At 40.5% G+C, this 144,179-nt stretch overlaps 1 protein-coding gene across 1 annotated transcript; it reads left to right on the top strand.

Moving 5' to 3' along the window:
* Nucleotides 1-58,598: 58,598 nt before the first annotated feature.
* On the top strand, nt 58,599-143,597 carry LOC105463379 (monoamine oxidase A). The gene is made up of 15 exons (XM_011710439.3): nt 58,599-59,903; nt 80,632-80,726; nt 89,416-89,553; nt 108,348-108,452; nt 109,190-109,281; nt 124,565-124,706; nt 127,684-127,833; nt 128,137-128,296; nt 129,145-129,241; nt 132,991-133,044; nt 137,454-137,511; nt 138,721-138,818; nt 140,588-140,699; nt 140,903-140,965; nt 141,164-143,597. Exons 1-15 carry the CDS (start codon nt 58,931-58,933, stop codon nt 141,308-141,310), a joined length of 2,484 nt encoding a protein of 827 aa, XP_011708741.2. The 5' UTR covers nt 58,599-58,930; the 3' UTR covers nt 141,311-143,597.
* The last annotated feature ends 582 nt before the right edge of the window (nt 143,598-144,179 follow it).

The following is a 144,179-nucleotide window of genomic DNA, read 5'->3' as shown; positions in this document are numbered from 1 at the left end:
GCTGGGAGAACTGTCTAGTTTAGAACTGAATGGCAAATATCAGAGTTAGATGTAGAAACTTAATCTCATTTAAGAATGAAATAGTTTGGAGTAAGATAAAGCAAAAAGTGTTTAGGTGTTCTTTCTGCTAAATTATTCTACTAGTACTTTCTTCCAGTTATTTGCTACAATTTCCATGCATTGACTATACTGCAAAATTCACATGTTTCATCTTGACCAAAGACAAAGTAAAATCAGCTCTCTGCTCTAACTCACAATTAACAAACCACTTGTTACTCAACTGGACTGTCAAGAGTTGTCAAGAAATGAAAACAGCAAACTAGAAAAAGGCTAACTAGAGGAAGAGCTATTGTGCCTGATGAAAAGATCAAAACAATTGAGAAGGAAGGAGCACCTACCTTTCTGACATTCAGAAAACATAAATGGTGTTTGGCTACTCTCTTTATGTAAACTGACCTTCTGACTGGCTGGTTGAATACTGACTCATTTCTGACCTTATCAAATAGGTGCTCCCTTTTAAATTTTGTTGTGTGTGTGTGTGTTGTTGTTGTTGTTGTTTTTTGAGACAGAGTTTCATTCTTTTGCCCAGGCGAGAGTGAAGTGGCATGATCTTGACTCACTGCAACCTCCGCCCCCTACGTTCAAGCAATTCTCCTGCCTCAGCCTCCTGAGTAGCTGGGATTACAGGCACCCGCCACCACTCCTGGCTAAGTTTTGTATTTTTAGTAGGGATGGGGTTTCACCATGTTGGCCAGGCTGGTCTTGGACTCCTGATCTCAGGTGATCCACCTGCCCCAGCCTCCCAAAGTGCTAAAATTACAGGTGCGAACCATTGCGCACAGCCCTTTTTAACTTTTGGCTCAGAGGTATTCCTATTGGAAAATCAGAGCCATCAAAAGCCTAATGTAGGTCAAACTAATGAAATTCTAATAAAGTTTGTGGTTTATACTACAATGTTTATACCAAAGTTTATTTCTTAGTTTTGAGAAACACACCATGGTATGTAAGATGTTCACATTAAGGGTAGCCAGGTAAAGGGTACACAGGAACTCTCTGTATTTTCCTTTTAACCCTTCTCTAAATCTAAAATTATTTCAAAATAAAAGTTTATTAACCAAAAAAGTCTACTGTATGCTCAGCATTGTGCTCCACAAGGTGATGGCTAGCCTCCAACAACTGGATATATTCTTGCTCTGTCAGCTATACAGCCTCTACGGTCAATTCAGCAATATAAGGGAATTTTCCAGGCAGCGTCCAGTACAGACTTCTGTGATGAAGAGGAGAAATATCTCTTAAAATAGACCTTTGTTCATGATGGGAAGGAACATGGGACTCTGCAGGACTTGTTACTACCTGCCTGTCTCACTCCCACCCGTATGGCCACTGGGTTCTGGAGTCCATCTAAAGGGCCTCAGGAGGACTATAACTGTCAGGAAAAACTTTCACTACTGGAAAGCTTGTTAGCACTTTCCTCTTGCAAATGCTCCTTCCAAGAAAGCTCATCTTCTACTCCATTGGCGTGTGGGACAAATGTTGAAGTTTAATTTGTAGGCAGGGAGTTCTCCATCGACACATGCTGTGGCACTCTGCTTTGATGGCTAGAGTGTCTGCTTAGGCAAACCTAGTGGTGCTAAGCAACATCCTTGACACCTTTGTATTGAGGCACTCCTGCTAAGGATTCATAATGATGACATAACAAGAAGATCCCTGTAAAAGACTTTGGTGGGTATTTTACTTGGTGGGAGTATTTTGTGCTAGATGGCCTTTTGCTAGTTGTTTCCTTACAGATGATAGATTATTTACTCTCTCTTTATTAGAAGGTTCCCGCCTCTAGTTTGAGATGTATTAAAGCTAGCATTTTCTATTCCCCTTCCTCAATATATTCTTCAGTCTTTCTTGATGTTAGCATTAAAACCTCTAGGATACGCTTTATTTATTTGCAAGCTCCATTACTAAGCCATCCATGTGACTCAGTGAAAGCCTTTTACTGAAAAAGTAAACATCTTAAACCAAATCAATCACTTGCCTTTTCTCAGTCTATCAAAAACTTTATATCATTTTTTTTTGTCCATCAGATACAGGTGAAAGAAAGATAATACAAAGATATGTTGAATGGGGGTTGTGGAGGGGAAGTGGAACAAGCTAATGTTTTGTATCATTCCCTATAAGATTCAAGGAGCATTGGGAATATAATGAGAAATGAGACAAGCTTCCTCCCTTCATGGAACTTACCTGCTCATAGAGGAGGGAGATAAAAATCAATTAAACATAGACATTGATAAAGTAAATATAAATTGTCATAGATGCTATGCAGCAGACAAATAAGGGGCTGAGACAGGGAATATGGTGGAAGGAAGGGGATCTCTACCTGAAAGGAGTTGTCAGAGGAGGCTTCTCTGGGAAAATGATTTGAGCTGAGACCTAAAGAAGGAAACAACCAAACCCATAAAGATTGGAAGAAGCAATATATGTAAATCCCTGGGGTGGGAAAGCTGCTAGTGAAAACTAGTGGGGCTGGAGCACACTGAGCAAGGGGAAAGTGGTCCAAGATTGGGTTGGAGAGATGAGCAGGGTCCGAGTGATTCGGGGCCTCACAGGTCACGGGAAGGAGGTTGGGTTTTTTCTCCAGGTATAGAGGGAAGCCATGGAAAAGCTGTAAGCTAGGAAGTGACATGATCTGTCTAAGACTTTAAGAAGATTACTTTTGCTGCTATTTGACATGATGTACTAAAGCAGATTGAGAGGGGAGCTGGAAGGCCAGTTTGAAGCTGTTGCACTGCTCCATACCTGGATGAGGAAGATGCCGACGGAGAATGGTGAAAGTGGGCAGATTCAGGATATGTCTTAGAGAATGAAAGTACTAAACACTTCCATGGATTAGATGTATGAAGTGAGGGAAAGGAAGGAGACTAGAATAACTCCTAAGTATGACTTAAATGACAGGACTTGATTGTAAGGGCTGTCATTACAAAGTAAGGTTTTAAAAATAGGATTTTCTTTTTACAAAAGATTATAATCTCAATTTTTTAAAAAAAGGTTTGTGTCTTTGGTTTTTAAACTTTTATGTGTATTAGAAACCACTGTAGACTTGTTTTCTTTGCTTAAGATACAGATGCTTAGGCTTCTACTCCAGTCCTACTGAATCCAACTGGGAAGACATAGGGTCCAGGCATCTGCTCTTATAACAAGCTGTGAAGAGTTCTGACGTAGTCTGAGACCCACTGGTTTAAAGAGAAAAACGTGAGATGCACATACACAGCAATTTGTTTGAAGAATAGGCCAGGCACACTGGCTCATGGTGTAATCCCAGCACTTTAGGAGGCCGAGGTAGGTGGATCATCTGAGGTCAGGAGTTCGAGACCAGCCTGGCCAACATGGTGAAACCCCATCTTTACTAAAAATACAAAAATTAGCTGGACATAGTGGCAGGTGCCTGTAATCCCAGCTACGCAGGAGACTGAGGCAGGAGAATCACTTGAACCCAGGAGGAGGAGGTTGCAGTGAGCCGAGATCACGCCATTGCACTCCAGTCTGGGCGACAGAGTGAGACTCCATCTCAAAAAAAAAAAAAAAAAGAAAAGAAAAGAAAAAGAAAATAAATCAGTTTTACCTACAAGTTTATTCAAACCACTGTTTCTGGTTAACACAAAAATAGTATTCAGATAGCAATGATAAAGAATTCATGAATATTCTAACAAATTGTGCTTCTAAAAGATAAACTGAATGACTGGTAAAGAGGAAAGGCAAGCAGCAATTTTGAAAGGAAAGAATTATCTCTACTCCCATGATTCTATATTTGAATCAACTTGTTTTGTGTTTATAAGGATATATCAGGTAATATAATTATACACACACACACACACACAGAGGGAGAGAGTAATTTGGCTAATCAATAACAGATATTTCTGCCATAGTTTATAAAACTCCAAAGTGTTTTTGATACCCTCAACAAAATAATGAATTCAGTAAATATTAATGAATTCATTAATATTTATAATGAATTAATAATGAATTCAATAAATATTAATAGAGAAGCACTATAGGAGGAACCATAGAATGTTATGGAGTACATAAGGATGGGAGGCACGAGTGGTGGTTTACAGTGATGAAGAAAGGCGGAAAGGGAAAACGTGTCTCTACAATGTGACATTCATAGCATACATTATTTCCCTGAGTCTTTAGAAGACCACCGGAAGACTGAAGTCATGTTCGTTTTATAAATGAAGATACAAAAGCTCAAGAATATTATGTACTGTGTTTAATCCTGCTGTGAGTGAGCAGTAGAACCAGAATTTAAACCAGTTATGTCTGGTTCTAAAGCCTGTCTATGCTTTTTGTGTGCATGCATTGGTACAGAAAATCAAGTGATACAGTCATCCCTCAAATTTTTCAGCAAATACTTGATGGAAAGGAAGACTGAAATAATTGCTGAGAGCTGAAATATTTCTTCCTCCTAACATGTTGGACATTTTATGAAGTCTACCAGGAGTAAATATAAATTTTTGTAAAAATACAAAGATCAGCCAGGTGTGGCGGTGCACCCCTGTAGTCCCAGCTACTCAGGGGGCTGAGGCAGGAGAATCGCTTGAAACCGGGAGGTGGAGGTTGCAGTGAACCAAAATCATGTCACTGCACTCCAACCTGGGCAACAGAGTGAGACTCCATCTCAAAAGAAAAGAAAATTAAACAATTTTTATTGCAAGATTTCCTATAATTCTTTTCACAAAACCTAGAAATGTTGACTCTTTATTCTCTACAAATTACTGGTTTCCTTGATCTCCATGTGCCCTAAGATAAAATTAGACTTTTTGAAGGGAAATGAAAGACCCTTTTCCATGAATATTCATATCAAAGAACCCCTCACACTTGCCTATCTATCAGGGTGACTCATTGTATTAGTTTCTTACGACTGAATTAACAACTTACCCCCAAACTTAGCCTAAAATAGTAAATGTTTATTTAACAATTTCTGTGGATCAAATATTTGAGAATGGCTTAGAATTGTTCTGATTCAGGATCTGCCAAGACATTATAATCAAGATGTTGGCCAGGGCAGTAGTCACCAGAAGGCTTGCCTGGGGCTGGAAGATCCCATTCCAAGCTCACTCAGGTGGCTATTGACCAGAGTCCTCAGTTCTTCACCAGATGGATCATACCATAGTGTTGTTTGAGTGTTCTCACATGACAGTTGTTTTCCCACCAGAGGAAATGATCCAAGACAAAGAGAAGCAAGAAGTAAGCCACAATGTAACGTAGAAGTTACAAACCATTGTTTCTGCCATATGCCATTGATGAGAAGCCAGTCTCTTAAGTCCAGCCCATACTCAAAAAGAATGAAATTAAGTTTGTGAACTTATTTTAAAACCACCATTACTGCTGAAGGTAAAAAAAAAAAAAAAAAAAAAAAAAAAAAAAAAAAAAAAAAAAAAAAAACTAATACAGTTTCCTGTGAGACAGAGAAAGTTTCTACTAAGTACTAGTGGTACTCTTTTGTGATTGCTAGCTAAGAATGATGAATTGCTCAGTAAGAAAGCAAAATAATGATAACCTACTATATCATGTGGGAAACCATTTTTATACAATGGTGGTCATACGGATTACTATCAGGCAAGCTATCCTAGAGGTTATGAAACAGAAAGGCTTATTAACGAAATTATAAATGTTTAAATCACACACAGTTTTTAAATAAGTTTAAAACACAGAGAAAGAAGAAAGAGGCCGGGCGCGGTGGCTCAAGCCTGTAATCCCAGCACTTTGGGAGGCCGAGATGGGCGGATCACGAGGTCAGGAAATTGAGACCATCCTGGCTAACATGGTGAAACTCCGTCTCTACTAAAAAATACAAAAAAATAGCCGGGCGAGGTGGCGGGCGCCTGTAGTCCCAGCTACCCGGGAGGCTGAGGCAGGAGAATGGCGTGAACCCGGGAGGCGGAGCTTGCAGTGAGCCGAGATCGCGCCACTGCACTCCAGCCTGGGCGACAGAGGGAGACTCCATCTCAAAAAAAAAAAAGAGGTAGGATACAAGCAGGGTGGAAGGACTGCACACCTGAATCCTTAGAACGTTCTTCTGTTCTCTCTTTCTCCCTCTCTCCCCCACCCCCAAATCCCCACCACACTACATCATGCTACATTGATACTGTAGTTATAAAATTATGTTATGGGATCTCAGGCCACAGATGGAAGATTCCTGGGACCAATGGCGCACACTTGCTCTGTTGGAGATGTGCAGGGACCAGCACACCTGAACACAGATGTAGCTTGTTGATAGTTCCGCTGAAGAGCTATGAGATTTATTTGTTTTTTGGGGAAAAGCATATGTGAATCCAGTATTGTACCCTACTGGATGTCACCAATGGATGACCAACTTAGGGGCTACACAACTGTCAGCCCAAAGGTAGCATAATCATGACTTGGTCTTGGCCTATCCATCATTTTCTAGCCATAATAACACTCTATTGCATATTTCATTTATTCTATCTTTTAACATATTTTATAGGTTACTAAGTTACGATTTACATTTAAACTCTTTTATATATTCTGCCTATATCACAAACTACATGCTTATTTATTATTTATACTTAACACATCCTATAAATTTTGTCTGTATTTTACAAGCTTCTAGCTTACTGTTTATAGTTAACACTTCTTATGACTTTCTTCCATTCCATTTAATTTTCTTTTCCATAGCAGAGTTGAATTATTGAATTATGGCAGCAATATGAATTATAGCAATTGCACTATTCTCAAATAATACTACAAAAGACATTTCACAATGTTTCCAAAAGCAGAGACAGACCTTCTCTTATTGAGGAAATATGTTTTTCCCAATATGCAGTTGGGTTGTATAATCTCTAAAAGGAATGGATTAGCATTTAAAAGAGGTGATTATGTCACTGGATAATGGAGCTACATGGCTGTCAGTTTGCTTGGACAATAGCAAATCTCCTCAAACACCTTACCCCCACCTCTGCCTCTGAACAACCAGTGACAAACATCAAAGTCTACCCAGAAAATGCAGGAGACCCCTAGTAATGACATCAGGAACCAAAGAGGATCCACAGAGCCTCTTGCAGGTTGAGTTCTCTGGAAGCAGACGCTGTGTTAGAATTTGGGGTGCAAGATGTTTATTAGGGGTCAATGTGTTAGAAAGGAAGTGGGAGCAGAGGGAGCAGGTGAGCTACAGTGCAGGCTCAATACAGCCTAGTTCAATCCAATGGGGATCTCTGAAGATAAGATTGCCCATTAGAGTTGTCTCCCATTAGGCCAAAATAGCAGGGCCTTTATACCTCTGCTTCACTGAGTCATTGAATGTTTGCTACCCTCAAAGGACTAGACCTCCAACAGGGCTGCTCGCTGCAGATGAGGCAGATTCTGAAGGACTGACAGCTGGAGACTGCCTACTGACTATACTTCTCACAGCTGGGTAACAAATCCTTCCTTGAAGGAGAATCTAGGGGGTGCATCTCTGTGTCTAACACAGTCAGACAGATCTTTCCCTCTGGGGTAGGGTGTGGTTTTCCTGACAGAGAAGAAAGAGTATTCAGACTGAGACATTTGAAAGAAATCGTTCTTGGGAAGAAGAGGCCCAACCTAAGGGTGAAAATGCCAATTAGGAATTAAGGGAAGCTGGGAGAGATTGGCCTTCTCCATGGGAAGACCTGTGTCTTTGGGAGCATCTCTTGGGAAATGGAAAGAGAAGTCTAATGTAGCTAGAACTTTAATTTGTATCTCCCTCTCTATACCTCTTTTCTAAAAATGCTTTATCCCTGTAGGAACAGGGTGTAGAGGCAGAGTATCCAGAGGAAATGGGTCTGTTGTATTCTATCCCCCATTCCTTGCCCAAGGAGAAAGGAGAGGTACATCTGCTGACTAACTGGACAAGATCTCTGAGAGCACAGAGGTGATTTCCGGTCCTGGAAAGCTTCCCACAGTTAAGCCAGAGACAGAAGAAAGAACCAAGATGTAAGATAATTTTTCTGGAGAGAACATATGCAGAAAAGACCAAGCCTTTTGACTATACTCATAGATTAGCAAATGATGACTCCTAAGAAAGAAGGAAGGGACTTCAGAAAACTCCTGATTTTGTAACAAACTTCCCACATTGTGCAGTGAAGTAGCTTTTTCTGAAATGTTTGCCTAGGAACCAGAATATATTTTTAATCGACCTAAGTTTTGAGTTTTTCAGTTCAGTCACAGGTTCCTATCAATGGTGGCTGGATTAGTCAGGAAAAAGTAACAAATAAAACCTAAAATCTCAGTGGTTTAACATGACAACAAATTATTTCTAACTCACATTATATGATCAGCACAGTCAATGGAGGACTGTGCTACACAGTCACCCAAGTCTTAGAAGCTTCACCATCTTGAATATATACCATTCGGAACACATGGCCTTCACCCACTTCCACCACACATGACCCATTATCTGGAATCCAGTTACATGGCTGAAATTTCAAAGCAAGTGAATTTGGAGATTGTAACTTTCCTATATATCCAGATAGTGGAAAATGAAATGGGATTTGGTGAGCATATAGCATTGTTTCTAGCACAATGAGGAACAGCTGGCCGTCTGGTTTTGCAGGAAAGCCTGGTGAACCTTACAAACCCCTTCTCAGTTGGTTCTTACTTTTATCTGGGCTAAATAATCCTAGACTTGGAACCACATACAGGCAATACAGAACAACTGCTTTTGAGAAAAGGATATTAAACTACACTTCTGAGATGACTCAGTACCCAGAGATTATTGCCTTAGCTTATTAAGAAACCTTCAAGCAGTTAGGGTAAAGAAATGATGAGTACAGTTGAAAAACCATGATAATATTTTCAGGTTCAAATAATATTTTAGAAATAGTCTTCATAATTTTAAGAAAACCAGAATCAGTAGAGGACTAGTGCTCTGTCAGAACACCAAGGAGTAACATAAACATCCTTCTATATTCTCCAGAAATTATTTCTTACAGAAAGTAAGGTAAGTCCTGGTGCGGTGGCTCACGCCTGTAATCCCAGCACTTTGTGAGGTCAAGGGAGGCGGATCACCTGAGGTCAGGAGTTCAAGACCAGCCTGGCCAACATGGAGAAACCCTGTCTCTACCAAAAATACAAAAATTAGCCAGGCGTGGTGACATGCACCTGTTATCCCAGCTACTCGGGAGGCTGAGGCAGGAGAATCACTTGAACCCAGGAGGCAGAGGTTGCAGTGAGCCGAGACCCTGCCTTTGCACTCCAGCCTGGGCAAGAAGAGTGAACTCCATCTCAAAAAAAAAAAAAAAAAAAAAAAAGTAAGATAAAGTCGTTCCCTGGGGTTGTTTCTGTGGATTCATTTTTAAAAACACGAAAAAATAGACTGTTTCCAGAACATTCATGACATCTAAACCCATGGATAAATACAGCATCTGAATATCTTTTATTTATTCCATCTTTTGCTCAGTTCAGTAAAACCATGACTTATTAGCAAACAGGTACCATAAATTACCTCATTGAAATGAGTAGATAACTTACCTTTAGTCTACAAAATTTTTATTGAATATGTATTATGTATGGGGCAGTTTCCTCTGAAGCTATAACAGTGATCAAAACAGAAAAATTCCCTTCCCAGTTAAAGATTACATTTTAATGGATAAAATCAAACAAATAATTTAGTAAAGCAAACATTGTGTCAGAAAGTTGTAAGTGCTATAGATAAAAAACAGAGCAAGGAAGAAGGATGGAACTTGAGATAGGGGTTGTCACTGCTCAGAGAACTACTTGGGGATTAGTGTCTGGGAGAATAGAAAAGAAATAATGGGTTTCTTATGGGTGCTGCCATAAACAGGCGCAAAGATCATGGTGAGACTTTTTTAAAGTTTTTATTTTAGGTTCGGGGTACATGTGAAGCTTTATTACATAGGTAAACTCATGTCAAGGGGGTTTGTTGTATGAATTATTTCATCACCCAGGTATTAAGCCCAGTACGTAATAGTTATCTTTTCTGTTCCTCTCCCTCCTCCCACCCTCCACCCTCAAGTAGACCACAGTGTCTGCTGTTTCCTTGTGTTCATAAATTCTCATCATTTAGTTCCCACTTATACGTGAGAACATGCAGCATTTGGTTTTCTCTTCCTGCATTAGTTTACTGAGGATAACAGCCTCCAGCTCCATTTAAAGGACAAGATCTCATTTCTTTTGATGGCTGCATAGTACTCCATGATGTATATGTACCACATTTTCTTTATCCAATCTGTCATCGATGGGCATTTAGATTGATTCCGTGCCTTTGCTATTGTGAATAGTGCTGCAATGAACATTCTCATGCCTGTGTCTTTATGGTAAAATGATTTATATTCCTCTGGGTATATACCCAGTAATGGGATTGGTAGGTCAAATGATAGTTCTGATTTTAGCTCTTTGAGGAATCACCATTCTGCTTTCCACAATGGCTGAATTAATTTACACTCCCAAAGATCATGGTGAGATTATTCTTGATTCCCTCAAGGCAAATAGTGGTAGTAAAGCTGTAATGAGTGGAGAGATGGAAGTCTTGCCAGAAACACACAGAGATCTGATCTCCCTTTTCATTCCTGCCAATGATGACATGGAGACTGGGGAGTAGATGATTGTGACTAGAGAATGTAGACCTCTGGGACTCTGTCTGCACTCTTGCTCTCCATTGATGGAACTGTGAATTTCTTAAAGGCAGGAGACTGTACCTCTTATCTATTGAGACTTGTCAACTTAAAAATCACAAATTTATAAATTTAGAAAAAATACTTTATTTTGTATAAAGGTTTATAGTCTGCAGGGTGGCCATTCCACAGGCTGGGAAGTATGGCCTCCAGTAGAGACCAGAAACAGGCACTTTGAGGGAGGGGAGGGTGGAAGAGGAACTTATGTTGAACAAGTTGGCCAAGTATACATATTTAACAGGTTATAGCAGGAACTATGAATAGTCACAAAGGGGATCCTGACACATGGGTATTCAACAAACATGTATGTAACATACAACCCAAGTTCACGTTAGGGTAGAGACTTAACATTTAAATGAATTACTATTAGGCCCTATACATCAAAAGCTAAAGCAGGGATATGGAGGCATTCAGGTGTGCAGCCTCTGTAATCAAGTAAGAACCAGTCTATGGTTGGTGGTCTCTCATCAGAAGAAAGTTACTGAAATAATTCTCCTTTATGGCTTTTAGTACAAGAGGTTAGTCAGTCAATGCCTAGTGGTGGATGAGCCACAATTGTTTTAAAATTGTTTATCTCAGGCCATGTGCAGTGACCCACGCCTGTAATCTCAACACTTTGGGAGGGCAAGGCAGGCGGATCACCTGAGGTCAGAAGTTCAAGACCAACCTGACCAACATGATGAAACCCTGTCTCTACTAAAAATTCAAAACCTAGCCAGGCATGGTGGTGTGCACCTGTAATCCCAGCTGCTTGGGGGGCTGAGGCAAGAGAATTGCTTGAACTCAGGAGATGCAGATTGCAGTGAACTGAGATTATACCCTGCACTGCAGCCTGGGTGATAGAGTGAGACTCAGTCTCAAAAAAAAAAAAAAAAAAAAAAAAATTGTGTATCTCAAGGCCAGTGCTTGTTTAGCTATTAGTGACAAAGAAAGTGTGTTGTGCAGATAGAACATAGTTTATTCTGTAAGTGTGGTGGTGCGTGACTTAACCCTTGCCTGGCATGTTTATAATTTGGTATCTTATTGTCACAAAGACCCTGTTCTATCAGTCTTATGATCTCTATTTAATACTGTTGTTGATCAATTGTTGTGTCTAAACCACAAAAGGAAGGGAATATAATAAACTGTGTCCAACCTCTTGTCACATCACGACTGGGAACTCAATTTTTAAGATTTCTCTGAGGTCACCGTGTCCAAAAAGGAATCCATTCAGTGGTTGGGAGGCATAGGATCTTATTTTTAGTTCCTAGATTCAATAAATGTTGAATGAATCAATCTCTATGAAATGCATTTTTAAGTGTATGGTATTAGCAATCTATAGTTAAGTGGTGGCTCATGCCTGTAATCCCAGCAGTTTGGGAGGCCGAGGCGGGCAGATCACGAAGTCAGGAGATCGAGACCATCCTGGCGAACACTGTGAAACGCCGTCTCTACTAAAAATACAAAAAAAATTAGCCAGGCATGGTGGTGGGCACCTATAGTCCCAGCTACTCGGGAGGCTGAGGCAGGAGAATGGCATGAACCCGGGAAGCAGAGCTTGCAGTGAGTGGAGATTGCGCCACTGCACTCCAGTCTGGGCGACAGAGCGAGACTCCGTCCCAAAAAAAAAAAAAAGGAGTTTGGTAATTGATAATTGTGGTGGCTTTATAATGTGTCAACCTGGCTACACTGAACTACATTTCCCAGAATTCTCTTTATTGTATGTTTCCTGTTGCCATCAGCCGCAAGAGAGATTCTTGGAAGATTTGGAGCTTAGACAGGAAACAGTGGCCATTTTGTAGCTCACACAAGTTGTTGCTAATCTGCTAGTGTGAAGTAGTGGCTGAACCAGCAACTTCTCTACCTTCCCCTGGATCCTCCTTCAGCTTTTCCAATTCCTAAGGCGGGTATGTGTGTTTACCTCCATGATGAAGCAGAACACTCACACCACTAAGGTCAGAACTGATTTCAGTCTCTCCTTGTGAGATCCCAGACTGCATTTTCCCTTCCCCACTTTACAGTTATCCTCTTTCCTGACAGACTGCCCTGTGGACTTCACATTCTAACATCAGATACAAAGAAACACAGACATACACACACACACACACACACACACACACGCACACACACACTTCCTTGTGGTTCTGTCTCTGTAGTTGAACCATAATGGATACAAATATTTTTATTATTAACATCCTCAGGGAGTTAAGAGAAAATATTGCATCCACGAAACAAAATTAGGGTACTACAATGGAAAAACCCTTTAGAAAATAACAATCAAAAAAAGTTATTAGAAGTGAAAAACATGATAGCAGAAATTTCAAAAACCAACAGAAGATTTGGAAAACAGAGATGAAGAAATCTCAGAAATAAGAGCAAAAAAAATATGTCTTCCACCTTATACTCTCTCTCAGGCTCTTCTTGCTAATTTGCTCTTATGAAGCCAGCTGCCATGTTATAAGCTGCCCTATGGAGAGGCCCATGTGACAGGAACTGAGAATGACCTCCAGCCAACAGCCAGCAAGGAACTGAGGCCCTCAATCTAACAGCTCACAAGGAACTGAGTCCTGACAGCAACCACATGCATGAATTTGGAATTGGTTCTTCCTCCAGTAGAGCTTTGAGATGACTGTGGCCCCAGCTGACACCTTGATTGAGGCTCATGAGAGACTCTGAGCCAGAGGCACCCAGGTAAGCTGCATTCAGATTCCCGATCCACAGAAACTAAAAATAATAAATGTTTGCTGTTTTAAGCTGTTAAATTTTAGGGTAATTTGTTATGCAGCAATAGATAATTAATATACTGATAGTGAATGATCGATAATCTAAAATTAGTTATTTCTATTCAGAAGTTCTAAATGAAATATTATCACTCTTATTACAGACTTATATCCCAATGGAATCATGTGCAGGTTAGCTGGAAAGCATTAGTGTTTTGGAGTATAATAAAGTATGTAAACATTGTTCTACTCTCTCCCTGCCTAAAAGTATCATAGAGTAAATGTGACAGTGAACAAGGAATTGTCAGAAGAGGAAGATAGTTTCCATGGGTCCTGGACTAACATGAGAATTTGGCAAGGCTGGGAATCCTGAAATCGAAATAAAGAAGTGTTTGTCTGTACATAGGCTTTCCTGGAAAGTTTTCAGAAGTGAGTAACTCACATCCTGATATACCAAGATACCTAACCCTACGTGAAGTGTGTCATTATTAGGGTTGTGTATAAGTGTGTGTAGTACTGCCTTACTATAACTTACAAACCACTGAGAAGGGCCAAGGCCCTCCAGTTTCAGGATTGGGTTTAATTCTTGGATTATTCTTCTTTTATTGTACGTTGTTAAAGAAATATCAAAACTATTAAATACCAATAAAAATTTTGAAAAATAAAAATAACTATTATATATCAATTAAAAATTTTTAAATAAGAAATAATTGTTCTGTATTTAGGAAGCGTATTCCATAAAAGTAATGACAACTGTGGTATTTAGATAATGGTTCAAGGATTCCTGTGTAAAAAATGTCATATAGAGTTGCTTTTGTAACTTTCAAATGGAGATTTCATATTGTAATGAATCTTTTATGCATGTTTAAGGATTTTAAAATATAGAGGATGTGGAAAATGAAGAAGATGAAATGAAATCTACATTGTTGAGCTCCAAAAGAATTAGTAGCTTTAGATTAGAAAGCATCTTTCTGTATGTGATATTTTTGGGTCAGTATTTTACCAAGATTATGCAATGCTCACTTACTATTGATTTTTTAGTATCTATCTTGTTTCAAATCTATGACTTGCTAAGGGACAGACCAAATTAGCAAGTACAAATGCATGTAAATAATTATAGGAAAATATAACAAAAATTGATTTCAATAATTTGAAACTCTCTAAACACAGGAGAACTGTCAAATTTACTTTTTTATTTTAATTTTATTTTAATTTATAATTTTTTATTTTAATTTTTGTAAGTACATAGTAGGTGTATATATTTGTAAGATATATGAGATGTTTTGATACAGGGATGCAATGCATAATAATCACATCATGGAAAATGGGGTATGCATCCCTGCAAGCATTTATCCTTGTTGTTACAAACAATCCAATTATACTCTTATAGTTATTTTTAAATGAACAACTAAATTATTATTTTCTATAGTCACCCTGTTGTGCTATCAAATGCTAGAACTTATTATTCTTTCTACCTGTTTTTTTGTACTCATTAACCATCCCCACCTCCCCGCTCCACCACCCACCACTATATTTCCCAACCTCTGGTACTCATCCTTCTACTCTCTATCTCCATGAGTTCAACTGTTGTGATTTTTAGATGCCACAAATAAGTGAAAACATGCAAAGTTTGTCTTTCTGTACCTGTTTTATTTCACTTACCATAACGACCTCTGGTTCCATCCATGTAGTTGCAAGTCACAGGATCTCATTCTTTTTTTTATGGCTGAATAGTACTTCATTGTGTGTATGTACATTTTCTTTATCCATTCATCTGTTGTTAGACACTTTGGTTGCTTCCAAAGTTTGGCTATTGTGAACAGAGCTGCAACAAACATGGGATATCTCTTCGATATACTGATTTCCTTTCTTTTAGTTATATACCCAGCAGTGAGATTGCTGGATCATACGGTAGCTCTATTGTTAGTTTTTTGATGAACCTCTAAACTATTCTCCACAGTAGTTGTACTAATTTACATTCTCACCAATGGTGTGAGAGGGTTCCCTTTTTCCACATCCTTACCAGCATTTGTTATCACCTGTCTTTTGTATAAAAGCCATTTTAACTGGGGTGAGATGATATCTCATTGTAGTTTTGATTTGCATTTATCTGATGATCAATGATGTTGAGCGTCTTTTCATGTGCCTGTTTGACATTTGACATTTGTATGTCTTCTTTTGAGAAATGTCTATTCAAATCTTTTACCTTTTTTTCTTTTTTTTTTTTTTTTTGAGACAGAGTATCACTCTGTGGCCCAGGCTGGAGTGCAGTGGCATGATCTCAGCTCACTGCAACCTCTGCCTCCCAGGCTCAAGAGATTCTCATTTCTCAGCTTCCCGAGTAGCTGGGATTACAGGCGTCCACCACCACGACCAGCTAATTTTTGTATATTTAGTAGAGATGAGGTTTTACCATGTTGTCCAGGATGGTCTCGAACTTCTGAACTCAGGTGATCCACCTGCCTTGGCCTCACAAAATGCTGGGAGTACCATCATGAACTACCGTGCCTGGCTTTCACCCATTTTTTAATCAGATTATTAGATTTTTTCCTATAGAATTGTTGAGCTCCTTATATATTCTGCTTATTAATTTCTTGTCAGATGAGTAATTTGGTTAGGTGAATTCCTAGGTATTTAACTTCATGTGTGGCTATTGTAAATGGAATGACTTTTTAAATTTCTTTTTCACGTTGTTTAATGTTAGCATATATAAATGCTACTGATTGTTGTACGTTGATTTTGCATCCAGCAACTTTACTGAATTTATAAGTTCTAATAGTTTTTTTTTTGGTGGAGTTTTGAGATTTTTCCAAATATAAGATAATATCATCTACAAACAAGGATAATTTGACCTCTTCCTTTTCAATTTGTATGCCCTTTATTTCATTCTCTTGTCTGATTGTTCTAGCTAGGGCTTCCAGTACTATGTTGAATAACAGTGGTGAAAGTGAGCATCCTCGTCATGTTCCCTACCTTAGAGGAAAGGCTTTCAGTTTTCCCCATCCGGTATTATACCAGCAGTTGAGTCTGTAGCATATGGCTTTTATGATGTTGAATTGTGTTCCTATTATACCCAGTTTTTTTAGGGTTTTTATCATGAAGATTGTTGAATTTTATCAAATGCTTTTTCATCATCAATTGAAATGATCATATGGTCTTTGTCATTCATTCTGTTGATGTGATGCATCACATTGATTGATTTTTTTTATGTTGAACCATCCTTGCATCCCAGGGATAAATTCCACTTGGTCATGATGAATGCTCTTTTTAATATGCTGTTAAATTAAGTTTGCCAGTATTTTGTTGAGAAGTTTTCCAGCAATGTTCATCACAGATATTCGATTACAGTTTTCTTTTTTGATGCATTCTTGTCTGGTTTTGGTATCAGGATAGTACTCGCCTTGTAGGATGAGTTTAGAAGGATTGCCTCCTCCTCTATTTTTCAGGATAATTTGAGTAGGATTGGTATTAGTTCTTCTTTAAATGTTTGGTAGAATTCAGCAGTAAAGCCCTCAGGTCCCTGGCTTTTATTTACTGGGTGACTTTTTATTATGGCTTTAATCTTGTTACTTGTTATTGGTCTGTTCAGGTTTTGGATTTCTTCATGGTTAAATTTTGGTAGGTTGTATGTGGCTAGGAAATTTGTCCATTTCTTCTAGATTTTCCAATTCATTGGCATATCATTGCTCATAGTAATCACTAGTGATCCTTTGAATTTCTGTGATAAAAGTTGTAATGTATCCTTTTTCATCTCTGATTTTATTTATTTATTCTCTTTTTTCCTTAGTCTAGCCAAAGGTTTGTCAATTTTGTTTAACTTTTCAAAAAAAAAAAAAAAGTTTTGTTGCATTGATCTTTTGCATTGTTTTCTTCATTTCAAATTCATTTATTTCTGCTCTGATCATTATTATTTCTTCTACTAGTTTTGAGATTGGTTTGCTCTTACTCTTCTTCTAGCACTTTAAGATGCAGCGTTAGGTTGTTTATTTGAAGTTTTTCTTCTTTTTTGATATAGACACTTATAGCTATAAACTTCCCTTTTAATACTGCTTTTGCTGTATCCCATTGGTTTGTGTATGTTGTGTTTCCTTTATCATTTGTAAGGGAAGAGAACAAAAGTCTCTGCCTGGTAATCTAGAGAATTCTTCTGGATCTTGTCCAAGACCATCAAGGCGGTACCTCTATGAGTCTGCAAGAACCACAGTGTTACTGAGCTTGGGGTGCCCCCTAAAGCAGATACAGCTTAGATCACAATACTCAAGTCCTTTAGAAACTAGTACAGGCAATCAGAGAAGTCTTCCATCATGAAGTGATATTTTAGCCAGGCAAAATATATAGCCTCTCATTAAGATAATAGAGGAGGAAGAGCAGTTATGTCAGGAGTAAAAGAAATAAAAATTATTTTTTCAACATTCATAGGTTCTTAACTGGAATGGATCCCTGTACCAAAAGATAAATTAACAAGAGAAAAACAAACAAGTTTATTAACATGTATATTTCATACATGAAACAAACACTTGGGGCCGGGCACAGAGGCTCACACCTGTAATCCCAGCACTTTGGGAGGCCAAGGCCAGGGGATCATCTGAGGTCAGTAGTTCGAGACCAGCCTGGTCAACATGGTGAAACCCTGTCTCTACTAAAAATATAAAAATTAGCTGGGCATGGTGGCACATACCTGTAATTCCAGCTACTTGGGAAGCTGAGGCAGGAGAATCGCTTGAACCTGGGAGGCGGAGGTTGCAGTGAGCCAAGATTGCATCACTGCACTTCAGCCTGGGCGACAGAGTGAGACTCCATCTCAAAAAAAAAAAAAAAGAAATGTACACTCGGAGAATGAGTAGTTCTCAAAGAGGTTGCTTTGAATTCCAGCTTATAATCATCTTCAATAAAGAATGGTCAATTTTTGAGAAGTGACAAGACAAAGGAAAAAGACTTTGAATCTCTAGAGGTGGAAACTTGAGGGAAGGCAAATAAATGGCAGGTAAAGCCTAGTTAAATAGCATCTACAGGCCAATAAGGGCTTACACTGTCTTGTTTTCTCTGATAGAGAAAGGACAGGATATCTTTTGTCTCTGTAAATTTCTGTCCTGATTTTAAGAATAGAGGGAGAGCAGGGAGCTTTCCTGCATCTGCTGCTTAATTGCCTTCTGCTCAATTATCATTCATATTATGGTGTGGCACAGGAAAGATGGATTTTATTCTAGGTCTATTGAATTGGCTTATGGCGCCTATGCACAAGCGATATTTTGGTGGCATTGAGATGTATCTTTGTCTTGAGCTCACAAGAAAGGTCAGACTTGGGACTCTTCATCCTGTGGATAGTAAAGGAAGCCGAAGGAATAAATGAGTTCACCTAGTCAGAGGGCATGGAGTGAGAAGAAAGGACACCTAGAGAAGAATCCCGACAGACAAAACATCCAGAAACAGGCGGAAGAAAATAAGAGAGAGCTACCAAAACAGGGGGAAGAAATCCAAGGGTATGGCATGCCAGAAGTGAAGGGAGAGGAGAGCTTCAGGGAGAGAGAGAACATTGAGTGCTCGGGAAAGCCAAGTAAAATGACAACGGAGAAATGTTAATTAGATTCCAACAAGCAGCTCCTTGATAAACCTGGCAAAGCCAGTTGGAGCAGAGTGTTAGAAAACAGAATACAGATTGCTAAAGAGTGGGAGCTGAATTAGGAGAAACATCCAGTACAGACAACTTACCCAAGAAGTTTGTGAATGGGGATTGAAAGAGCTAGAGGGTGAGCGAGAGGGCAAGAAAAAACAAATGAATTGCATAAGCAATAGGTGACGCCATTGGATGAAACCCAAAGAGAATTTTTTTTGTTTTGTCCTTTTAATGATATTAACTTGAGCATATTTACATTTCGATGAGAGTGTAGAAAAGAAGGGGTTAAAAATAAAAGCAGGAGAGAGCAGGAGTGGGAGGAAGGGGAAGAGGTTGGGAGAAGGAAATGAAAATAGCCGTAAATTATAACAATACTACAGGAGATAGGATCCAGAGCACAGGTTTTACTGCAAGGAATGAGGAAAAGACTGGTGCAGATGTTGACGATGGTTTGTAGATGTAATTACAGGGAGTTGAGAGGATTTTGTTACACAGGTTCTCAAACCTCGTAAAATTAAAAATAAGAAATCTGAAAGTGTGGACTTATTTGGGGCAAATACATTGATACTAATAAAAAGTAACAGTTGATCACAAGAGATATTCAATTCATCTATTTAACAACATTCAACTAGTACTATAATGGGTTTTATAAGTATTACCAGAAAGGTGTTTCAATCCAGACCCCAGCAGAGCGGTCTTGGATCTTGCACAAGAAAGAATTTGAGGCCTGGTGCGGTGGCTCAAGCCTGTAATCCCAGCACTTTGGGAGGCTGAGACGGGCGGATCACGAGGTTAGGAGATCGAGACCATCCTGGCTAACACGGTGAAACCCCGTCTCTACTAAAAAAAATACAAAAAACTAGCCGGGCGAGGTGGCGGGCGCCTGTAGTCCCAGCTACACGGGAGGCTGAGGCAGGAGAATGGCGTAAACCTGGGAGGCGGAGCTTGCAGTGAGCTGAGATCCGGCCACTGCACTCCAGCCCGGGCGACAGAGCAAGACTTCGTCTCAAAAAAAAAAAAAAAAAGAAAGAAAGAAAGAATTTGAGGTGAGTCCAAGAGTAAAGTAAAAGCAAGTTAATTAAGATAGTAAAGGGATACAAGAAATGGCTAATCCATAGGCAGAGCAGCCTGAAGGGCTGCTGGTTGCCCATTTTTACGGGTATTTCTTGATTATATGCTAAACAAGGGGTGGATTATTCATGCTTCCCCTTTTTAGACCATATAGGGTAACTTCCTGACATTGCCATGGTGTTTGTAAACTGTCATGGCACAGATGGGAGTGCAGTAGTGAGGACAAACAGAAGTCACTCTCTTCCCCATCGTGGTTTTGGTGGGTTTTGGATGACTCTTTTACTGTAACCTGTTTTATTAGCAAGGTCTTTATGACCTGTATCTTGTGCTGACCTCCTATCTCATCCTGTGACTTAGAATACCTAAATGTTGGGGAATGCAGCCTAGCAGGTCTCAGTCTTATTTTACCCAGCCCCTATTCCAGATGGAGTTGCTCTGGATCAAATGTCTCTGGCATAAAGATACTTCAAAAAAAAAACTCATTGTCTTGGCCGGGCACGGTGGCTCACGCCTGTAATCCCAGCACTTTGGGAGGCCGAGGTGGGCAGATCACGAGATCAGGAGATCAAGACCATCCTGGCAAACACTGTGAAACGCTGTCTCTACTAAAAATACAAAAAAATTAGCCAGGCGTGATGGTGGGCACCTGTAGTCCCAGCTACTCGGGAGGCTGAGGCAGGAGAATTGCTTGAACCCGGGAAGCCAAGGTTGCAGTGAGCCGAGATCACACCACTGCACTCCAGCCTGGGCCACGGAGCGAGACTCCATCTCAAAAACAAAGAAAAAAAAAAACCCACAAAAAACCATTGTCTTAATCTTATGAACAAGTAAGAAAAAACAGGCTTCCGGCTCTCAGGAAATGGTGGCTCCCCAATTCATCTATTTGCTTCCAGGGGAAACCCGGGAATCAACATTGATTCCTTCCTTTCCCTCCCCTATGCCCCACCATCCCCTTACTCCAGAAAACATATACACAAATAAATATATACACACTATATTCAAGTCACTGGAGAGCCTGTCAATTCTACTTCCAAAACAGATCTGGAATTTGACTTCCATTTCCATCTTTACTGTCTCAACCTTGATCCAAGCCACTAGTGTTTTCCACCTGGAACTAATGCAATCGCCGTCTAACTGGTCTTCTCTCCATATCTGCCTTGGTCCCTTTCGGCCCATTCTCTATACAGCATCTATAACATAGATCAGATCATTATTCTCCCCTACTTAAAACCTCCCAATTGGCCGGGCGCAGTGGCTCAAGCCTGTAATCCCAGCACTTTGGGAGGCCGAGACGGGCGGATCACGAAGTCAGGAGATCGAGACCATCCTGGCGAACCCGGTGAAACCCCGTCTCTACTAAAAATATACAAAAAAAAAAAAAAAACTAGCAGGGCGAGGTGGCGGGCACCTGTAGTCCCAGCTAGTCGGGAGGCTGAGGCAGGAGAATGGCGTAAACCCGGGAGGCGGAGCTTGCAGTGAGCTGAGATCCGGCCACTGCGCTCCAGCCTGGGCGACAGAGCGAGACTCCGTCTCAAAAAAAAAAAAAAAAAAAAAAACCTCCCAATGACTTCCAACTGCTCAGAAAAAAAATTCCAAATCCTAACCATGTCCTGTGTAGAAGCAGAGGGAAAGCTTCCCTTTTGCCCTCTCTGAAGGCTCACTGAAATGAGCGGACAATAGACACTATCAGGATAAGAAACATACACATTTATTTACGCCCACATGGACACAGGAGTCCGGCAAATATGAGACCCAAAGAAGGGCCAGAGAGTTGAGACTTAAATACCCTCTTTATAGTGGATAAGAAATATGGGGGATGTAGGTAATCCTGATGGGTAGTAAATGCTTTTCAGGGGAAATGCATGGGCCCAAAGAGCAAACAACTGGGTTGGGACAAAGTTCCTCTGAGCTCTGGGGGAGGTGGTGGCAATTTGTGGGAAGTGAGAGGTAGAATTTCACTGTGAACAAAGGTGGTCTTATCATGCAGATAAAGTCTCCCAGGCAATCTCAGGGAGCTGCCCTCAGAAAAGTAGATGAAAACTCTTATCTGGGTGTGGTGATGACTTTTAGTCTTTTTACCTGCTCCGGTCATTAATCTTTTCTGATTATTTGATGAGATTTCTCAAGGAGAAAGTTTTAAGACAATTGCATTTCCTCTGGAAGAACTTCCCTTAATGGCATAAAGGGACTTTAGAGAAAGCCCCTGTCTGTGCTTCAGGAAAGAAGGGATCAGAGCAGGGGCAGAGAGAGACCTTGGTTCTGAGGCTTATTTCTGAGGCCTTTTCCTTCCTTCCTTCCTTCCTTCCTTCCTTCCTTCCTTCCTTCCTTCCTTCCTTCCTTCTTTCCTTCCTTCCTTCCTTCCTTCCTTCCTTCCTTCCTTCCTTCCTTCCTTCCTTTCCTTCCTTCCTTCCTTTCTCTCCTTCCTTCCTTCCTTTCTCTCCTTCCTTCCTTTCTCTCCTTCCTTCCTTTCTCTCCTTCCTTCCTTCCTTTCTCTCCTTCCTTCCTTCCTTTCTCTCCTTCCTTCCTTCCTTTCTCTCCCCCCTTCCTTTCTCTTCTTCCTTCCTTCCTTTCCTTCCTTCCTTCCTCTCCTTCTTTCCTTCCTTCCTTCCTTCCTCTCCTTCCTTCCTTCCTTTCTCTCCTTCCTTCCTTTCTCTCCTTCCTTCCTTCCTTTCTCTCCTTCCTTCCTTCCTCTCCTTCCTTCCTTTCTCTCCTTCCTTCCTTTCTCTCCCCCCTTCCTTTCTCTTCTTCCTTCCTTCCTTTCCTTCCTTCCTTCCTCTCCTTCTTTCCTTCCTTCGTTTCTTTCTCTCCTTCCTTCCTTTCTCTCCTTCCTTCCTTCCTTTCTCTCCTTCCTTCCTTCCTTTTTCTCCTTCCTTCCTTTCTCTCCTTTCATTCTTTCTTTTTTTCTTTCTCTTTTTCTTTTCCTCCCTCCCTCTCTCTCTTTTCTTTCTTTTCTTTTCTTTTTTCTTTTATTCTTTCCCTTCCTTCCTTCCTTTTTCTCTTTCTTTCTTTTTTCTTTTCTTGCTCTTTTTCTTTCCCTCCCTCCTCCCTCCCTCCCTCTTTCTTTCTTTCTTTCTCTTTCTTTCTTTCTTTTCTTTTCTTTCTCTTTTTCTTTCCCTTCCTTCTTTCCTTTCTCTTTTCTTTCTCTTTTCCTTTCCCTTCCTTCCTTCCTTCCTTCTTTCTTTCTTTCTTTCTTTCTTTCTTTCCTTTTTAATAGCTGTTGTTGCTGTCATTTTCTTCTGAAGTTTGAGTTGTCTGGCTTCACTTTACGAAAGCACAGCTTAGTTTTCAGTGACTCCAAATTAGGAAAAATAGGGGGAAAAAAAGGAAAAAAATGAAAACAACATTTTGAAGACTTGTAGCCAAGAAAAAATTAGAATTCTGTCCAAATTGTAGAAAATAATAAAAACTGAAAAACATTAGGCAAGACTAGAATCTAACAACAGGTGTACTATAGTTTTGAAACAATTATAATTATTACTGATAATGTAAACTAAGTCATATCAGAATTATAGGAGTTTCCCATGATTTTAGAACACATACCAATAACATATTTATACAAAGACAGCCCAAAGAAAACCAAACACCATTTCACATTTGACAATGTTTCCTATATAATTTTTATACCAAAAAAGTCAAATTATGCTATTTTTGGACTTTAGGGCATCTAATATCGTAAAAGATTAATTAGATCAGAAAAAAACATAATTCATGATTTGATTTTGGAAAGTTTGTCAAATATCAAAGGTTTAAAACACTTGATATCACAGTTCATTGTAAAATAAGTCATTTGACCAAAGTGATAACTCAAGGATTTCAAAAAAAAAAAAAAAAAGGTGAAAACCGAAAACCTTCATTATCTGAGAGAGGACACTTAATGTTCCAAGCAATAAGTCTTGATAAAAACAGCATGAAGCCAATTAAGTTTGTTTTTCAAAATTTTATAGGCAATCTATAAAATTTTAATCTTGACCATAAGATATAACTTCCATAGGCCTTTTATAACCTTTATAATCTTTATTAAGGAGTTGGTAATGCTTCAAGAAAACCTTGTTAATCTGGCACAGGGGCCCATATACTGGTCTTGCATCAGTGTGTCTTTGACATTAATGATTAATTAACAGAGAAACTGAACTGTTTTATCTCTCAAAATCAGCCTTTACAATCTTACATGCCCACCTTTTCTGCAATAGTCCCTGGCCTTGAGGAGTTGATTAGCTTTAATTTCTGGCCCTGTGCCTCAGGAATGCTGTTTATTTTGGTTGGCATCTTCAACTGGGCCTGAAGATGAGGCTTTAATTACTGTCAGAGTTTAAGATTTAGCAGGACTTGATGTTCCTTTTAGACTCAGGGGTCAAAGCTCTGTAACTCAATGTCACAAGAACTTTAAAAGCACATAGAGAAAGGTACATGGATGTAATAACTTTAATTAAAAAGAAGTTTTTTAATCTCAGTTTTTTCCCTAAGCAAGCCAAAACGTAACAATAATGGCATAGAAATTGTTTTGATAAACCATAAAATCTATTAAGCCAGTTACCAAAAGGCAAAAGAAAAGAACTTCTGCACTGCACAGAATATTACGTTGGAAGGAAATTAAGAAAACGTTGTTAGCATCAGGCCACAACAAACAGAACTGGAGGAAAAAACTTATTTGAGTTGAAGAAAAGGAGTTGAAGGAGAGCATTACTATTTCACGCCCTTTAAAAGGGGAGAGAAAACCGAAAATGGTGCAATGCAATAAAAGTTGAACTTTGGGTTAAAAAAATTAAAATATCTTATAATTTATTAAAGGTAAATTAATCCCTTAAGGAAATTTTATTGCTCTAATCAATTATTTAGTGCATAAGGGTTTTTTTTTAATGTCAAGCTAATCTCTAGAAAGACCATTATAGTTTTCCTTTAATTATAGACAACTGGATCATATAAAAGTTTTTTTTATTTTTTCCTGGTTTGTCCTGAACATCTCTCTTTCTTAAACAACCAGTCATTTTATTCTAGGCCTAAATTTACCATACAAGATTCTTTCTCATATAAAATTACTTTAAGCTTTCTTACCAAAGAGGGGGGGAAGCCCTCTTTATTTTTATAAATTTCCTTATATCTCTCTTATTTCCTGGTTTATTTTACCTTGTTTTATGTGTAACTGTAGCAGGACGAGCCCACTGCTTGCTCAATCAATCACGACCCTCTCACGTGCACCCCCTTAGAGTTGTGAGCCCTTAAAAGGGACAGGAATTGCCCACTTGGGGGGCTCGGCTCTTGAGACAGGAGTCTTGCCGATGCCCCTGGCTGAATAAACCCCTTCCTTCTTTAACTCGCTGTCTGAGGAGTTTTGTCTGCAGCTCGTCCTGCTACAGTTACACATAAAGCAAGGTAAAATAAACCAGGAAATAAGAGAGATATAAGGAAATTTATAAAAATAACTTTTATTGCATCTCACCATTTTCGGTTTTCTCTCCCCTTTTGGAACCTGTTGGATCTAAACAGTGGCTTTTATCTTAATAGAAAAATAATAGCAGAGTTAAAGCAGGCAGAAAAGAAAATAGAGAAAATGAGGACTTAGGAACTCTATAGTATAAAGATCGACCTTAGGGCTCTTTTTCCTTCATGTAAATGTGCACAAAGACCATATTACTTACATTTTACATAAACTCTGGCAAGTAGAGGTGCCATCAAACCTATGGAATGTTCACAAGGGTGTCATTCTGCTTGTTTTCTCCTCATTCTCAGACTATTTGTTTCTCACTTTTTTTTTCTTAAGAGGAGGAACTGAGCTATGGCCTAGGGTTTTAGTGTGGTGGATCTGGATTTGTGTGTGCTGCTTGTGGGCAGGACTCCACAGTGTATCACCACTGAGTCGTTTCTGTCAGGCCTCTGAGCCCAAGCTAAGCCATCATATCCCCTGTGACCTGCACATATACATCCAGATGGCCTGGAAGTGAAGAATCACAAAAGAAGTGAAAATGGCCAGTTCCTGCCTTAACTGATGACATTCCACCATTGTGATTTGTTCCTGCCCCACTTTGAGTGATTAACCTCATGAAATTCCTTTTCCTGGCTCAGAAGCTCCCACACTGAGCACCTTGGGACCCCCTGCCCCTGCTAGCAAGAAAACAACCCCCTTTGACTGTGATTTTCCACTACCCACCCAAATCCTACAAAACGGCCCCACCCCTGTCTCCCTTCACTGACTCTCTTTTCAGACTCAACCCACTTGCACCCAGGTGAAATAAACAGCCTCGTTGCTCACACAAAGCCTGTTTGGTGGTCTCTTCACAGGGACGCGTGTGACAGTTTCCACCCCCTTACGTGTCTCAGTTTCCCTCCCCAGAGGTCTATGACCTCTGAAATGACTCAAAATGCCGGTGATCAGCCCTTATATGTGTTTCCTGGATGAGCCTTTTTTTTTTTTTTTAACTAATTTTTGTTGGGGATTTCCCTGTCGGACTGCTGCACATTGTGGGGGATTAACCCCCCAGACACCCCTATGAGGCCCCTGTTCACCCAGGGGTGCCTTTTGGCTGGGAGGAGAACAATGCCTTTTCTCTTCAGAGCTAAGAAAACTCAGTCTCTCATTTACCTATTAAAACAACAGCTCAGTTCCTCACACAAATGTGCACAGACAAGCCAAATCGAGATTAATTTTGGGAGAAAAAGCAATAGAGAAGACCCTTTACAATGCATCTCTGAACTAAAATTAGTATACTTAAACAACAGCTTCCTAGGAAAAGAAAAACAACAGCCAAGACCTCTTCCTGTAAACTGGGCTCAGCCACCCTTACTTTGCAGTTCTCATCCGCTATTATACTCACCAAGGTCAAATCCTCTCACAATACAAGGTAAATCTCTGGTACCTCCAAAAATAAAGAGGTCAGGTCATGCAATACAAGAAAACAGAGCTTTAGACCTAAGAAGAATCTGCCCATGATTCTTGAAACTCCGCAAGGAAAACAGAACACCCCAAAAGGGGTGAGTGGCGCCTTTGTTCTAAATTCTTTAAAGGGGTTCAAGTCATTAGAAGCCTTCTCTAGATTCTTTGGTACTACAGATGGCAAAGGGGGAAGGAGGTATATAGGGTGGAAGAAAAGTAAACGAAGGAACTTTTTTTTTTTTAAGACAAGAAGCAAACACAGGAACCAAACACATGGTTTTTTGTTTGTTTTTTGTTTTGTTTTGTTTTTGTTTGTTTGTTTTTCCTTTTTTGCAGCTGTGGAGAATTTTAGCCAAATTAAAGAGGATTTGTTATTCATAATTTGGAATTCTCACTCGGATTTGACCAAGTTGGGTAGAGTTGGTCAAATCTGATGGGAGAAAGACCAGAACAAATAATAACAACAACAACAGCAAAAAACCAACAATATGATCACTGAGCGCTCTAATGGTAAAGAGAAATTAAGACTAACTGGTTGTTAAACTTTAGCCAAGACAAAACCCCAATTCAGCTACTTACCTAGGGACAGGTCTCAGGCTGAAGACTGCTTTCTACCATCCTAGAAGCAGGAAAAAAACCTCAAACTCGTCTTCCCTGCTGGGAGCGAGCTCAAACTCCATAAAGGAGTTACCTTCCTTCTATCATTATGGAAGCAGGAAATTTTGCCTTCCTTGTTGGAAGCAAGTAAAACTCCAAGAAAAGGGGAGTTGTAAAGCAAAATAAACTAGATCTCAACCAAATTTTGGGAGATCTGGGATTCTCTGGAGGGGGACCTCAGACCTCAGCAAATTGTCCTGTTGGCTTGAGCCACAAAGTTAGCTCATACTGGTCCCAAGCACTGATAGGAGATTTGTCAAAGGTCAGGGGCACCTCCACTCAGAATCTCCCCATGGTTACCAAAATGTGAACCCCAAATATCTGAGACAGGTCTCAGTTAATTTAGAAAGTTTATTTTGCCAGGGTTGAGGGCATGTGCCCGTGACACAGCCTCAGGTGTTGCTGATGACATGTGCCCCAGGTGGTAGGGGCACAGTTTGGTTTTATACATTTTAGGGAGACATGAGACCTCAATCAGTATGATCCGTAAGATGTACATTGGTTTAGTCTGGAAAGATGGGACAACTTGAGGCAAAGGCGGGACAGCTTGAAGCGAGGAGGGAGTTTCCAAGTTATAGGTAGATAAGGACAAATGGTTGCATTCTTTTGAGTTTCTGATTCACCTCTCCAAATGAGGCAATCAGATATGCATTTATCTCAGTGAGCAGAGGGGTGACTTTGAATAGAATGGGAGGCAGGTTGGCCCTAAGCAGTTCCCAGCTTGACTTTTCCCTTCAACTTAGTGATTTGGGGGCCCCAAGATTTATTTTCCTTTCACAGTTCACTTTTATTGCCTGTCTTCCCCTCTGGAATGTAAATTCTATGAGGGCAGAAACTACATCTGTCTTATCTCTACTTCCTGAAAAAGTACCTGACATATAGCAGGTATTCAAAAAAGTAGCTTGAATAAATGAACTAATCAAAACCAATTGAACAATAAACAAGGCAGAATGAAAGTGTATTAAATTACACATAAGATAAAAGCTATGAGAATACATAAGAAGGGATGATTAATTATCATTGTTAAATGATAACAGTTACAATGAGATAGGGTTTAAGGCAAAACTTATCTATGCCGTCAGAACTTAAGATGATGTTTTGTTTTGCAGGGGGCTGCAGGTAATAACTAAAAGGGAATGTGAGTCAGGCTTCTAAAGTGCTGGTAGTATTTTGTTTCTTTATTTGGCTACTGGTTACCCAGGTATCTTCAGTTTGTGACCATAAACTTATGTACAGTTTTCTGGATGTATAATGTTCTTCAATAAAAGATTAAAGTTGGGGAAAAACATAGTTTATACGGACCACATTACATCAAAGTACTATAACTGATGTCCATAATGATGTTCTAATTCATCAAAAAGATTAAGTTTAGTGTGACTATTTTCAAAAATGTCAAGTGTATAATGTAGTTTTAAAAAGATTTCCACGAGAAATAGTTAACATTATGCCACATTGGTGTGTCTATAACATGCTGACTTAGATGGAACACCTTATGTTTCAATGATGCTCAAGAAATAAGGTATTAACACAATAACACCTTTAGAACAACCACAAAAACATGCTGGCATTATTGCCCCTAATTTTGCAGAAGTACCTGAGGGAGGTAACTCGATTTCTTCAGTTGCGCATAAAGAAAGTGGTTGCTCCAAGGCCTGGATTCCATTTAGTCTGACCTCAGGAGCAGGACAGTATGCTTCTTTCAATACACGGTAATATGGAAAAGAAGAGGCAGAGCCAATGGCATTGAGCCATCTTAAGGAGAAGGGTCCGCTAAGAAGATGATCTGTGAGTGGCCCCCACCTTCAAGACTCTTTGTGAGTCTTGAAGTTTTGAACATCTCCCATGCCTCCTCTTCACTTCCTTTGAGTGGTACTTGTTTTGTTTCATTTAATGTAACTTAATTTAGGAGAGCTAATTAAACATGAGGCCAAAGTACGTAAGAAAGTGGCAGTCTTTTATTGCAAATATGCACACACTCTCAGGCGAGGTTCTCTGGTCCTCAGGTGTGGGGGGCCAGGGAAGTCACGCCGGCGCTCTCGGGTGATGTTCTCCGGTCCACAAATGTGGGGGCCGAAGAAGTCACACCGGCTCCTGCCAGCAGCGGACTTTTATGCATTGGTACTGGAAGGGGGAGGGCAGTGGGTGGGATAAGTGTGTGATAGGGGCGTCTCCATAGGCGTGGCCGGGTAAGTTTCTATCTCTTCGGATTGACGTCATCTGGCGCATGCTCCGTTGATCTGCATCTTCCTGGGGCGGGCTGCATTTTCCCATGCACGGGAATGTTGGTGAGGAAGAACCCGGAAGCAACATGGATTGTGCCTTCTTGTTCACCTTCTTCCATCTTGTCCTTTCTCCCTCACCCAAACAGTACTTGGCATTCTTTGAGCAATGAAACTACGATTTTTCAACAGATATTCATGAAAAGAGCAACAAACATATACAGAAATGACTCTGAAAAATGACTATATTCTGTTGAGGTCTAAAAATTTTACCCTAAAGCATGGGTAACCACTTCAGCATTCAAGTTCTACAGCTGATTGACTTATGACCCAGCCAACATAGTAAGTGCATGCAGATCAGATAAAGCCCACATAGCTACAGAGCCCCATGAGCCTCAGAAAGGGCAATTCTATGGCCTGGGAAGAGCCTGAACTTGATCCAAAGCTCTAAAGTAAACTTCTAGGTAAGATCCATAATTGACATAAGACCTGAGAGCAGATCAGTTGAACAAAGCCACACTTACCCTCCCAGGCCTATGAGAGACCATTGGCAGAGAGTGGGAGACACCATGTGGCAGAGAAGGAGTCATTTCCCCCTACAATTCCAAGTATTGCCAGTGTTTTCAACCTTGTACTGGATGCTACAGTCGGTCATCCCAGATTCCACCTTCAAGGCTGAGACATTCACTCATTAACCTAGCTGCCATGAACGTTAGTGGCTGGTAACCATCAGCTGAGTCTCTGTCCAGGAGTTTCCATAAGCCAAAAAGAGCCACTTGCCTCAAGGTCCTGCTGCCTGCATAGAGGTAGACATCATCCAATGACCAGTTACGACTGGAGTTGAAAGTCTGGTCCCTGTGTCTCAAAGTAGGACAACACTAAGGGGCCATCCCTGGGAGATGAGCTGAGATCTTTTCTGTGACTGTATCACAGCTCACCTCCACCCAGTCCTGCTTCTTTCACTTTCCCACTTCCTATGTTCACTTCAACACTTCCAGGTATCAATCTTTGCGTATAGGAAGGTCCTTAATACACTTCCTATACACAAAGCTCTGGCTCAGAGTCAACTTCCCCAGAAACAAAGAACCTGACTTCAAACAATCCCTTATAAAACATAAAAGGTATCATAAGTTTAGAAATTAGAAAGGCCATGAGTAGAAATAGCTAAAATAGGAACGGAGCAGAAAATACCTTCCTTAGAACCTTGTTTTAGAAATGGTAAACTCAGAAACTTTGAAAAGAGGTCAGTATGAAACTGCGATTTTTTTAAAAAAGATTTCATTTTGACTTAGTTTTAGTTTTAAGGGTGTTTCAACCTGCAGTTATTTTAGAAGTAGAGATCTAAGCAGAAGTGCTGAGTTTTCATTTGTGGAAAATTTTGCATCAACAGACCAAGGGTTGATATTTTTAATGCCTAAGAAGCTCATACACATCAATAAATAAAAACATGAATACTTCAAAAGACATAAATGTTTAATGGTGTGAGTATATAACTCAAAAGCAGTAAATAATAATCTCTAGTAATAAAAAAGTAATCAAAACTAAACAATACTTTCCCTATTAAATTAGGACACATTAAAAAATTATAAAATGTCTAACCCTGGTGAGATTTCAATGAAACATACTGTTACTTACTGCCAATGGGGAGCAAACTGGCACAGTCTTTTTGGGAATCACTTTAACATTTGATATTAAAACTAAGATAATAATATTATTTGTTAAAGCAATTCTATTTCTGGAAATCTATCCTAAAGAAATAATTCCAAATGTGGGAAAAGCTTTGTTCTACATATTTTTGTCACAACATTAATTCAAGTTGAAAAAAGCGTGAAAACAAATACATGTGAAATTTGTTTAAAAGCCATTATATATATTTCATGGGCTGTTATGCAATCATAAAAAGTGATTACAATGAGTTTATGAAAATTTGAAGAATGCTCATAATTTAGTGTTAAGTGAAAGAAGACACATACTTTTTCTATTTCCTCTCTGCTGTTGAATAGAAAGTTTCTCTTCCATTGATACCACTTTAAAACCTTTATATCCTGCATTTAAACTATGTTTTTTTAAATCTCAACAATTTAAGGTACTAAAAAGGTGTTTTCTATGTCAGTTTCACTTACTTTTCAGATAATTCTTATGTTGGATATGATTCATTCACATCCGTTTTCTCTAGGAATTGGACAGAATGGTTCATTGAAACTTTGATTGGAACACAACACAGTAGCAGGTTAAAACACTGTCCTACTGTACAGTGGTTTTCAATAATTTTAGGGCTTTTAAACACTCCTAGATCATTGCCTTCACTGTATTTGCTCTAGTAAATGCAATAAGACTTAACTGAATCGCCAAAGAGATTTTGCCTCAAGGTCACTTCACCCATAAAGCCATCAACAGTAAAGCTCAAGGACATTCTGGCAGGGATACTGCACCCTGCTGTTGTTAGCTCTGGCACGATGAGCTGTACTTCAAGCTGCTCTTCATCATTAACTGGTTAGTCCTCATGTTATTTGAGCAGTGTCCAGCCAGAAGTGAAGGTAATGGCTTTGTATTTTGTACACATGTTCCAGAGTAAAATCCACAGTGAGGTACTGGAAACACAGAAATGCTTCTACTATATTGCATTTCTCTGCATTTCTAGAACAATAGTTCTTAAGGGAAGAAATGCTCATTAGATAGCTTGGTCTGTGACTTCCTAGACCTCATTGCCCTGGATGAGTTTGATACATATAAGTCTATTCCTTTACCAGAGCAATACTTGGAAAGTCACATACATATCAGCAAGAAATGTGTCAATTTTCAAATGCTTTGAAGGTCTGGGGCTTTAAAAAAATTTCAAACCCAAAAATATGGTGAGAAATATATCATCTTTCCTCATGTCATATAACTTTGCAAAAATTATTCCTAATGTGTTAAGATATCTTAGCTATTGCACATATAAAGTTAATGGTTTTCTTATTTTTCATACTCGAATGTTACTGCCTTATTCCTTCTCATTGGGATATAATTTCCCATAACATGTTAATAGAAAACTGGATTTTAGGGCAGTTAATGTTTGTTAGAACCATATTAGTTGTCCCAAACACAGATTATTCATATGCACTCCTTTACCAAAAAAATTAAAAATAAAAATAACAAAAAAGAGGGAAAGAAAAACTTTCCTCTTTAGGTTCAATTATAACAAATCCATTTCACCAAAGTGACACTCTTAATAACAGAATGCAAGGATGTAGAAGAACTGGAATTCTCATAGATTGCTGGTGGGAATGTAAAATACTGCAATCGCTTTAAAAAACAGTGTGGCCATCTCTTAAAAAGTTAAAGTTAAACATATTTTTACAGTGTGATCTAGCCATTCTATTTCTAGGTATTTATTTAAAAGAAATGAAAGAGTAAGTCCATACAAAGACTTGTACATGAATGTTCATAGCAGCCCTTTTTTTTTTTTTTTTTTTTTTTTTTTTTTTTTTGAGACAGAGTCTTGCTCTGTCGTCCAGGCTGGAGTGCAATGGTGCGATCTCAGCTCACTGCAATCTCCACCTCCCAGGTTCAAGCGATTCTCCCGTCTCAGCTTCCCGAGTAGCTGGGATTACAAGCACTCGCCATCATGCCCGGCTAACTTTTGTATTTTTGTAGAGACCGGGTTTCACCTTATTGGCCAGACTGGTCTTGAACTCCTGACCTCAGGTAATCCACCCGCCTCGGCCTCCCGAAGTGCTAGGATTACAGGCGTGAGCCACTGCACCAGGCCAGGCAGCTCTATTTGTAATAACCAAAACGCAGAGTCGTTGAAACATCCATCAGGAAGTGAATGGATAAACACATTGTGGCATATCCACAATTGTCCAATATCCACAAATACCCAATATCAGCAATAAAAACAGAATGAACTGTTAATACACACAATGTGGATGCATTTCAAAATAATTATGCTCAGTGAAAGAAAACAGACAAAAAAGAAGATGCTGTGTTTGACCTCGTGTATACAAAATTCTAGAAAATGCAAACTAGAGTGACAGAAAGCAGATCAGTGGCTGCCTAGGAGATAGGTGTAAGGGAAAGGCAGGAAAGAGAGATGACAAAGGAGCTCGAAGAAATTTGTGGGGCTGGTGAATATGTTCATCTTCTTAAATATGGTGGTGGTTTTAGCCATGTATACAAATGCCAAAATGTGTCAAATTATACTCTTTAAATAGGTGCAGTTCATTATATATAAATTATACTTTATTAAAACCCTTAAAAAAAAATAGGCCAGGCAGGGTGGCTCACGCCTGTAATCCCAGCACTTTGGGAGGCCGAGGTGGGCAGATCACAAGGTCAGGAGTTCGAGACCAGGCTGACCAACATGGTGAAACCCAATCTCTACTAAAAACACAAAAATTAGCTGGGTGTGGTGGCGGGCACCTGTAATCCCAGCTACTCAGGAGGCTGAAGCGGAAGAATCGCTTGAACCTGGGAGGCGGAGGTTGCAGTGAGCCAAGATCCGACCGTTGCACTCCAGCCTGGGTGACAGAGTAAGACTCCAACTCAAAAAAAAGAAGGAATAACATTCAGTAGAACCAAGGTTGTAAAAAATGTGGTATCTAAGTTTCTTTGAAAAGGGATATAAAATTTAAACATCCTATTTTTTTTTTTAAAGAATGGCTTGGGGGTTACATAAGGAGTAGGAGTAGAACTGGAAAAATCTTGTGGAAGGAACAATCACTAAGTGACTTTCTGTTCACTAAGACATCAACTATGTGATGTAGGGGCCAAGGCCTTTGGTTTCCTGGAGGCTTGAAAGTGATATGAGGCAGACTAATAGGAGAAAAGGCATACAAATTTAGTTAATGTGCATACACAGGAGCCTTCAGAATGAAGACACAAAGGTACAGGGGAAATGGTCCATTGTTATGCCTAGGTTCAACAAAGTATGGACAGCCGTGTAGAAATATAATTGGAAAAGAAGGGCGTTGTTCGTGTTAATATACTGTATGGGGAGACACAGCAAGGTCTATCTTCTTGGCCTGTCTGAGCAACACTCCTTGTCTAGATTTTTCGTGGCCTCTCTGAGCAGCATTCCTTCGTTCTGAGTGTGGGGCAGGGCCGTCTCTGCAATGGGGGTCTTATGACTGACAGTCAAACAAGGTAGGTCAGATAATTTCTTTATGGCCAGTTTTTATACAGAAAGGCAGAGGGAGCGTTAGAGTAATAATTTTAGGTTTTTATGACAAGCTTTGTAGGGAAGGGGTTCTGGTTTCTATGATCCAGCTTGGGGAAGAGGGATTATAATTTCTATGGCTGCCCTTGAGGAGAATGGGACTGAGACAGGAGGGCAGGAGGTCAGAGAGAAACTTTTGCCCTCTTTCTGACGCCTTCATTTTAGGCATTGTTTTCTAGCCCGAACAGTAAAAATACCCCCAGAATAGATAGAAATATCTAGATTATTATATCAATAATTATGTAGATTAAAATACCAATGGCCAGACACGGTGGCTCATGTCTGTAATCCCAGCACTTTGGGAGGCCGAAGTGGGTGGATCACCTGAGGTCAGGAGTTCAAGACCAACCTGACCAACATGGTGAAACTCTGTCTCTACTAAAAATACAAAAATTAGCCAGGCATGGTGGTGCACGCCTGTAATCCCAGCTACTCGGGAGGCTGAGGCACAAGAATTGCTTGAACACAGGAGGCAGAGGTTGCAGTGAGCCAAGACCACGCCATTGCACTCCAGCCTGGGCAACAAGAGCAAAACTCCATTTCAAAAAATAAATAAATAAATACCAATGACAACACTCAGAGATTAGGGGAGAGCAAAGTAAGATACTGAGCATATAAAATCCTGGTCCAAATATGATCCAAAGTTTTTCCACCCAAGAGAAAGGGATATAAAAATTTAAAAGCCGTTAGAATCCACAGAAGGTATTCTCCTGACAAATTGCAGCTTATTGCATAGGCCAGAAAAGGTGTTAGGAATGCATGTGAAAACACATATTATCCTGCAAATCTCTTTTTTAAATAAAACTCTACCCATGGACCATTTTTCCAAGCATCCATTAGTATTTAAAACATAAACCCAATTGAAAAATTTTACATTTCACTTAGGGACACACCGAGGGGGTTGGAGGGAGGGGGAGAACATAAAGGTTAGAGACCTGAGGATCTGCCATTCCTGATTTAATGTGCCAAGAAACAGATACCATAAATGAGTTAGGATTGCTGGATCTGCCTTTCCTCAAAGCAACGGAATAATCCTATTGAATATATCTTCCCTCTGAGGCTGCTTTGGAACTGCTGTTTCATCCTAAATCTTCTCTGGATCCTCTTGACAAATGGCTTTGAGATGACATAATGAAAATGGACTTTGGGTCTTGTTTTTAATGACATTCATGCAAACAGAAAGATGGGTCCCATCTAAAATTCTGATGTGGACGCTGGCAAGTGTTGGAAGTAACAGAAGCACAAAACAGGCAAGAAGATGAGGAGAAATACGGAGAATACAAGAAGAGATGAAAGGAGGGAAGAAAGACCCAATATATGATTATTTGGAGTTAGGAAAGGAAATTGGATTGCATAGAATGGCAGACACTTGGAATAACTGGGAACCCACAACATTTACTGATGGATATAGCTTCATTAGGAGATAATGGTTAATTTAGTCTAAAAGAATGAATAGGGAACATCCGGGTAAAAATTTATATATAGAGAGAATGAAGCCCAGGATGCAGTACAAATAAAGGTGTGACATTATGTGCTGCTATTACTAGTGCATAGAATGTGTGTGTATTGAGGGTGGAGGGTGGGGCAGGTGAAGAAACGAGTAGAGGGTCAAAACCAGGAAACTGACATTGGCACAACACAATTAACTTGACTACAGATCTTACTCAGATTTACCAAGTAACAGTGTTTTAAAAATTGAAGTGTTGACATTTCAACAGTGACATGTATATTAGTCAGGTATCATTACTAATGGCTTACGTGGACCATCATTCAGAAATAACTTCAGTGATGCTGGTGAACATGTACTAACCTATATAAGTATATTTCCTGGTATGAGGCACAGATGGCCCCTGTCTTAGAGAAGTGTGCAGTCCAGCTGGGTAGCTGATGTAGGGGAGGAAAAACAATTTTCTCTTTATCCTTCATAGTTCTTAGTTGAGATGGATCCTTGTAACAAAAGATAAATTAATAAGAGAAAAACAAAGTTTAATAACATGTATGCCTCATGTATACATGAGATATATTCAGGGAGAATAAGTAAATCTCAAAAAGGTGGCTTTGAATTCAGGCTTAAAAACCATCATTCTCTAAAGCAAAGAAAAAAGAAGAAGACCAGTTATGGGGATATAGCTAGGAAAAGGAAAAGCACGGTAAAGAAGGATAAGGTTTGTAACACAGATTTAATTTGATTCCTTCTCCATTGATAAGAGCCTTTATTGATTTAGAATCATTCCTCTCCTCCTGATACAAAGACGGAGACACCCTTATAAATGAATTATTTCCTTTATAGATGTAAATTTCTCTTACAAAAGGATAACCTCTACTGTATTTTCAGAGTTTCCCCTGTGTCTGCCATTTCTCAAAATAATCTTTATGCCAAAGAGCTATATTTTGGGGTGGCATATTCTGGTCTCCTACAGTCACATTTTGGGGTGATGTTGGGGTGGAGAGAACAATACCACATGCTGAACACTTTTAAATTAAAGGAAATTGAAGGCCTCTGAAGCTGCCTCAAAACCAAGGACTTTCTAACCTTCTGTTGTTTTTTCCCAACAAGCAAAGGGAGAGAATCTTTCTGGAATTTCCTTATCTGACTAAGAAATCTTCTTTCCAAATAAAATGCAGTTGTCTTAAGACTCCCTCCCTAGGAATCTCATCAAATAACCAAGAAAAATTAACCAGCAGGGAAGAAAAAACACAAAAAGTTGTCACTATGCCCAGACAGATTTTTCATCTATTCTTCTAAGGACAACTCCAAGAGATTGCCTGGGGAATTTTATCTGCATAATAAAACAACCATTGTTCACAATGAAGTTCAGCCCCTCATCTTCCTGCTACCTCACCCAGAGCTCAGAGGAACTCTGTCATAGGTCATTGTTATTTGGGTTCATTCATTTCCCCTGAAAATCATTTATTACCCCTCACTGCTAGGTGGGGTGTCAGAGCCCTGGCATCAGAAAGTGGTCAATTCATAGGCTGGTAGGAAGAATTTACCAATGACAGTATAGGTTTGAAAAAGGGAAGTTTTACTAGAAAGAAAGAATGCTATAGATGAGTGCAACAGGGCACCTCAGAAAGACAGGACTGAGTGTGCCATGGTGGATTTTTTTCCTCAGGGGTATTTATGGACCTTAAAGCAGGAGCTTAAGGGTAATTTGGAGTATATTAGCCACAAAGGTCGTGATGAACCATTACATTTGTAGACATTTTGGTGCCTTAATGTCAGCAATGGCTGCACAATGAGTTTCGGTGTGCATGCATTCCAGAGATGTATAGAAATTCTAGTTACTTAAAAATTGGGGGGAAAGAAACCTGGAACCAGCTGCCTGCTTTAGATAATAGGGAAGTCTAATTATTTCTGAATTCCTCAGATAAGCAGTTTTGTCTCTAGATGGTCTACTTGATGGTTACCAGGTGATCTTTGCTGTCCTCATTTTCTGCCTGAAAAATATCTTGGTCAAATCTTTGACCCTTTATATTCCCCCAAGCTCATGTCTAGCTGCTGCCTATTAGGGTCTCAAGAAGAAAGGGAAAATGGCACAGTGAAGAGCAGTGTCAAGTCTGGTTACCTCCTGCTGAAAGGGAGCATTGAGGGGATACATTGTTTTCCCCTTTCTTGCTCTCTGTCATGAAGGGAATGAAAGGTCATGAAAACTTGTTCGCAGGGAAGACTGGATTCCATCAAGAGTCCCCATGTAAATGGAAGGTGCTGTTGCAGGCCAGTATTGGGATTGCATAGTCATCTGTAGATGGAATCGTTGTAATCTGTAAGATATAAACTTAATGAGAGCGTTTAAGAGGGAGGGACTAAATATTAAAACAAGAATGATAAGGATTAAAGGTCCAAAGAATGGAGGAAGCCAAGTGATTTATGGAAACCAATTAAAGGTTTTGGCCCAGTCTTGGTTACCTTGTGAAAGTGTGTGTAGCCATTTGGCTTGTTTGAAAATTTCTTGGACATTAATTTTCACTTCTCCAGACACATTAATGTAGATGCAACAGATTTTGTTGATGACAGCACAGACTTCTCCTTGCTCGGCTTGGAAGTAATCTAGAACTCATCTATTCAAAAACCATTTCTGCTAGTGAGTTTAAAGACTTTTCTAGCACCGATAGACTTGCACTAGCTTTTGCCAAGGCTATTTCAAGGGAGGCAGTAAGTTCTCATAGTGTGATTTGATGGTAAGTAAAACCTCCCCAAGGGGCAAGAATTGCAATGGTTCCCACAACTCCAGTCACAATAAATCCTAGGGCCCTTTTTGTTCTTGAGTGGAATCATAGATTGGAAGTTATGTTCAAGACAGTAATTTGGGTGGGAGCTATTGTTCCCAGAGTGCAATCACCATAATGAAGAGAGAATTATCAAGATGGTATAGGGCCAAAGCCTGAAAAGGGTTTAAATAATTCTTAGCAGTGCTGCAAAGCCATAAGAGCCCAGGACAGGCAGGAAATATAGTTTGAGGCTTTTTGGACTAAGAGGTCCTCCACTGCTGAGGCTTTTAAGTGGGTGCTGAGGGGCCATCCCTAGGATACTAGGTCTAATGTTTTTGAAAAATATGCCATAGGGTGCTTAGAGAGCCCCAGATTTTGGGCTAAGAATCTTAAACTTATTCCCCTTTGTTCATGTACATACAAAAAGAAAGGCTTAGTCAAATCTGGTAGGGCCAAGGTCGGGGCTGAGATTAAAGCTTGCCTTAAAGTGTTTAGAGCATGCTTCATATCATTAGTCCAGAATAGAGGTTGTTCCTCAATTCCCTTGAGGGCTCATATAAAGGTTTTGCTATTAATCCAAAGGAAGGAATCCATATTCTGGCAAAGCTATTGTTTAGTTTCTGGAGTTGTCACATTTAAAACGAGATCTTTTCAAGCACTAGAAAGGCTCTTTGTACCAGGGGTTAAAATAAGATCCCAAAATTGAACCCTTTGTGTGGATATTTGTACCTTAGAAGGAGACACTTTGTATCCACAATTAGCAAGTTACTTTAGTACTACTATTGTATTTTGGTCTGAAACAGTATTGTTAGGACTACAGATTAGTAGGTCATCCACATACTGGAGTAGACTGCTATCTGGGAAAAGCTGCAGGGTGTCCAGGTCTTTAGCGAGGCCCTGTCCAAAAAGGTGGGAGCTATCTCTGAATCCCTGGCACAGAATTGTCCAAGTTAACTGTTGAGTTATTTGAATATTTGGGTCTTGCCATTCAAAAGCAAACAAAAATTGGCTATTTGGGTGTATAGGAAATGCAGAAAAAGACATCTTTAAGATCAAGTACAGTAAACCATGCTGTGGTGGAGGGAATCTGTCCAAAAAAGATAAAAGGGTTTGGGACAATAGGATGAATAGGAATAACAGCTTCATTAATAATTCTAAGACCCTCTACTAGTCGGTAGGAGCCATCTGGCTTCTTTACTGCTAGAATGGGAGTGTTGCAAGGCACATTTCATGGATGCAATAATCCATGGGTTAAAAATGTTGTTATTAGCTGCTTAACCGTTTTCGTGCTTCTGGTTTCAAGAAGTATTGGGGGTTTCTAGGGAACTTATTTAGGATTTTTAGGCTGAATGATGATGGGAGCAGCTGATATTGAATGGCCAGGAATGGAAGCATTCCAAACCTCAAATGGCACTTGTTTTAGCATGTGAAATTCTATAGACTCCAGTGGCTCTTTTAGTGACATGTGAGTTAATACAGGTAGAAGGTGGGGAGTCTTAGCTGTAAATTAGCTTATAATTTTGTGAATATGTCATGACCTGATAATGGAACAGGGCAGCTTGGCAGGACTAAACATGAGTCAGTAAAGGAATAACCTTCTGTTTTACAAGGAAGTGGCAATGTGAAACAGCCTCATTAGGGTTTTCCATCAATACCTGTGAGGAAAATGGAGGACTGGCACATTGGGCCATAATAAACGTTTAAAGCTGAATAAGTGGCCCGTGTATCTACAAGGAGCATTCTCTCTTGCTCAGCTATGATCAGATTTACTTGAGGCTTGTCCATAGAGATGGAAAACATAGGGGCCTGGATGGCCTCAAGGCCCCATCAGTCATCTAGAGGATGACTTTCAGAGGTTTGATCATAATCCAGGAATAGAGTGAGAGGTGCTTGTCCTTGCCCTTGCCCTTGCCCTAGTCCTCATACTGTAGGATCCCTTTGTTGGGTAGGTTGGCAAGGTTTTGGCTGTGACAGCCCAGAAGGAAGAGATGCCCCCTTTCTCATGAGGGAGAGAGGGGTACTCACTCTTCCAATGACCCTCTTGTTTGCAATAAGGACAGGGTCTAGGGGACAGCTTGTAACCCAGAGGTTTGGGACATTCTTTACTCCAGTGTCCCGGATTTCTACAGCAATGCCAGGCTCCCATTCTGTTAGTATTATAGGGACAAGTCTTGGGGTTATTAGCTAACGAAAAAGAATGTGCCAATGCTGTTGCCATGTATTTAGCTTGGCGACAGCATTTTTTTCTCCTCTAATGGAGCCTTTTTTATTTTTGGTGTTTCCTCCTGGTTATTAAAAGCCTTAAAGTCTGTATTTAATAAAGTAGAAAAGGGAGTTTGTGGGCCTTGCTCTAACTTTTGGAGTTTTAGTCTGATGTCTAGGGAAGCCTGACAAAATGGATTGGCACTCAGGGCTTTTGGAGTCTAAATTTGTATATTTATGCATGGCCTCCACCAGTCTAGCTTGGAAAAGGACAGGATTGTCAGATGGCTCCTGAGTGATTTCTTGTAATTTAGAAAAATTAACAGGTTGCATTACAGCCTTTCTCATTCCTTCCAACCAACAAGTTATCGTATAATCTCATCTGCCCCTATCTCTGTTTGGGCTGGTATCAGCAGCCTGATATTGCAAATTGGGTTGTGTGCTGGGGACAGCTTCTGCACTACCTCTATCATCGTTAGGATTACAAGCATGAGCCTCATTTGCCCAGGCTGGAGCTAAAGACCATATGTGTGATTTTTCTTCATGGAGACAGCAAGTAGTTAATATTACGAATATGTCTTGCCAGGTTAAATCAAAGACAATAGTTAAAGCCCCCAATTCTTGAATGCACTTAGAGGGATCCTGGCTAAATGAACCCAACTTGGATTGAATTTGCAAAAGATCAACATTGGAAAAGGAACATAAACTTGAATTGTTCCCAAATCTTCATTTGCCACCTTGTGAGAGACAAAATTGTACTAGTGGTATATGTGACTGCTGTGTGAGTATGTGAGAGGGATAAAGTGTCTAGATATGGGAGGGGGTTGATTAGCAGATGGAGCAGATGCAGAGGATGTAGGTGAAGTGGGAGCAGGCTAAGGAGAGTGTGATAGGCAAAAGGAAGGATCATTTAAGACACAGAATCAGGGAGGGAGGAAGTTCCTTGGAAGCATATGCGACAATTTTTTTTTTGGGTTTTGGGATAAAGCCAAAAAGACCTGAACATTTGGGACCTCTGAATCCTTTCCAAGGTTCTGGCAAAATGAATCTGGTTGTAAAATAATAGTCCCATCCAGGGCTGGTTCAATTAAGAGGCCAATTTAAATTATTGGGATGCTTATATTGAACCCAAGCTGTATTACAAAAGAAAATTATACACTTCTTTTTGAGAGTGTGTGGGTCACAATGGGACCAATTTTTAAGTATGCAACCCAAGGGCAAGTGGAGTGGAATTGAAGAATGAATTGAACCCATGTTGGATTTTGATAAAGGACTACAAGATCCCTGGGGCATCCCTGAGGGATTTGGACCTCCCTTTATCTGTTGGCTTGCTCTATTCAAGGATGTTCCACCATGGATAGAGGGCCTGCCCTTGCCTGGATGACCAGTCCAAGAGTACCCTTGTTTGAGTGGTCATCTCAAACCCAATGTGAAGGAGAACTCACTCATAACTTGGGATGAGGTACTTGTGATGAAGGTGAATCCAAACTTGGGTCCACAACCGGTAGAGTGTGTCTGCGCAGAGTTGAGATTGCTGCTGCTCGTTTCCAAGTCACGGTTTACAGAGTGTTAAGTGAAAGTGGACTTGCCATCCTGACGGGCAGTACGGAATTCACTTTTTTGTCTTGGCCTTCCCGTAACACCAGGGAGTGCCCTCGGCCAGAAACCCTCAATTACCAAAGAATATTTAAGCTGATTCACTGGCAGTCAGAAAATGGAAAAAAATCCTTGGCCAGTCCCTCACCCCTAAAGGCAATAAAGACAGGTGTCCCTTCTCTAAGGCTTCAGAATCTCACCAAAGAGTGACCTCAGCCAAGGATCTTCAGTTCCCAAGAGTAAAGAACCAGACCATCAAAGGAAGCAGGGAGGAAAAAAAGAAAGGAGAAATCCCCAGTAAAGTCTCACTATGGGCGACCAAGATGCCGAGCAAGGTATCAGAGCCCCAGCATCGGAAAGTGGTCAGCTCATGGGTTGGTAAGAAGAATTTACCAATGACAGCATAGGTTTGAAAAAGGAAAGGTTTGTTTGTTTGTTTGTTTGTTTGTTTGTTTGTTTCGAGACAGAGTCTTGCCTCAGCAAGACAGGACTGAGAGCGCCATGGTGGACTTTTTCCTCAGGGATATTTATGGACCTTAAAGCAGGAGCTTAAGGGTACTTGGGAGCATGTTAGCCACATAGGTCATGATAAATGATTACATTTGTAGATATTTTGGTGCCTTAATGTCAGCAATGCCTGTGATTTTTGTCGTTGACAGGTACTGCTAATATGACAGTTGTTTGTTACCTACATTCATAGTAAAAAATATATTAATTTCAGTTACGAGTTAGCGAAAATGAGTATGTAAGTTTTTTTTCCTTTTCAAGATCACAGATCCTCCTGAATTCTATTAGTTGACTTCAAGTTGAGAACTTCTGGTCTAAAAATCTGTGGTTTTATTGTATACCTCCAATACTGGATCTGCTAGTGTGTCCTGAGAAAACTCCCATTAAATAGCAAATTACATGCTCAGAGACAATTGCCAATCTTTACATATCCCTCACCTCTTCAAGTCATAGAGAACTGGTCAGGAGCAAATGCAGGGCCTGGCAACTCTGCCACTTGCATAGTATCTGTTTGTATCCTTTTATCCTTAAATCTCTCTTTTGTCCTGTCCCTGACGACCTTAGGGCATATTCTTTTTTTTTTTTTTTTTTTTTTGCAGTAATTATGATTTCAGCTTTTATTTCCCTCTAGGGAAAACCTTCTTAAAAAGTTTTATTTTAATGTATCACAGATGTAAACTGGAGGGATTTCCAAAAACATGAGTGCTCTACACTTGTAGCAAGAGTTGTTAGCTCCGAATTTTTATTCCAAACAAACATGAAAACAATTGAAAATAATGAGATGCTAACTCATGCTCATATTTATCAATCTAAGTAGTGCTAAAGAACTTTCATCTCCATGCAAAGTACTTTGGTGACTGATGACAGCTGACTGATAACAGATGTCCCACTTTCTCTTTTTAAACATTCTTTCCCAGCTCAGCAAATTTAGAATGGTATATTCACCATGCATATACACTGTAATTACAGCTTCATTTTTGAATTTTTTTTTTGAGATGTAGTCCTGTTCTGTCACCCAGGCTGGAGTGCAGTGGCATGATCTCGGCTCACTGCAACCTCCGCCTCCCAGGTTCAAGCAGTTCTCCTGCCTCAGCCTCCTGAGTAGCTGGGATTGCAGGTGTGTGACACCACACCCGACTAATTTTTTTTTTTTTTTTGTATTTTTAGTAGACATGGGGTTTCACCATGTTGGCCAGGCTGATCTCGAACTCCTGACCTCAGGTGATCCACCCACCTGAACCTCCCAAAGTGCTGGGATGACAGGTATGAGCCACTGCGCCCAGCCCGTTTTTGAATTTTTTAAGGAACTCATTGAAAGCACAACATAGAAAGTGGACATAGATCCAGAGCCTTGCTTATCAGCTGCTGTAGTAGGTCATATTGACATGGTCGACCATCAGTCAGGATCCTAATAAGAAACACATGACAAACTCAGCTGAGATTTTTGTATAGAGTTTTAAAGATGGGAATATTCACAAAAGTATGAGCTGGGTTAAGGAAACTGACAAGGGATATTGAAGCATCCAGGGACTAGTCATGATGGGAAGCCACTACTTGGCCTGACAGGATATGAGGAGGAAAAGGTGTTAGGGGATCCCAGCTGAGAGCTGGAGCTGTGGACAACAACAGGACAGAAGCTGTAGTTAAAAGGGGGCAACCATGGCCATGTCTCAGCTGTGGAAGATGGGGTGAGGAAAGATGGTGACAGTGATGAAATAAATACCATGACCTTTCTCTCCTGCCCTTTAGTCTCTTGTCAATCCCCACTCCAATGCCCCAACCCAACCAAAAGCTAAAAGGCAGGGGCGCCCAGGTGATGCATTCCATGGGGGTCAGAGCAGGACAGAGAAAGGTGGAAAATCAATGTGGAGGAGAGAGAAACAGAGAATAACCAGTACCTTCCCTCAGCACTTTTGAACAGTATTTTTACAAAAATAGGTTGAGGAAATTGAAGGCGGTAATCTTGTTTAAAATTCAAGTCCCTCTTAAGAAGATGCTTTTAAGGAAGGTCTTGTCTGCCTAGCATTCCATATTGATCAAATTGTGTAGATAATTGTCTGTTTACCTTACCATTTTACTTTGCCTTCCTGGTCCCAGTCAGTGGGAATGCCTAGAGCTGCATCTCTTAAGTGAGTCTGATTTGAACTTAATTGATTATCTGCTGAAAGAAGGGCACTGCCTGTTTTTTTTTAAATCATTCTTGTTCATATTGTGTCTTGAAATATTGAAAGTTAAAAGAATGATTTAAAGAAGAGCCTGGACTTAAAATTGCCCTGAGCTGCATGATTCAGAGAATTCTCTGACTCTTGTCTATTTAGATGGAAGGAAGAGTAAACACGTTTATAAATGTCAGACATGGGCCCTGTAGGGGCTATTGATGCAGACAGCCAGAGCCAGCATTAAAAAAATTATCCAGAGGGCTTGATTCAATATCATTGCTGACCAGAAGTCTGGGAAAGAACTGAGGTTTATGTGCTTGAAAGCCCTGACTTACCCTTATCCTCTGTCCCTGCACATAAGAACTTCTTTAAAGGAGCAGCAGTTCTTGTGGTATGAGCATAGAAGCTTCATCTTCAACTATTGAGTAGCTGGAATGCTGTAACTTCCACCTCACCGCTATACATCCAATACCTTGCTCTGAGCTTAAGTCACCTGTCACTTATTAAGGAATTGAACAACATACATTTATACTTCTTGAATCGGGGAGAGTCCTCTGAGGATTTAATTAGGTCCACATATATCATATCTCAGTGATACCATCACTAGTTATCACCATGATAATTGGTGAAGTCCCTTCCCATAATGGAATAGGTTATACTTCAAAGTATTATTCTGCTTGTTTTCAGTGTTCTCCCCTGCTCCCTCTTCTCTCTCACTGATATATTGTGGATCAATTTCACTCTTCCAGTCTACACTGAAGTTGAAATAAAGTTACATAGAAAATATAAAAGAAACTTTTAAATTTATGTGTCAAATGGAAATTCAAATGGAAGAGGAAGGACAGAAGGATGGGCGGAATGAACTTTCTGTCATGATAACCAAAGAGCCAAATAAAAGGGATTCCAGTAGGGACTGTTGTTGAGTGCAAATTCCCCTTCCTCCACCCATGCCAATTCACAGAATGTAGACAGCCCACGTTTCAATAATATTGGATATTTGTAAGTCTCCTCCACTCACACCCACCTCTGACCAAAAGGTGGAGATGGGAGGCACGAAAGGAGAACCTCAGCCCCTGGCAAGGTAGAACTGAATGGGGCCAATTGGGAGTATCCTCCTTGAGCAGGGCAACAGTAGACACACATTTACTGTTCTACATTCATTTACAGAACTATATCAGAAGGATTAAGTTCAGCTGCTTTTAACAGAAAACCCTAAATAATAGTGACTTAAACAAAAAAAGGTGTATCTGTCATATAAAAAATGTCTAGCAATGTACATGCTCCTTCTAATTATTCTGCCAGCCTGCTTCTATCTCTTTGTCTCAGGTGGCAATGCCTACATTCCAGATGGCAGAAAAGAGGAAGGAAAGAAGAGAGAACGATCCTTCCCTTTAAGAAAACTTTCTGGGAGTGTCACATGACATTTCCAATTATATCTGTTGACCAGAACTTAGTCACACTTAACTGGAAGGGAGGCTAGGAAATTATGGTCTTTATTCTGAGCAGCAAAACTGTGGTTCTATTTCTAAGGAAGAAAGAGAAAACAGATACTGGAGGATAACTGTCTTTTCCACAAAGATAATCACAGTGATCTTTCATTTACAATGAAGTAGAAGATTGTGGGGAGAAAAACAGATGAAAGAACAGAAATAATGCACAAATTCTTGGTAGTTATGCTTTTTAAGAGTAGAAGTATACAAAGAAAATTGGTACCTCATAATGTGGCAACAGACAAATGAAAGGTAATTTTAACATATCTGTACTACATGCAATAGAAGATATAATAGAAGATATAATAGAAGGAGGACCAGAGGCTGGACATTTATTCAGGACTGGAGACTGGACAAAAAGGGCTGCTGTCAGGGCCTGCTACGTAATTTGCATGGGCCAGTGCAAAATGAAAATTCAGAACTCCTTGCTCAAAAAAGGCATGCTGGCAAGGTGTGGTGGCACACACCTATACTCCCAGCTACTCAGTAGGCTGAGGCAGGGGGATTGCTTGAGCACAGGAATTTGACGCCAGCCTGAGAAACACAGTGAGCCCCTTATCTCTTAAAAAAAAAAAAAAATCCTAATGCTATGCAAATAGGGCAACAATGGGATGACAAGGAACAGAGGACATGCATATTACATGTATCTCCTCAGCTCATATGCATACTCCACTGCCCAGTGAAGTCTCTTTGGGCTTCATTTAAAAAATGAAAGTTCAAAGGTAAAATCATTAAGAATTTCAAGACAGAAACAGCAGGGCATTAAACCTAGGGCAAGACCCTTCTAAGAGAGGGTCCCTATATGCCCATGAAGCCAGCCCTGGGTGCTATAACAGGCATGGACATTCATCACTCATATCCTTCAAGAAGGCTCCTGCACAGATGTGAGAAGTGTAGCTAGCTGACAGCCCCTAGCTGTGATTTTCTTCAGGATCTGCCTCAGCTTTAGTGTTAACTTCACAATATTCTTGGGGAAACACAAGGCAATGACTAAACGAAACAGTCTTCATAGGAAAACCTGCAGTGAATGACTAAGCAAGGCAGTGGTATGGGGCTAGACATTTACTCTAGTTGAGTAACTCCGGGCTCCTCTGAGAAGTATCTTTCACTGGGAACTCCCACTTGGCTGGCGGACACTTTCCAGATCTGCATCTGGATAGCCCTCTTCTGAAGTTTCCTTTCAGAAAGAGAGATAAAGTTTCTTTTTCGTTTGTATGAAGATGAATTTCTTTTGCCTTCACAATTGAATAACAACTTACCTTGGTGAAGGATTTTTGGCTCAAAATAACTTTTCCTCTGAACCGTTTCTCCCTAATGCTTAATATTGAGCAAATGTCAAGCCTGGAGAACAGTTAAAAGAATATTTTGACCAACACCAACATAGTCTTGACCTGGACTCACCAATGGTCATAGATATTACCACATTTTCATTATTTGTCTTTTTTTTGTTTTTTTGAGTCGGAGCTTTGCTCAGGCTGGAGTGCAATGGCATGATCTCAGCTCACCGCAACCTCCGCCTCCTGGGTTCAAGCAATTCTCCTACCTCAACCTCCTGAGCAGCTGGGATTACAGGCATGCACCACCATGCCCAGCTAATTTTTTGTATTTTTAGTAGAGATGGGTTTTCTCCATGTTGGTGAGGCTGGTCTCGAACTCCTGACGTCAGGTGATCCACCCACCTCGGACTCCCAAAGTGCTGGGATGATAAGTGTGAGCCACCGCGCCCAGCCTTGTGCTTTTTAATAAATTATTTAAAAATAAGTTGAAGCACTCATGACATTTCACCTCAAAGAACTTCAGCCTGCATCTTCTAGGAATAAGAACATTCTTGGCCGGATGCGGTGGCTCACACTTGTAATCCCAGCACTTTGGGAGGCCGAGGTGGGCAAATCATGAAGTCAGGAGTTTGAGACCAGCATGGCCAACATGGTGAAATCCCGTCTCTACTAAAAATACAAAAAATTAGCTGGGTGTGGTGGCAGGCGCCTGTAATTCCAGCTACTTGGGAGGCTGAGGCAGAAGAATCGCTCGAACCTGGGAGGTGAAGGTTGCAGTAAGACACAATCGCACCACTGCACTCCAGCCTGGGCGACAGTGGGAGACTGTCTCAAAAAAAAAAAAAAAAAAAAAAGAACGTTCTCCCCATAACTATAGTACTATTATCACATCTAGTAAAATTAACACTAATTAATAATATCATCTAATATGCAGTCCATATTTACATTTCCTCCATTGTCACAATGTCTATAGCTTTCTAGTTTTCCAAACCAGAATCCAGCCAAGTTTTACAAATAGTCTTTGGTCATGTCTCTTTATTCTCTTAATCTTGCACAGTCCCACTGCTTTTTAGTTTTTTTTCACAACATTAACTTTTATTGAAGGATCCAGGCCAGTTGTCTTATAAAACAGCCTGTATCTGAATTTGTCTGATTGGTCTCTCCCGATTGGATTCAAGTTAAGCATTTTTTGGTAAGAATACTGCATAAGTAAGGTTGTGAACATTTTTTTTTTTTTTTTGAGATGGAGTTTCACTCTTGTTGCCCAGACTGGAGTGCAATTACATGATCTCAGCTCACTGCAACCTCTGTCTCCCGGGTTCAAGTGATTCTCCTGTCTCAACCTCCTGAGTAGCTGGGATTACAGGCAAGCGCCACTATGCCCAGCTAATTTTGTATTTTTAGTAGAGACGGGGTTTCTCCATGTTGGTCAGGCTGGTCTTGAACTCCTGACCGCAGGTGATCCACCCACCTCAGCCTCCCAAAGTGTTGGGATTACAGGAGTGAGCCACGATGCCCGGCCGGTTGTGAACTTAATACATCACATCAAAGGACATATTATATTAGATTATTGGTGATTGATGATCTTAAGTTTGATCATTTGACTTAGGTGGTAACTGCCAGATCTCTTACCTGTAAAGGATTTTTTTTCCTTTATAATTAGTAAAATAATCTGTGGGATGATACTTGGAGACCTTGTGAATGAACAATTTCCTAATGATCTTTCACTCCTGGGTTTTAGCATCTGCTGAGATGCTTGAATTGATTATTACAAGAGTTCAAAGTGGTCGTTTTTAATAATGCCTTCTACATTTACTACCTGATATTTTTCTGTAAAGAAAAACTTTCCTTTTTAACATCCTTCTCCTTATGTTTTATTAACTTATTTATTTTGGCATAACACAATGGGCTGATGGATTTTCTATTAATGTTTTATTGTCTTTTTTTTTTTTTTTTTTTTTTTTTTTTGTAAGACAGAGATTTACTTTTGTTGCCCAGGCTGGAGTGCAATGGCACGATCTCGGCTCACCGCATCCTCCGCCTCCCAGGTTCAAGCGATTCTCCTGCCTCAGCCTCCTGAGTAGCTAGGATTACAGGCATGTGCCACCATGCCCGGCTAATTTTGTATTTGTAGTAGAGATGGGGTTTCACTGTGTTGCCCAGGCTGATCTTGAACTCCTGACCTCAAGTGATCCGCCCGCCTCGGCCTCCCAAAGTGCTGGGATTACAGGCATGAGCCACTGTGCCCGGCCTATTGTAATACTTTTTTCATGCTCAAATTGTTCCAACTTCAGGCAACATTACTTATAGCAAAAAAGTGCCTTCTGACTGGTAAATAGCATCTGGACTGATAGACTTCATAAATGAAATCTAAATACTTGATGCAAATACCATAATTTTGGCCTTCCTTTAGTGTAGTAACTGTTATAATTGGCTATGTCCCATGTGAGGGATCCTGGAAACTATGCCTGTGTAATTATTACAAAAGTTATTGGCTCCTATGGGGCATGAGGCTGCTAAATCAGGCTAAGTTCCACCATCGTCTGAAGTGAAACTTGTTCCTTTGTACCTAAACTACCACTTGGGAGACTAATGAGAATAGCCCCAGTATAGGTAGTCTGACTGCTCTTGGATTTGCTGTAAGAACACCCATGGAAGGCAAACACTCCATGCTGTCCTGCTGGCAAGCTGTGGTTTGTCATGTATCCCTTTGAGCGGACTGATGCCAAATATAGTCCATGGTAGTTTTGTGAGTCTGAAGGTTTAGTTAAACCCATGAAGAATCCCTAATGGGAGTTGCACTATTTAAAAAAGAATACTCAGAGAAACTTCACTTCAATTCCTACCCCTTCCATCCCATTCTCATTCATTTTTCTGTATATGATTTATCCTTCTTAAGTATTTTTGAAAATATAAGTACTATATCCTTACACAAAGATACAAATATATATACACATAGACATATATAAAAGTATGCCATATATAAATTCTCTCATACCTTCATTTTACTACTTTTTTTTTTTTTTGAGACAGAGTTTCGCTCTTGTTGCCCAGGCTGGAGTGCAATGGCGCGATCTCAGCTCACTGCAACCTCTGCCTCCTGGGTTCAAGTGATTCTCCTGCCTCAGCCTCCCTAGTAGCTGGGATTACAGGCATGCACCACCATGTCCGGCTAATTTTGTATTTTTAGTAGGGATGGGGTTTCTCCATGTTGGTCAGGCTGCTCTTGAACTCTCAACCTCAGGTGATCCACCCTCCTTGGCCTCCAATAGTGCTGGGATTACAGGCCGAGCCACCGCACCCGGCCTTCATTTTACTACTTGAAAATATATCCTGAAAATCACTCCATATTCCATAGCAGTTCATAAATATCTTCTTTCTTTTCTTTTTTGTAATGACTGCATAGTGTTTCATTGTGTAGACTTATCAATGTTTATGCAAACAGTCCTCTATGGATGGGCATGTAAATTGTTTTGAATATTTTGCTAATCAAAATAATTCCACAATAGATAACCTTGAGCATGTTTTTTCACTGTTTGTGGAAGTGTATTATTAAGGTAAATTCCTAGGAGGATTGCTGGGTCAACGGGTAAATGCATAGGTAATTTTGTTAGATATTACCAAATTCCTTACTATCAGAGATTGTACCATTTGCACTTGAACCAGCAATGTATGAGAATGCCATATGTGTCTATAGACAGAGAATAGCATTTTTGGCCCGGGGCAGTGGTTCATGCCTGTAATCCCAGCACATGGAGAGGCCGAAGTAGAAGGGTCGCTCGAGACCAGGAGTTTGAGAACAGTCTGGGCAACAAAGTGAGACCCTTGTCTCCACAATAAATTTTAAAAATAGCCAGATGGGGGACGGGCGCGGTGGTTCATGCCTGTAATCCCAGCACTTTGGGAGGCTGAGACAGCAGATCATGAGGTCAGGACATCGAGACAATCCTGGTTAACATGGTGAAACCCCGTCTCTACTAAAAATACAAAAAATTAGCTGGCCTGGTGGTGGGTGCCTGTAGTCCCAGCTACTCGGGAGGCTGAGGCAGGAGAATGGCGTGAACCCAGGAGGTGGAGCTTGCGGTGAGCCCAGATTATGCCACTGCACTCCAGCCTGGGCGACAGAGCGAGACTTCGTCTCAAAAAAAAAAAAAAAAAAATTGCCTCATGGGGTGGTGTGTACCTTAGTCCCAGCTACTTGGGAGGCTGATACGAGAGGATCCCTTGAACCCAGGGGTTCGAGGTTACAGCGAGCTATGATCTGGCCATCGCACTCCAGCCTGGGTAACAGAGCAAGACACCATCTCAAAACAAAACAAAACAAAACAAAACAAAGAGCATTCTCAAAAACAGTTAATGTTGTCCCCAGAAAATACATGCATTAGGTTTCTGCGAAACAGTGAGGAAAACATAAGGAGAAAATGCATTGAGATATACGTGGCATAAATGAAAATTGAGTTGGCTGAAATAAGAACTTAAAGTAAAAAACAAAACAAAACAAAACCTAAAATGAAATGACAGTTAAAATCTGCATTAGAAGCAGTACAAATAGAATTAGAACTTCAGAAAATTAAATCAGTAATATGAAGGATAAATTTGATTAGCTCTCAGAATTCAGAGGAAAAGGACAAAGATGACAGCAATGATAAAGGACACAGAAAGGTGATCCAACAAGATAACTATAGGTGTTTCTCAGGAAGAAACCAAATATTTAAAACAGATACAATAATCCAACTTGTAGTAGAGAAAAACTCCTTGCCTAGGAATGAACAAAAACCCCAAATTAAAAACCCACAGATTGAAAGGATTTATGATACTACACACACGCAAATAAACACACACAGACACACACACAGACTTTTATTATCCTCACAAAATTGTTTAATTTCGGGGACAAATGAAACAATTTCTCAAGAGTATTCTGTAAATGAAGACTTATTTTAAAAGATGTGAGGGCTGCCAAATAGAAATTTTTCAAATTGATGTCTAGGAAATATCATCACAATTAAATTAACCAGTCATTTCATTGATGGAATGATTTTGAAATTTATTTAAATATATAATAATATATTAATAAAAAGACTATGTAAGACTATTGCCAAGAATTTGTTAAAAAAAAAAAAACTATTGGGAAGGGACTAATCTTTCTATCTGATAAAATCTAATAAGGCAACAATAAGTAAATCAATGTGGCATTGATGGTAATGTGGCAAGAATAAGCAGGTCAGTATAACATAAGAGATAGTTCAAAAGCATATCACTATTTATGTTACATGAGGTAAAACAAATCAGTGGAGAATGGAAGGATTTTTCGAAGACAATTCTCTTATGATTGGTTAGCTATTTGGGCGGGGGAGCAGATAATCCATTTAGGTCCTCACCTTATAGCACATAGCAAAATACATACCAGTACATTAGGATTAAATAATTAAATTTTAAAATATCAGGCTGGGCACGGTGGCTCACGCCTGTATTCCTAGCACTTTGGGAAGCTGAGGTGGGCAGATCACTTGAGGTCAGGAGTTCGAGACCAGCCTGGCCAACATGGTAAAACCCCTTCTCTACTAAAAATACAAAAGTTATCTGCGTATGGTGGTGCTGGTCTGTAGTCCCAGCTACTCAGGAGGCTGAGGCAGGAGAATCTCTTGAACCTGGGAGGCAGAAGTTGCAGTGAGCCGTGATCACACCACTGCACGCCAGCCTGGGCAACAGAGCAAGACTCCATTTCAAAAAAAGAAAAAAAGAATTTAAAATATCAAACCATCAAAAAACTATTATAAAAGAAAACAGATTTTGTCTTTCAGATCTTTGAAAGACAAAGCCCTTCCAAGGTGAAAAGCAATGGAAGGCATCACTAAAGAATGGATATAACCACATAAATTTAAATGTTATACATATCTAAAATGTCATAAACAGCACTAAAATACAAATTGGAATAAACTATCTTTAGTGAAAATAGCAAGCAAGGGGTTACTATCTTTTATAAAGCACTTTCAGAAATCAACTACAGAAAGGCATGAAGTGATCATTCACAACAGAAGAGATGGAAATGGCTATAATACATTTTTGAAAGATGTATTTCACCAGTAAGCAAATAAATGCTAATTTACATAGCAAAGCCATGCTGATTTTTCACCTTTCAAGTTAAGAAAGGTTCAAAGTTAACTTGTTTATTGTTGGAGTGGGTATAGTAAGAAGACAGCCATTCTTAGGCATTACTGATGAAGTATAAATTTGTATAATCTTTTGGGGAAGTAATTTGGTAACTTCAATCAAAGAACTTAAAAATGTTCCTACTTTCTTACCTCGTAATCCTGTTTTGGGATTCTATCTCAAGGAAATTGTAAAAACTACATACAATATTTTATGCACAAAATGTTCATCTCCATATTAAGTATTATATTAAAAATTGTAAAGTACTAAACGCTTAATGCCAGAGGGTAATGATTAAGTAGACTACAGTAGCCAATTGAACATAAAGAGTGAATATATATATGGCATGAATATATAATGTAGTTTTTAAAAAATTAAAGTGTGAATATGTATTGAGTAATTCTTACATGTCTGGTACCACCCTAAATGTTTTAATGCATTTGCTCGTTTAACCCTCACTTCAGCTGTGCTAGATATCGTCATTTTGCTTCTCCAGGTGCCACTACCACACTTCACTTCTCTACTCTGTTCTGGCCCCTGAAGGCTGACCTGTGTCAACTAAGGGAAAAAAATCAAGTTTTTAAAGAATTACAGTTAATTTTATTCAGAAGTCTTACTGGAGGCTATAGACCAAGGCTTACAGCCTGGGAGCAGTTCTGTCAGACTGCTTGGGCACAGTATTTCAGCCCATTGCTTATAGACAAGCGTGGGAGTTCAGTACATGCAAAATTGCATCAAAGCTGCTTAGAAGTTACAATGAAGCAGAATCACATCTAGATTTGGGTGTAAGCGTACATCTGGCAACAGATTACGGAAGCATAATCACCAAACCCATCAGACGTTACCTTATGTGTAGGAAAAGGCAGGGACTAGGGGCATTTATCTTTTAAGGAATATAGTGACTCAGGCAAAAAACATGGGCCGTGTGCTCTATCCTGTTGTGTCTTCAAAGCATCCTTCTGGTGAGCTGGACATCTTCACAGAGTCAGGAGCTTTGTGAAATTATGCTGGCAAACAGAAATGAGCAAACTTGGCTTCTTGGCACTTGCTATTTTGTCTCACACCTGTATGGACTGCGTCAACAGTCTCTCTTGTTTTCTAGCTTCTGGTTGGGTTAGGTCTGTGCAGAGGACCAGCAGGAGACTGGAAGGAGGGAGATTAGGTATTTATTCTCCCAGCTTCCTCCCTGTAGGTTTCCTGTGGGCTGGCTGTCTCCCTGAACTAAAGGTCACACCTTGTGTCAAGCAGCCCTTTCCAAACAGCATTGTCACTAAATTTCTGATGACTTCTCTCTCCCCCTACCTGTTCAGAGTGATACCTTCTTGCTGTTGCCAAGCCAGGGTACTGCGTGATTCCTTGCGGCTTCTTTCCATCTTGCCCACATCTTTGAAAATAGTTGGTTGATGATATGCTCTTGAAATTACTTAATTTGAGTTTGCTGTTTCCGGCTGGAACCCTGACTGATTCAACAACTTATAGGATTCTACGATTCTTCGGTTGGGACAACAGGCACAAAGAAGTCCAGTAATTTGCCTAAGGTCACACAAGGGAGGAAATAATACTTATGGAATGTTTCACAGTTATTCCTTTATTTATTTAAAATGAACTTTTATTGTTTTCATACAACACAAATAAAATGAAGAGAGAAAATACTCATATTTCTACTCATCGATTTCCATCCTTTATTTAATAAAACTTCCACATTTTCATCTCCAGCCAAACTCTTACTTTGAGTCTCAGGCTTTATGTTCAGTTGCCTACTCTGTAACATTCATCTGGATGTCTCAAAGGCACTTGAAACTCATCATGTCCAAAAACATGCTCATAGTCTTCCAAATCCTAGCTACAACCAAGTCCTGTCGATCTTATATGTAAATGTCTCTAAGATATCCACATGTCTCCAGCTCCACTGCCACCACTTACCTCAGTCTAAGACACTTTCACCTCGTTCTTTAAAGAATTCCTAACTTTGGTCTACCTGTACCTATCTACTCTTGCCCGATTTTGCACATGGCAGGCAGAGAGACCTCTCCAAGTTGCAATCTAGGTATATTGCCACTTGCTTAAAGTCTTGCAGTGGCTTTTGTTGCTCTTAGGATAAAGGCCAAGATTGCTACCTTGGCCTCGGCGGCCTCAGCAGCCTTGTCTCCTATACTTCTCCCCTTGCCCACAGCTCCACAGAGTAACTTTTAGTTGCCTTAATGAACTATGCTTTTTTTTCTCTACCACAGGGCCTTTGCACACATTGTTTCTTCTTTCTAAAACATTTTTACACTCCCTCTCCCAAAGTTAATGTCCTGAGGGGTCAGGACTCAGGACACCCTAACACTTTCTTATTATCCCTGTGGATCTTTCTAATATAACGTTTGTCAGAGTCTGTATTTACACATCAGATAGACAGTTGTCTATGTCCTCTATTGGCTCATCCACTAGACTGTGTGTTCAATGATAATGGTCTCTGTCTTGTGTTGCCTGTGTATCCCAGTACTGTGCCCTGTGCCTAGCACATAGTGTGAAATCAAGTATTTGAATGAAAATAAATGAAAACAATGAGAATAAGGAGAAAGGTGGACAGAATCACATTAGAAAGAGCTGATTTCTTTATATCTAGTTTTTCTTCTCTCTGTGCTCAAAGTCTACCAAGATAAAAATGATTTCAATTTAGTCATAAGTCTCAAGTCCTTTTCTAGGAAGTAAAAGTTATTAAAACAGGATGAAGAAAAGACTAAATCCATATTTCTTTACAGTTTATTCAACAAGATGTTTGATACAGAATGGGGTGAGGGGCAACAGGAGAAATGTTTATAGGTGGGAGCAGACATTGTTAGCTTCCTCAAGTTCTCATCACTTTCTCTAAATTTATGTCACGATTTCACCTATTTGTGAGGGTTCCAGTAATGACAAATTCAGCTTTTGATGACAAATTCAGGATAAGAAAAAGTGGAAAATTAAGAAAGGGATAAAACTAGCAAACAGAAGGCTGGCTGAACAGTAAAATACATGCACTAAATAGCACTCTTTTCAGTAGGATGGGGAAACACATGTTTTTTATTTCATTTGTTTCTGCACCTTAGCCATCCCTTTGACCTTCGCTTTTAAAATGCAGTCCCACTTAATACATGATAGGTGAGTTATTTTTCTTGCGTACTTGCTTCGATTTGGGTTAAGCGCCTCAGCTTGAAAAACCCCATAGAGAACCAATAATTGCCTGGTCTCCCACAAGTGACGGTTCTCGCCCCGCCCCGCGCCGCCCCGCCCCGTCCCGTCCCGCCTCGCCTCGCCTCGCTCCGCCCCGTCCCACCCTGCCCATTCCTGCCCATCCCTGCCCTGCCCCTCCCCGCTCCTTCCTGCTCCTCCCCTCCCCACTCCTCCCCGCCCCTCCCCTCCCCGCTCCTCCCTACCCCTCCCCTCCCCGCTCCTCCCCGCCCCGCCCTCAACCTAGTGCGAGCTGGAGGCTGCGCAGACCTCGACGGGCTATACATGACGTCACAAAGGGGCCAGACCAAGTGGGGCAGCACCCTGCGATCCTGCGATCCTGCCCGGCTCAGCCTCCTTCACATATCTGCTTCCTTAAGTTCACTCTTGCCCAGATAGCTTTCAGTTAAAACCAAAGAATGAAAGCACTAGGTTGAGACACTACGCGGCTACACCCACATCCACTCCTCCACTCTCGCCAAGCAACCGCGCCCCCCGCCTGCAGTGGCATCGCCCGGCCACGCCCAGTGGCCGGGCTTCCAGCGCGAGCAGGCAGGTAGGCCGGGAAGGCGGGGCCAGGCCGGCGTACAGCCACATCTCCCCGCCCCTGAGTGGGCCCGGCGCCCGGGGCTGGCCTCCAAGAGTGGGTACCGGGAACAGCCCGACTGGAGAAGGGCTGCGGGAAGCAGAACACCGCCCCCAGCGCCCAGCGCGCTCCAGAAACATGAGCACAAACGCCTCAGCCTCCTCCCCCGGCGGCACCGGCACCGGCACTGGCACCACTACCGGCACTGGCACGACTACCGGCACTGGCACCACTACCGGCACTGGCACAACTACCGGCACTGGCACCACTACCGGCACTGGCACAACTACCGGCACTGGCACCACTACCGGCACTGGCACCGGCACCGGGCGCGAGGCGGAGGGCCCGCCCGAAGCCGGGGGCACAACTTCCCAGGTCCCGAACCCGGCCTCCAACTTGGACGACACCTCGTACAACGCGTCCGAATGGAGCATCCGTTCTGAGTGGCGGTCGGTCTCGGATCCGCTAGCCAGTTCCCAGTGGAGCACGTCCTCAACGGCCGAGGCCGCCTCCTGGACCTCCAGCATACCCTCCCGAATCAGCACCCCCGGTCTTAGCGAAAGTATGGACTCCGACTCCAAGAGTGGCCTCCGGGATTTCAGCGCTTACAACCCGAGCAATCGGATCCCCGAGTCTACCACCCGCTCGAACTCCTCCGATGTGGCCGCCACAGACTCCAACCAGGACACCGGCATTCCCTGGGTATTAGTAACAGGACCTACCCCGCCCGTAAACTCCCCCTACGAGTCATTGCAAGGGTCTGTCTTCTCCTCAGGGTTCAGCCCCCCACAGGGTTCGGTAAAAGTACCCAACCTGCCCCCGGATTCCGTCCTGAGCTCAGTGCCCGGCTACACTTGGATATTTGTACGGGGACCTCCTATACCCAATGACCTTTCGCAAGTGTCAATACAAGCACCTCCTACACCCAGTAACACCCCCCGAGTGTCAGTACAAGGGTCTGCCACATCCTCAGTGCCCAACTTCCCCTGGGATTTGGTACCAGGACCACCTCTGCCGGATAACATCTCCCCAGTGTCGCCACAAGCACCTCCTGCACCCCATAACATCCCCCAAGTGTCAAGGCAGGCGTCTACCCCCACCTCAGTGCCTCACACTCCGCAGGGTTCAATACAAGAACCTCCTGCACCCAGTAATCCTTTCCAACTGCCGACACAAGGACATTCTAAACCTAATAACTCTCGCAGAGTGTCAGTACAAGAGTCCGCCCCGCTCTCAGTGCCCAGCTCCCCCCGGGTATCAGCTGAAAGATCAGCTCCGCCCCTGGGCGCTCCCGGAGTATCAGCAAAAGGGTTCGCCCCGCCCACAGTGCCCGGCTCCCCCCGGGTATCAAAAGAAGGATCGGCTCCGCCCCCGGGCTCCCCGGGGGAGTTGGTAGAAGGGTCCTTCCCACCCTTTGCCGTCCGCACTCCTGTGCCTCCGACCCAGGAGAGTGTCAGCTCAAGCATGGAGAATCAAGAGAAGGCGAGTATCGCGGGCCACATGTTCGACGTGGTCGTGATCGGAGGTGGCATTTCAGGTCAGTGTGGACCGTAGCGGTGGCCTGGGGGGTCATGGCCAGTCAGGGGTAGGGAACCTGCAGTAGCGCTTGTGGCGTTTGGGGGTCTCTCATGCATGCGAGAGTGTAGTGTAGCCATGGCTCGGCCCCATATCCTGCGAGGTGGGAGTGGGGGTTGTGCCAGTTTTGCTGGTGGTGTGATTGGGGGAGTCAGACACAATAATTTTACTACTACTACTATTAAATACTAATATTTAATTAGCTCTTGCTGTGCAGTTATATTTAGCACTTTACGTGGATTTTCTCAGTCCTCAACAGTCCTGTGTGATGTGAACTAAATTCATCCCCGTTTTGCAAAACCAAGAAACTGAGGTCTGGGGAGTTTCAATAACTCTCTTGAGGTCGAATCACCTAGCTTGGAAGTGGCTGAACGATTTTCTCCCATTTAAGACCTGCAGTACTAATTCCTGAGGTGGCTGCTTTGCCTCACTGATTTCATATCCTTTGCCCTAAACAGAACATCAGGATACAGATTTCTGTAGTATTGAGGGAGCAGTAGTGTTATTCCAGCCCTGCTCTTCTCTATTTTCCCTAGAAAATTTAGTGGGTGAAGAGGAAGGAGGTAGACTCCTTTAAGAAAAGGTAGGAAAAAAAAAAAAAGGTGGGGGGGGGAAGAGGGAGTGAGCTCTTAAACTATTCCTCTGTGTGTGTGTGTGTGTGTGTTTGTGTGTGTATATATATGAACTTTGTGTGTGTATATATATATATGAACTTGCAGGAAGGTGTAGGGCATTTATTATCCAAAGAGAATCCCTTTATGAAGCAGGGGCTGAGTGCCCTGTTGTATCCTCCTTCCTTCTTTCACTAAGAGGTACCACCACCTGAATCTTGTCTTCATGAGCCAGTTGGTGGGCCAGGGTTCCCCTGGTCCAGGCTTGGATTTGTGGCTAACCAAGTGAGTGGTGCATGAGGCTTTTCAATATCTTCCTGGAAGCCTCATCATGATTGATATATTAATTGTCACCTATGTTGCCATCATTGGTAAAATGTTCGAAATTTAGGAATTTTGTTACCTTTCAGCCCTGGCTAGAATACCATACTGACCTATCCTGCCCCCACTAGGTGTTAATAATTTCTGAGTTATCCCTGCAGGGTCTGATTCAGAAAGAGAAAGATGATGGGAGTGAGTAAGTAGAGTGGCCCCACAGTAGCCATTTTTATATAAAAATCTTTCGAGGAGACGCTGAACATGCTTACAAATTAATGTTGGGTAGAGATAGCTTTTGACTTGGCCTGTTCAGGATAAACAGTCACCTCTTTATCCTGAACAGGCCAAGAGAAGAGATTGGCATGAACTGTTGCTTTGACAGTTCCAGCCAGTACCAGCAAAAACATACTTGTATGTTGGAGCATCAGAGGAAAGCAGCTCCTGGTGGAGAGTAAGAAAAAGGAGTATTTCACCTTGTTTCTCTTTATGTATTTATATATTTGTTTATTCATTCAAAAAGCACTTGTTGAGTACCTGCAATGAAGTGGGCTGCTGTTTCCCAAAATCTGGTCCCACTAGGCAAGCCTCCTAGAAGCAATATGGTTGCAGATCACTGGAAAATAAATGTGATGGCAATGTGTTATATACATTGAGGAGGGGTTCTGGGTCCTCTCCCATCTCCATACCATGTGTATTCTGCAATTCAGAGTTCTTTCTGGGATTTTATTCTTAGTCTTTTTCTTGTTCAGTCTCCAGAATTCCTTAAGGAGCGTTGTTTTTGTATTTTTCCTCTGCCTGATTACCTGCTCTTCCTCCCTTTCTATACTTTATGCTCAATACTTGGTCATTAGCAGAGGTGAAATCACCATGTAGCTGATAAACTTAATGCTTTATGGCCTTATAACTGTAGGTCTCTTCGGTTCTCATTCTAAATAAATAACCAGTTTCATACTCAGTCCTGTATTTGCAATTTTGCTTTCTTATTTCTTAGAGAGGTTACCCAAGTTATATAAGTTGTAGGTCCCACAAAACCTGAATCTGTCCATGGTCACTCTTAATTATTTATTTATTTCCATTTAGGGCGTTTCTTACACAGTAGTTCACACCCCTATTCCAGAGGCCAGCTTCAGTGACACTGGAGAAAGCACTTGGCTTCCTCTAATGTCATCTCCATCAGTCAGATCTGAGTGATTTTAATACTCAGACTGACCAGAAACATTGCTTTCTATCTGTGGTACCTTCGCAGATGGTTCACAACTGAAATGAAAGTAGTTGCCAAGTGTGGCTCATGTTAGATCCTGGACATCAACTGAGTGTTTCATGAGCCGGTGAGAAGCATCACTTCCCAAGCATTCTTGTGAATTCAGAAACATACCATTTTTATGTGTGCTTGGCAGTATCCCGTGAATTACTTAATAGTCCCTGTGGCAGTTTTATATGCTTTTGGATGTTCTTTACAACTTTTGTTAGGACTTGCATGCTTTGATAGGTTACCCACACATTCATAATACATCACCAATCCATAGCATCAGCAGTGTTATTTCTATTATATAGCTCCTAGAAGAGTACATATTCTAAGTGACATTACTCAGAATTGATCCATATTAGCAACATTATTTTTTAATCTCTCTACACAGAGAATAACAGCATCTTGATGTATCTCCTTTTTTGTCATTATAAAACATAAAATAGACTATGTTTTACAACCACAAACTCTTTTTATCTGCCTAACCACCAATTAAATAATTATATATAGTATGTTAATAGTTGAGAGGGAAAATAACCCTGCCGATTTGTTGGTCTAGTGATATCTTTAAAATGCTCTGGTCCTTAACCATTCATCATCTATCACCATTTCCTTTTTGAAACTCCTTTCATGTTTTCTGCGATGCTATTGGATCCTGAATTTTTATCCCATACCGATTGCTGCTTTTCCATCGCTTTCATTGTGCTCATATTCTTGCAAGCATCTGGTTTTGAAAGGTTCCACTGTTCATCACTTTGGGGTTCTTAGGTACTCTCTCCCTCTCTTTCTCATTCTAGAACTTCAGCTGTCCCTTTTCTGTAGAAAACTCTCAAATCTCTCATTTGAATCCTCTTCTTTCCCTGAACTGTCCCATAGTTTATCTGCTCCTGGGTATTTCACGATTGAACACTTCAGGTTCAACATGTACCATAGCTACTGTGCTAGCCAGTCCAACTTCTTTTCCTCAGTTCCTTGACTCTGTTCTTAGCACTACCATCCCTTCTATAATTTTTGACATAATCTTTTGTTTTATCTTCTGCACCCCTTTAGCAGATCCTTCTCACTCTTCTTTGGGGCTGTCTCTCTTCTCCTTTCTCTATGATGACCTCCTTCCCCCCATCACCAGGACAGACTCTTTTTGAAAAAAATTTTTGTATGAATGTAAGGGATACACCTGCAATTTTGTTACATGGATAGATTGCGTAGTGGTGAAGTCTGGGCTTTTAGTATATTCATAATGTGAATAATGTACATTGTACCCATTAGGTAATTTCTCATCACCCACCTTCCTCCTGCCCCCACACCCTTCCAGTCACCAATGTCTGTTATTCCATACCTCTATGTCTGTGTGTGCACATTATATAGCTCCCACTTGTAAGTGAGAACATATGGTATTTGACTTTCTGAGTTGTTTCACTTAAGATAATGGCCTCCAGGTTCCATCAATGTTATTGAAAAAGCTCTTGACCCCTGAAGCTACCTGGTTATGACCCCCTTCCCAGTGGCCACCCTTTACAATAATGTCTCTCCCTTTATGTCCATCCTGCATGCAGTGTTCTCCCAGACTTGATTTTTCTTAAACACTTCTTTCATCACCTTGCGCCTCTGCTCAGGGCCTTTAGTGCTGTCCTATCAGCAGTCTCTCAAACACCTCCCTACCCCGCCCCGCATCGTGACAAGTAGCATTTCCTACTATTTTCCAACATGGGTTTGAGCTTTAGTCTCACTGCCTCGTGTCCTCAGGCTACACTACCTTTATTTTGTCCCTTCATGCCTTTTCTGTTTTGATCTTAACATGGAAGTGCTTTTCTCTTACATTTATATTCTATCTATCCTTCAACACTTGGCTGAAGATCCTTTCCTTGATCACTCTGCCTCCCATTGATTTTTTCTCTCCTCTTGTAGAGCTTGTAATCTGTACTTAACAAACAATTTACACTTGTTTTCTATCTCTTATTTCATGATTTGATTTTAAGGATAATGGCGCAGTCACTGAATTCAGGTGCTAGTTCTTACTCATGAGCTGCCACAGATATAATAAATGACAGAAAACTAGCGGTGGAAGATTTTAAAATGTGCCCTCAACTGAGAATTTCTGAAATGGCTCTCTTTAGTAGAGAAAAAAAGGAAACAAGAAAAAAGCCCACCTCCAGGGGACAATGTATACTTCCTTCATGAGTCTGTTTGGAATTTGAGTCTTTGGGTCAAAGGGGTTTTAAAAGGCAATCTAGTCTAATCACCTAAGATTTTAATCTTCTTGACAGCACCTCTCTGGTGATTAGGGCCAGATGGCTGTAGCTTTGAACGCATTTAAGGATAGGAAATGCTCGATCTCTCAAAGCAACTCATTACAGGTAGAGGTAGCTCTGGCTCCTGGTCTTGTTTAAGCATTTCAGGAGCCTCTACCCATATACTAAGCAGGGACCAGATCATGGGGAAAGAAAGAGGTATATAAAGATGAGTAAGTAGCATCCCTGTATATAAGGTACTTCTATCTTCTGGAAGAAGTAATCAACTGGGTGAATAATTGACATGAATACAGTGAGATAATAATTGATAGGAATATAGTGAGATAAATATCAATGCAGTGAGATAAATATTAATGTTATGAATATGAACAAAGTGCAGGAATCTTGAGAGATAAGTAGAATTTTAACAGGTAGAAATAAGAGGATGGAAAAAAAGACATACCATACAGGAGATACTAGAGGAATACAGATACAGTCACGAGAGTAAGCCAGACATGAGCAGTGCTTAATTTCCCAATGGCGAGAGTTCCAGGGAATGACAGTAGTTGTTTCCTATGCCTCTAGGGATGTGATCCTGGTAGCTATTGAGATGACCCCAGTGTGCCACGTCTGCCCATGATTTTTGTTCCTGTGTGAGCTGTGAATGGTTAGCGAGTGCACAGTGAAAATGCCTTAGTCATAACGCTGGATTGTCCTGGGTGAATACAGTGTTTCTTCATTTTTTTTTTTTTTGTATGCAATTAAATTCCAAGTGTCATGTAGAAAGACCTCTTCATGTCCAAATAGTGTTTAAGCAATAGAATTCCTCTCTATTTTTGTCCATCAGCTGAGCTCTGCTAAAAGAATTGAGAACACTAGCTGCCCAGAATTCAGTGCTGTATAAAATCAGCAGGAATGAATTTTTCTTATCATCTGAGAGACAGAAAAGCCATTTCGCAAGAAAAATGACTAATGTTCAGCGTTCCGATGACTGAGTCCACAATATACCACAATTTCCCTTTTTTCCCGTAAAAATTATTCTGCTGGGACCATTTTAGGCATTTTAACCCAGAACTTGGCAGCATGTACTGTGTGGTTTTGCAGTGATTAAGAAAAGCTTCCATATAAGAAATGCCACTTATTTTGGGTGCCTTAGTTATTTGAATACTCTGAGGTTCAATGTGGGCTGAGCATTAATTTTGTGCTGTTTAGGACACTTCTCTGCCCCTATTTTATATTTTATTTTTAGGATGTTTTTACTTCATAAACTTTTAAAATACTGAACAAAGAACACAAGAATTACATTTATTTGTGCTCTGATTTTTTTTTTTTTTTTGAAATCTTCATGGTTGAGGGAGCTTTTGGATTTATCTGGCATTTAATGGGAAATTTTAGCATTTAGTCAATACTAATTGATTTGAATTGTTACATAATCCTCAGCTATTGTGAAACATGTATTTAACAGTAGATCTAGGTATAGCATAATTGCATACATTACAGAGACCAGTAATGGAGAAAAAGAAACATGGAACACCATTATTGGTGAATATTGGGTCACAATCTTTGTGTAGTTGTGGCATAGAAATATTTTAACCTATGAAAAATCTTGCAGTATTTGCATTCAAGTGTACTCAGAAAGACTAAGGTTGTATTCTAGTTTTATATTACATATAGGGTGCCCAGCCCTGTGATTTAGAAAGTATAGACACCTGATAAATAGTTGTTAAGGAATATACTTGTGTGTATGAGATGTATAGATTTCATAATGATAGGTGTTTTTTTTTATTTTAATTTTGAGTAATTAGAACTTCAAAAATTGAATCAAAACATTTTCTAAATGTTGTGAGCATTTGAGACAAATTGATTGTTGGGACTGTTTCTCCTCCTTTATCATGACAAATATTTTATATTTTTATCAGCAATTTGTATTTTCCTTCAAACAATCTATTTCTCATTGTGTTGCCATCTATCATTGTGTATTAGGGAAATTGAAAGTCTTTGAACTGTGGTTTTATCATCCAAGAAGTTGGATTAAGTTATATGTGATATATCTTCTGGTATGGATTTTTAGTAATTAGTCAATTTCATGAAGATCCGTCTCTTTAGTTTTCTTTCTTGGACCCTCCTCAACGTTTTTTTCTTCTATGCTTTATTCTGGGAAGAGTTTGCATTATCTCTCATATTGACATTCTTCACAAACTTAAATCAGGGCCTGGGTCTCTCCACAGGTGCTCATTCACACTTGCCCCATGGCTTCTCTGAGACTTCTTGAAAAACCCTTTTCTAGTTGTTGCTAGGCCAAAGTAAACAAAGCACACTCATTCACAATATTTAATTGATTGATCAGATAAAAGTGTTAAGAACATAAAAAACAGATGATAAACTTTAAGAGTCGAAGTAATTATATATTAACCATGTCCAAGGGTTATAGAATAGTGGCCTATAAGAGCCCAAAGGGACTGAAACAGAGGCTCAGAGGGGTCAAGGGAATTACCAAATGCCACAAAATTCTTAGCTTTATAACTTGTCCTTGGATGCATAAAATACTGACTTCTAGGACAGTGCTCTTTCTGTACCTCACCTCACTGGACTTGCTTTGTCAGCTTATCCATAGATCTGCAGTAAACCTTACTATTGCTTTACTTTGAAGGTTGATGCTCTAAAGCATAGTGACTACTGCTTGACAGAAATTTATATACGATATCACAGGGAATGTTATTGCTTTCTGAACATTTAAATTTAAAAATATGGGGCACCCTATTAGGTAAAATGACTTTCATATGACAAATCTATTTCCTTTTTGGAAAGTCCATTCCTAGTGCATTTAGGATATGTAGAGATTGTTGGGATAGTTTAGATCAGTGATTCTTGACCTTTTGGACCAAATGTCTCTTGGAAAATCTGATGAAAGCTATTGGACCTTTTCACCAAAAAAAAAGCATATTTTTACACATAGATGTTTTTCTCCCCTGCACCAGGCCAGTGTTCTGGAAACCTCTTCTGTGTCACTGTCCTAGTAGTGTAATTATTTTTAGCTGATACTGAGGCTTCATGAAAGTGGTGAAAAATATTTCAGAGGATTCATTACATCATTAGACAGTTACTAGTAATGAAATTTTAAATAGACCATGATGAAGAGTCAAAACATTCAGGCTGGAAACGAAGGCACCTACATTTGCTATATTAGGTCCATGATAACTAGAGAAGTGAACTTGACATGTTTTGAAAAGAAAGAATTTGGGAGAAAACATTGGTGAAGGAAATGGAAGGCTGTGGTGGTTAAGATGATTTCTTTTAGTAGTTTTCAAAGATTGTTTATTTAAAGTATCATTAGCCCATCGTCTATTCAGTGACTTGTGTGAGGAATAGACTCTATGTAACCTCTGTGTCACAGGGGTTACAGCAATGAGCCTGAAATGCTCTTCATACCTGAAATTGGTTCAGAGGTCCAATGTCAGCACAGAGAAGAGAGGAGTTAATTCCACCTGGAGAAAGTGACAAGGAAAGGACTCGACAGAAGTGTCATAGATTTTGGATAAATTCTGAAATGTAATGAAGATGACCTTTAAGGTGACCATTTCCAGATTAAATGAGTTAGCTTGGAGCTGTGGCCTAAGTTAAAGACCATTTTCTTGCTTGTATATGTCTGTTCATTCATTCAGTAAATATTTGTCAATTGTGCATTACTATATGCCTTGGGTAAAATTTGTGGGGTTTGCTCTCTGCTTTTCTGCTTTGGCATAGTGCCTCAAAAATGAAATGCCTCTTCGAAAATCTGATGAAATCTGATTGCCTCAAACATGAGGCAATATGAGTTGACATTTGACTATACTTTTTATTGTCCTTGGAGTGTTCTGTCCAAGAGTCCAAATGTGCAGTTATGTAAGAATTCTGTTGGCCAGAGACCACTTCACTGAATAATAATTAACTTAATATATCATGCAGTGTACTCTGTATAATTCCTAGGTGATGATGAATATAAAAGTTGAAGAAAGATGTCACTTTCAGGAATAAAGAGAAAGAACTAGGCAGGCATCAGAGTGTACACCATAGCTACACTAAAACCTTGCCCCAACACGCTCAGCTTGTGCTCTAGGCATTGTTCACCTAGGACCTTGCCTTTGGGAGTTTATTATGCTATTTGAATAATCAATCTTATAAGAGATTAAACAAGCTTTCCTAAAGTGTGTTTTCAGATATACATTTTTTAAAAAAGCAGAGGGTGGATAAATGCTGAGTTAAATGGGTCTTTTTGCTGCAGGACTTAGGACCATATGCCAGTGTGCACCAGGCATTTCCCAGAAGGAGAAACAGTATATGGTGTTCCAACTTCCATGAACATTGATTCTTCTCCCCAGAGCATCTTTCTTGAGGACTCATGTTCCATAAAACATTTAGGGAACTACAGCCCATCCTAGCGTGCAGAGTCCAAGGACAGCAATATGGAGTGTCCCTGGTGTATTTTAAGTTTCAATGAAAGAATGGGGCAAATAACAAATTAAGGGGTAATTACATTCCCTAACTTGGGTGAGATCCTTTTATCTAAAGTGAAGATGAATGCTGAACAATAATCAAATAAATTAGGACTGTCTAGACAACCAGTCTGTTGAATTCAGGGCAAATTGAAGTTAATTGTTAGCTTTCATCTGTTTATTACTTGAGACAGCCCTATCTTTTTTAGTCTATCAAAGGGATTATAAGATTTGGCCTTTCCAAAAGCAGAGAATTATGTATCTGAAAGGAAGTACAAAATGCAGATGGGCGTAGGTATAGATTAGATAGATAGATAGATAGATAGATAGATAGATAGATAGATAGATAGGAATGGTTTTATGTATCAAGGGCAAGTTTGCGTGTACATTGAAGTTCTCTGTTGTCTTCTGCGTAAAAGCACAATGCTGGTTCAAAGATCAGAAAATGTGCTAGCAGTATTTAGAATCTGCTGACTTACTTAGGCATAAAGGTTAAAATGACATGGCACCCTATCCTTGTCAATGTTTCTTAATTGCTTGAAATAAATATAATCTAGGTAGCATTAGAAACTTCCCTGTTGCCCTCATCCACATAAGCATGATTTTGTTTTCTTAGTATATGGTTCTTCTATTCATTCCAACAAGCATTTGGGCACCGCAACATGCAGGCTCCATCCTAGGGATGCAAAGATTTATAACACATTTCTGTTTTTTCATAACACACGTTTAGCTCATTTATGCATCTCAAGATTAATGCATCTAAAACAAGACACTTGATATTTCCCCATAACTCTTCTTCCCCTGGCTGTTTCCAACCTAATAAATGGTACCACCATTTAACCAGTTGCTCAGGTTAAAAAGCTTGGATCCATTCTTGGTTCCTCTCTTTTTGTCATACACCACATCCATTCCAGCAGCAAATTCTATTGGCTGTAGCCTCAAAATATGTTCCGTATCTCACGGCTTCCCACAACAACTGCAACCACAGTTATCCCCACCCAAGCCATTGTGGTCTTTTGCCTTTGTCCAAGCCACCATGATCTCTTGGCCAGAGATATCTGCCTCTTTACTAGTCTCTGTACTTCCTTCCTCTTTTGCCCCACTACAGTCTGCTTTCCTCACAGAAACCAGGATGATCTTTTAATAAGTTAAAATAAGATGAATCACTCCCCTACTTATAAGCCTCCAGTAGCCCCTATCATACTTAGACCAAAACCTAGAGTCTTGCTATTGTCTACAAGACACTCTGTCACTTAGTCTCTTCTTACTTTTCCAGTCTCATCTTCTCCTCACTAATTTCCCTTTGGCTGTGCCAGCCTTATTGTTATTTGAGCACATCAGCCTTTTTCCTATCTTCCCCAGATACTTGCATGGCTCACTTCCTTACTTCATTAAGATCTCTGCTTTAATGTCACCTCTCAGATGCATTCACTGATGACCCTGTGTAAAAGTGCACTCCCCACCTCCGTGGCTCACTCTCCCCTTACTCTGATTTGTTTATCTTCATAGCACTTAATATTTCCTTAATAGTTCATAATCACTTAATATTAATATTTATTCCTTTATTTGTTTTTTTCCCCATAAAAATGTAAGCTTCATGAGGACTTAGTTATATTCACCTGTATCACAGCACCTAGGATGATGCCCGGGATTCAGTAAGAGTGCAATATTATTTTATGGGTGAATAGATGAAGGAATGAATTTAGCTAGGTTTATGATACTTGTGAAGGGGTAAGTATATGTACTTGCAGAAATATTCCATTGTTATCCATGCCTTAGATGCTTCTCATGAAGACAGCCCACATTTCATATATCTGTAGGCTGTATTTGAAACATTTTAAGGGGAAAAATAATTTGAGGTAGAAAAAAATTCTTAATGTTTGTGTGTGCTAGTTTTCTCTTTGCAAACACAGTGATGCTCTACAGGAAACATATATGTGCAGTACATTCAAGTGAGTGTATATTGAAAGATGACTCTTCATTCCACTTCAACCCCAAGCACTATACCCCAAAAATAACTGCTATGATAGTTTATTGTGTATCCTTTCAGATATTTACTGTGCAAGTATGAAGTATATACATTTTTTGTTATTCTACAATGGGCCTATACTATATACAGGGAATCTCAACTTTGCTTATTTCACCTTATTTATTTCAAAGAACTTTCATTCATTTTAATAGCTGTATAGTATTTCAAAGAATGCCTCTACCACATCCTTGTATGTAGCTCTTGAAGCACATGGGTAAGTTTATGTAAGAGAGCTTACTAGGGTTGTAATTGCTGGATCAAAGGGAGGTCCATTCATAGGTTTTGATAGCTAATGACAACAAGGTTGAATCACTTTACCACCAACAGTGTAAGACAGAGTCTGTTTTTCTGCATCCATGTCAATACTATGTTTTAACTATTTTCATCCTTCAACCCAAGAAGCCAAAATGGTACTTTATTTTTATGTTTCTCCAGTTATGAGTGAGATTGAACACCTTTTCACTGAAAGGCATTTACATTTCTTCTGTAAAACTTTATGTTCACATTTTTTTTTTCTTTTTACTTATTTTAAAAGCATGTCTGGTCATTTTTCTTATTGATTTGTGAGAACTTTTTATATTTTGAAGAAATGAATTCTTTGTTGAATGTTGCAAATATTTTCTTTTTATGGCGTCTGGGTTTTGTGTCTTGCACAGAAAGCATTCTTTATTCCAAGAATATTATTTTAGAAAAATCTGCCCTACTTTATTCTAGCTTTTTCAGGTTTTTATGTTATGCATTTAAATCTTTCTTCTGAGTTTATTCTGAGTAAAGAGTTAGAGAGAGATTCTGCTTTACTTTTTTAATTTCCCCAAATCAGATGTCTCAACACAATATATTGACTAAACCAGGATTTACCTACTGATTTGTATAATTTAGGCTATTTCTAGACCATATGCTCTTATTTCTCTGTCTCTCTAATCTTGTACCAGCACAACTCTTTTTACTGTAGCTTTGCCATACATTTTAATGAAAAGTTGAGCTAGTTATAATGCTTTTTCAGGAATTTCCTGGCAAGCTGGCCATGCTATTTTTCCATGTGATTTTTCACCTGGACAGGTCTAGAAATAAATATGTAAAGAAAAAGTTACTAATATTTTAATTGAGATTTCATTACACTTGTAAATTTATTTGGAGGAATTAAAGTCTTTATAATACTGTTTCCTTTTATCCAAAAATAAAAACTATTTTTTTCTGTTCAAATCTTCTATTGTGTCTTTTGGTGATTTTGAAGGTATTTTTCAGGTAGATTTTTCAGAGCTCTTGTTGAGTTCATGTCGCTCTAAGCAGTGAGCTTATTTTTTCCCATCATATTCCAATTCATTGTATACAGGGTAGATATTTATCTTTTAATATTAATTTTGGCTGGGCACAGTTGCTCACAGCTGTAATCCCAGCACTTTGGGAGACTGAGGTGGGCGGATCATGAGATCAGGAGTTCGAGACTAACCTGGGCAACATGGTGAAACCCCGTCTCTACTAAAAATACAAATAAATAAATAAATAAATTAGCCAGACATGGTGGTGTGCACCTGTAATCCCAGCTACTTGGGAAGCTAAGGCAGGAGAATTGCTTAAACCCAGGAGGCAGAGGTTGCAGTGAGCTGACACCGCATCACTGCACTCCAGCCTGGGCGAGAGAGCAAGACTCCATCTTTTAAAAAAAAAAAAAAAATTTTTTTTTTAAACTAGACACCTTTTTCCTTGAATTTTCTTTTTGTTTTTCTTTCGTTCATTTATTCATTCCTTCTTATCAATTTTCCAGGCTAAGTTTCCACTATCCATTCACTGATAATTTTCTCTCTTCTCTTTTATACCTCACTTCACCTTTATCTAATGGCATTGATTAGTACTTGCCCAATAATGTTAAATAAAATTGGTAATGGTGGCATTTCTACCTTGTTTCTGATTTTAATGCTACTGTTGTTTCACCATTAAGCATAGTGTTCAAGCCAATCACGCCAAAAGCTCTGGAAGCTGTCCTAAATCGCTCCAGGCAAGCTGGCTTAAGGACCTCCATAGCACCTTTTCTTTACCTTTATTGTAATCTGGAACACAATGAACTTGATAATGTGTTTATCTTACTGAACAATGTTGATGTGTTTATCTTACTGAACAATGTTGACAAATTCTGTGTACATCCTCAAAGAAGTAACTTTCCACAGATCGCCCTTTGGGAAGTGCTGATTTAGAGAAATACATGATCAACAATACCAACCATAGCATAAAGGAGTTTAAGGATTGAGACAAAACCATGAGGCTTAGAAAAAAGGAGGTCATCAGTGACCTTAAGGATAATGGTGATGATGATAGCTCATACCAGTGGTACATTTACCAGGCGTCAGTCACTTGGCTGCGTAATTATACATGTTACTTTGTTTAATCTTCACATTACCCACCAAGGCAGAACAATTATTATCTCTCTTTTATAGCTGTGGCAACATGTTGAAGAAAGTTTCTTAAGATTGTCACACAGTAAATAACAAAATGTGATTGCAAATTTCACTCGCTCTATAGCAGGAGCTCATCCACCTAATACTAGGAGAATCAATCCAGAGCCTGCCCCAGGAGTGTTTTGTTTGGCCAATTCATTATGGGATTTTTGTTTTGTTTTGTTTTGAAACTGAATGCCTTCAGTAGGCATACATACCGTTGAATTTGTGAGTGTTTTTGAATTGCAGTCTGAAGTTTTATAAACTCTATTCATTCATTAATAAATTATTTCAACAAATATTTCCTGAGTGTCCACTGCATGCCAGGTACTATGCTAGGCTCTGGAGATACAGCAATAAGCAAAAATGAGCAAAGACCCGATTTTCATGTGGACTTAATTAAATAATATACAAAAAATTGTGTGTGTGTGTGTGTGTGCACGTGTGTGTGTGTGTATGTATGTGTGTGGTAGGAAATGGAGACAGCTGATCATGTGTTGTAGAAAAAAATTCAGAAATCACATAGGAACTGAAAAGGGTGGCATGAGTCAAATTGAGGAATTTCTTACTTTTCTGTGATAGAATAATGTGAATATTCTTGAAGAAATAAGGTAAAGCAAGTGACCCAGGGAGAGGTGGAGAAGGCAGGGCTAAATGTGGAAGCTAGGTTCCAAAGTGACAGTATGCCTGAGATTTATGCCCTGGGAAGCAAAGGGATTATTTCCTCAAAGGCTTCATTGCATACATGAACTCCCAAGGCATGCTATGTGGGTAAAATCGTCTCCTATACCAGTTCTCTGGGGACAGCAGCCATTTTGGGTTGTTGGAAGCATTGCAGAATTGGTGGTAATACAGTTTCTATGGGCAGTTGCTTTAAGAACTTGGAGCTTGGTTTGAGGTTGCCATGGTAACACCACTGCTGGCTGCATACAACATCTCACCCAGGCTCTCTTGATCTAATAACCAGGACCCACATTGCCTTGAACTCTCTCAAACAAGGTGTGCTTTTAGCAGACTAACTTTTTTTTTTAAACCTCTCTGATAAATCCGTTAACCTATTTTATTTTGGTTTCTGTAACTTGCAAATGACTGAGGAGAGAGAAATTAGGAGAGGAATTGTATTGTTTTAAACTCATCGTCCCTATTTAGAATACTTAATGCAAACTAATTAAAGATCTGCTTGTGCTATGATCTGCTATCTTCCTGTTTTCAAGTTTTTGCATTGTGAAATCTATCATATCTCCTTGTTCACACAATAAGGCCTTAACAAACTCTTTGTGAATATAGTTTCTCTGACCTCTCTACTCTCGCAGAAAACCACGGGATAGGCCGGGTGAGGTGGCTCACGCCTGTAACCCCCGCACTTTGGGAGGCCGAGGCGGGCCCATCACAAAGTCAGGAGATGGAGACCATCCTGGCTAACACGGTGAAACCCTGTCTCTACTAAAAATACAAAAAATTAGCCAGGCGTGGTGGTGGGCACCTGTAGTCCCAGCTCCTCAGGAGGCTGAGGCAGGAGAATGACGTGAACCTGGGAGGCGGAGCTTGCAGTGAGCCGAGATGGCGCCACTGCACTCCAGCCTGGGCGACCAGAGAGAGACTCCATCTCGAAAAAAGAAAAAAAGAAAACCACAGGATACTCAGGAGTCTTGGGCTCTTTTCTTCCTAATGAGCTCTGTTTGCCATGGTTTGGGAGAGGAAGAGCTCTGAGTATAGGGGATGGTAGATTTTGTTAGTGTTCACTTAGACCTCTTCTCTCAAAAACATGGGTGAGAGAATCACACATTTTTGACACTAGGATACTTGAGAGTTTGGTCCAATGGTCTTTTACCAAGGTGGCCCCACATCTCCTACATCCCAATGAATATCATAAACACTTGCTGATTTAATGGACAATAATGTTAGTAGCCTGAAATCACACTAGTAGTTTGAAACCCATGATGAGGGTGCATATACACCATGGAAATCTAAATGCTGTGAAAATCTAAATGCTGTGAAACAGTCCCCGCTTCCCACTACTGGACTGGTTGTTAATCATTTACTGGCATACTTGTATCAAACCCTTCCCTTATGCGGGTGGGGAGTGGTGAGAAACAGGCTTCTTATCACTAGTTTCTATGTGGCCATTAAATGATGGAAAATGAAAGAAAGGGAGAGCTGTAATGCATAATGCTCTTCATTTTTGCTTAGTAATTTATATTACTTTGGAACAAGATGAAATAAAAGATTTAAGATGAGCTTTTTATCTTTTCATAATAAAATGTGAAAAAATATTTGATTACAAAAGCTATCTTTATAGTAGCCACATTTTATTTGGTGACTTGCCTTCAGACTTAAGAATCTTTTCTAACAATTTTATCCCATTTACAAAAAAATGCTCAATAAATATTTCGAAAGATTAGGTCAAAAGCCCTTAAACTAATCTGTAGGGTTGACAATTAAGATATCATTTTTTTTTTTCTGTAACTGATCATTGAATTTTGTAGTGCTGAGGGGAGGGTAGAATGCATAGTGAGTGACACACAAGTGCAAAAAAGAGTTGATTGTAATCTAAGACTTAGATTTTAAAGTAGGAATAATTTTCAGGTTTTGCCATTCAAATCAGCAGATAGCTACAGTTATTACATTACAAAAGATTTCTGAGCTCCAAGTATTTGCGTGTACTTTGACTTACTAAGCATTCAAAAATACTTTCCTAACAGCATCATACTTTTATTTTCATATTGTATATATTTTAACCTTTAAGTTATCATGGAAATTTCTTAACAAGGTCTTCTTCCCGGTAAACACGCAAACTGAAACATTAGCACTCTTTTATTCAGCATCTTAGAAGAAATATGCTTAATATAGTAGATTTTCCTAAATAACTGAAACCTTCACCCTTCAAATTCTAAGACCTTTTAGAAACCATTTCTCTGAAATCCTTTTTAAATATTTTAAACATATTTCTCATTTCTTAAACTAAGAGTTTAAACTCTCCTTGCTGTCATAGGGCTAATCGTTCTTCTGCCATGTAGAAACTACTTTCACCAGCTTTTAAATTTTATTTAGTTTTATCCTTAAATGCCAAACTGCAAAATGACCTTTGTCACTGGTGTGGTCATTGTATTCGCCCAGACAGCCCTGCTCCCCCCTCCCCTTTTAGTTTCCTGAGTAGTGTTTATTTATTATGGGCACTGAAACCCATGCATAAAACTTGTTTGGACTTACATACTAGATTCGATTTTATTAAGACTCTAAGTGAAGGTGTGAGAAGTAAAATCCTTCGCTTTTCAGAAGACTTTGTTGTGGTCATATCAGGCACTTGGAATGTGGAGATAATGAAATCTACTCCAAGGGATGGTTGTGAGAGGCAACAAGGAAAGGCATATGAAATGGATCTGTTTGGATGCCACCAAGCGGTCCATTTATGCGCACAACTGCTGCAGGCCCCACCACTGTTGTTCAACGTTCCCCACCGCTCCATCCCCTTAGGCAGTGTGGGGAGAGCCAGTTTCTCCTCCTTAGAAGAGGAGCTGCCAGAGCAATTCTAGTAGACCCTTGGGTATATTTACCTAACTGGTTTGTAGTTAGGTTGATTAAAGGGAATGGGAAGAAATAAAAATTTTGCATCTGAGTTTCTCTGTTTTTAAATATGGAGTATTACTTTGAGCCTAAAAATGTTCATCACTTTCGACTTAGTCATCTCCCTTCTGGAACTTAACCCTAAAGAAATAATCAGACATAAGGAGAAAGATTTTTTTTTTTTTTTTTTTTTTTTGAGACAGAGTCTCGCTCTGTCGCCCAGGCTGGAGTGCAGTGGCCGCATCTCAGCTCACTGCAAGCTCCGCCTCCCGGGTCTACGCCATTCTCCTGCCTCAGCCTCCCGAGTAGCTGGGACTACAGGCGCCCGCCACCTCACCCGGCTAGTTTTTTGTATTTTTTTAGTAGAGACGGGGTTTCACCGTATTAGCCAGGCTGGTCTCGATCTCCTGACCTTGTGATCCGCCCGTCTCGGCCTCCCAAAGTGCTGGGATTACAGGCTTGAGCCACCGCGCCCGGCCTAAGGAGAAAGATTTATGCATAAACATATTTTTCATCTCACCTTCATCCTGTTTTTACATTAGTCAGCACAAGAAGCCTTTGACTGTGTTCCAGAAAACATATTGCGCCAAGATTGGCAGACATTGGTTTGAGTTTATTTAACTGTCAGGGGATGGCTTTCTTTGTGAGCTGATTCCAAAAATTCATTACATACTTAAATCTTTGATAGGCATCAGCAATGTAAGAATCGTGTACTTGAAGGGCTCAAAATTGCACACAAACATTAGTAGATAGCAGTGCTGGATATTATGGTTTAGACTTAATATCTTTTAAGATATTTTAGATCTTGTAGACCCAAACTCATCCTTGATTTGGCTATGTGTATTCTATGCCATTCTGTATATGAGTAAAATACTGGGTTCTGTGAGAGCAGGCATCAAGATAGAACTAGCTGTCTAAGAGATTTATTGTGGGAAAAGCCCGTGAAGGATAAAGGGGAAGGAGAGCGTGAGTAGGGAATAAAAAACAAATAGGGTAGTCCTGTATAATTTCCTACAATTTGGATTTTGTTCATTTCATCCCAGTAGTATTAACATATTCCTCTGTTCCCTAAGTATCAGATACAGAGGGCTGATCACATTAGAATTTAATTTGTTCCTTCCTTTACTCCCCTCTCCTCCCCTCCCCTCCCTCCCCTCCCTCCCCTCCTGTTCCCTCTCCTTCCCTTCATTCTTGCAAAACTACTTCATAGGTAATGGTGTGTGCTTCCATCAAGAGGCAGATAACATTTGTCTCATCTGTTTTTCTGTGTGTGTTAGCAACTTGATGATCATTATGCTAGATCCATTAACTCATTAGGGGTTGCAAAATGCTGACATTTGAATTATTTCTGTCTTCACTTACTAACTAGCATACTTTTATACAGAGAAACTTCCCCTCATTAGCTATTTGGTTGTTTTGAGGTTCAGCGCAAATAGGAAAGGTAGGATGAATGCTAGATTTTTTCTTTTGCTTATCATTTTTCAAAATGATAAGTTCGTTCCTTAGCATTTTCCAAAGGTGGAAAATGAGAGTTTTTGTGTTTGTTTAGTATTATTATGAACTCATGGATTTAAGCCATTGTAGTTGTTATCTTTATTTGACACTCAAATTATTTCATCTTTGGCCAGTAGGAGTTTATATAGGTAGGCTCCTGAGTGTTTTTGACATAATCCTAGTAGTCTCTGACAGCCTCCTTGCTTTCTGGTATGATTTAATGTTCAGGCTCATCTTGTACATTTCCTGCCTCAGATCTCACTAGGTCACAAGCCATAGTTCATTGTAGTGAGAATTGATTTTTTAGAAACAACACTCTAGGTGTTGGGAGTGTTCATTGCTACTGGGTAGGTTACTTTTTCTAGACCTTTTCATTGTACAAAACTAAGGAATTTTTTTTAAAAGATAGAGTATATCCAGAGATCATACTTATAATTTCAATTTATATCTAGGACTACAGGGTTACTGCTTCATCTCATCATTTTTACATCTGAGTTTCTTTATCTCCATGCTAAAAAACCTGCTTCTCAACAACACAAGCCTGATTACTCACTTGTTTTATCACATACTACAAATGCGACAGCCTTGGGATCACAATGCTAATACTAGGACTAGCTAAATTATTATTGAAAAAAAATGTGAAGTTCTTTTTATCTTTAGGATATATACCATTAGAAATGAACTATCAAATCACTGGGTTTTAAAATCAGTTAGAACAGTTCCTCTCCTCAACCACTTGTATACGTATTTAGGTATTATTTGTATCACTTTACTAATCTTGTCTCTGGTGCCATTCTTATTTCCCTTACCCTAATATAACTAGCATTTTCTCCCTGTATTATGTTTGTCTCTGTAACAATGAGAAGTTTATGAGAAGTATAATGAGAAGTATAAAGTTAACTAGGAACTAAGAATTTGAAGTACAAAAATGAATGTAGATTTAAAAATAAGTGTATGCACAATATATTTCTTTACTCTGTGAGCTGAGAGGTCTTAGAAGCAATGACACCCCAGTAGCAATGAGCACACCTAGAACCCAGATCTTGGTTTCTAATACTGGTCTTCAGTAAAAGGGACCAAAGCTCATTGAAGAAATACCTGATTCTAAGGCCATGGCAGAGAAAGATAAGATGAGTCTGGAGCATTGTGTAGTGCTAGAAAGGAAGGAAATGCTCAAACACACACACACAATGATAGGGGCATGTCAAAGGGGCATAGGAGCCAAGTAAAAGAACTCCCAATAACCATAGCTGGAAGAATTTGAGCAACGAAATAAATGACATAGTGTTGGATTATAATCCAAAGTATAAAACGAATATCTGTGAGTCCATATTGATATGATAATAAGTAAATGATTGAAGAAGTCAGTAAGTGAGGAGAAGAGACACATCTCCAGTGCAGAATTCCAAATAATTTATATAGATACTCCACTCTCAAAAAGCTGGAACATACTTTCCACTCCTTAAGTGTGGCCTTTCTTTCGGAGTGTAGTATGTTAAGATAGGAAAAAGAATAACTATAGTGGAGAAACTTGACAAACACTACCTCAGCCAGGTGATCAGATCAAGGTCAACATCAGTGAGAAGCCATGCTTGTAGCATGTACCCTTGATATAATGTTAATCTGCAACACTTTCTTAATTTTTCTGGTATTACTATGCTGGATTTAAAAAATATTTTATGTTTCCTGAAGGCTTTTAATTACAGGTGAAAACCTGTTCTCAGCTTTGTTTGAGCTAGTGAAAAAAGTATGAAGCATGGTTTCTACCTTATAGTAACTTAGAAACTAGTGAAGGAAACAAGATCTAGCAAGCATGTAATCAAAATGTAAATCATAGGACATGATTATACAGGATTTTTAAGTTGAGAAAAGCAAAGCATAGTTATACTGAGACCTGGTGTAGCTAGAGAAAGTTTTGAAGAAAATAGTCTCTCCTGTTAATACTATCAGGATTTCTGGATGAGGGAAATGATAGGGATTGATTTAGAGGCTCAGAAATTCTCTAAATATATGATTATCACCAGAAAACAAGATACATATATTTTAAAACCATTACATTTTGTTTCTGTTGACCAACTGAAATGCAAGATGACTAAATTAGTTATTTTTGAATCCCTTATGATAGATAATAAAATTGGTGGCTCATTTAATCATAGTGTGGCCAGAATGTATTAGAAAGACAGCAAAATCACTGGATTATATATGATACCCTGCATTTATTTGATGTATAGACCTGGTTAAATCTTGGATTTTAAGCATTTGAATGTTACGTTGCTCTCTTTTGTTTTTCCTTTAGGACTATCTGCTGCCAAACTCTTGACTGAATATGGCGTTAGTGTTTTGGTTTTAGAAGCTCGGGACAGGGTTGGAGGAAGAACATATACCGTGAGGGTAAGTGATTCTAATACTTACATGTAATATAATATCTCACTCAAACTACAAGTGGCACCACTGAAAATCACAGGGCTAGAGGAGATCTCAAGAGTTCATGCAGTTAAGCCATTTGTCCTCCATAGTCCTAAAGCACTCCCATCAAATAAGTGTGCATTCTCTTTAACAAGTACACACTAAAGACTGACAGCTTCTGACTTTCAGTGGAGTGAATTCAACAAACATGAGCAAGTAACTTCAATACAGTGTCATAATTTCCATACTACAGACGTAAATGAAGTGTGTAGTATCTCAGATGGAGTAACAGTTTGGCTGTACTGGAAGTGACTATACACCCACAATACACACAGACACACACAGAGAGACACACCCAAACACACACACGCTTAGATTCCTTATTTATCCAATGACACACAACTTAATAGAAATGTGGTGGCAAAAAAACAAAAAAAAAAAACAAAAACAAACAAAAAGAGAAATGTGGTGGCCGTAGTAAGCAGGAACAAATGTAGCATATTTTTGCATAACTTTTCCCTTGGCCCTTGTTCCCTAAGAAGTATGCTGCTGCCAGAGGTATTCCTGAGGTCGCGTCTGGCTAGATATAAGAAAGAAGCCCAGTTATTGCTACATCACTGCTTTTTTTATACTTGGGCTTACATCACCATTCTGGAAAAAATGCATGCTATTATTTACTACTATTAAGGGAATGGTTGCAGGTGGTTGACTCTGGGCGAAAGTACGTAGGGAGATAATGAAGACTGGGAAGGAAATAGGGGCAAAGATGGAAGTTTTTGCACACAAAAGTGGGGGAGAAAGGGAGAAGAGCCAGAGAGAAGTAGTAGAGGCAGAAGAGGAGGACCAGACTAGAGCAGCAATAGGTAGGTCAGCGGACGAAAGAGGAAGGGGTGCTCACCTGTCAACTGACACAGTATAAAGGCAAAACAAAACAAAAGAAAAAAACCCTCGCATTTGATAGTTAGAAGTTCATTAATTAATGAGCCCCTTTGCTAGAGTACACAAATAGAGTGTTAAAGACTGGAGATTGAGAGTAAAGACAAAACCAGACTGTTGAAGTGACTGGAAAGAGAGGAAGCATCTATCTAACTAGAAGATGCTTCAGTTAGACTAATAACAGAATGGCGTAAGCAATGCAAATATTTGATTACTTCACAGAAGTCTGGTGGTACATAGTCCAGGCTCTCGCTTTTTGCTCTTCTTTCTGCTCTCATATTCGTTTTTTTTTTTTTTTGTTTTTGTTTTTTTGTTTTTTTTTTTGAGACTGTTTTTCGCTCTTGTTGCCCAGGCTGGAGTGCTGTGGTGCAATCTCGGCTCACTGCAAACTCCGCCTCCCAGGTTCTAGCGATTCTCCTGTCTCAGCCTCCAGAGTAGCTGGGATTACAGGCACCCCCCACCACGCCAGCCAATTTTGTATTTTTAGTAGACACAGGGTTTCACCATGTTGGCCAGGCTGGTTGCAAACTCCTGATCTCAGGCGATCCATTGGCCTTGAAGCCTCCCGAAGTGCTGGGATAACAGGCATGAGTCACCGCACCCAGCCCTGCTCTGATATTCTTTGCATGTAGGCTTATTGTATTGTGGTAACAAGATGGATGCTGAGATTCTAAGCATCAGGTTCTCACTCAAGCCTGAAAGGAGAGTGAAAGGGGGGCACCAGCCTTGTCTGCAACAAAGCTTTTCCTTCGCCAAAAGACCCCAGCAGACATTTGCTTTAGTCTCATTGGCTAGAGTTGGGTCACATGGCTACCCTCAGCTGTCAGGGATCCTGGAAAAGTAAGTATTTCACAATAGTAGGCTGCATAATAGAAGCAGGCATGCGAGAGGAAATATCAATGGATATTGGAATAGCCTACAGACAACATTTGAATTAGGATTTCATAGCAGCGATTTCAGCCACCTTGTGCCATGCTACCCTTCTGTCATTTGCTTCCTACCTTTTTGGATACAGGGATGTATCTAAGCCTATTTCTGCTTTGCTCAGCTCTAAGGGTGCTGTACAGCCTTGCTATGCAAAGTATCATCTGTGGGTCAGTAGCCCCAGAATCAACTGGGATTTTGATAGAAATGTGGAATCTCAGGCTGTCTCAGAACTGCTGAATCTGGATCTGCATTTTGACAGCATCTCCAGGGGACACTATAGAAGTGCTACTCTGTGGCATTTGTTTGCTTGCTTGCCTTAAATTAATGCCAATCCAGATTAAATTTTCTGAGTGCTCCCTTAGATGTAGTCCACTGGGAAGCTATTGGTCTGGGAGTGAGGAGATTGGGATTCTAGCCTCTGTACTGACTTGATATGATGTCTTGGATAAGTCCTATTAGCACTTTACATCTCAGTTTTCTCATCTGACTAATAAGATACAATCTAAATGTCCCTGGAGAAACTCCCTTCCATCTTCAAATTCTAATTGAAGGCAGCGTGTTATAGTGCAAACGAAGAGTTGCGTCTTCTGCCTGTATGCCTTTATTAGATATGATTCGTCTGTCATTTTCTGAAAAATATTCCTTCATTTTGGAGATAGTTATTAGGTTGTCCCTTAGCCCTATTTTTCTTATCTCTAAAACCTTTTGGTTATTAAACAGGAGCATCAGTCATGTTATGGATTTTCAGTTAAGAACAAGTTTCTTTGTATAAGGGAAATGAGAATTCCAACATACTTGTCCCCATCTGTGTTATAGGCCCCAATTACTTTGCCATGCTGTGTCATTTATATATGTCAGCATCACTCAGGAACCATTCTTGTCTATTCAGCATGATATTACACCCCCCTTAGGAATGTGAGAAAGGAATCTCTGAAATGCTTGGTAATTAGGACTTAGCATTTATACTCCAAATGATGAGAAGGAGAAAAAGAGGGCTTTAAGAAACAGGCATGGAGGCTGGGCATGGTGGCTCACGCCTGTAATCCCAGCACTCTGGGAGGCCGAGGCAGGTGGATCACTTGAGCTTGGGAGTTTGAGATCAGCCTGGCCAACATGGTGAAACCCCATCTCTACTAAAAATACAAAAAGTAGCCAGGTGCAGTGGTGTACACCTGTAGTCACAGCTACTTGGGAGGCTGAGGTAGGAGAATCACTTGAGCCCAAAAGGCAGAGGTTACAGTGAGCCGAGATTGCACCATTGTACTCCAGTCTGGGTGACAGGAGTGGAAACCCTGACTCAAAAAGTTAAAAAATTTAAAAAAGGAAACAGGCATGAAAATTGTATTTAATAAGAAACTGAAGCAAATATTTTTAAAAATTGTTTCTAATAACATAATCAATTAGGATAATTTTGGGAGGAGATGCCGTAAAAGCTACTGTGGATCTCTGAGTACCAGAATGTCAAATTTGGTATTACCTGGCAAGCTGTTCAGATGGGTCTTCATTAGTTCAAAACTTCCCTGTTTTTCCTAATGTGATTCATCCATGATGCATTAGGTCAAGTTAATAAAGTTGAAATGCCTGCAGGGCTGCCACAGGGTTGGTGTATTTGTTTGCCAATATTGTTGCATGTTTGTGACCTCTGCAAAGGCTGAGTAGTGAGATCTAAATCAAGACCCCAAAGACTGAGGTGCAACATAGTAGAATACATTGTTACTGCTTCTAGTGTCTTCATGCTGAACTTCAGGTACCTCATTTAGAATGTTTTTACTTTGTAAAGAAACATTCTGCAAAATGCCTCACTCTTTTTACTGCTTCATTTAGGATTATTTGCTTTAACTATAGTGTCAGCCTTCTAAAGACATCATGTTTGGAAACTCCCAGGAGTCCTCTTGCTGTCTTTGTTAAAGCCCAGAAATTTATTGGAGTACTGATTCCAGTTTTGTTCTTTCTATCTCAAAATGGATGTTGGAGATTAGAAAAGGTTTAAAGGCCAGCACTGATGGTTACTAAAAGAGAGAATAAACATTATATGAGGACACCTTAAAGAAGTCACAGAAACACTTCATTTCTGGTATTACGGCAGAATGAAAACCCCAACTCCTCATTGAAATAAGTAACATGCTGAATACAATATGCTGTGCTCATCTGACATGGAAGTTAGAAATTTGTAGATCTCCTGGATGTTGCATACACACCTCAAACATAACACATCCAACACTAGACTTCTGATCTTCCTCAAGGCCACTATTCCAGCCACCTTCTCCATGTTAGAGTATGGCAACTTTGAAAAAACTCGGAGTCATGCTCAACACTACCAGACCCTCATTTGTTTTGTCAGGAAATTCTGTTGGCCCTGCCTTCAAAACATATCCAGAATTCAATGCTTCCCACCACTTCCACTGCTATCCCCTGGTGGGAGCCACCATTATCCCTAGGCCAGATTACTGCAATAGGCTCCTGATTTCCCTGCTTTTACTCCTGCCCCCTACATTCTGTTCTTTCATAGTGCATCAGTGAGAGTGAGCCTTTCAAATGTAAGTCAGATTTTAGCATTTCCCTGCTCAAGACCTTCCAAAGGCCCCCCCCCCCTTCTCACTGACAGTCAAAACCTATGTCCTTACAATGTCCTGGGAGGCTTTAAGTGACCTGCTCTGCCAATAACCTCTGTAACCTCATCTTCAACTTTTTTCCTTGCTCACATTGTTCTGGCCACTTTGGCCTCCTTGCTATTTCTTGAACATACCAGCAGACTTCTCTGTTTTATTCTATTGTTGATGTTGCTTCATTTTCTTTGAAGGTTTTGCCAGTATCTTTGTTCACTGTCCGTTCTTGAATCTCAGACCTTTTATTTGTAACCATTTTCATTCTACTTGAAACACACCCTTTCCTCCAATCTGGGTTCTAAACTCTGTACATTTGTCAGCTTGACAAAACATAGTTCTAACAGGTAACAAATTCTATTTAGAATTTCTCTTCCTCTTTTTTTTTTCTCTCAGAACAGCAAAGATATTATTCCCCTATCTTCTGGCTTGTATTTTTATTGTTGAAGTCTAATTTATCGTTAAGTCTAATTGTTGATTTTTTTTTCAGAGTATGTACGATTTGCCTCTTTCGTTTTCTGAAAAAGAATTGCTTCTGAGAGCTCTTTTCTTTGGTATACTGCAGTTTCTCTGTGTCTGGATGAGAATTTATTTTTATTTATCATTCTTTGGACCTGTTGGGTTTCTTATCTTCCAACAATGCTGGTAAATCCTCAGCCACTATTTTTTTATACTACTTAATATTTTGACACCATCTTCCATGTCTTAACTACCTCCTCAACATATTTTCCAATTCTTTATCTTCGAACTGCATTCTATATAATTTATTCAGATCTAGCAGTTTACTCACCCTTTAACTATGTCGAATATACTGTTTAATCCATTCACAGAGTTTTTAAAATTTTAATTAGTACATTTTTATCACTAGTAGTTATTTTTAAATCTACCTGATAATATTTTCAGTTTCTTTTCCCCTGCTCCTAGTTTTAATGGCTTATTTTATTTAAAATATATTACATAGTACTTTTAGATTCTGTGTATAATTCAACTATTACAAAGTCTTTCTGGATTATTTTTTCTGCTTATTTTCTTTTGGTGCCTTGTTTGCACGTATGTTTTGTAACTCTTCGCTGTGGGTTGCTAATTTTCCATGGAACTTTATCTGTGTGTAAATTATTTGAGACCTAGGGGAAAAGGATTTGAGTCTACTTCAACCACCCGCATTGACACTTTAAATTTTCTGCCCAAGGTTTTTCATATCATATGGGTAGCGTAAATTCAGATGGAAAACATAAATAAAGATAAGCTTATTTTTTTTTTCCTTTTCTGCGTGACAATACTGAGACCTGCAAAATAATGGAAAATATAAAGTTGTGGATGCAGCTAAAGCAATACTTAGAAGATATATAGTCTAAATTCTTCCATTAGAAAAGAAAAAGGCTGTATATAAATAAGCTAATCATGCAAAGAGTTAGAAAAGTAAGAGCAAAATAAATCCAAAGAAGGGGTAAAAAGGGCACATATCAATGATATAGAAAATAGACACCCAGGCCGGGCGCGGTGGCTCAAGCCTGTAATCCCAGCACTTTGGGAGGCCGAGACGGGTGGATCACGAAGTCAGGAGATCAAGACTATCCTGGCTAACATGGTGGAACCCTGTCTCTACTAGAAAATACAAAAAACTAGCTGGGCGAGGTGGTGGGCGCCTGTAGTCCCAGCTACTCGGGAGGCTGAGGCTGGAGAATAGCGTGAACCCAGGAGGCGGAGCTTGCAGTGAGCTGAGACCCGGCCACTGCACTCCAGCCTGGGCGACAGAGCGAGACTCCGTCTCAAAAAAAAAAAAAAAAAAAGAAAAAAAAGAAAATAGACACCCAACAAAGAGGATCCATAAAATAAAAGTTGATTATTTGAAGAGACCTATTAAAGATACACAAGAAGTGTCTGATAAGATTTTTCCAGAAAAAGAAACACCCCAAATAAATAAGAGATGAGAGCCAGATGTGGGGCTTGCGCCTGTAATCCCAGCACTTTGGGAGGCTGAGGCAGGTGCTGAGCTCAGGAGCTCGAGATCAGCCTGAGCAACCCTAAGTCTACAGAAAATACGAAAATTAGCTGAGTGTGGTGGCACATGCCTGTGGTCCCAGCTACTCAGGAGGCTGAGGTGGGAGAATTCGTAGACCCCAGGAAAGTCGAGGCTGCAGTGAGCCATGATCATGCCATTGTACTCCAGCTTGGGTGATAGAGTAAGACCCTGTCTCAAAAAATAATAATAAAAAAAGATGAAAATGAAGATATAATTACTGATACAATAAAGAATAATTAAATGAAAAGAAGATGCCATGAACATTAAACCAACAGTTTTGAAACATATATGAAATGTACATATTATGAGAAAAATATAATTCATCAAAGTTAACATTGATTTAGTCTGGAAATAGAAGAGTAGTGCTTTAACCTAAAAATAAATTAAATGTGTAGTTTAAGATTTTCCCTAAAAAAAAAATCACCAAGCCTAGATAGTTCTACAGGTATGTTCTACATAATGTTCAAAGAATGGATCACTTTATTTACATACAAACCTTTCTACAGAATAGAAAAAAGTATGATCACTAACTAAGGAGATTAGCAGTACTCTAATGCAAAAAACAGACAAGGCAGTAGAAGAAAGGAGAATCATAGGCCAGTCTCAATATTGCTTACATAGATATAAAATTCTAAACAAAATGTTAGCGTAGATATAAACATAGATATAAAAATTCTCAACAAAATGTTAGCAAAGCATATCCTCCAATAGAAAGATAATATCGGGTTGGGTAGCTCCAGGAAGGAAATGTTGAATAATACTAGACAATTTTCTGGAAATAACAGATTAGGTAAATTATAACAAAATACAAAGAGACTAGACAAGTTGCACTGTATAGACACACACACACATGCACACACACACATCTTTAAAGCATCAAAGAGCCAGCAAGCTAAGAAGATAGGGAAGAATCACTGGGCCAACATCTGGAAAAGATTAACCTACTTTTCCCTGGGTGGCAGGGGGAGTTGCTAACCACTGAAGAAGCTCCCGAAGGCTGAGCAGTGCTTTGGATCTAGTGCAAAGCTAGGGTGACAGGTCAAGTCCAGAACCCCATGAAGTGTGTACTAATTTGTAGGGGAGTATTGGTCAACTCCTTGTGCTGTGGAGTTGGGCTGCATCTAAGGACCAAGGGTGAATGGCAAGAAAGCTAGTTCAAATGTGCATTTTGGCCCAGCCTCAAATCCTCTCAGGTACTGCAAATGGAATAAAGTTATCTAGTACTGTGAGGGTCCCAGGCTGTGGGCAGAAGCAAACATAAATCCTCTCTGAGAAAGATACCATCTTCCTAGGATTGAAATGATTTCTGCATGTTTTCAAGTGCAATGGGTGGCATTCAATAAAAAATAATCAGGCAAACAAGGAAAAAAGGCATGACAACATGCTTGAGAACTGGTATACACAACAAAATAGACACAGACCCTTTAGTTATTAAAAAAAAAAAAAGCCATGGAGGGGTTGCAGCTCACCAATATTCAATTTATTGATTAAATCATTGGGACTTGCCAATTAATAAAAACAGCTGAAAAGCATGGAGAACTGTATTTATGAGGGAACCCAGAGCCTCCCATTCCTACTCTCTGGGAGTGAGGGTAGCTTGTGAGGGCCACTGAGGGTGACAGGGAGGAAGGCCAAGTAAACAATTTTAGTTTATGATAGAGGGTTTGCATGTTTGTAAATAATTTAGTGATATGTGAATCTTTTTATACCTTCTTGTATTCTTTTCCTATGATGCATTCTTTCCTGGAAGTGTTTTAAAATAGCATCTAGAACCATCAATGTGGACTGATTTAAGATTTCACCTGGTGGAAATTAGGGAATTAGGCTTTGGGTAGCTCCTCCAGTAATAACACCAGAGAGAAGCTCACATGATAATTTAAATGTTTTGTAAAGGATCTAAACTGGCAGAATATACTACAGTGTTCTTTATCTTTTATGCATTGTATTGCCTAGTTGACCTTACCAATAGCTTTGCCAAATGATGGTGCTTAGTGATGAGTGTTAGACAGGATTGTGCCCCAGTTCTTGAGTGGACGAGGAAAGACTGCCATTTTCAGTTGCTCTTTATAGGGGAGACATAAGGCACAATTAACTTTTAAAAAAATAAATGGGGTTTTTTTTTTTACAAGACACATTTTTCCAAGTTTTAACTAAAGTCTTCTGACCAATTTTTCTCTTTTTGCAGAATGAGCATGTTAATTACGTAGATGTTGGTGGAGCTTACGTGGGACCTACCCAAAACAGAATCTTACGCTTGTCTAAGGAGCTGGGCATAGAGACTTACAAAGTGAATGTCTGTGAGCGTCTCGTTCAATATGTCAAGGTAAGGCTGACTTCACCCAAGTGACTGATAGGGAAACATTTTATTTGAGAAAACATTTGGTTTGTTTTTAGTTATTTTTCTTTCAAAGCAATTGTAAAAGTAGGCTCTCGACTTTGAAGTAGTATTTGCCTTTCTTTTCTTGTTTTCTTTTTTCTTTTTCTTTTGAAAAAAATCGCTAAAGTCTCCTGGAATCACTGCAGGATATTATGACTCAGCTTGGCCTTCCTCCCTGTCACCCTCAGTGGCCCTCACAAGCTACCCTCACTCCCAGAGAGTAGGAATGGGAGGCTCTGGGTTCCCTCCTAATGCATTTGAAGGGCACTGGGGTGGGGGCGGCGGGTGCCTGCAACAGACATGTGCACACACACGTGCACACACATGCACGCACACGCATGCACACTCCCCTCCCCCAGCTGCAGGCAATCCCTGAGCGACCTAGGAAGCAACTCTAGAGCCCCAAGGAACACAAGAGTTTGAGGCCACTTCTTTAGCCTTTGAACTGGTTATTCATCCTCATTCTTACCTGGCATTATTTGGAATGCTTTATTTCCTCTGTACCTGGCCTTCACTCTTGGGAAGTCTAGCTTGTTTGTGCAGTTTCCTACTGTTTAAACAAGAGATTGTTTAAACTCTAGCCACTGATATCCACAGCTGTTGCCAGTGTTTTTCTTTCTCACTGAAGCCAAACATGGAGTGGCTGGAGTCTGGAAACATGCCTTGAGAAATCAAATTTCCCATCTGACATTGCAGCCTACTTCCTAGAGCTAGTGTCACTGAGGAAGGGGTTATTTACTCATTCTAATGTCAGGATTCCCACACCAATAACCACATCACTTCTCAACAAATACATCCCTTCCCCTACTCTACCTTGGGCAATAACTGTGGGTCTGAAGGCTACAGAGTTTTGGGTGTGTCCTGGGAGTTGAGGATACTTGTGACATATGTACACGGATACCCAATCAGAAGAGACCAGAAACCTTTGTAAACTCTGATAGCCACGTGGTTTCAGATGCTTGGGATAGTCTGGTGGTGACAGACGTGAAAAAGCAAATCAGTAGTCTTTTTATTCTTTTCTTTTCTTTTGACCTTTAAGCTCTGTTGGACTTGAAAATCAGTAGTCTTTAGAAAAACTGTGGGTTAAGAGGTCAAGGGAGGAATGAAGAAAGTATAATAAATTTCACAAAGTATTTAGGAACTCTGGTTACAACAGGCCGTGATCAAAAAGGAAAAACCCCTTTGCTTCCTCATTTTCTCTTTTCTGCACTGCACAGTGTTTCCATGGACTAGTAAGTAATAACAACAGTAAGAATCATAGCTGCTAACATTTATTAAGCACTTTTACCTGTATTCTCACATTTAATATCAGGAGAGAGACCAAACCCTTTGCACTCAACTACTAATTAAACAGTCACGTAAATTCACTCTCCACTCCAACTGGGAAGCAAATGAGTGTGATGATTATCTTGGAATCTGCGCAGATTCATGCTGATAAGATTCAGAGGCTGAGAGGTTTTTAGTTTACCTGGAGGCTAACAATAAACAACAACTAAAAGCTTTTTATGCATGAACTCATTAAATCCTTACATCCACCCTGCTAGGCAGGCATTATCATCCCCATTTTAAGTATGAGAAACCAGAAGTTCAAAGAGGTTAAAGTGACTTGACAAGGCTATAAAACTCCTAACAGTCTACCTAACCCCTGAGTGCGTGCTCTTCATTATCCCAATATATGGCCTAGGAAATGAAACTGAGGACTCTGAATGGAGATGTGCTGGATCTCCAATGTTTGTTTGGCCACACACACATCTATAATAAGGTATCTCACTGTCAATATCACCGAAGCCTGGTTCATATGACAAGGAGATGCAGTCATTGAAAGACCACTTTTTTTTCCTACTTTCTTACTCTTCTTCCGGTTTCATGTTCCTTTTATGTACATTTTAAAAACTGGGAAAAACTGGAAATTTACAAGTATGTCCTCAAGCTAGGTACCTGCTAGTCTCCCAGCCATGCCCAGTCTAAAACTTGATATTGGGCTGGGTATGGTGGCTCACATCTGTAATCCCAGCCCTGTGGGAGGCCAAGGTGGGAGGATCGTCTGAGACCAGGAGTTCTAGACCAGCCTGGGCAACATAGTGAGACCTCTTCTCTATGAAAAATTAAGAATTAGCTGGGCATGGTGGTGCATGTCCTATAGTCCCAGCTACTTGGGAGGCTGAGGCAAGAGGATGGCTTGAGCCCAGGAGGTCGAGGTTACAGTGAGCCATGATCATGCTACTGCACTTCAGCCTGGGCAAACAGCGCAAGACCCTATCTCAAAAATAAAAATAAAAAGCACGATGCTAAGGTGATAGTTTGAAAGTGGCACCCACAGCCAGCTTTTGTAAGTAATTTAGCTCCTCGTTGTTCTTGATGGAGGCAAGGTGGGGTTAAAATGATAAAGTTCTGTTTGAGAATTTTGACTTTGCCTGAAAGTGATCAACAGATCTTGACATGCTGTCCAATCTTCCCAACAGGACCTTACAAATTACTTATCTTAAGTGTCAGACTTTCTGATGTCTCTGAAATTTTCTGGGCTTTACTGGGAACCCTGCTTTCTAGAAATCCAGATGTAATTGTTCTGTACTTTGAGAAGGTCCTGCTGTAAGCTTTAATAGAGGGTGAACTAATGGAAAGACTTAAGGAGTTGATGTATGCCACATTAGGTGCCTAAGTAAGGAAAGAGAAATATTAAGAGTAGCATCCAGGGTCCCTTTTTTGATATTGTTGCTGCTGCTGGGCCCGCTGTAAGGTTGGATCCACACTACCCTGATAGTCCTGTTCCTAAGGAAAAAACAACCTCAGCTTTCTGGAGGGGAGAATTGCTCAACTTCTACCATATTTTTCTTTCACAAAAATACAAATATGGCTGCGCTGTTGCTTAACCTACTGGACAAAGGCATCTTGCCATGGCATTGGACTTGGTAGCCCGAGGCTGTTTTTAAGAATGTAAGGCAGAAAATAAAATAAAAACAAAAAAAGAGGCTGGGCACAGTGGCTCACGCCTGTAATCCCAGCACTTTGGGGGGCCAAGGCAGGTGGATCACAAGGTCAGGAAATTGAGACCATCCTGGCTAACACGGTGAAACCCTGTCTCCACTAAAAATACAAAAAATTAGCCGGGCGTGGTGGCGGGCGCCTGTAGTCCCAGCTATCAGCTACTTGGGAGGCTGAGGCAGGAGAATGGTGTGAACCCGGGTGGCAGAGGTTGCAGTGAGCTGAGATCGCGCCACTGCACTCCAGCCTGGGTGACAGAGGGAGACTCCGTCTCAAGAAAAAACAAACAAACAAGAATGCAAGGCATTGTCAACCTCTGGATCTTTGCCATTGCATGGCCATGCACATCAACACAATGGTAATATTAGACCATAATTATTGCATATGCAGCATGTGGCAGGTATGTGCTAAAACACATACCGTGCCTATGCTTTGGACAACAAATGGCACCTTTAAATCACAGCCACGGTGGTTGATCCCTCAAGGTCAGTACCACTCCCATAGTAATAATAATGACTACCTTCCCTACTGAGCTCCTAGTATGTTCCAGGCCCTGTGCCATTATCTTACTTAACCCTCCATTATCTTACTTAACCCTCACATGGATCCTAAGTTAGGGGTTATTTTGCCATTTCAGAGAAAGAGTCTGAAGTTCAGAGGCCCAGTAACCTGCCTAAGGGAGTAAGGGAATTCAGATTAAGGTCTTTTGACTTTATGCTATCTCTTGCTAGTCCAGATTCTACTGTCAGGGACTGTGGACTCCAGGAAGCTGCCTTACAGTTTGTGCTTGTCCTGGCTCTTTTTGGCAGCTCTCTTCTGATGGTCATCCTGTGTCCTTCATTGTGTCCCCATATGCAGTGCTGGTGACCATTTTGCTCAATCTTTTGGCCCAGAAGCCTGAAAGAGCAGTGTTAACTACCTGCTATGGTACAATCACTGTGCCTTGGTTATTGTTTGATGGATGCAGTAACTGGAAAATAGCCATTTAACTGTCAGAAAATAAATGTTGAAGCTCTATTTTGAATTTTAGTACTTATTTACAAATAGCTACCCATTTCAGATGGTAAGCATCATTCTTTTCATTGAACACTTAATCTCATCCAATGAAAAGATGAAAAATAGAAATACATATCATTAAACCATCCTCTCACATACTTTAACCTTTCAGAGAACACATATTTTCACCCAAGGTAGACAGCAATGTTAAGGCAAAAAAGTAGTGGGTTGGTTAAAGTTTAGTTTATTTGATCTGAATGAATGCCTTTTTGCTAGTGTTTTCCAATACATCATATCATTTCTGGAATGAGAAGTACTCGTTATAGTAGATGTTTTTATGATGATCAGGAAACTATATTAGGGAAAAGCAGGAAGATATTTAGTTCAATATTCCAGATAAGATGGTTAATAAATTGTATACTAAAAGTAACTCTACTTATTTTAAAATATCCTTTTTTTTTTTTTGAGACGGAGTCTCGCTCTGTCGCCCAGGCTGGAGTGCAGTGGCCGAATCTCAGCTCACTGCAAGCTCCGCCTCCCGGGTTTACGCCATTCTCCTGCCTCAGCCTCCCGAGTAGCTGGGACTACAGGCGCCCGCCACCTCGCCCGGCTAGTTTTTTTTTTTTGTATATTTTTAGTAGAGATGGGGTTTCACCGGGTTAGCCAGGATGGTCTCGATCTCCTGACTTCGTGATCCGCCCGTCTCGGCCTCCCAAAGTGCTGGGATTACAGGCTTGAGCCACCGCACCCGGCCTAAAATATCTTAACTCTCACTGTTTTTCTCTACTTCTAGAGGAAAAGTGGGTGTTTCCCCAATGTGATAGTGTATTGGGTTAATAATGCAAATTGTCTTTGTGACACTTTCTGCATTGCTTTGTGACAACTTCAGCTTTCATAATCTAATATAGTCAATATTCGTTTCTGTAAATAACACTGAAATGAAGAGGAGGATTGCTATTGTCTACATAAACCAATCAATAATCTTTGTGGCCCAGATTGCTTCAGCTCTTAAATTTTCCCAATGCGAAACTTTGAAGAATGTTTAAATTGTTTAAACACTGTCGACAGTCTGTAACACATCTAGTGTCAGCTTATTCTAGGAAGCTTTTTACTATTCACCAAGGAACTACTCTTTACCTTTGTTAGATTGTGTTTACAGTGCAAGTTTTGACAAGACAGTGTGCAGTTCCAAGCCTGAGCCTCTCAGATGAATACTGAGGATACACCTTAGTACTGAGGATACACCTTAGTGGTGTTTCCTCTACCTGATCCCTTCTCTTTCTGAGACTATGCCTATCTACACATTCATAGAGGATTCACATTGATATGCTAAATTCACTCATTGCTTAATATTTATATTTATGTATTTGAGAGAAATATGTATTTACAGAGGAAAATCTACTCTGTACCAGATATTGTTCCAGGCTGCAGATAGAGTGGTGAACAAATGATCAAAATTTCTGCTGTCATGGTCCTTCTAATCTAAAGAGAGAAGACAAGTAAATAAGAACAGTAAATAAATATTAGCTAACATTTTTGCCTGTATCCTTCATGGATCTTGTGAATAGAATCCCTCTTCTAATTCTGGTTTAGTAGATCCTGATTCTTATATAATAGGTTCCTGACTGGTTTCTACAGTGAGCAGCTTTTATGAATTTTGTGAGTTTGACATGGTTTTATTGGGGAGATTATATCTGATCTGTGAAATTAATATAAACTAATCTTATCGTTGTGAACCTTAAAGGTAGATTCTTAAATGGCATCAGCTAGATGTTTTTACACTTGATCTTAGTCAAAAAGCCAAGAAGCAATAGCTAGATATGTTTAAAACATTCTATTTATCAGTTGGGCGCAGTGGCTCATGCCTGTAATCCCAGCACTTTGAGAGGCTGAGGCAGGAGGATTGCTTGAGCCCAGGATTTTGAGACTAGCCTGGGCAACATAGTGAGGCCCCCATTGCTACAAAATTTTTTTTTAATATAATTTTGAAAATAAATAAAATAAAACATTCTCTTTATCAGTTCTTCTCTTCTGCATGGCATAGGGGAAGCAGCTGGATCTGAATGCCAAGTGGATTGATTCATTACTTGCATTAGTAAATAAGATGCTCCATCAGCATGAGTGTGTTTCATTGAGTTGTGGAGATGTTTTGTTAAATTTTGCAGTGCTATGTGTTGCAGAAATAATGAAAATGTTGGATTCTACTTTTTTTTTTTTCTTTCCGTGAGTTTCCCACACATCATAACGCAGGTAGGGTGAGGGGTATAGAGAGGGAGAACCCAGCCAGAAATGGAGCAAGGCATTTTGCAGAGGCTATGTCAAAGGAGAAATTGACAATTACATGCCTTCTCACGTTCTTCCTGCTTTTCACATCCTCTCTAAATAAAAGTAGAGACTATAAATATATACCACCCATTTGTTTTTAGAGGATGGTGTGATAAAGATTTATTTAAAACACCATAGACTTTGCTGACAGTAACAGCTCAGCAAGCATTTTTTTTTCTTTTTTTTATTAGTTCTATTCTTCCCACAGCCCTTTACTCCAGGTTTCTATGCCAACGACTGAAATCAAAGGCTTTTCACAATGTGTATGTTCTGGAATACTAAGTAAATTTGTTGTTGCTAAGAGGAAAACTTGGTTTTAGCCAGCAGGCCATACAGAAAGCTGAGTTTGTCTTAATGCTTACCAGATATAACCCCTCACTGCTAATAGAGTTTGACCCATGGCTTATAGTCGAATTTCTTTTGGATAAGGGACATTTCATTTGAAGTTTCTTTTAGCACCTTGTCCATACCAACTCACAGAAGACGTTTCTTTTGTCTTCAAAGAAGGATACATTTTCACTTTCAATCCCTCTCAGAAGGAAACTCAGGAAGCAGAAAGTGTTAAGTCCTTGTAGGGACGTTACTTGTTGTATATTTGCCTCCTTTCTTTTAAACACCTGAATTCATCCCTCCTGATTCCATGCTATTAATATTGCCTTCCATCTGTAGTGTACCTATACATGTTTTACCTCACGTGAGCTTCCCAATGGTCCTAGGAGTAAACAGCATTATTTTTCCCAACTCAGAGAGCGTAGGAGCCAAAGTGTAGCTTTCCAGCTCTGAGCCCAGTGTTCTGTGGGTTACACCACTTTGTTTTTTATTCCAAAGTTAACTTGTGAACCCTTCTAATAAACTGCTCCAAGATATGACAAAAATCACTTTATCCCAAAAGGCTCTGGAGTTGTAAGATGCCACTGTGGAAACAGGGACTCCTGTGGATATAGGTGTGGTCGTTCATGGGAGCTGTATGTGACACAGTTCACATTTCGCAGTTCACAGTTCACAGTGGTTGTACATGGGAGCTGTATGTGGCACAGTGGCTTCTTCTCTTCTCTTGCACCCTGAGCTGTAGTCTGAGAGGTCCTCTGGCCTTCAGTGAGCACCTGGCAGCTAAACAGCCCCCGGAGTGTCCCAGTTAGGCTCAGCAGGCTGAAGACCACAGATGGATTCTATTATTTTATTAAAATACTAAGTCTGGAGGTCTAAGGCATGGTTTGAAATTGCTGGCTATATATTCTTTTTGTTAAATGATCCATGTAAACTTATTATTCAAAGTATGGCCCAAGTATTGGCCAGTATTTTATGTTATGCCATTATATCCTGCCTGATTAGGATTTGAAGTGGTTCTTGACAAGTATTACTAATTTGGATAAGTCAGGGTAGAAGATAGAAAAAATAAAACAAACAAACAAACAAACAAACAAATACCAGTTAGGTAAGGACAAGCAAGCGGTGACAGGCCTGTGCTCATGGTAAGAAATTATGTTTTGATGATAGAAATGAGGTAATATAGGAGGGATTGCTTTCTTATCTCAATTACAATTCTGAGTAGGTTTTAAAAGCAGAGAGGCTAAAAATGTTTACATATTTTCAGTTTGATCTATCCGGTATCCAGTATAAGGATATATGAAGACAGCTGGTAAAAAATTAGTTTTTAGTAACTTTCATTCTTTTTTCCCCCCTCACTTTGAAAAGACTTCATTTGCTGCCTGTGAGTTCCCAGAGAGCTTAATGGCAGAATCCCTCTTAAAGCTCTGCACTGTTTGGACAGCTAGGTCAGCATTAGTCATCTCCTCTCAGAGGCTCCTTCTTCCTATAAACTCTAAGGGTTACATCTCAGATTTGGTTTCAAAAATATAAAGTTCCTACTCAGCGACAACCCAGTATATAGCAAAATAAGTTAATTATTAGATTTTTTCTTCCACTCATTTTGTTTTCTTTTAAAAAAATGGTAAAGTACACTAACATAAAATTTATCATCTTCACCATTTTTAGGTGTGCAGTTAATTCAGTAGCATTAAGTACATCCACATTGTTGTGCCACTATCACCGCCCATCCATCCAACAGAACCCCTCTCATCTTCCTTCCATTCATTTCTAATAGGGACTAATTCACTACAGGAATTGTTTTCTAACCATTCATTGAGAAGTAACCTAGCATCACCCCCCCAACTGGCAGCATAGAAAGGGAGTTAAGTCAGACACAAAGGATTTCTCTCACTCAGGCTGAGGGACTTTGTGATCACACGTAATCATGTAGGGCCTCAGCATTTGGGTTAATGGCCAAAAGAACTTTGTGAATGGAATTAAACATCATATGAGCAGCTTCCTCAAGAGAAATTGCTCTAGTCTGCATGATAACTGAATTCCTGGAGGTTCTGACCTTTCAGGTTAGAATGTAGTTGTCTCTCGGAGGTTAAAATCTCCTCCTTCCTCCTTGCTTTCTACTTCCTTCCTATTTCTTCTCAGCAACCCCTGTCCTCACCCCAGTGGCATGCACATTACTCCAGTCAAAAGACTCAATCATTGATCTTTAATTTTCAAACTTTTGCAAAGTAGCCTTCTAACAGTTGAAATCTTAAACAGCCTCTAACGTCCAATGAATCCCATATCTAGTCCGTTCTGGGCACTTCCTGAAGAAGGGAAATTCAGTTGTCCCATGATCACATGTTGAGCCAGCTAGAAAACCTTTTCTGTCATTGCCTCATCCTGCCACCTAATAGGATTGATGCTGCCATGTAGCCCTCTGTATCACGTGCAGACTCAAACCTTTTTCATTTCTATGTCAAATTCAGTGAACAGATACCTTTTGAAAACCTACTGGGGCCACAGAGTTTTAGTAAGTGGCTGTTACTCCTACTTTAGAGATAAGAGAAAGTTATAATAATGAGAGTGGTTCAAGGTCCTACAGAAGTGAGAAAGAAAGAGGGACAGACATAAAAGCCTAGTTAATTACTAACCTTTGCAAACACAGAGCTTCAAACCGAAAAGAGGCAAATAATGATAATAATGTCAATACCTGATATTTGACAGTCCAGTACTATTTTCATAGCACTTCATTTTAGTTTTTGCTTTGTGTTTGGGTTTTATGCAACCAGAAGAAGAAAATACTTGATGGAATCACAGAAAGCTTGAGTGTTAATTATAGTTCAGTGTAGTGAATGCTTTGATCCTGAAGGCTGTGAAACTGAGTCGTTTTCATTTAGAAGACTTCTCATGTCAGGTTTTTCAAATGAAGAGAATGATTAGTAAACTATTCAATTACCTTTCATTCCCATAGCTCTTCTGTAATTCGTAAGACTCAAATGATACACACTGAACCTCAGGCTGAGATTTAGTTTTATGTATTTGCCAAAGTACACAGTAGCCTAGTTTCCATAGCCATATCTAGCAGATAAATGTCTCTGAAAAAAAAAAAAATCAGGCTTCAGAGACAATGGGAGGAAATCACTGTGGCTCACACTTGCGGACCAGCAGTGGGTGACAAAAGTGGATCCTGGGACACAGACATGGGTGCAGTCACTAATCGACATCATTATTTGAACATCCACCAGTGGAGTAGCCCTGAGTATCTGTGACTTTTCCCAATCTGTAAATTAAAAAAAAAAATACTATTCTGATGTTTAAATGCTGGGAAGTTGGTGCTAAGAGCATAATGGCTCTTAGTTCATCCACCCTTTCATTCCATGCCATCACCCTATCTCTGCCATCATGGTTATAAAGCCATCACTGAAGTAACTTCATCCAGTAGTAGGGGGCAAGGCCACATCTTCCCAGACACTGTGATACAAAAGGTGAATGCACTCACTTAACAGCTTAGCTGACAAGAAGCTCTGCTTTGCCCTTGGCCCTCTCTACCTGCTCTGATGTACTTTCTCACTGCACTGTCTTGTTAGGAGGAGGACGGGCTGAGGGCAGAAACTCCGCGTGAAGCCCATGATGCACTTGCAATTTTAGCTAGATGTACAAGCAGTTTCCTTCCTTTCTCCTATTTGATTCGGTGTTGTGGAATTATGTGCCCTTTTGTCCAGAAGGGATACAAATGAAATTGTATTCCCATGTGTAACATTTGGAAAATAAACATTCTGGTTATCACAGCTTCTCTTTCATTGCATATTTTCCTGTGTTATGTCATGCTTCTGCCAGTGCAAGCCAGAATGTGAAGTATGCCTAGGGGAATATTTCTCAAGTTTTTTCTAAGCAACATTAATCTTAAAAATACTTTGCAAAAACAGGGCATTTGGTGGTCAGATAAATTTTGGAAGTGCTCCGTATTCTATCCCTGTCTTTGATAGTCAAGGTGCCTGTTAACAAATTAGGAGTCCTAGGAAGCCTGGCAATAAAAAAGACTATTGAACACAAACCAGGATTTCCCAGACTTACGACCATGGAAACTATTTTCATATAACACCTGTAAAGATCAGAGTAAGAGATGCTAACGCAGGAGGTGTTTTTAGAGATTTAGGTTCACAAATTATCAAAACTACTCAGGAATAAATAGAAAATTGAATAGACCTATAATAAGAAAAGAGATTGAATTAGTAATTTAAAATATCCCACAGAAACAAACCCAGACACAAATGGCTTTACTGGTAAATTTTACCAAAAGTTTAAAGAAGAATTAATACCAATTCTTTATAAATTCTTCTAGAAAAGTACAGGAGGAGGAATGATTTCTCAGTTCATCCTGTGAGGTCAGTATTATCCTGAATAACAAAACCAAAGACATCACAAGAAAACTACAAACCAATATCCCTATATAGAGTGCAAAAATCTTCAAGAAAATACTAGCAAACTGAATCTAGCAATATATTAAAAGGTTTATACACCATGACTAAGTAGGATTTATTCCAGGAATGCAAGGTTAGTTTAACATACAAAAAATCCAATAATGTAATGCACCACCATATTAATAGGATGAAGGACCAATAGCACATGATCATCTCAACAGACAGAGCAGAAACATTTGACAAAATTTAACGCCCTTTTATGATAAAACTACTAGAAAAACTAAGAATGGAGGAGAACTTCCTCAACCTAATAAAGGGCTTCTACAAAAAACCCACAGCTACCATAATACTCAATGGTAAAAGATTGAAAGCTTTCCTTCTCAAATCAGGAGCAAGACAAAGATATTTACTCTGGCCACTTGTATTTAACATTGTACTAGAGATTTTAGCCAGGGCACTTAGGCAAGAAATCCAAAAAAAAAAAAAAAAAAAAAAAAAAAGAAGAAGAAAAATTGTATTTGCAGATGACATGATCTTGTATATAGAAAATCCTGATACTGACTAAAACAACTCATGAAACTGTTAAACAAGTTCATCAAGGTTGCAGGATACAAGATCAATCTTCAAAAATAAATTTTATTTCTATACAGTGGCAATGAACAGTCTGAAATGAAATTAAGAAAACAACTTCAGAAAATAACTTCATTGAAAATAGCATCAAAAAACAATAAAATACTTAGGAATAAATTTAACCAAAGAAGTGTAAGACTTACATACCTAAAACTACAAAATATCATTGAAATAAATTAAAGATGTAAATAAATGGAGGCATCCTGTGTTCATGGGCTTAATATTGTTAGGGTGATGATATTTCCCAAATTGAACTATGTTTTTAACACAATCTCTTTCAAAATCCTAGCTGACTGTTTTTGCAGAAATTGGGAGACTGATCCTAGAATGTATATGTAAATGCAAGAGACCCATAATAGCCAAAGCAGTTTTAAAAGAGAAGAACAAATTTGAAGGACCCACACTTCCTGATTTCAAAAATTACTATGAAGCTAGTGTGCTAAAACAATGCATACTTGTATAAAAACAATGTGTACTTGTATAAGGATAAACATATTGGTAAATGGAGTAGAACTGTGATTTCAGAAATAAACCCTTACATTTATGGCCAATTGATTTTTGTCAAGGGTAGCAAGGCAACTCAGTGCAAAAAGTAAAGTAAGTTATTTCAACAAATGGTATTGGACAACTGGATATCCACATGCAAAATAATGAAGTTGGACCTCTTCTCACACTATACACAAACATTAACTCATTTTAGACCTAACTACAAGAGCTAAAACTGTAAAACTCTTCGAAGAAAAAATAATAAATCTCTGTGAGTTAGGCAGTGATTTATTTGATGATACTGAAAGCACAAGCAACAGAAGAAAAAATAGATAAATTGGTCTTCATCAAAAAAAGTTTTTGAAGTGTTGTCATTTGTGTACCATCAAGAAACTGAAAAGACAATCCATAAAATGGGAGAAAATATTTGCAAATCAAATATCTGACAAAAGGACTTGTATTCAGAATACATAAAGAACTCTAACAACTCAATAATAAAAAGACAACCCAATTCAAAAATGGACAAAGGACTTGAATAGATACTTTGCCAAAAAAAGATATGCAGATGATCAATAAGCATCTGAAAAGATATTAGGGAAATGCAAGTCAAAACCACAATGAGATATCACTTCACACCCAACAGGATGGCTGTAATAAAAAAGGCAGACGTTAGTAGGAGTTGTGCAGGATGGGGCGACATTGGAACCCTCATCCATTGCTGCTAGAAGTGTAAAATGGTGCAGCCACTTTGGAAAATAGTTTGGCAGTTCTTCAAAATGCAGTGTGAGAGAAAGAAGAGTGACTACTAATAATTAAGGGCTTCTTCCTGGGGTGAAGAAGATGTTCTAAAATGAGATGTGGTGATGGTTGTGTGCTCTGTGAATATACCAAAGACCATTGAATTGTACACTATAAATGGATGAATTATAGGATATGTGAATGATATGTTAATAAAGCTGTTAACTAGCCTTTTGTCCTCACAGTGTGATATTTTCATCTTCTTTCACACTTCCCGTTTCTCCTGAGTTAATGGCATCTGTGAAAGAGGAAAATTATTTTTTTAAAAAAACTCTGTCATTACCTTTAATTACAAAAAAGCTGCCAGAAGAACTCATTATTGTTTCTATCTTAACTGTTTTGTTTGTAATTTCTGTATATAACTAGAATCCCTTGGAAAAGAAGACATAAATTTCTTTTAGAACCCTTCACTGTTGGGGCCAGGCACAGTGGCTCATGCCTATAATCCCAGTACTTTGGGAGGCCAAGACAGGAGGATCACTTGAGCCCAGGAGTGCAAGACCAGCCTGAGCAATAAAGTGAGGCCCCATCTCTACAAGAAAAAATAAACAAATAAAAATACAAAAATTAGCCATGCATAGTGGCACACACCTATAGTCCCAGCTTATTTGGGAGGCTGAGGCTGGAAGATCACTTAAATCTGAGAGTTTGAGGCTGCAGTGAGCTGTGATCACAACGCTACACTCCAGCCTGGGTGACAGAGAAAGATCCTGTCTAAAAACATAAATAAAACCCGTCATTGTTGATGATATATCATCATTTATATCTGAGTGTAATGGTTCTCTTTTTCCAGAGATGGGACTGCACAACTCAGGCGCCCATTGCATTGGTAGCTGTACAAGTCTTGAGACAGAGGCTGAGAATATGAAATATCAGGTCCTAAACAAACACATAGGAATGTGCTGCCAGCCCTTGAAATGATGTGAGAGGTTATAGATAATTTGGTATTCGTAAACATGGAGCAGAGGCATGAAAAATGTAAACCATAAGACTATGCAAATATAATAACAAATGTGAGGGTGGATAAGTTCCCCAGGGAAAAGGGAAAGGGGTGGGCAGAAGGAAAGGAAAAGGCTAAGGATCAGACTCTGGGGGATTCAGTGGATCATAGAAGGAGGGGTCTTGGGGTAGTAGGCTGAGACTTGGGACAACTAGCACTATCTGATGGGGTGGTATCAAATTCAGCCAAGTGCTAATGGGATGGATACATCCCTTCATATCTAGCTAAAAGTGGCTCATTGGTGACCATAGAGAAAAGGGCACCCATGGACTTTTGAGGACACAAGTCAGATTTTAGAAAACAGAAGGATGTGAAGGCAATGGGGGCATCATTTGAGTGGGACTGCTAAAAGAATGCAAAGAGGATGACAAATGAAAAGGATAGATGTCTCCATGTAGGTTATGAAGGCTTTTTGTAGATAGCGTGAAGCTATGTATGTTTGAAGAGAGCTTGGATACCTACATTTGGAAAGAGGAAGATAAGGCTTTTGTTAACTATTAATACAACACAAAACTGCCATCCTATTTAATGGATCTCTTCTTGGAGATTTTAAAATTTAAAGCATTGTTATAAACTATAGAAAATAAATCATCAAAAGATTCATCTTACAGGCTTTGTCACAAAACAATGGGACTAGAAGGGTCTCAAGGTATTCATATAAGCTGGACAGGCATATTTCTAAATTAATCTGGAAGATAACTCTTTATCTTGAAGATGATTAAAGAAGGCTATTTGGCAGCTTCCCCAGTGACCTATGATACTCTAATAACGCTCACTTCCTGTTGCTTAACTCTAATATAAAAGTACAGAGAGATGAAACTCTCCAATGTGCCAATCAGGAAATGCTATTTTGCTTACTATAAACTTATCTTATAGAACCAACAATAAAGAATTATGTGGGAGCCATAAACTGCTATCTCCTGGCAATAGTCTTCTGTTATTATGAACATTAGTAGATTGAAGATGTAGTTTCTCAAAGGGACTTAAGTGTTTGGGGGCACGGTTCCAGGGACATTGCGTTCTGTTTGACATAAACAGTTTCTGCTGTATCAAAGACACTGCCCTTTAGAGATTAATGGCCACTTTGGAAAACTAGTAAGCTTTCAGAGCGTAGGTACAAAATGAACTTGACCATTACACTCGATTTTTTTTCCTTTTATTTTTAAAGAGCAGTAATCATTTGGAAGTATCCCCAGAGCCCCTGCTTCACCCTCTTAGGTCACGAAGGCATTCCTTACTGAGAAGTGGCTTAATATTGAGAAACTGCTGACACCTTGGTGAGAAAACTATAGAATCACATTCTGGAGACTGAGAGGGTCCACACTGTCAGGCAGTTCTCACTCAGCCAAGAGATATCCTCCAGGCACCCGTACTGCACTGCTTTAGAGATTCTCACATGCAAAAGTGTTCCCCACATAAGTGCATTTATTTTTAGCAGGTTTGGGTTTTCTGTGAAATGAGAACAGAGAAGCCAGAAACTGATAGGGGTGAAACTAATTGATGAAATCCTTTATCAACAGCAAAGAAGTTTATGTTATGGGCCTTTATGGTCTTGGGTTTTGTTTTTTTTTTTTTTTTTTTTTGAGACAGAGTCTCGCACTGTCACCTAGGCTGGAATGCAGTGGCATGATATCAGCTCACTGCAGCCTCCGCCTCCAGGGTTCAAGCAATTCTCCTGCCTCAGCCTCCCGAGTAGCTGAGATTAGAGGTGTCCACCACCACACCCGGCTGATTTTCTTTTTTTTTTTGTATTTTTAGTAGAGATGAGTTTTTTTTTGTTTGTTTGTTTGTTTGTTTGACATGGAGTCGTGCTCTGTTGCTCAGGCTGGAGTGCAGTGGCATGATCTCGGCTCACTGCAACCTCTGCCTCCCGGGTTCAAGTGATTCTCCTGCCCCAGCCTCCCAAGTAGTTGGGGTTACAGGCACCCGTCACCACACCTGGCTAATTTTCATATTTTTTTTTTTTAAGTAGAGACAGGGTTTTGCCATGTTGGTCAGGCTGGTCTCGAACTCCTGACCTCAGGTGATCTGCCTGTCTCGGTCTCTCAAAGTGCTGGGATTACAGGTGTAAGCCACCACCTCTTCTTGTAAAATATTCCGTGGTTCCCATTTCTAAAATGATTGCCAGGCCAGATTTTCCTCTTTCCTTGAACTCTTTTCTTCTCCTGCCACCTCTGTTTATCAAGGCTCAGATCAAGGGGTCTTTGGACCTTGTGTGAAATCATACTCAAGTTGGCATCTTTCTGTGAAGAACTTCATTAGGAATGTGGGACACATTTTGTTGAGTTATATTTATAATACTTTTCTTTATGTTCCCAGACTATTGAGAATATTTATTTATTTATTTATTTGTTTTTAAGACAGAGTCTTGGTCTGTCGCCCAGGCTGGAGTGCAGTGGCGCAATCTCGGCTCACTGCAACCTCCGCCTCCTGGGTTCAAGCAGTTCTCCTGCCGCAGCCTCCCGGGCAATATTCATGTTTTTTAATAACATTTTTTCCCAAAGCAAAGATCAGTTTTGCATTAGACTATTCCTTGACTATACATGCATTTTACAGAGGAAAATGTAGATTTTTCCAGATTTCAGTTAAGGGAGGAATTATAACAAGGACCAGCTGTTCTGAGGCTGCCCCTGAGCTATTACTTACCCTCAGTCCCTCTCTTCTCCATAGCTATTTTTGTTTTCTATGTAAAATACCTTTGCCCATTTCTCTCAGGATATGTATTAGCATTTTCCAAAGTTGTTTATGTTCCCTCAGTGGTTGTCTTCCACCCCTGAAGCGTCTTAAGTCTCCATTTTTACTCCTTAGAAACAGAAAATGTACACGTGGAAGATTTCTAAGTTTCACATTTCAAAGTTCTCTTTCTTTTGGGAAAGAGAAAGTTGAGAAGTTTAAAAATGCCTTTAGAACAAACCTATCTCCACATTCCATCAACTGTACAGGAGGCAGGAAAGTATATTTTATGAGCAAAGGCTTTGGGAGCAGGAAATTTCCATTCTATGATATACTAGCTACTGCTGCTGGGCTTTAGTTTCCTTATTTATAAAATGGAAATATCAATAGTTCTTGCCTTCACAGGATTGGAGTGAGCATTGCGTGAGATAATGCACATAAAGGGCTTTAGCCAGTGTCAGGCATGGAGAAGGATCTCAATAAATGTTAGTGATGATGGTGGTGATGATGATAAAGGATTTGGAGTCTCAAAAAGTTGTATTGCAGTGTTACAACGTAACATTTTCAGATAAGAAACGAGATCACATATTCTGCCAAGGTTATTTGAATTTGCTATGTGGAAGGGAAAATTACTTCCCTGTCACTTAATGGCCGCCATATATTCTTACTCAGGAAGTATGCATACACGTGCTTGTGATGTCTTGTGTCCTTGCCCTGATGGTCAGGAGTTTTGTTTTAGCCCTTTAAAAAATCCAATACAGCTCTCAATATTCTGCAGTGCATGCAGTAGACTTTCTCCAAGTAAATTATTTAATTAAAAAATCAAATTATCATGCAAATTATGCTGGTAGAAAAGATGTGGCCTTATGAATATTTACAAGACATTTATTTTTAAAGTAAAAGAAATTAAATGAGCAAATAAGGCCGTATAAACTACCTATTTCTGGTCTATTTCCTAGGGACTCACCTCACCCTTGCTTTTCTTAGCACTTTGGCTGTTACACAATGAAATGAAGTTAATGGTTTCTAATAATGAAGGAGCCATCTTCATGTTAGAGGTCTTGGTACCAAGCAATAGAAACCAATTCAGGCTAACAAGAGGGAATGTACTGAAAGGAAATGAGAAGACCTACAGAACTGATGTGAGGCTGGAAGACCACACTTGAGAATGAGCAAAAAGCATGAGAGCTCTGGCAAGTTAGGGGCAGGAACCGTAGCCATGGTCTTTGTAGCAGGAAGCATCTGCTCAGCACTTGGCCACGGGGAAAGAAAACCCACAGTCTACTCCCTTCTCTACGTGGGTGACCCACTCCATGGCCAGAGTCCTCTGAGAGGGTGTGACTGGCCAAACTCAGATAACAGGCTCACAGCCAGGCTATACCAGCAGCTTGGGTGTAGAGATTTTCTAAAAAAAATGTAACTTATAATTTTCTGTAATGGGAGCTGGTAGCTGGGACCATCCTTCCTACACAGCTATACAGAAAAGAAGAGAGGCAATTTCCCAGAAAGAAACCAGGATACCACCAGGAAAGGGGAATGGATGCTTGGCAGCCCACAGTGGCAAGTGCCTGATATTCCACACTGCTTATAATCTGATTCTTTAATCAGGCATAGCGTGTAGTCTAGCCGGTCTTTATTAAGCCTTTGTAGACCTTAAACAACAGTATGAGATATTCCGCTTTGCTATTCTTGTCCTATATGTGGTCTAAAGACGGTCCTCCACGTCATCATCCTGCTCTCGTCTCAGTGGGAACAGCTTTCTCAAGAGATTAGATGGGAATTCAGGAGTTGAGAATATTGTAGCACCAGCATTAGATACTAGGATGTGCTACCTTTATTTAGGTATAATTTCCAAATAAATAGAAATAAATGTAAAGCTATTATTTACTGTAAATTAAAACCAGCCAACACAGCAGCATGGAGATTCTGCACATTTTATTAAATTGGGGCCTGTACAGGTATAATGTATTCAGTTCCCGTCAAAGGGAATGTTTCTGACACAGTAGAGGGTCTGGTTACTTTGAAAGTCTTAGGTTGGTTGCTTTTTTGTTGTTTTAGAATACCATTCAAATTTAAGGTATTACTCTTTTTGATTGATTCTGTTTGCTTTTATGTTCTAGGGGAAAACATATCCATTTCGGGGCGCCTTTCCACCAGTATGGAATCCCATTGCATATTTGGATTACAACAATCTGTGGCGGACAATAGATAACATGGGGAAGGAGGTAAAATGTGTGTTCAGTTTGCACATGACCCATTACTGAAATAACAATGGCAACCGTTTAATATCCTTCCATGGTGCAGGGAACATTGCTCCGGACACCAATGCATATCATTTCCAATGTACCCAAACTGCAAAGTTGGCTGTATTTCCACTTGACAAATGGGAAAAATGAGTGCCCAGAGATTATGTAATTTACTCAAGACCTCATAGCAGGGAACCAGCATACCAACCCACTCTCTTATACAAATGCCTGTGTGCCTTCAACTCTATGCTACTGAACATTTATATGACATTTTTGCCAAGTATCTCTACTTACAGTTGTCTGTCTGTCTGTAATGCCATTTTAGATAGTAAAGGAGGGAAGGACTTGCCACCCCAAAGTTTTTTAACTTAGTCTTAGGCTCTGTAATATCAATCTCTCAAACTTGAATTTGGGACATAAAGTAGGTATTAGCTTTCAATAATAATGATGATATTGTCATCATTATAATAATTACATATAAATTTGTGCATAGACATATATAATATTGTCACTATTATTATTGTTTTGGCAATGGCATTAGGACATAGAATCCAAGGAACTCTACCGCACTCCCTGTCTCTATATAGAATTCCATGCCAATCATACATTTCAACACAGAGACCAAGAGACCCATTTTCAGAGGTTTTCATGAGGCCCTTCCTGCGAAGAGGTGGCAGTTACCATCAAACCTGAGTGGGGACTTCCTTTCTCTACAGATTCCAGCTGATGCACCCTGGGAGGCTCAAAATGCTGCTGAATGGGACAAAATGACCATGAAAGAGCTCATTGACAAAATCTGCTGGACAAAGTAAGTAGACTTTACCATTCAAAATTTACTTTTTATCTTCCCTTCTTGTCTTTTATATCTTGCCTTGAACTGCAGTGCTTTTCTTAACAACTTACAGAAAAAAAGTTAAGAAGAAACCTAGTAATCTTTCAGTCAGTAGCAATGTTGAGGGCACCTCAAAGTAGGTTAGAACAGAAAATGAATCTAAAAATTAACAAAAGTAGGTGAATGAAGTAGAATTTCTTTTAATGAAAGCGTTGTGTGATCTGCAATAAAATCAATAATTGTGTTTTCATATCCTGGAAAGGTTGCCTACAAAAGCAATTTGAAAAGATATTTTTAAAAAATGTGATGCATTTACACCATGGAATACTATGCAGCCATAAAAAAGGATGAAATCATGTCCTTTTCAGGGACATGGATGAAGCTGGAAGCCATCATTCTCAGAAAACTAACACAGGAACAGAAAACCAAACACCACATGTTCTTACTCATAAGTGTGGGAACTGAACATTAAGAAGACATGGATGCGGGGAGGGGAACAACACACACTGAAGCCTGTCAGGGGGTGGGAGGAGGGAGAGCATCAGGATAAATAGCTAATGCATGTGGGTCTTAATACCTAGGTGATGGGTTGACAGGTGCAGCAAACCACCATGGCACACGTTTACCTATCTAATAAACCTGCACATGTACCCCGGAACTTAAAATAAAATAAAATGATAATCCCATATAGATGTAGAATACTAGGAAATGAGAGGAAAGCTAGTCTGTAATAATAAAAATGTTTTCAATTAGACCATGTATTATTAGTTTATGTGGGGCCTACTATGTGAAGGCACTATACCAGGCACTGAGGAATGGGGGCGAACTTCTTAGGAATAGCCCCTACCCTCATGGAGTTTATGTTCTTCTAGCAAGCAAGACTGACCTTGAACACAATTACATAATGCTAGGAGAGTTCCTGTAACAGGGAGAACCTTACATGGTCTGAGGGTAAAGGAAGCATTCTTTGATGAAGCAAGCTTTAACCTGAAACTAAGGAGTTAGTGCATCAACTAAGAATGAGCCGCAGGGGCAGAGGGGAGTCAGAAAAGGTGAACAGTGTAGGGCAATGGTATCTTCCAGGAATGACACACAGGGACAGGAGAGAGAAAGGAAGAGTGGATGAAGTTGGGGGGATAGTATCTGCCAGGAATAAGCCATGGGGCAGGAGAGAGACAGGAAGGGTGGATGGTGTGGTGGAAATGGTACCTTCCAGGAGTGACCCATAGGGTTGATAGTAGTGAGGCAGATGGTATGATCTAAGAATGACACACAGTGTCAAAGGGAGAGAGGGAAGGTTGGACAGTGGTGGTGGGAGGAGGGAATGATAGCTTCCAAAAACTACCCACAAAAGCAAGAAGGGATAAAGGGATAATGGAGCAAGATGGGTGGTGTTTTAGGAATGACCCACAGAAACAAGGGGAGATGGGGACAGGAAGGGTGGATGGCATTGGGGGATTTTATCTTCTGGGAATGAGCCACAGGGATTAGGGGGAGATAGGAAGGAGTGATGGGATAGGGATAGGAAGATAGTATCTTCCAGGTATGATCCACAGGTTCAGAAGAGAGACAAGTATAGTGGATGGTGTTTGCCATGAATGAGCCACCAGGATAGTGGGGGAGACAAAAAAGGTTGATGGTGTGGTGGGATGGTATCTTTTATGAATGACCACAAGGGGCAAAAGGAAGACAGGAAAAGTGGAGGTTGCGGGGTATCATCCACCAACAACCCAGAGGTGTAATGAGGAGACAGGAAGTATAGATGGTATTACCAGGGTATGTCTTCCAGAAATGAGCCACAAAGGCAGGGATGAGATAGGAAGAGTGAATGGTGTGGCCTGGTTGCATCTTCCAGGAATGCCCCCACAGTGTTAGGGAGTGGGGAACAAGGATGGATCCCTGTGGGGGTATGGTATCTTCTAGGAATGGCCCACAGGGTCAAGGGGAAACAGGCAACATTAGATGGTGTGTGTGTGTGTGTGTGTGTGTGTGTGTGTGTGTGTGTGTGTGTATGTGTGGTGGGGAAGAATGAAATTTTCCAGCTATTTCTCTGTCTCTGGGGAGAGAAATGGAAGGTTGGTTTGTGTGGATGGAGATGGTATCTTCTAGGAATTACCCAAAAGGTCAAAGGGGAAAACAGAAGGGTGGATGTCTTAGGGGAAGGGGAGTTTTCCAGCAATGACCCGGAAGGATGGTGGGGAGACAGGAAACATAGATGGTGAGGCAAGATGATGTATTCCAGAAATGACCCGTAGGGCAAGGGGTAGATACAAAGGTAGATGGGGTGAGGAAGATCATCTCTTCCAGTTATGACCCACAAGGATAGAGGGAACATAGGTAGTGTAGATCATTTGGCAAAATGGAATTTTCCAGGAATGGTCCACAGGGCAGAGGGTACATAAGACGTTTTGGTGGTGTGGCAGGATGGTATCTTCCAGGAATGAGCCACACTGGCAGTGGTTGAGGGGAGAAAGGAAGGGTGGATGGTGAGGGGTCATGGTTTCTTCCAAGAATGACTCATAGGATTGTACAGGAATGACCCAGAGGCGTAGCACAGGGAGAGGAAACATGACCGGTGTGGCAGGATATACCTTCCGGGAATGGTCCACAGGAGCTAGGGGATGCAGGGAAGGTGGGCTTGTTCGAAGGCATGGTTCTTCCTGGAGTAACCCAAAGGGTCAGGGGTGAGTCAGGAAGGGTGTATATTGGGTCGTGGATAACTTCCAGCAATGACCAAAAGAGGTGGGAGGAGACAGGAAGTGTGGAAGGTGACCAGGATGGTATTTCCAGGAGTGACCCTCAAGAGTTGGGAGAGACAAGTAGGATAGATGATTTGGTGAAGTGTTATCTTCCAGCAATGAACCAAAGGGGCAGAAGAAAACATGGTACATTGTGTTTAGAGAGATGGAATCTTCCAGGAATGAGCTACCCTGGTGGTGTTTGGGGGGAACAAGGAAAGGGTAGGCATAGTATCTTCCAGGATGACCCACAAGGCCAAGGGGGAGAAAGGGCAGGGTGGATAGTGTGTTTGTAGGGGGAGGGCATGTTACTTTTCAGGGATGTGACACAGGCACTGTGGGAACATAGAGAAGGTTAGATGTTTTGTGGAGGAGGTGGTTTAGAAATGACCCAGAGGGTTTAGAAAGGTGTAGCAAGATGGTATCTTCCAGGAATGAGCCACGTGGTTGGTGGTGGGGGAAGATGGGTGGTATAGAGAGATGGTATCTTCCAGGAATGACCCACAGGGGCAAGGGGGTGACCTGAAGGGTAAAGGTTGTGGAGGGGGATATCTTCCAGTAATCACCCAAAAGGGTAGAGGGAGATAGGAAGTAAAGATAGTGAGGCAGGATGCTATTTTCTAAGAATGGTCTTCAGGATGTGTGGGGTTAAGTAAACAGGAAAGGTGGATGGTGTAGGGAGATGGTATCTTCCAGGAATGAGCCACCGAGGTAGGGGTGAGACAGGTAGGTAGATAGTTTCATGGAATGGTATTTTCCAGGAATGAGCCACAGGGCAGGGGGTAGATATAAAGAATGCATGGTATGGAGGAGATGGTATCTTCCAGGAATGAACTACAAGATTGAGGAAGGAGGGGAATGATGGATGAGCTAGGTGGATGGGATCTGCCAAGATGGCCCACAGGGCCAAAAGAAAGACAAGACAGAGTGGATAATGTAAGGGGGATAGTATCTTCCAGGAATATGACACAGGCAATGCAGGGAGGCAGGAAAGGGTAGCTGTTTTGGTGAGGGAGTAGTATCATCCCTAAATGACCCAGAGCAGTAGAGGGGAGACAGGATAGTTGAATGGCAGGATGGTATCTTCCAGGAATGAGCCACGGTGACAGTGGTGGAAGTGGGAGACACTAAGGGTGTATGTGGATGGTATCTTACATAAATGACCCACAGAAGTCAGGGAAATACGTTTAGGCAAATGGTATCTCCTAGGAATGTGCCAAAAGGGTAGTGGTGGGGGGAGATGGGAACGGTGGATATTGGGGGTGATACCATGCAGGAATGAGCCAGAGGGGGTAGTGGGGAGTCAGGAATCATGAATGGTGTGGCAGGATATATTTTCAAGGAATGACCCACATGGGCTAAGGGGACACAGGGAATGTTGGCCTGACTGGGGACATGGTATCTTCCTGGAGTGACTCAAAGGGTTGGGAGGAGATAAGAAAGGTTGATGTTGTGGGGAATACATTCCAACAATGACACAGAAGGATGGGGGGAGACACCAAGTGGGGAAGGTGAGGCAGGATGATATTTTCCAGGTATGACCCACAAGGTTGGGAGAGTAAGAAAGATGAGTGATGGTGGGGGAAATGGTATCTTCCGGGATAACCCTTAGGGGTAAGGGTAAACAGGACAGGGTGGATAGTGTTGAGGGGGTTATATCTTTCAGGAATGTGACTTAGTCTCTGGGGGGAAACAGGGAAGGGTAGTTGTTTTGTGAGGGAGTGATACCAAAATGACCCAGAGGAATAGTAGGGAAATAGGACAGTTGCATGGCGTGTTAGGATGGTATCTTCCAGAAATGAGCCACACTGGCAGTGGTGGAAAGAGACAAGAAAGGTGGATGTTATCATTCAAGATGATATCATTCAAGAATGATCCAGAGGAATAGGGGAGAGACAGGAAGCCCGACTGGTGTGGCAGGGTATGTCTTCTGGGAATGAGCCACAGGTGTGGGAGAAGTCAGTCAGCATAGATGGTTTGGTGGAATGAAATCTTCCAGGAATGACCCACAGGGTCATGGGGGAAAATGGAAGGGTAGACATTGTGGATGGAGATATCTTCCAGCAATGACCTAGAGGGATGGGGGAGACAGGAAATGATGATGGTGTGGCAGGATGGTATCCTCCAGGATTGAGCCACACTGGTGGGGTTGTGGGGGGCATGGTATCTTCCAGGAATGACCCACTGGGGTCAGGGGAAGACCGATAGGGTAGATGGTTTGGCAGAATGTTATTTTTACAGGAATGACCCACAGGGCAGAAGATAGATAGGAAGGATGGATACAGTAGAAGAGACGGTGTGTTCCAGTAATGAACTGTAGAATTCGGGGAGGGGGGGATTGATGGATGAGGTAGGGAGATGGTATCTTCCAGGATGACCCACAGAGCCAAGGGGGTGACAAGGCAGACTGGGTAATATAAGGGGTATAGTATCTTTCAAGAGTATGAACCGAGCACTGCAAGGAGGCAGGGAAGGGTAGACGTTTTAGGAAGAAGGTGATATCATCACAAAATAACCAAGAGGATAGCAGGAAAGTAGAATGGTTAAATGGTTTGGCAGGATGGTATCGTCCAGAAATGAGCCAAAATGACAGTGGTGGGGGTGGCAGAAGGTATGGGTGGATGGTATCTTCCAAGAATGATTCAAAGAGGCAGGGAGAGACAGGGTACATTTTGTTTAGAGAGATGGTGTCTTCCAGGAATGAGACACCTGGGTAGTGGTAGGGGAAAACAGGAAGGGCGGAAGTGTGGGGGGATGATATCGTCCTGGAATGAGCCAGAGGATTAGTGTTGGGGGGGTTATATCAGGAATGTGACAAAGGCTCTTCGGGGACACAGGGAAGCCTAGATGTTTTAGGGAGGGTGTGGTATCATCCCGAAATGATCAGAGGGGTAGTGGGGAGATACAGCGGTTGCATGGTGTGGCAGGATGGTATCTTCCAGGAATGAGCCACACTGTGGGTGGTGGGGGAGACCATCAGGGGGATGTTGGCTGGCACGGTATCATTGTGGAATGACCCAGAGGGACAGGGCAGAGAGAGGAAGCATGAATGGTGTGGCAGGATATATTTTCCAGGAATGAATCACAGGGGCAGTAGGGAAACATGAAGAGTGGATGGTGAGGTGGGATGGTACCGCCCAGGAATGGTCCACAAGAGCTAGGGGATGGAGAGAACATTGGCTTGTTGGCAGCCATTGTTTTTCGTGTAGTGACCCAAAGAGTTGGGAGTGGTGGGGGAGATAACTTCCATCCACGACCCAGAGGAGAGGGAAGAGACAGGAAATGTGGAAGATGACCACGATGGTATCTTCCAGGGATGATCCAAAGGGGCAGAGGGACACAGGGTGGATTGTGTTTTGAGAGATGGTGTCTTTCAGGAATGAGCCACCCTGGTGGTGCCTGGGGGGAACACAGGAAGAGATATGTGGAGATGGCATCCTCCTGGATGACCCAAAGGGGAAAGGGGGAGACAAGGCAAGGTGGAAGTGTTGGGGGGTTGTGATAGTATCTTTCAGGAATGTGGTAGTCACTGTGGGGAAACAGGGAAGGGTAGATGTGGTTATGTCGTCTCAAAATGACCCAGAGGGGTACGGGAAAATAGGAAGGTTGGATGGTGTCACAAGATGGTATCTTCCAGGAATGAGCCACACTTGCAGTAGTGGGGGTGGAGACAGGATGGAAGGTGAATGTGGATGGTCTCTTCCTGGAGTGACCCACAGGGGCAGTAGGTAACAGTGGATTGGGTTTAGAGAGATGGTATCTTCCAGCAATCTGCCACAAGGGTGGTTAGAGGTCCGGGGGATATTGGAAGGGTGGATGGTGTGGCAGGATGGTATCTTCCAGGAACGAGCCCTGGCAGGTGGGTGTTTTGAGGGGATTGTATCTTCCAGGAATGGACCACAGGGGTAGATGGGAGACAGGTAGGGTATGGCAGAATGATATTTTCCAGGCATGACCTACAGGGCAGGGGATAGAGAAGAAGGATGGATGTTGCATTGGAGATGGTATCTTCCAGGAATGAACTATGGAATTGGGGAAGCGGGGGAATGATGGATGAAGTAGGAGAATGGGATCTTCCAGGATGGCCCGGAGATCCCACAGGGAGTCAAGGCAGGGTAAATAATGTAAGAGGGGATAGTATCAGGAATATGACACAGGCACTATAGGGTGACAGGGAAGGGTAGACGTTTTGGGGAGGAGGTGGTATCATCCTGAAATGACCCAGAGGGGTAGTGGGAAAACAGAAAGGTTGGATTGTGTGGCAGGATGGTATCTTGCAGGAATGAACCACACTGGTGGTGCTTCAGGGGAACACAGGATGGGGGATGGTATCTAACAGAATGACTGACAGGGAAGAGTGGATAGTTTTGTGTGGGGTATAGTATCTTTCAGGAATGTGACATAGGCACTGCGGGAAGACGGAATGGTAGATGTCTTAGGGAGGGGGTGGTATCATCCAGATGTGACTCAGGAGTAGGGGGAAATAGAAAGGTTGGATGATGTGGCAATATGGTATCTTCCAGGAATGAACCACACAGGTGGTGACTGGGGGAGGCAGGAAAGGGGTGGTGTTGGGAGATGGTGTCTTCCAGGAATGACCCGCAAGAGAATTGGGAGACAGGGTGGATTGGCTTTGGAGACAGCCACAGGTGCAGTGGCTGCGGAGACAAGAAGGGCAGATGGTGTGGAAGGATGGTAACTTCCAGAAACAACCCACAGGGATATGGGGAGACAGGAGTTTAGAGAGATGGTACCTTCCAGGAATGAGCCACATGGGGAGTGGTAGGGAGAGACAGGAAGGATGGATGTTCTGGGGGGTGGTATTTGGGAATGACATAGCTGGGAATGGGGGAGACAGGAAGACAGGAATGCTGTAGCAAGATACATCTTCCAGGAATGAGCCACCAGGGCTTGAGGGGAGACATTATGATTGGATAGTGTTGGTACACGGTATAGTCAAGGAATTAGCCATAGGTTTAGAGGGGAGACAGCAAGAGCAGATGGTGTGGAGGCCGTCTAATGGCCGACAGGTGCAAGGGGGAGATAGGAGAGGCTAGATAGTGCTGGGGGAATTATATCTTCCGAGATTGTGACACAGGCTCTGGAAGAGACAGTGAAGGTTGAATCTGGTTGTGGGGTGGGGGAGTGGGGAGGTAATGATATCCCCAAATCAGCCATAGTATTAGGGTGGCAATAAGAAGATTGGGTGGTGTAGGCAGATGGTATCTACTAGGAATGACTGTCAGAGTCAGTGGGGACATACGAAAATAGAAAATGTGTTTCCGGAGATACTGTCTTCTAGGAATGAGACACAACTGCTGAGAGGAGGCAGGGAAGGGTGTACGTTTTGGGGGCAATGGTACCGTCCAGAAATGAACCAGAGGAGTAGCAGCTAGACAGGAAGAATCAATGGTGTATGGCAGGATGCTACCTTCCAGAAATGACCCACAGGTACATGGGGAGACAGGAAAGGTTGGATGATGTGGGGAGAATGGTATCTTTCAAAAATGACTCAAAGTTCACAGGGGAGTGGGGAGACAGCGATGGGTAGATGATGTACAGTGATGGAATCTTCTAGGCATAGAGGACAGAAACAAGCATTTGTGAAGGCCTTGAAGTGAGGATATTGGCATGTTTGAGCAACTGAGTGGACAGTGTAGCTGGACCATAGTGATGACAAGAGCAAGTGGTATAAGGGGAGTTTGGAGGACTGGTCTAGAGGCTGATAGTGCAGGATCTATTGGCCACATTCAAGGTTTGTCCTTTCTCCATTGAAGGTCATTGAAGGGTTTTGAGCAGAGGGTTTTTTGAGTTTGGCACTTTTAAAAGACCTCATTGGCTATAGTGTGGAGGATACAAGAGGGGATGCAGGATGACCAAGTAAGAGCCACCACTGCTATAGCCTGGACATATTGGTAGCCTGGACCAGGGCTATGGCAATGAAGATGGAGAGTAGAGGATGGGTGTTGAAACAAGCATATTGACGCTTAGAGAGAACCTGGATTAGCATACTTGGAGCTAACTCATAATTTCTTTTTTATTTTAATTATACTTTAAGTTCTGGGGTGCATGTGCACAACGTGCAGGTTTGTTACATAGGTACGCATGTGCCATGTTGGTTTGATACACCCATCAACTCATTATTTACATTAGGCATTTCTCCTAATGCTATCCCTCCCCGAGCCCCCAATCCCCTGACAGGCCCTGGTGTGTGATGTTCCCCTCCCTGTGTCCATGTGTTCTTATTGTTCAACTTCCACTTATGAGTGAGAACATGTGGTGTTTGGTTTTGTCTTCTTGTGTTACTTTGCTGAGAATGATGGTTTCCAGTTTCATCCATGTCCCTGCAAAGGACATGAACTCATCCTTTTTTATGGCTGCGTAGTATTCCATGGTGTATATGTGCCACATTTTCTTTATCCAGTCTATCATTGATGGGCATTTGGGTTGGTTCCAAGACTTTGCTATTGTGAACAGTGCTGCAATAAACATATGTATGCATGTGTCTTTATAGTAGAATGATTTATAATTCTTTGGGTATATACCCAGTAATGGGATTGCTGGGTCAAATGGTATTTCTAGTTCTAGATCCTTGAGGAATCACCATACTGTCTTCCATAATGGTTGAACTAATTGACACTCCCACCAACATTGTAAAAGCATTCCTATTTCTCCACATCCTCTCCAGCATCTGTTGTTTCATGACTTTTTAGTGATTGCCATTCTAACTGGCATGAGATGGTATCTCACTGTGGTTTTGATTTGCATTTCTCTAAGGACCAGTGATGATGAACATTTTTTCATAAGTCTTTTTGGCTGCATAAATGTCTTCTTTTGAGAAGTGTCTGTTCATATCCTTTGCCCATTTTTTGATGGGGTTGTTTCTTTCTTGTAAATTTGTTTAGGTTCTTTGTAGATTCTGGATATTAGCCCTTTGTCGGATGGGTAGATTACAAAAATTTTCTCCCATTCTGTAGGTTGCCAGTTAACTCTGATGATAGTTTATTTTGCTGTGCCAGAGCTCTTTAGTTTAATTAGATTCCATTTGTCTGTTTTGGCTTTTGTTGCTGTTGCTTTTGGTGTTTTAGTTATGAAGTCTTTGTCCATCCCTGTGTTCTGAATGGTATTGCCTAGGTTTTCTTCTACAGTTTTTATGGTTTTAGGTTATACATTTAAATCTTTAATCCATCTTGAGTTAATTTTTGTATAAAGTGTAAGGAAGGGATCCAATTTCACCTTTCTGCATATGGCTAGCCAGTTTTCCCAGCACTATTTATTAAATAGGGAATCCTTTCCCTATTGCTTGTTTTTGTCAGGTTTGTCAAAGATCAGATGGTTGTAGATATGTGGTGTTATTTCTGAGGCCTCTGTTCTGTTCCATTGGTCTATATATCTGTTTTGGTACCAGTACCATGCTGTTTTGGTTACTGTAGCCTTGTAGTGTAGTTTGAAGTCAGGTAACATGATGCCTCCAGCTTTGTTCTTTTTGCTTAGGATTGTCTTGGCTATGTGGGCTCTTTTTTTGGTTCCATATGAAGTTTAAAGTAGTTTTTTCCAATTCTGTGAAGAAAGTCAGTCGTAGCTTGATGGGGATAGCACTGAATGTATGAATTACTTTGGGCAGTATGGCCATTTTCATGATATTGATTCTTCCTATCCATGAGCATGGAATGTTCTTCCATTTGTTTGTGTCCTCTTTTATTTCGTTGAACAGTGGTTTGTAGTTCTCTTTGAAGAGGTCCTTCACATCCCTTGTAAATTGAATTCCTAGGTATTTTATTCTCTTTGTAGCAATTGTGAATGGGAGTTCACTCATGATTTGGTTCTCTGTTATTGGTGTATAGGAATGCTTGTGATTTTTGCACATTGATTTTGTATCCTGAGACTTTGCTGAAGTTGCTTATCAGCTTAAGGAGATTTTGGGCTAAGATGATGGGGCTTTCTAAATATACAGTCATGTCATCTGCAAACAGACAATTTGACTTCCTCTTTTCCTAGCTGAATACCCTTTATTTCTTTCTCTTGTATGATTGCCCTGGCCAGAACTTCCAATACTATGTTGAATAGGAGTGGTGAGAGAGGGCATCCTTGTCTTGTGCCAGTTTTCAGAGGGAATGCTTCCAGTTTTTGCTCATTCAGTATGATATTGGCTGTGGGTTTGTCATAAACAGCTCTTATTATTCTGAGATATGTTCCATCAATACCTAGTTTATTCAGAGTTTTTAGCATGAAGGGCTGTTGAATTTTGTCCAAGGCCTTTTCTGTATCTATTGAGATAATCTTGTGGTTTTTGTCATTGGTTCTGTGTATGTGATGGATTATATTTATTGATTTGTGTATGTTGAACCAGCCTTGCATCCCAGGGAGGAAGCCAACTTGATCTAGGTGGATATGCTTTTTGATGTGCTGCAGGATTTGGTTTGCTAGTATTTTATTGAGGATTTTCGCATTGATGTTCATCAGGGATATTGGCCTGAAATTTTCTTTTTTTGTTGTGTCTCTGCCAGGTTTTGGTATCAGGATGATGCTGGCCTCATAAAATGAGTTAGGGAGGATCCCCTCTTTTTCTATTGATTGGAATAGTTTCAGAAGGAATGGTAGCAGCCCCTCTTTGTACCTCTGGTAGAATTCAGCTGTGAATCTGTCTGGTCCTGGACTTTTTTTGGTTGGTAGGCTATTAATTACTGTCTCAATTTCAGAACCTGTTATTGGTCTATTCAGAGATTCAACTTCTTCCTGATTTAGTCTTGGGAGGGTGTATGTGTCTAGGAATTTATCCATTTCTTCTAGATTTTCTAGTTTATTTTCATAGAGGTGTTTATAGCATTCTCTGTTGGTAGTTTGTATTTCTGTGGGGTCAGTGGTGATATCCCCTTTATCATTTTTTATTGCATTTATTTGATTCTTCTCTCTTTTCTTCTTTATTAGTCTTGCTAGCGGTCTATCAATTTTGTTGATCTTTTCAAAAAACCAGCTCTTGGATTCATTGATTTTTTTGAAGGGTTTTTTTTTTTTTTTTTTTTTTTTTTTTTAAATCTCTATCTTCTTCAGTTCTGCTGTGATCTTAGTTATTTCTTGTCTTCTGCTAGCTTTTGAATTTGTTTGCTCTTGCTTCTCTAGTTCTTTTAATTGTGATATTAGGGTGTCGATTTTAGATCTTTCCAGCTTTCTCTTTTGGGCATTTAGTGCTGTAAATTTTCCTCTATACACTGCTTTAAATGTGTCCCAGAGATTCTGGTGCATTGTGTCTTTGTTCTCATTCGTTTCAAAGAACAACTTTATTTCTGTCTTCATTTCGTTAATTCTCAGTAGTCATTCAGGAGCAGGTTGTTCAGTTTCCGTGTAGTTGTGCAGTTTTGAGTGAGTTTCTTCATCCTGAGTTCTAATTTGATTGTACTGTGGTCTGAGAGACAGTTTGTTGTGATTTCTGTTCTTTTACATTTGCTGAGGAGTTCTAATTATGTGGTCATTTTAGAATAAGTGTGATGTGGTGCTGAGAAGAATGTATACTCTGTTGATTTGGGGTGGAGAGTTCTGTAGATGTCTGTTAGGTCCACTTGGTCCAGAGCTGAGTTCAAGTCCTGAATATCCTTGTTAATTTTTGTCTCGTTGATCTAATATTGACAGTGGAGTATTAAAGTCTCCCACTGTTATTGTGTGGGAGTGTAAGTCTCTTTGTAGGTCTCTAAGAACTTTCTTTATGAACGTGGGTGCTCCTGTATTGGGTGCATGTATATTTAGGATAGTTAGCTCTTCTTGTTGCATTGATCCCTTTACAATTATGTAATGCCCTTCTTTGTCTCTTTTGACCTTTGTTGGTTTAAAGTCTGTTTTATCAGAGACTAAGACTGCAACCCCTGCTTTTTTTCTTGCTTTCCATCTGGTTGGTAAATGTTCCTCCATCCCTTTATTTTGAACCTATGTGTGTCTTTGTGTGCGAGATGGGTCTCCTGAATACAGCACACCGATGGGTCTTGACTCTTTAGCCAGTTTGCTAGTCTGTGTCTTTCAATTGGGGCATTTAACCCATTTACATTTCAGGTTGATATTGTTATGTGTGAATTTGATCCTATCATTCTGATGCTAACTGGTTATTTTGCCCGCTAGTTGATGTAGTTTCTTCATAGTGTCAATGGTCTTTACAATTTGGCATGTTTTTGCAGTGGCTGGTACCAGTTGTTCCTTTCCATAATTAGTGCTTCCTTCAGGAGCTCTGGCAAGGCAGGCCTGGTGGTAACAAAATCTCTCAGCATTTGCTTGTCTGTAAAGGATTTTATTTCTCCTTCAGTCATGAAACTTAGTTTGGCTGGATATGAAATTCCGGGTTGAAAATTCTTTTCTTTAAATGTTGAATATTGGCCCCCAGTCTCTTCTGGCTTGTAGGGTTTCTGCTGGGAGATCTGCTGTTAGTCTGATGGGCTTCCCTTTGTGGGTAACCTGACCTTTCTGTCTGGCTGCACTTAACATTTTTTCCTTCATTTCAACCTTGATGAATCTGATGATTATATGTGTTGGGGTTGCTCTTTTTGAGGAATATCTTTGTGGTGTTCTCTGTATTTCCTGAATTTGAATGTTGGCCTGCCTTGCTAGGTTAGGGAAGTTCTCCTGGATAATATCCTGAAGAATGTTTTCCAGCTTGGTTCCATTCTCCCCATCAATTTCAGGTATACCAGTCAAACATAAATTTGGTCTTTTCACATAGTCCCATATTTCTTGGAGGCTTTGTTCGTTTCTTTTCACTCTTTTTTCTCTAATCTTGTCTTCTTGCTTTATTTCATTAAGTTGATCTTCAATTACTGACATCCTTTCTTCTGCTTGATCAGTTCAGCTATTGAAACTTGTGTCTGCTTCACGAAGTTCTCGTGGTGCGTTTTTCAGCTCCATCAGGTCATTTATGTTCTTCCCTACACTGGTTATTCTAGTTAGCAATTCGTCTAACCTGTTTTCAAGCCTCTTAGAACCTGCTCCTTTAGCTCGGAGGAGTTTGTTATCACCCACCTTCTGAAGCCTACTTCTGTCAATTTGTCAAACTCATTCTCCATCCAGTTTTGTTCCCTTGCTGGTGAGGAGTTGTGATCCTTTGCAAGAGAAGAGGCGTTTTGGTTTTTGGAATTTTTTATCCTTTCTCCACTGGTTTCTCCCCACCTTTGTGGTTTTATCTACCTTTGGTCTTTGATGTTGGTGACCTACAGATGGGGTTTCTGTATGGATGTCCTTTTTGTTGATGTTGATGCTATTCCTTTCTGCTTGTTAGTTTTCCTTCTACCAGGCCCCTCAGCTGCAAGTCTGTTGGAGTTTGCTGGAGGTCCACTCCAGAGCCTGTTTGTTGGGGTTTCACCAGCAGAGGCTGCAGAACAGCAACTATTGCTGCCTGGTCCTTCCTCTGGAAGGATCAAGGGGGCACCCACCAGATGCCAGCCAGAGCTCTCCTGTATGAGGTGTCTGTCGTCCCCTGCTGGGAGGTGTCTCCTAGTCAGGCTACACAGGGGTCAGGGACCCACTTGAGGAGGCAGTCTGTCCATTATCAGAGCTCAAACGCTGTGCTGGGAGAACCACTGCTCTCTTCAGAGCTGTCAGGCAGGAACATTTAAGTCTGCTGAAGCTGCACCCACAGCTGCCCCTTCCCCCTGGTGCTCTGTCCCAGGGAGATGGGGATTTTATCTATAAGTCCCTGACTGGGGCTGCTGCCTCTTGTTCAGAGATGCCCTGCCCACAGAGGTGGAATCTAGAGTGGCAGTAGACCTTGCTGAACTGTGGTGGGGTCCATCCAGTTCAAACTTCCCCTTGGCTTTCTTTACACTGTCAGCATAAAACTGCCTACTCAAGCCTCAGCAATGGCGGACGCCCCTCCCCACACCAAGCTTGAGCATCCCAGGTTGATCTCAGGCTGCTGCAATAGCAGCGAGGATTTCAAGCCAATGGATATTAGCTTGCTGGGCTCCGTGGGTGTGGGACCCACTGAGCCAGGCACCGGAGGGAATCTCCAAGTCTACCGGTTGCGAAGACTGTAGGAAAAGCACAGTATCTGCGCAGGAGTGTACCGTTCTTCCTGGTACTGTCTCTCAGGGCTTCCCTTGGCTAGGAAAGGGAAATTCCCGACCCCTTGCACTTCCCGGGTGAGGTGACGCCCCTCCCTGCTTCAGCTCGCCCTCCGTGGGCTGCACCCACTGCCCAACAAGTCCCAATGAGATGAACCAGGTACCTCAGTTGGAAACACAGAAATTACCCACCTTCTGCGTGAATCTCACTGGGAGCTGCAAACCAGAGCTGTTTCTATTCGGCCATCTTGCTGGACCCTCCGCTCATTTTCAACTCATAATTTCTTAAGCAGGAGAAAACGTTAGTTTCTCTAAGAGTTAAAGAATGCATTCCTTCAGAAATTGAATCCTTGAGGGTGTTTTTTTTTTTTTCAATTGCAGTAGAAAAACTTCCTGAACACACTAAATAGTGTTGTAAAAACATTACGTTATCTGACTCCTATACATATTGATAACTGACTTCCACTTTTGTTCTGTAAACAGGACTGCTAGGCGGTTTGCTACTCTTTTTGTGAATATCAATGTGACCTCTGAGCCTCACGAAGTGTCTGCCCTATGGTTCTTGTGGTATGTGAAGCAGTGTGGGGGCACCACTCGGATATTCTCTGTCACCAATGGCGGCCAGGTATGGTGTGTATGTGTCTGTTCTGAAACAAGAGCTTCATCTGTGATTTTGCTTTCTCCCAGGGCAGTGTCTTTAATAATTGCTTCAGTATTTTGAAACATGAATAATTAGCAGCGTGAAATTATCTCAAAAAATTTTCTGAAAAAAATAATTTCTCATTTCCTTTTGTCACTCCTGAAAAGGAGTTCACAGATAAAGAATGTTTCATTTTGAATTAATTAGGTTTTGAGAATTAAGTTGCTTCCTTTTGGTGGCAGGTAAAATTAGGCTGTTTATGTAGGAGAAGCTAAATTCCTAAAATAATTTCCAAAATTCTAGAAATTGTACAATTATTGTACTTAAAATCATCTCTGTTCCAGATACCAGGTTTCTGTCCCATCTGTTTATCAGATTTATTCTTTTATGTTAACTGTTACAGAATGGAAGTGACTGTTCTTCCTTCTAATTTACACAAGTGATTATGGCCACTCTTGCAATAGTAAATTCTGCCTTTTGGATTCTTAGTTTTTGCTACCCACTTGAATTTGCCCAGTTTCTATATCATTTCCTTTATTAATAAGTAGACTTATTTGGTTCATTGGCTGGACACATGGCGAAGCCAGAATCCTAATTCCCCAGACTCTGAGATTCTCTGCTTCAACCCTTTCTGTTATCCAAAGAGAATGGGTATCTCTGTTCTATAAATGTTGTGCTTGGATGGTATGAGGTTTAATTAGTAGCAGTTTACTTCTAACTTAGGTTCTCTGAGTTCCCGAATTCTGAGTGCACAGTACAAGGTATAGAGTCTTTCTCTACCAAATGAATTATTCCTCTCCTGAGGAGGTCACCGGAAATCCCCAAGTTCTTGTGACACCAAGAGTCATTGCCCATTTGACCCTTAGCTTTGACAAACGCAGGACAGTTGCATTTTTTAAGTGTCTTTACTTACAGGCAGAAATGCCAGATTACTCCTTTTAGCCAGTATTTTACTTTCTGAGGTATTTTGATTCATATTTGATATTTGTGTCCTTCATTCAGAGGAGCCAGGATACTTCTAGCCAAATTCTACATGACCTTTTGGAAAATATGGTTCAGATGATTAATCTCAAACCATGATCACAATATTTTTCTAAAGAACTTAGGCTTATCCTATAATTTAATTCAACAAATACTAGACCTGGAGGGGTGGACAGTGAACAAGACAGAAACAGTTCATGGTCTTTCCACCGCATTAAAACTCAAAATAACTCTTAGAAAACAGACCAGATTGGTCCGGGTTTCTTGAAGAAAGACGAATCATGAATTTAGGTCTGAACCACTGTGGGAATTTTTTTCCTTTTTTTAAATTAATTTTTGAGACAGAGTCTCACTTTGTTGCCTAGGCTGGTCTCCAACTCCTGGGCTGAAGCAGTCCTTCCGCCTCAGCCTCTCAAAGTGCTAGGATCACAGGCATGAGCCACCATGCCTAGCCAGGAATATTTTTTATGAAGAACTTTGGTATTGTCATTAAAAGAGTAGCCAGTTACAAAAGTGCAAAAATCACTGCATGGCTGCTTATGCAGTTTTCTGGAGAAGCATGATTGAGGAATCTGTTAAGTGGTGGGCTGTGCACTTCTAACCATTTAAAGAATCTTCTGGCCAGGTGCGGTGGCTCACACCTGTAATCCCAGCACTTTGGGAGGCCAAGGCGGGTGGATCACCTGAGGTCAGGAGTTTGAGACCAGCCTGGCTAACATGATGAAACCCCATTTCTGCTGAAAATACAAAAAATTAGCCAGGCGTCATGGCACGCGCCTGTAATCCCAGCTACTCGGGAGGCTGAGGCAAGAGAATCACTGGAATCCGGGAGACGGAGGTTGCAGTGAACCGAGATCGTGCCATTGCACTCAGCTTGGGCAACAAGAGTGAAACTCCATCTCAAGAAAAAAAAAAAAAAGAATTTTCTATAATAGGCTAAAAATACCCTTCTGGTTCTTACCAAAAGCATTGTGTTAAGGAGTTACCTTCTTAGATTAAGCTGGAAACATTTCCATGGTGATCATAGCAGAAGGCAGGGGGTAGAGCACTTCTGGTCTTATAAGGGCCGCTCAAGAGAACTATTTAACAATATCTAAAGGAACAAGCAGATGCTTAGCCTTCACCCTCTGCCTCCACCTTGAAACTTACAGATAGTTTTGCAAAAAGTTACTCAAGATCTGATATTCCGATTCTTTTTATTTTTGAGATGGAGTCTAGTTCTGTCACTCATGCTGGAGTGCAGTGGCGCAATCTTGGCTCACTGCAACCTCCGCCTCCTGGGTTCAAGTGGTTCTCCTCCCTCAGCCTCCCGAATAGCTGGGATTACAGGCATGTGCCACCACGCCTGGCTAGTTTTTGTATTTTTAGTAGAGATGGGATTTCACCATGTTAGCCAGACTGGTCTTGAACTCCTGACCCCAGATGAGCCACTGCACCTGGCCCTTCTTCCCATTCTTAGAACATCATTTGGTGGTGACTAGTAGGACATGACTATCCCTAAAAGCACCCTGTAACTTTTTCTATAATATGGCACCATCTGCATCCTTACCTGCCTGGATAACCTCAGCCCAGAACTACAGGAATCAAAGGAAATTAGAAACCTCATCCTCTGGAGTAAGCACAGTGCCTGCCCCTTCCCAGGGCTCCCTCCACACCCTGCACTCTTGGGCATTTGAAGCCCACAAACTCGCTGATATTCCCACTTGGTCAGGGCAGCATTGGCATAGTGGAACATTTCTTCTGGTTCTGTGATTTTTATAAACTTTAATGGCTTTTCTTTGCTGGAAGCTGTGCAGGGAATGATCATTGAATTGTCTTGGCCAACTCTGCCTCTGTCCTAATGAATTCTTCTGACAGTTAAGTGTGCAGATATTGGAGGTGTGGCCTGTGACTTTCTGGAGGTTTTCTAATCAGTAGCCAATAGGATTTTCCTTCCTTGGGCTTTCATAATGTTTCCTGTCCTACCTACCTCCCCCTGTAGGAACGGAAGTTTGTAGGTGGATCTGGTCAAGTGAGCGAACGGATAATGGACCTCCTCGGAGACAAAGTGAAGCTGAACCAACCTGTCACTCATGTTGACCAGTCAAGTGACAACATCATCATAGAGACATTGAACCATGAACATTATGAGGTAACTCGGTTGAGTCAAAAGGAGCATATAGTAAATAGGCCTTGTGTCTTTTGCAGCTTCTAACCAGATACAATTCAAGCAGTAGCATAATTAATGCTGACATGTTTCCGCCTCAGTCTTCCAAATTACCAGCCTTGGTTGACCGACCTTGATCTGTTTTGTTGCCTTACAGTTGCCTCATTGTCTCATTTTGTATGTTTTTACTGCTCAATGTTGTTTAGAAGTGATAAAGATGATTTTTCATGCCTGCTACAAAGACTGCAGCTCACATTTGAGGTAATATTTTGCTTGTGTGTGTCTTAGTGCAAATACGTAATTAATGCGATCCCTCCGACCTTGACGGCCAAGATTCACTTCAGACCAGAGCTTCCAGCAGAGAGAAACCAGCTAATTCAGCGTCTTCCAATGGGAGCTATCATTAAGTGCATGATGTATTACAAGGAGGCCTTCTGGAAGAAGAAGGGTAGGCTGCTATTATTCATGTTTAAACTATTATATGAAGAAATCACACTGTTTTAGGATTATTGAACAGAAGGTATTGAATAGAAACAAAGTATTTTCAAATTGGTAGAAAAAGGGTTAGAAATCTTGGTCTGTCAATTTCCTCATATCCTTGGCCACACATGATGACCCCAAGAGCACTTGTTGGCAATGAGAGGGAAGAAGGAGATCACATCAGTCATAAGGCCACCATTGCCCTGGCTCCTGGCATCTGTCCTGCTTCTTACTTTTTATGAGCAGAGTGAGGTCAGCAGGCACCATCGAAAGAGCACTGCATTGAAGTTACACATTCCAGGACTTCGCTTGCTTGCTAGCATCAGACTGTAGGTGTAAAGTGGTGACAGTAATACCTACCACTAAGGTGTTGTGAGAATTAAATGAGGTGGGATCTTGGACTTAGAAAGCATCCCAGATATGGTGGCTATTGTTGATAAGCATTCTGGTTATACTCATCAGATTCCCTCCTGCCACTTCTTCCCTAGATTGGGTCATTCCCTCCAGCGCAGCCCTTCTCTTTCCTCATGTATGCTAGGAGCCAGGGTCATCTGACCATTTTTGTCATGCATTGGTTGGTCATAAGCCCTTTAGTTAAAGGTGATGGAGATGGGTCATTTTCTGTCTGTGGGTGAATAGACATCTTTATATATTCAGTGTGTGTATTTAACAAGGCATAGCATCTAGGATTGGGGCCAAGACCAAGAGTTTAAGATTTGCCTTCCTCTTAAAAAATAGTTTATATATATTTATGTGTGTATGGGTGTCTCTGATGAGCTTGGTCTCGATCTCCCATTGATTTTTCTCCTGGTTAAGATTACTGTGGCTGCATGATCATTGAAGATGAAGATGCTCCAATTTCAATAACCTTGGATGACACCAAGCCGGATGGATCACTGCCTGCCATCATGGGGTAAGTTAGAGCTGGCTGTTCTACATTTTCCAAATTGTGTTGATGTATTGGTGTGGATGCTGTTAAAGTATATTGCTTTGGAATTAAGCTCAAGCAATGATGAATAATGCTATCAAAATATGTAATGTATTAAAATATTGCAGTAATGTTTTGTGTGTAGCACAAGAATACTGGGAAACTTTACTAAAATTGACACCATTTTGAACTTGTACCCATGTATGTCTTTCTCTCACACAAAGCTTACATGTTGAGGACAGAGTGAAAAAAAGCAGCTAGACAGGCAGTATGGTAGCCACCCCTGCCTACAGGCAGAATGTCCACAGCCATTCTGAAATGAGAACTAACTACTTTATTCTATCAAAAAATTCTAAATGGAGGGGTTCTCGGTTTTATCCTTTTCTCCATTCCAGATATCTGCTACATAGCAAATGTTAGTTGTCACCCTAAGATATAAGATAGCTGACCAATTAGGAGGCACAGTTCAGAGTTGAGCCAGGCCTTGATTGGATGGCATGGCAGTTTTTCTGGTGGGTCACTCTAGTTATCCTTCACCAGTGGTGCTTCACTTAACCTCCGAAGTGTGCAGATGTTCCAGGATCTGGTTCTGTGTAGGGAAAATGAGAGCTCTTCCCTTCTCTTCCCATTCCGGCACACAGCTGCCCTACTCGATGGGGGTTAGGGGGTCCCGAGAAGGAAGTAGGGTCTCCACAAAGGAATTGCTAAGGAGTTCCACAGCCTCCCTGTTGCCTGCCTTTTGGCCTCCTCAAAAACTATGCAAATAAAAGGCGATCTGTTCTGCCACTCCGTAACAAAAGAACATAGCTTCAGTAGCAATCAAGTGACTTTTAAAGGGGAGACCAGTGGTCTCCCCTTTACCCCTGGGAAATGCATACCTCTTGCTCAAAGGGAAAGGTGAACTCATGCACATCATGTCATTGAAGGAAAATTACAAAGGCAAAAGGAGCAGACCCACATCCCAGGGAACTTAGAAAGCAGGTTGTGCTGCTGGGTTACTAATGAGACATTTTATAACCACCTCTCTCACTGTAACATATAAGAACACCAGCCTCCCTGAGAAAGGCAGGTGCTTACAACATAATGACCGTTGGAATAACACATCCTCTTCATCTCTAGCCCCAATGGGCAGAAAAGGATATAGGTTGTTTGGGTAGTTTGACATCATCTTCTACATACCAGAGAAAAGCAGGAGGTTCAGGTACAGGTTTCAGGAGAATGTCAGTGAAGACCAATCCAACTGTGAATGGAAGAGCATTGATGTTTTTCTTGCCCTAGGAGTTAGATATAGTGCTGTCTTCTGCCATTTTGGGCTTTCTTTCTTTCTTTTTTTTTTTTGAAAGTAGAACTCAATATTTTGATGATTTTAGTTAAGATAAATAGTATAAAAGGAAAATGTTAAACAGTTGTGTTCTGTGGACAGCGGGGCTAAAACAAATATAAAATAATAATAATTGGTTATAGAGAACCAAGTATAGAAGATGAGAGTTTCCTTGGAAACTGAGGAATAGCAAAATGATCTGTTTCTTGGCGATGTGGTGTTAAAAATTAAAGCTACCATTTATTGAGCGCTGGTTGTGGGTGCAAGTTTTTATGTGTACAATGCTTTTGGGCTTTCTTCAGCATTATTATTAACTAGGTTATTCAGGGCTCAAATAACTGACCCGCTGTTAATGGAGTTATTTAGGCAATTCTTAGAAAGTGATATTCTAATTTCTTTCATCTTGACACTTGCCTCCACCCTGCTCTTTGCTCATGGCCACAGCCACGAAAACCTTGAAGACAGGGGTGGTAATTGCCCAGCACTGTGTTTCTAATAACCTTTTGGAAACTAGAAAGGACGTTGTACTTTAGAACTGTGAAACATTTCCAACACAAAGCCAGCATGTTTAATTTCCTCAATAAAACACCAAAGTAAGTTAAAGCTTATTTATCCATAGTTGGAATTAGATCAAAGAGATTATTTCATTCATGACTTGAGATTTGGCAGAAATAACCAACACTAACTGCCCTTTGGGAAGGGAACTGTAAAAAGTATACAAGACGAGTTGACTAAAAATGTTTTCAGATAAATCATTTAATCTTTTATCAGATATTGATGATTAAAAAATACTATATACATCTAAACATACTGATTCTTACATAAACCCAAAATCTAACTAAAATAATCAATAACAAGCTGTAACTTAAGGCGTTAAATCATGCAAAATTATGACTATATTCCATAAAGTTCAATAGTTCAGATTTCCTAAATAGTCCACAGCTTTCTCTGAAATGCTATTCTCTGCATTAACATACGTTTTTGCTTCTCAGAGTGATCTCAAATAACAGCCCTAAAGGAACTGCCAATCCAATTTGAGGAACACTTTAATTTGGGGGTAGGGAGAGGAGGAAATATCTGTTTTTTGCACTGATCTATCTGTCCTTTTGGTCTTGAATAAAAGAAATACACATTTAAAAATTTTTTAATGGAAAAATAATTTCATTGTCCTTTAGATCATTTGGATTTTTTAAAGCTTTCTTTGTTTTTTGTTTTTTTTGTTTTTTTTTATTGAGACAGAGTCTCACTCTGCCGCCCAGGCTGGAGTGCAGTGGTGCGATCTCCGCTCATTGCAAGCTCTGCCTTCCGGGTTCACACCATGCTCCTGTCTCAGTCTCCCAAGTAGCCGGGACTACAGGCACCCACCACCACGCCCCGCTAATTTTTTGTATTTTTAGTAGAGACGGGGTTTCACTGTGTTTGCCACGATGGTCTCGATCTCCTGACCTCGTGATCCACCCGTCTCGGCCTCCCAAAGTGCTGGGATTACAGGCATGAGCCACAGCGCCCAGCCGAACGCTTTCTAATAATAGTATAACTAAGGACTTCATGTCACAATTCAATTCTTTTAAATATACATGCAGTGAGTAATATCAGTATAATAAATAGAATCTATTTGATTAAAGGGGAGCAGGCAGGTTATAACTGAGTTTTATTGAGTTACTTTATTTGGGGACTATATCAGGTCAGTTTCCAGGGAAGCTGACACAGAGCTGGAGATTTGGGTGCTGGAGGTTTATTGGGAAGTGCTCTGGGGATGACTACCTATGGCGGAAGGATTAAGCAGAACTTGAGCTCCAGTGTTGTCCCAACAAAGGCCTCCCCCATTCCCTTGGAAGTTCTGGAGCTGGGTGGCCCTTCAGAGTTGTCTTCAACTGCATCTAGGTCAGGACAACTCTGGGGCGGGGTGAGACCTTGAGCAAGGCATTCTCTGCTGTCCCGTCCAATTACTGGGGAAGATTTCAGCTGTGAGCTGAGTGATGATTGCCTGGTCCCAAAGGGAGGCCTGGGGGGCCCACCGTGGCCTCCACTACAGACACATGTTTATATTTGTTTTTCCAGCTTCGATAACGTATTTGGCAGAAGGCAACAGTCATTACCAGAATAATCATTTAGCACAACATTAATTCATTCAACATTTGATTTTCTACTATATGCCAAAAATCATGTTAAACTTTAGAAGTAAAATATTGAATAGGAGGTCACTGGTCATGTAGGGAATCACAGCCTAGCAGGGGTTTTGGACACACAGGCAGACTAAAGACAACGTGGCATTTGCCCTAGTAGAGGAGGAGAGTCTGAGAGAGTTCATTTAATGCTGAATAGCTACAGGTTAAGAATACTTCAAAAAGAAAGGGCAGCTCTTAAGATAAACAGCTGTAACCTGATCATTCAATGTAACCTCTCTCTCCAGCTTCATTCTTGCCCGGAAAGCTGATCGACTTGCTAAACTACATAAGGAAATAAGGTAAGAGATTTATAACTGAAAAATAGATGAAAAAGTTAGCTTTGTATTGTGATTTTGCACTGACACTAGTAGAATAACATGAGGAAAAACACAATACTTCACAAATATTCTCAAAATTCCAACAAACCAACCTTTTGTATTTTGCTATAGCCCTCTTGACCTAGCCCTTGCCCATGTGCATATATTAATTTTACATGTTTGTGTTTATTTTACAATGGTTAAGAGGTAGGATTTCCCTGTGAGATGGATGGAGAAAATAATAGAAAATATTAGCTGTGAAAAAAGCTATAAAAACCGAATCCCAATCCCCTTTCAAGGCCATAATCCTTTTCTAAGATTATCTGACATGGACTTTCTAAAAAGTGTATTTTAACTTGTAGCAACTTGTGTACATGAAAGTATTCACTACTGATTATCTGGTACACAGTTCTGGTGTTCCCTTATCTGAAAGTTTCCTAATATAAAATTTATTTTAGGACAGTGGCTTTTTGTTTTGTTTCTTTCTCCCTTTCTCTTTCTGTCATGGTATATTTGTTTTGTTTTGTTTTGGAATCCTTTGTTCAATTAAAATCTTACCTGGAGAGATTAGCCTTTTAACATCAGAGTTATTTGGCTGTTGGAGGGATGCCTCTGGGTAGCCCTAAAACCTCTGCTAGCTTTTAAAGAGGTCCAATACATACACAAAAATACAGACTTTTCTCTGAATGTAATTAAAAAAATTAAACAGCTAACCCATTAGCAGCCCTTGCTTTGGGAGTTACTCTGATGACTTTAGAAGTGGGGGAAAGGCTGCAGAATGAGTTCCTACATGTGCACACGGATTTGTTTATTTGAACAACCGTGAGATTCAACAATCTCATGGTTTGCATGTAAGCTTTACATGGAAGAAACTCCCAGCTTCAATCCCTGTCAGGTTCTTCTCTGTTCACTGTAAGTGGTAAATGGTTGAATCTCAACAACCATGAGATTCAAACAACCATGAGATTGTGGAATCTCATGGTTGTTAAAAATTAACTCTACTCACTCAGTAGAGGAGGGATTTGGGGTCCAGTGATAGGGAATGATTTGTTCAAGGCTCCATAGCTAGTGTCTTAGTGCATTTGTGATACTGTAACAAATGCTTGAAACTGGGTAATTTATAAAGAATAGAAACTTATTTCTCACAGTTCTAGAGGCTGGGAAGTCCAAGATTATGATGCCAACAGATTCAATTCAGTATTTGGTGAGAGCCTGTTCCATAGGTAGCACTTTCTCACATGGCAGAAAAGGCAGAAGGAGGAAGGACAAAAAGGGATGAAGGTGGTGTCCTCACTTGGAGGAAGGCAGAAGGGCAGAAAGGGCCTAGCTAGTTCCCTCCAGCCCGTTTATAACGGCACTAATCTATTCATAAGGGCAGAATCTTCCTGATTTCATCATTTCCCCAAAGACCCCCACCTCATAATACCATCATCTTGGAGGTTAAGTTCCAACATTTAAATTTTGGAGGGACACATACATTCAAATCATCGCAGCTAGCTTGTGACAAAGTCTGGAGTAGCATATAACGCATACTTTTTAATTACACCACACTAAGCTGACATTTTCTTTTGGATTTCCTGCTTTCCCTCCTTATTAATAGTAAAATAAATACCAGCCTGTAGGTAGACATTTGGTTATGATTCCACACAGTGGCTGAACTTCTCAAAAGTTCTTGTAAGGCAAAACCCTTACTGAATATGTCATTGACAAAAACAGTGGTTCCCAGATCTGACTGCATCAAAATATCCCAAAGGATGTTTGGAAAATATGTTTTTATAAGACTTATATATTGTGATTGAGTAGATTTGAGGTGGGGCCTGCCTATTTGTATATTTCAACAAGGCTTTCAGGTGATTATGACAAGCAACCAGATTTAGAAACCAGTGAATAAGTTCAACAAGATGATTTGCACAGTGGCCTCTTTTGGCCATCACTTAGGTTCTGTTATTTTTAGAACCAAATTAATCAATCAGTGCATTGTTTTAACATCCTTGCCTTACATATCTTTTCCAAAAATTTTTAATTTTAAAGGGAAGAAGGGAAAAGGAAAGATAATTTTCTGTGTTTGTATGAACTCATCCTTGGCTCTTCTAATAATATGAAATACAGTAAATAATGACTTATAACTATTATAATTGTTTTTAACATTCATGAATGAAAACTAACTACAGTGGAGGTTGATTGGATTTCAGGTTTCACTCTGCTTTAATAAAAATTTTATTACACATCCAGAAAGTAAGTTAAGCAGGCCTGGAGCAGTGGCTCACACCTATGATCCCAACACTTTGGGAGGCTGAGGCAGGCAGATTGCTTGAGTGTAGAAGTTGGAGACCAGCCTGGGCAACATAGAGAAACCCTGTCTCCACAAAAAATAGAAAAATTAGCCAGGCATGGTGATATGTATCTGTAGTCCCAGCAATTCGGGAGGCTGAGGCGAGAGGATCACCTGAGTCCAGGGAGGTTGAGGCTGCAGTGAGCCATAACCATGCCACTGCATTCCAGTTTAGGTGACAGAGTGAGACCCTATCTCAGAAATAATAATAATAGTAATAAGTTAAGTACTGTTGAGCTTTTTTAGAATGATCATTGCCGATACTTTCATTTTCTAATTAACTCAAAATGTCTGAATTATTGCTTGTAACACCCTTGTGAAGTAGATGTTAGAATCAGTCATCTCTTCATAGACTAGGCAAAGAGGGTACCATAGTAGGCTGAGGATGGATTTTGACTGAACAAATATTTCCTGAGTACCTGCTATGGGCAGATTACTCAGAAGCGTAGAGCCTTACCCTGCTATTAATTAGCTGAGCAAAATCAAACAAATCTCTGCAGTTCCCTGAGCCTCGGTTTCCTCATCTCTGAAATAAGGGGCTTGAATCAGGCTGAGAGAGACAGACAGGCAGACAGTAGTCTTGAGACTTCTTCCCATTATTCCTTTCCTTTATGACTTTTTATGTATAATGTGAGCGGCTCTTTGAAGGAAGCCAGACTTTCTCTGACTGTCCTGAAATTTAACTATCCACCTAAATATCCATCTAATGTTGCATGACATCATCTCAGGAGTGGCATTTGTCTCTCCCTTAAAACCTTCCATGGAAAATGGTGACAATAAGCAGAGTTTATAATCCGCCTCCTCCTCCTGACTTTATACCTATGAGGTGAATGTTCTGGAAGTTATATAAATGGTATAAGTGTGAGGATTTAGATAAATTTATAAGGTTACACTTTATCCCACATTATTCAGAGAAATTGGGGGCCTGTCTTTAAAATATTTTCTAATGTAATTGGCAACATAAAATTGTATATTTCTAAATCTCGATTTCTTTATTACCAGGAAGCTTGAGCTCCCCCCGCCCTGCATAATTTTGTCTCTTCAGCTTTTAATACTTGTCTTATAGATTTGACTCAAACCTTTTGCCACATTTTTAAGCAAATATTTTTCCAGTTGCTTGTTATCCCTTAACAAATATTTTAGAGCATTTTCAAATGTTTAAACTATATTAAAACTATAAAAGGTAAATAGGAAAAGTATATAACTGGATCAGTGTGAACCTATGCAAACAAATCCAGAAATAAAACCATTAATTTCTAAAACAGGTGATTTTAGTAAATTAGACCTTTTAAAAAAATTCACCATGAGTAGTTGTGAGTTAAAATGTATTTCATTTCAAAAAGAGTTTAAGTACAACCACTAATTTTTTCAGACATGAAAATACCATGTTCTGGGCTAGTCATTTAGATAATGAATTATGAGAACAACGAAAGGCTGTGTTTGAGGTAACATTAGCATATTGTGCCCATCCCTCAGATACACTTTGAAATACTGTGGTCCACAGATCATTCTATCAAGTGACAAATTCCTAGACTGAAATGACTGTAGATACTTTCTCTATAGCATATCTTATGTTATGCTTAAAAGATTAAATGAGCTTTATATGTTTGTAGGTAATTAAAACACAAGTATAGGATAGTTGAAAGACATCATCACTTATACTATAGACTTGTAAAAGGGATCATTTTAGAATTCTACATATTCCAGAAAAGTTATATAGAATCAGTTCCTAGGACTGGCTAAACTTAATTGAATCCATTTTTCCCATTTTTATCTCAAGCAGATATCATATTAGGTAGTGAAAGAGGCAAAAATGTAAAAAAGAAAAGAATAATTCCATTGAATCCTCAAATTAAATGACTATTGAGGCATCGAAAGTTAATTTGAGCGCAGGGATTCATGGAACTGCTCATTTGTGCAGTTACAGAAGGCCCTGGATTTTAATTTTTCTGTAATAAATCTGGTTGATACCAAGAGCTCTAGAACTCACTGGATTTATTCTATACCCATCAGTTACTCCTTCCCTAATTTTTTTTTTTTTTTTGGCTCTGTTTTATAGGAAGAAGAAAATCTGTGAGCTCTATGCCAAAGTGTTGGGATCCCAAGAAGCTTTACATGTAAGAAACTCCCAGCTTTAATCCCTAGCAAGTTCTTCTCTGTTCATTATAAGTAGTAAAGCAAAGTAGATTCTGATTTTCTGACAGTCTTATGAAGAGCGTATAAAGCGATATGCTTAACTTGGAGGATAAACTTCAGCAGTCACAAAAGGTCATTAAAAGCTGGTGTTAGGTGCATGTAATTTCTGACACAACAACTCCTTTGGGCTGTTTAAATGTTCACTAGATAACTGGCAGCCAATTGTAATGAGAGCCTAGAGCTGCAGGGATCATGTCAAGAATGGGTGAGATGGGTTCCCAGAACAGTCCTGTCCTCAGTCAGTGTCACTTACCTGCTGCACAATTAAATTCCAGATATGTCATCATTTGTTGGCGAAGGCAAAGTAGTATGGTACTTGACAAGATGGACTGAATCTAGAGTCTCTTCCCAGGTCAAAGTCATACTAATTTATTTTTCCATGTGTGAACTCAATTCACAACTCATTTAGGAATATCAGTGCTTTCAATCCACCACTGAAAGCAATTAGGAGAATGAAATTACGTCTTTTTGGAAAAAATACCAACAGCTGGGGGCTCTTTCAGGGGTTTGCCTCTAAACTGTTCAAATAATAAAACTTTGTGAATGTGCCAGGGAAATTAGAGAAGGTTCTCTCATGTCCCCTAGGAAACATTTTTCATCTGAATTGCCCCTTTTTAGTGGAATTCCCATCATTCATGTTTCCAGCTTAGAGAAGGGGTTGGGAAAAAAGTCTTTCTTAGACATTTGTTTGTCTTCTGCCTCCTCCTTCCCACCCTTTTCTTAGCAATAATGCCTGGTAGATGGGGAAGTAAAGTCTGTTATTAGAGACTCCAGAGATTTGAGCAGACCTTTCCACAAGCTGAATTGTTGATGGGGTTTCCTATAGACTTAGCTCCAAAGACTTCAGAATCTGCATGGATGGATGGATACCCCTCTCTCCCAGATACTGGAATACTTCCATGTCTTCCCTAATCAAGAAAATGGGAAGAGCAAAGGATACATGTTTTGCCACATGGTCCTTCACAAAAGGCCATTACTTGGTACTCTCATGTTTCCCCTTGAGTGAGTTAGAAAAACAGGATCTTCTTCATTTTCTTAATGTAAACTTTTTGTTAAAGCAACGATATTGTTGACTTGCAGCATTTCAGCTTTGTTTTCTCTTTTGCATTTTCTTCCCCACTGAACTGCAGCCAGTACACTATGAAGAGAAGAACTGGTGTGAGGAGCAGTACTCTGGGGGCTGCTACACGGCGTACTTCCCTCCTGGGATCATGACTCAATATGGAAGGTATTACACAAGCACTACGCCAATTAATCCAAGACCTGTGCCAAATTTAAAAGGAAAAGCAGAGTTCAATGGGAATTCTAGAAATAGTTGTCAAAATCCCCATTTCTCATGTCCCAGATCATACCTGTATATTTCTGGATGTCCATAGAAAAATAAAGATGTCATTACATAGAACAATAGCTGTCAGCATATAGAACAACAGCAGAACAGTGGGGAGGATTTCAGATGTGAACAGTGCTTGTGAGAATGAAGCAAGCTGCAGTGTCCTCCAAGGGGCCTTCGTGAGCTCAACTTGACATTTTAGTCTCACATGACTGCCTTAGGCTCCTTGGCGCCAGTCAACACAGAACAACATTGGACGTTGTTTATCCAACACGTCTGTCTTGCCAACAGAGCATCTGCAGACAGTTCTCTTCAGGGAAAGAGTCCTCACTGTATACAGTTGAGGTGTGAGGAAATGACATCCACGTGGGGTGGGGAAGTCCACCTTGACCTAGAAGCCCCTTGCCCCATGGAAGCCATTATCTCTATGCTTCATAGGCATAGTGTCCAGTAACTTGCTCAGTTATAAGACTTGCTCAGTTACAAGAGACACCACACTCAGGGAAGCCCAAAGTGATAGCCTCCTACCAGGTATTTACAATTCATTTAGAGTCCTCCCAGCCTGGATGCAGTTTACTAATGTGGGGGTGGGAGGGGAGGCACTTTTAGCATAAGTGGTGCTGCCTCCATACATGGCATTACACCTTCATCTGGTTTCCAGAGAGACAGAGCTAGAATGTTAATACAAGGTCACATTTGTCCACTGAAAAGGAAGAAGTATTTATTAACCTTTTCGTTACAGGAGGTTTTGGTCTGGTTTTTTTTTTTTTTTTTTTTTTTTCTTCTTAAGTGATTCAAATCGCCTTTGTTTAACAATAGCAGGATCGATGAACTGGATTAGTTCTGGCATCAAAGTAGAAGTCTAGAAGACAAGACTAAGATAAGGAATAGATGAAGCCCAGGGTTCTGGAATTGGAAAAAGGAGTGCCAGCGGGTTGAGATGAAGGCCATCAGGGTGGGGGGCAGGACGTGCAGCTTGGGAGAGTTCATGAAACTAGCTGTGGACATGGCAGGAGTCAAAGCCAAGAAAGTTGGAGGGGACAGCTGTCCATTCAGTCCAGCCCTTCTTTGTAAGAGGAGACCCATTTCCTTGCCCTCAGGCAGTCCCTAGAGAAGCTCAGAGAAGCTAACTGTACAGAGGTTGTTTTCTTAAAGAGACACACCCATATAATGTCTCAGGTCTCTCCTTTGCCAGAAATGACAGTTAACGTCCCTGTCTTCCCACTTGCCACTGTAGTTCCTCCTGACACACTGGGAGTGCCTGCAAAGCTGGATCTGTGGCTGTTCTCAAGAAGAGTGCACCCTCCCCCGAGAAAGACAGGAGAGGGAGAAGAATGGACTGCCAACAGGAAACATAGCAAAGAAATCTGATTTGGGGATTGAATACATGTTCTTATATTCCAGCTCTGGCTGGCTTGGCAAAGGTCACCATCCCCTTTAATGATTGATGATCTGATGGCCTGATTCTCCCTGGCTTGAAAGTTCAGATCCTCTACGCAGACCCAGAAAACAAAAAGTGACTCTTCACCTTGGGCTAAGTCATATGGGTGTTTTTTAAACAGTCCGAATTTCTGTGCCTTCTGCAGACTAAATGAGGGCAGTGCTTGGCTCGTTTACCCTGCCCACCTTCCCGAGTAACTCTGTGTAACCTCTTGGTTCCCTTGAAGGGTGATTCGTCAACCCGTGGGCAGGATTTTCTTCGCGGGTACAGAGACTGCCACAAAGTGGAGCGGCTACATGGAAGGGGCAGTTGAGGCTGGAGAACGAGCAGCTAGGGAGGTAAGCAGGAAAGCCCAGGCTCTCTCCCTCCTGAGTCACGGCAACGTTTTTGGCATCTGGTCTTGCTAGTTCTTGACACTGATAGAATCTGTATGTCCATTTCTCTGCCCCTCACTCATGGGGCTCATCTGTGGCTAGCAGGGCCTTGAATCTGTAGAAACTCTACAGCCTCTTTTCATAATACCATGGTCACTTTCTTTCAGGTCTTAAATGGTCTCGGGAAGGTGAACGAGAAAGACATCTGGGTACAAGAACCTGAATCAAAGGTCAGTTTGGTGGCTCTGGGCACTCTCTCTCCTTAGACCCATCATGGAACATAAAACTCACATCTCCCTTCTTCTAGCCTCTGATTTAATTATAGATGCAACTATCCCAGGGGTCTCCATGCATGGATCTTGCAGCTGTGTTTTGTTCCTCCATGTCAGCATGAGTTTTTTGCTCATGATCTGTGTTCCTTCATCTAGGACGTTCCAGCGGTAGAAATCACTCACACCTTCTGGGAGAGGAACCTGCCTTCTGTTTCTGGCCTGCTGAAGATCATTGGATTTTCCACATCAGTAACTGCCCTGGGATTCGTGGTGTACAAATACAAGCTCCTGCCACGGTCTTGAAGTTTTATTCCTATGCTCTCTACTCATTGATTTTCAATATCACCAAAGGAAAATATTGACAAATTTAAAGGCTGTGTCACTGGGCCATTTTTAAGTGTACTGGATTTAACTACCTTTGGCTTAGTTCCAATCATTGTTAAAGTAAAAACAATTCAACGAATCGCCTAATTAATTTCAGTAAGATCAAGCTCCATCTTCTTTGTCTGTGTAAACCAACTCATGTGAATTGATAGAATAAAGCCTTGTGATCACTTTCTGAGATTTAAAAAGTTAAAGGTGATGTGCTCATCAGAAACAATTTCTGTGTCTTATTTTTATTCCCGTCAATGCAAAATACCTGATGATTTCAGAAACAAAGCATTTGACTTTCTGTGGAGGTGGAGTAGGTGAAGGCCCAGCCTGCGACTGTCCTTTTTCTTCCCTTAGGCAATGGTGAAGTGTCATTACAGAGCCTAGAGGCTCCCAGCCTCCTGGAGGAAGCAGCCTCCACTTTGGATCAGGAAATAGTAAAGCAAAGACATGTTGGGGATAAGTGGCATGCAGACCCTCAGACCAGAATGGGGACATCTTGTAAGCTGCTGCCTCAGGAATCTCCTGACCACTTCTAATTCCTCCGGCTTTTCTAGACATCTAGTCTCAGTGCTAGCTTATTTGTATTTTTCCTCTTTCACTTCTTATGGAGGAGAGTGTTTAACTGAGTTAGAATGTTGAGACTGACTTGCTGTGACTTGCGTGCAGCTTTCCAGTTGAGCAGAGGAAAATAGTGGCAGGACTGTCCCCTGGGAGGGCTCCCCGCTTAGCTCTGTGTGGGACCAACTGCAATTGGCATCTTCTCTTCCCCCGGAAGGCAGCTAGACACCGATGGATCCTTGTCAGTTGTAACATTCTATTTCAACTTCGGGAAAGCAGCAGTTTTCTTTTTTTTTTTTTTTTTCCTATGACCACAGAATTAGACATACCTCTCAACTTACATATGTCTTCAACATGGTTACCTCTGCATAAATATTAGCATAGCATGCCAATTTCTCTTGAGTACTGAAATACACATGAGAAATTTGACTGTTATTTGTTGAGACTATCAAACAGAAAAGAAATTAGGGCTCTAATTTCCTTAAAGCAAGCTCGCTTTAAGGAAGCAAAATTGAGTCATTTTATATATGAAGACTAAGTTCTCTATCTTAGGAGTAATGTCGGCCCAGAAGGGTGCCCACTTCTTGTTTTCCCATTTTAAAAACTCAGATTTTAAAAGCCCTTTCCAAAGGTTTCAGCCGTAAAATGCTTCTTTTTTAAAATGTATCAACATATTTTTATTTAAGGGGAATTAACAATTGCCAGGGGAAGCCAGCCAACCCAGTTTATTATATCATTAACCTTATAAATTCAAACCTAAGTTGCTGGACCCCGGTGTGAGGGCATACATCTGCCAAAGTTTTGCCTATCCTAAGAGCTGGATTTTTCTACTGCTCTTTGTCTTGCAGTTTAGCTAATTTAGGAGTTTTGAGAATGTATTGGATATGCTCCAGTACATACGGAGTTGCCGCATATTATATCAAACTGCTTTGAGAAATCTCGTCCCTAATCTATTGCAGTTGTTTCTATTAACTTACTGATTAACTCAGTCCTGACACACCTTTTGGGAAATGCTGACTTAAACTCCTTAACTGGCAACAGTTGGAACAGTAATCAGTTTGTTAACATATTTAAAGTCTTGAATATTGAAGAACTCATAAGTATGTGATTTACCCTTTTCAATTTTTTGGAAAACCATTTAATTTATTCTAATTAGATTAACCCTGTTAATCTACGGATTGGATATCAAAATGAATGCCAGTCCAGATGTGCCTAGACACGAAATTGGAGCTGAGGACTCTCACCATATGCGAGTTCATCCAGTACGAAGATACCATAAGCCTTTTCTCTGAACCAGAGAAATGAAAGTCAGTTTAAGAGGCTGATACATCTTGGCCCTGTTAAGGCATCCACTTCACAGCCGTGAAGGCTGAGTCAGCCCCACTCCATAGGTAGGCCAAGAATTAGATTTTAAACCTTCATCTGTCTGTCCCAGTTAACTGTTAAATAAGGCCTTATCCTCCACTGAAGAGTATAGATTGAAGGATTGTGAACTATGTTTAGTCTGGTTGTGAAATTGGTGCCTAATGTTCCATGTCTGAAGTTTGCCCCAGTGCTACATGTTGGAGTAGACCTATGCGTGTGCTTTGCCATTGAAGTAAGATTTTGCCTGTATGGTACTGTTTTGTTTGTTAATAAAGTGCACTGCCACCCCCGATACAGACTCGACTCCTGTATTGAGTTGATAGCTCTATGCGGAAAGTTCAATGGCTTCTTATAGCAAGAGGTCACAATGAGGCATTGTCCATGGAGGATAGGCTTAGGAAATCGTTTGGTATCGACTGCAAATTCTCAAAGTTGAGTTTGACTCTCATGTGTTATTGAGGTTTTCTGGGAACTGATTAAATGCTGAAATACTGTAGCCTGCCTGACTGGGCCACAGGTGTGGATTCTGGTCCAAGTTTTCTCACCTAATTAGCTTATGATACCTTGAGCAAGTCACTTTGGTTCTCTCGGTCTCCACATCTGGAAAAGGTTGGGTTGCATTAGATGGCTTCTAAGCATTCTTTTCATGGCAGCATAATGTGGTCTATGCATTTTGTTGCCAGGGCTATATTTTTGCCTATTGGTATGCCAGGGGCAAAAAATTCAGTCTTTCTGTACCCTGCTTTACTCCTTGTCCTAGATTGGGTTCCCTGGAAACAGGCTCTAAGATACAGAGTCAGGGCAAAAAGTTTATTGAAGACAATCCTCAGAAAATACACCTAAGAGGGTGAGGAAGGCAGGACTGGGCAGGAGA

The sequence above is a fragment of the Macaca nemestrina genome, chromosome X (assembly GCF_043159975.1).
Source record: "Macaca nemestrina isolate mMacNem1 chromosome X, mMacNem.hap1, whole genome shotgun sequence".
In the NCBI taxonomy this organism is placed as follows: Eukaryota; Metazoa; Chordata; class Mammalia; order Primates; family Cercopithecidae; genus Macaca; species Macaca nemestrina.
This window is presented reverse-complemented; position numbering and strand designations above follow the sequence as displayed.

What these genes read in the sequence shown, in the direction of transcription:
- LOC105463379 (XM_011710439.3), top strand. Translation starts at nt 58,931, where the DNA reads ATGGACTCCGACTCCAAGAGTGGCCTCCGGGATTTCAGCGCTTACAAC. An exon ending in GGCCTTCTGGAAGAAGAAGG is followed by an intron (nt 128,297 to 129,144) that starts GTAGGCTGCTAT and finishes CTCCTGGTTAAG; the next exon opens with ATTACTGTGGCTGCATGATC. An exon ending in ATCATGACTCAATATGGAAG is followed by an intron (nt 138,819 to 140,587) that starts GTATTACACAAG and finishes GTTCCCTTGAAG; the next exon opens with GGTGATTCGTCAACCCGTGG.